A 144,179-nucleotide genomic window follows, 5' to 3' on the forward strand; every position below is an offset into this window, starting at 1 on the left:
CAGCTATTTCTAATACAGGAGCTTGGTTTCTAGTGTCCACAGGCTGAGATGTCATTAAGATCAATCTCCAGGAGAATTTTCAACTCAAATGAGTCTTCCTCAGCACTTAAAAGACAAACTAACAGGAAACAAACAACAAACCCACCACCACATCACACCAAGTTGCCTATACATTCTCCTAGAGTACACAGCATTCTAGACTATTCTCTTTGGTTACAAGACGTAATTTATTGTGGAAATGAGAACTTGTCCTTCTTAGCTTGGAGCCGAGGTTAAGATGGAAGTTAAGGGATCCTAACAGATTGTCCAGGAGACAAGATCCTAAAAGGTGTACAGTGACAGAGGACCAGGTTGTTGGGGACACGCAGAAGTTGAAGTTCAAGAGGAAGCAGATAGGAGGGAGATGAATGTTGGCAGAGGTAAGACATCTCTGTTAAATACACTCAGTTTCCAGAGAAAAACTAGAGGAAGTGAAGAAGTAGGGGAGATCAGGCCACTGGGGTTCAGTCAAGTCTTCTGATGTCCTGGAACATCGGTCATTGCTGTTGAGATGCATCGATAGGTCAAGTGACACAGCAGCCACTCTACCGTCACTCCCTCAGGATCGGCCATCATTACCCCATTCCTGTGCCTTAGTCTGCCCCCTCCTTGTGTCCACTTCATCTTCACCACTGCCACAGAAAGACTTTGGGCCAGGCCAATTCATGGGCCACTGGCTACTCATAGAGTTCTGTCTTTGACTCAGGAAATCAACCCTAGTCCAATCGGTTGCGGCCAGAGTAGTAGGATCACAAAAGCAGGTGCCTGGTATGCAAAGGTCCACTTCTGACCACTTTTTTTTTTTTTTTTTTTTTTTTTTGCGGTATGTGGGCCTCTCACTGTCGTGGCCTCTCCCGCTGCGGAGCACAGGCTCCGGATGCGCAGGCCCAGCGGCCATGGCTCACGGGCCCAGCCGCTCCGCGGCATGTGGGATCCTCCCGGACCGGGGCACGAACCCGCGTCCCCTGCATCGGCAGGCGGACTCTCAACCACTGCGCCACCGGGGAAGCCCTGACCACTTTTTTAAAAGGAGACCACAGGCACGGCAAACAGTGTTTCGTCGATCTCTTTCTTGCCTGGGACCTTATCAGTAGATGGGATTGACACTGCCCCGCACCCCGTCGTGCAGCCTTGAAGATCTCAAATTGGGATGTATTCTTTTAAAACTAAAGTATCCATAAGAGTGTCACATAAACAGATGTTTTCCCCCCCCAAGATTCAGAATCTCTCCCTTGGACCAAACCAAACCAAACAAACAAACAAAAACATATTGTGCTTCTTTTAACTTGTCTTTTAAGTTGTATACTGGGCCTTACATATAGGACATCTCTTGGGCATCACCACATCCCAGCATATTTTTTCACTCCAGCCATTGCTGCAGCAGCCAGCAACCAGATGTGCAAGTTACTGATAGCACCTTCTTCACTGGCCATTCTGATGCATGGACAAAACTGGAAGGGAGTTGACAGTTCAAGGAAAACTTAAGCCAGTGGGAGATAAATACACCCTTCTTTGGTTCCCTCAGGTGATCTCTTCTAAGGTACATTCTGCATAGCTCCTCAGAGGGTCCCTGGCCGCACTGAGCCCCAGTAGCCCACAGCTGTGACCAATTCAATAACTCACCCTTGGATTGGCTTTCCCTCCTGCCCGGTTTCACTCTCTTCCTAATCCCACTTCTGCTCCCTGAAATCACTTCCAAAAGTGAACTATCCACATAAAAGCCCTTGTTTGAGGTTCTACTTTTGGGGAGGACCCAGCCTAAGACAACCATGCCTTCCAATCAAGATAGCCTTTCTCTGGTCAAGCAGTTTTTGTTTTTTGGTTTTGGCCATGCCGCGCAGCTTGTGGGATCTTAGGATCTTAGTTCCCCGACCAGGGATTGAACCCGTGTCCTCGGCAGTGAAAGCTTGGAGTCCTAACCACTGGACCGCCAGGGAATTCCCAGTCAAGCAGTTCTTATGATACAGGGAACACATCTCACTCTTTAACACGTCGAATTAATGCTTAACTTTCATAGAGGAACACTGTTTCCTTTTTTTTTAAAAATATTTATTATTTATTTATTTGCTTGCGCTGGGTCTTAGTTGCGGCAGGCAGGCTCCTTAGTTGTGGCAGATGGGCTCCAGGTTGCGGCTTGAGGGCTCCTTAGTTGTGGCATGTGAACTCTTAGTTGCAGCACGCGTGTGGGATCTAGTTCTCTAAGCAGGGATCGAACATGGGCCCCCTGCATTGGGAGCATGGAGTCTTAACCATTGTGCCACCAGGGAAGTCCCACTGTTTCCTTTTACTCCAAGTATCTTATAAGCATCTTCTTTTCACGTTGATATAACAGAGGACAGAGACAGAGCAGCAGGCCTCTGAGAAAAGCTCAACTCCATATGCCCAAGCCCTATTGTACCTTTGAACCTGTGATTCTTAGCCCTTGGCTAAGACCTTCACAGAGTAGATCTATGAAGAAACTTGTCTTCTTCCCAAGCTGCTAAATTAAACTCTCCATGTAAAGCTTAGACATGTGAGTCTTTCCAAAGCACCCCAGTAATTCTGATGTGTACCCTCAGCTGAGAATCACTGCTTGAGACTCATCACCTACCCAAGAGAGAACCAGATCCAACCAGTTATTAGAGCTACCTCAACTAAAATATAGTCAAAAAGGCAGTTGAAACTTTGAAAATGAGTATGAAGAAAAGTGAAAATTAGCTCTCTGCAAAAGACGGCACAGATACATTGTTTTTAAAAAGAGTAGGTAATGTAGGATTGTCTGGTTAGTCCATTTTGATCTCCATTCAGCTTCTGTTTTCTGGCAGTCTTAGTAGCATTCCCTCATTCTCAAGTCAGAAGCATCTTGAACAGAAGCCAAGGCTTTAGATTCCTCTGGGGTGTCTCAAGCTCTCGAAGGGGTCTCCTTGAAGCCCCTCTCATAAGATTTCAGAAGAGAAGGTAAAACCCTGGCCCTCCCTTTTGGGGTGGGTTGGACTCAAAGCATGGCAGCTCTGTTTAAAGAGACTTCTTCACGAGTCTACCCCTTCAAAACCCCCTCCCTGTGCTATACAGTAAGTCCTTATTGGTTCTCTACTTTATATATAGTACTGTGTATATTTTAATTCCAAACTCCTAATTTATCCCTCCCCCCCTTTCCCCTTTAGTAACCATAAGTTTGTGTTCTACGTCTGTGAGTCTATTTCTGTTCTGTAAAATGGTTCATTTATATCATTTTTTAGATTTGACATATACACTCAATATCTTGTAATAACCTATAATGGAAGAGAATGTAAAAAAGAATATATATATATATATATGTATAACTGAATCGCTTTGCTGTACGTCTGAAACTAACACAACACTGTAAATCAACTATATTTAAAGAAAAAAAATTTTAAAACCCTCCCCACTCTTTTCATACACTCAAAACTGGTGAGGGGTTTCATCAGACAAGAAACTGGTTTTTAGGTCTTTCATTTAAAGTTTCCCATTTTTGTCTATCTCAGGATTTACCTTGGTAACTAATATCGAATGTAACTTGGCACCTCAAATCACGTAATTTAACAAGATGGCGCAATTGTAGTATCATAGGGTAAGTGCAGGACAAGAGGTCCAGGCGTGTAACACTGGGAGAACGCTGAGCATTCTCCACTGGCCCAGCTGGAGGATGAGTGGTCCAGGAGATTCCTGCAGAAGCTAATTCCTTATTTGACTCTTTCTTAATGTATGTGCTGGAGTTAGTAGTATGACGACTCTCAGGGTGGGCGGGAGTGCTTCCGAGGGGAGCATGCCCAAGAAGACGCTCCTAGGCCAAATACATTATATTTCTAACAGATCCCCAAACCAAAACGGTTACAGAAGTCTTAGTGGGTTCTTTAATCTCCTCATTTAGTCTCTAAAGTTCCTACAAATTCATGAATCTAAATGTCACTGTAAAAATTGGAAACTATACTATTATTGATTAATCCTGGGAGATTTCTTAAATTTCATTTATGCTAAGAAAAACAACCTTCATTTTCTAAAGCAGCATGTGAGAATAGTCATTTATGGATTTAAAATATATCCTGATAAAGATGTAGCACATATATACAATGGAACGTTACTCAGCCATAAAAAGAAACGAAACAGTTATATATAGTGAGGTGCATGGACCTAGAGACTGTCATACAGAGTGAAGTAAGTCAGAAAGAGAAAGACAAATACCGTATGCTAACACATATATATGGAATCTAAAAAAAACAAAGGTCATGAAGAACCTAGGGGCAGGACAGGAATAAAGACGCAGACATAGAGAATGGACTTGAGGACACGGGGAGGGGGAAGGGTAAGCTGGGACAAAGTGAGAGAGTGGCATGGACATATATACACTACCAAATGTAAAATAGATAGCTAGTGGGAAGCAGCCGCATAGCACAGGGAGATCAGCTCGGTGCTTTGTGTCCACCTAGAGGGGTGGGATAGGGAGGGTGGGAGAGAGGGAGACGCAAGAGGGAAGAGATACGGGGATATATGTATACATATGGCTGATTCACTTTGTTATACAGCAGAAACTAACACAACAATGTAAAGCAATTATACTCCAATAAAGATGTTAAAATATATATATATATATCCTGATAAAAACTGATCTTGGGAGTTAAGAGGTATGAATACTTTGAAATGATGATCTCATTTAAAAAGTAGTTCAAATAGGATTTAATGGACTGTGGAACTATGGTTTTAAATTAATGTGTACCTAGTAAAAAGCTTTGCACTGATAAGGAATATGAAAGGTCAACTGAAATATTATAATTGTCTTAATAGTTAAAGCATCTTACTTATTAATATGTCAATTATTTTGACAGCCTTTTTTCGGGGGCAGAGGGGGTGAAAGCAAGGAGCTGTGTCTTTTAGCATCCTTATGATATCATTATAAATCATTTACCAACTGCTCACATAGACACCACCCATGATGGATCACACAATCTAAATGCACGCATCATCTGAGCTTCAAGGAAATTTTGACTCAATGCTTTTAAGCCTCAATTATATACCTAATACTGGATCTTGATTTGATTTGTCAAAACCCTTGAAAGTCATTACCCAAAAAGAAAAGGCAACAGACATCTGGTCAATCAACTTTATTTTTAATTACCCAAATGTGTATTAACCTTCGTATCCAGATACAAGGGAGGATACAAGAGGAAGAAAAGACAAGACTTCTACCCTCAAAAAACTTAAAATGAGCTGAAGACACACTGCAGAAGACAATAAAACTTAAGGAAATAGTAGCACAAAACAACTTAGTACAGAGTAAACCCACACAAGGGGGACACGATCAGCGACCATGGCAGGGAGTAGAGAGGGTGATCGGGAAATTCATCCTGGGAAACGGGATAAAGCAATGGACCTGTGTTCTAGTCAACAAAATATCAGTGGCTTACTGTGGGCCTTGGGCAATTAAGTCCCACCGCTCCTGACTTCAGTTTGCTCAACTCTAAAATAGCAAGTAAGGACACGGTGGTGTCTAAGTTCTTCCAGCCGTAACAATACAGGATTCTAAGGACAAATGCAGAGATCTTGCAAGATGTGGACCTTACAGGTAAGAGGAAGGACAAGCACAAAGCCACAGAGGTAGGAAAAAGCTAGTTTTTTGTGCCTGGGTAATGTATACTGTAGGATAGCAAGGACCTTTAACAAGCCTGTTTAACTCCTGTAAAGATTCTGAGACCGGTGAACTTGGAAATGGGTGAGACAGAGTGCTAAGCTAGGTACTAGACAATACACAGGAATCAAAATGGAGAAAGAGATATTGTGTTTTCCTGTGGTCGAAGTCTGACTTATCGTCATGCTCTCCACTTCGCTCTACATTCTTTGTGTCTTCATGGAACTTTGTTACAACTCCTTTCCCAAACCCACACACCGAATAGAAGCAGAAGAGGGTGTGGTTACAGATGCCCTCTCTTTAGACCCGCACAAGTAGCCCCCTTTTGTGGGCCAGGTAGCCAAGAGCAGTTGCTGACAAGATGGTGGTCAATCCAATCAGCCTCAGCAGGCCGGGCACGGAGGGCAAATGTCTCTCCAAGAAGGTGGTGGTAATGGGCTTCGCAGGGACATCCTGGGTTCAGAGAATATTTGGTGTCAGTACAGAAAGTCTGTATTTCTTCCGGTTCTCCGAATGTGACTCACACTTGCCAACCTCTAGGCCATGAAACGTCACATTCCCTTTGTTCAGAACATTCATTCCCCGTTCCCCACTGGGCCCTTTACTCAACTAATTCTGACCACTAACTTCAAGTCTCAGTTTATATCTCACTTCCTTCGGGAGCCTTTCCAGTGTCCCCAAACTAAGATGACCCCTTCTTTTTACATTCTCAGCGTGTCATCCCATCTCTGACAGAAGCACTAAGACGGTGACTTTGGAGTGGCCAGGCTACTGTTTTTAACCTTACACTTGACAGACGAATAACTCTGACCTTTTGGACCCTTGTCCTCTATGATGTGTATGCTTCCTTCCAGTCAGGAAAATTTCCTGGGGTTTTATTACAAAATGATAGGTGTATTGAAAATGCATTTTTAACCTAAATCTGCTCCATTTCATTCCACTCCTTTGTCCCCAGACAGGGGATACTGACATATCTTCCTTTCATTTCCTCCCCCCTATCACCAGGTTAGAGATTTATTCAACAGACATTTATTGAGTTCTTAATAAGTCTAGAACTCTCCGAGTAATGTCTCATCCGACCAAAAAATAATTTATTTTTTCCTAATAATCTGCAAGGCATGTGACAGCTGCAATTTTATCAAAGTTCTTCTAAATCCCTCACCTCTGCCCTAACCCGTGGCATCTCTTTAAACATTCATGGGTTGAACCACTTAGGAGAAGGTCTGTGAATATATACAAGTGTGTTCTATTCATATAAGTAATTGTTTTTAGAGGAAAGAGATTTAAATTCATGATATAAAATATAACCTACCACAGACTCTGGTTCGGGCTGCCAGATTTCATCCTCTGGGATCTTTCCCATGGCATGTAGGATCTGAAAAGAAAGCGCATCTTGGTAAATAACAAAAATGACACCATCTTTCTCCTAATCTGCTCTTTAAATAAAGGACTAACGATGTCTTTTGGGATATCCATCAAAAACACCAGGGTAAAAGCCAGTGTAGTCCATTGAACCTTTGAAAAGATCCAAAAGGTCTCCGATCTACAGCATAAGAAGGTCCAACCATTAGACTCACCATCAATTTTAATAGCCGTGAACACGCCTTAATAGGGATGAGATGAGAGGAACTGTCGGAAAATATATAAATGAATTCTGAATCCTAGTGTAAACATGTTTGGTTCTATAATATTAGACCTAGGTTATCTCTCAAGTATAGCCATGGTGATCTTTTGCCCCATGGACTCTTTTTACCTTGGACTCATTGTTACTTTTTGGTTAAGGTGTTCATTTCACCTGTGACTACTGTTAAAAAGGTGTTTCACTGTCCTTCAGATGGGGGTTCACGGGGAATTGGCTTCCAGGATCTCAGACATATTTAACCTGTTTGTCAGGCCCGTGAGTTGCTTCCTTCCCCACAGCCCATGACCCCAGGCCTTACCTCTCGGGCTGCTCTCTCCCCGGCCTCCACAGCCCCCTCCATGTAGCCACTCCAGTGTGCAGCAGTCTCCGTGCCTGCGAAGTAAATCCTGCCCACTGGCTGGCGTAGAACCCTTGAAAGCAAAGCAAAGAGATAAAAGTGGTCAGTCTCAGAAAGCCAGAGGAGAGCCTTCCCACAAAGACCAAGGCTGGTCCGTTTCCTCAGACTCTAAATGTCAGGAAGTCCACTGGCAATTCTGGAATAATGTTCATGAGTTCCTCCAGTTCTTACATGATCTTTGTCACAGACAAAATGAAATAAAAGTCAAAGTTCACTCCTGCACCAAGAGCTTACAGGTAAAGGGACTGACATCAATGGAGGTAAAATAAGTATTTGCTTTACATACGTAAAGTGAGGGACTGTATATGCCCAGTCATGGATAGCCGGTTCACCAACTTTGAGCGAGGGGACACGTGCCCCCAGTTTCCCGCCTGGTCATTCCACCAATGAACTTGGCAAATCACTTCCTCTCACTGAGCTCTGGCTTCCCCATCTCCTAAGGGGCATGATCCAATAATTTTTAAAACCTTTTCTATTAGTAATATTTAACAACTCTGTGAGTATGACTACGGCTCCAAAACCACCATTCCTTGAGCACTTAGCTCTACCAGTGTGAAGAGTTTTACTGCATTAAATTATAACAGTTAACATTTTGGGGGGCGCCAAACACTCTTCTAAGTGCAGTAATCTTTACCACAACCATATGAGGTCAGTACGATTATAATCCCCATTTTGCAGGTGAGAATATGGAGGTACAGAGGCTGTAGTGGACACTGTGGTGCCCTGCCTAGACCTCCCTTCAAAAATGAAGGACCTTGCTGTTCTTCCCTGCTCTTGGCCCATTCCAGGTCCCCCTCCCCAGTCGACCACCAATCTGCTTTCTGTCTCTATAGATTAGTTTGCATTTTCTAGTATTTTATATAAATGGAATCGTATGGTAAAAACAAAAAAAAAACATGAAGGACTTATTCCCAGGTGCTGGAAGTGCTGCAGGAAGATGGCCTTCTGATGTCAGCCCTCTTTGGCAACTGCCTCCACTAAAGAAAATTGCCTGGTTCAAGGTCATGCCTCCTTCCAGCAGCAATTGCATCCAGTGACTGATCATCACAGGGCTATAAAAACCTGACCCCTCGCCCCAACTTGGGACATTTCTGAAGGGCCATCTTAGTCCTAGAGCTCCCTGAAGGATCAGCTGAGGTCTTCACTGGAACTTCACTGGGAGAAACCCAACTTCTCTCTCTGCCCGCTCCTGCTTCCTTCCTCTCCCTCCCACAGATGTTGATGCCTAGGCTCTCCCTAGTACATATCCTATATGCTCATCTTTGCTTCAGAGTCTGCTTTGCTGGGGAATCTAACCAGCAACAAAGACAAAGTAATTTACACTAGGTCATAGCCAGTAAGTAGCAGAACCGGTATTTGAATCCAGGTCATCTGACTCCAGAGCCCACAGTCTTAACCGCTTGGTTATACATCCTCCCTCTATTGAATTATTTTTTTTAATCTTTTTAAAGAACTCCATGGCATAGCTACAATTATCCCATTTTACACATGAGGAAACTGAGGCTTAGAGAAATGTGTGCTGACTTGCCAAGACCCACTTGCTAGAAAATTGCAGAGCTAGGATTTGAACTAGGTCGACCAGATGTCAAAGTCTCTGTCTTTATGTTATACACTTTTCCTGGTGTATCATCATCATCACTAGTTAACAAAGAGTGCCCATATGCTACACGAAAGGACAGAGTGTCACAGCACTTAGTTTCTACAAGGGGCAGTTTGTTGTTACCCTGACAAAAATACCATCAGGGAAGCGCCATCAACATGTCATTATTCATCCTATTCCAGGTTTCCATTATATTACAGATAATGGATGTGGATGTCCAGAGCTAACATCCAGGCTCTGTCTTAGTCAACACTGTATACCACTGGGCCTTTTACAGAAAACCAAATGAGTTGGCTTGAATTGGTGGGTTTTCCTTCACCTACCCTTATTGTTGCCATCAAGCAAAAAGAGGGGAGGAGAATAGAAGATACTATAGAATACTAGAATGCCGATAATAATACATAGCATAATCTGGAATTATTCATAGCCAGCACGGGCTGGAGAGCCTAAGCGTATTCAGGAAGGGTTCTCAGCAAGAGAAGGTAATTTTGCTTTTTCCATGTTCATTAAACAGTGCTGCTTTCACCACATGAATCACTGTTTTCAAACAGATGGAACCCAAATTGGAAACCTCTGGGAGGCCTGGCCAAATCCTAGAATTAAATATTAGAAGAGAGAATAAAGGCTTAGAGAATTAATCATGCTGACTACTGGAGTGTAAACATGTAGAAACCAAGAATTTATTTCAAACAGGCAAAGATATCTTCCCTCCACTTGTCACGTGGAAATCTTCTTCCTTTGGGGAAAAAGAAAGCCCCAAAACTGGGGAAGAAAAATCTCTGCCGTTTCTCGTGCAGGTGAGGGAAGAGACACTATAGGATATTTCCACGTACACTTCCTTATGTGTTTTACCACTACTTGATCACTAAAGTGTTGGGGTGGCCAAAAAGTTCATTCGGGTTTTCATAACATCTTACAGAAAAACCCAACCCCATATTTCAGTCTAAGAAATAAACACACATTTCTTAAAGTAAAAAACCTTAAGAAATGTGAGTTGATTTTTTTTACTAGAGTTGTACTGTCAATACTGTCCTCTGTCTTCCATTTGGAAGCAGAACATTTACTGTGTAATTTCTAGGCCATGAAGATAAAATTCCTTGCAGTATCCCAAATGTCATGGACCCGAAAGGTCAAGGGAATCCCTGCGGGCCAGTTGTCCTTGCTTGGATTGAGAGGTATGTCACTAAGATATGCTCTGCTTCAGTTTCCATCCTACAGATTGAAGCTAGTCACATGAAGCCTGAAACACGGCCCTGAGAAGGCATAAAGATGAAGGAGGGTGCTGCCATGTCACCACAAATGCCTGATATGATGGGGTTTATCTTGCTTCTTTCATGTGGTCAGTGTCAGGCTAGTGCAGGTGAGTGTCCTTCCCCCCCCGCCCCGCCCCCCACTGACCCCATCACTCCAAAGGCATTTTCCTGACACTCCTTATGGGATTGAGCATGAAACTAGCTACCCCGTGGTCAGAAATCTAATCGCATCACAAAACTGATGGTCTTTCTCTGTTGAGAGGTTAAGTTTTGTATTCCTAAATGTGTTTTATGAAGCAAAGGATCCTATCTGCCTTTCTTACTCTCTATTCTATCCTCAAAATCACCCATAGGGCCCAGCTGTGTAACTTCTCCCCAGACATTCCATGAACTTGTTAGATTCCTATAGGAAGCGTTTGCTCCAATGGTTCCGTCTGCCTAGAATACATTCCCCAATAGCCTTTTCTCTGCCTTCTACAATTCTCAGGTGGTATGTGTATTACGAAGCCTTCTCAGCTTTCTCTGGGTAAGGCTAGCCCATCCCTCCCTGGGCCCCCATGGCATTTTTGTGCCCCTCTATTCTTAGAGTACTTACCATAGTATGTTTGAGTCAATGTTTGATATTCTCTCCTCTCCCCATCCCTACCCTAGCTCCTAACACCGTCAGCTCCTTTACAGCAGGGAGGGCTTATCTTGGTACAGGCAAACTTTGTTTTGTCGTGCTTTGCTTTATTGCGCTTCGCAAATATTGCATTTATTTTTTCATGAATCGAAGGTTTGTGGCAACCCGGCATTGTCAGACGATGCTTACTTAGCATTTCTTAGCAGCAAAGTATTTTTTAATTAAGATATGTACATTTTTTAGACATAACGCTCTTGCACATTCAACAGACTACAGTATAATGTAAACATAACTTTTGTACGCGCTGGGCAACCAAAAACAAAATAATTTTGTGTGACTCGCTTTATTGCAGTAGTCTGGAACCGAACTCACAATATCTTCGAGGTCTGCCTATATATTGAAGTTTTCGGCAGAGCGCTTGGCCAATAGTTGGCACTTAGCCGATAAGTGCGGAATGAAACAATTACTACTGACATATTCTACAATCAGCATATCCAAAAATTAACTTAATGACCAGTAGCTAATCAGGTGGCACCCTCTGAATGATCTCATAGATGATATCTTGCCATCTTCAGGAAGATGAGGAAAGTGCTCACCAAAGCCATTATGTATCCTCTCACAAGCAGGTTTTTTTTTTTTTTTACGGTACGCGGGCCTCTCACTGTTGCGGCCTCTCCCGTTGCAGAGCACAGGCTCCGGATGCGCAGGCCCAGCGGCCATGGCTCACGGGCCCAGCTGCTCCGCGGCACGTGGGATCCTCCCGGACCGGGGCACGAACCCGTGCCCCCTGCATCGGCAGGCGGACTCTCAACCGCTGCGCCACCAGGGAAGCCCACAAGCAGGTTTTAATCCTTCTTTGACTGGTTTTCACGAACAGATTGATTAGCCATTTACATTTACTAATACCCTTTTTTTGTCGCATACTCAGCCTTTTACTCGTCACTCTACATTTCCCATTTTGTTTAGATTGAGCTCTTGGCATTAAATGATTGCTTCCTTTAGTATTACTTCGATGGTCATAATAATTACTACTATATTACTAATTCATACCTGGTTGTTGTCATCAAATACAATGAACTAAACACCAATGAGTCACACTTGGCTGCATAACACTGTAAATGCTAAAAGCCATTGAATTATACATTTCGAATGGGTGAATTGTATGGTATGTGAATTATATCTCAATGAAGATGTGAAAAATAACTTACGCTCCTGTTAACATACTGATTCTTGTCTACTGTATGCCATCTTGCGCTTCCTCATACACCTGCTAAGCAAAGTGAGGTCCAGAGAGGAGAAGTGACCCGTCCAGGATGACAAAGTTGGTTATTGGTAGGATCAGGGGGTGGAACCCGAGTCCCTTTACCCCCAGTCTAGAACACAATTTGCTTTTATAATGCTGTACCCATGTTGGCACTCATACAGTGCCCATTGAGGAAGTTCCACTGAGCCCTAAACTCAGTATAAAGACACTTCTTCTGACAATATAAGTGAACCCTCTATCTGAATTCCTATTCTTACGCTGCCACCTTCTTTGGTTCTATTGATTGGGATTGCTCCTTCAGAAGGATTAAGAGCCAAGGGCCCCATCATGATGCAGAATTATAATGACTTCATTAGTGAGATTCACGAGATCCAAAGGAAATTGGGGATTTGGGGATTTTTTTTCCCAGCATTTACAAGGAACAGTGGAGAAGAGCTCCACGGACCTTCTTAGAGTTATGGACTCAGATTCAGGGAGTTTCAGTTAGAACTGAGCCCACTTTTACTCTACCTTCCGTACTGAGTCAGGATCCCTGGGGGGAAGTAGGTCGTGTAGCAGCCCCCGGAGTACTGCTCCTCACACCAGTTCTTCTCTTCATAGTGCACCGGCTGCAAGGCAGAGTGACAGAAACTCAAAGGAGACTCAAAGGAAGCAATCTAGTCTCGAATAAATCAAACACGGTCCAGTAGGCTTCCCATTGGACAACCAGTATCTGTCTGAAATAGAGCCTTATTATCCCGATATTTTTAGAGATAGGACTTTGGGCAGGTAAATGTCCTTGGTAATAGACTTCTAAGAAATTCTGACTTAGAAAGTTTTCTCACTTGGTTCATTCATGTCCCGGGTACTGTTCATAAGCTGCAATTGTCTAGCTCTATGTTTAAATTGGCCTTACGTATTAAGAAGTTTTTGGTGCCTAATGGTTTCAAGACAAGTTTAAAAAGGGATTTATGCTTACTGGAGTAAGGAGGATGAAAAAAGTAGAAAAGCATGCCTGTTAAGGAAAAAGAATGACCAGATTCATGTTTTTCATGCAAGTCAACTTCGTTAAGAGAAGCTAGAACACACAGATTAATGTTTTCATGGGATGTAGGCACTTCTGTTGATGGCGATGCAGGCAGCTATCGGTCTGAAAAATATGTTTTTTGCCATGAACAGGCAAAACATTAGCTGAGATTTTGCAAAGTTCAAGCTCTTTATTACAATAACTAAACATAAGTGTTATCATTAGGTATTATTATTATTATTATTATTTTTGCAGTATGCGGGCCCCTCACTGTCGTGGCCTCTCCCGTTGCGGAGCACAGGCTCCAGATGCGCAGTCTCAGCGGCCATGGCTCACGGGCCCAGCCGCTCCGCGGCATGTGGGATCCTCCCAGACCGGGGCACGAACCCGCGTCCCCTGGATCGGCAGGCGGACTCTCAACCACTGCGCCACCAGGGAGGCCCAGGTATTACTTTGAAAAGATAAAATCAACACGGCAAGTCTTAAGAGAAAAACGTGAGCATAAAAATAGATTTGGAAAAGATGTTTTGTTTTAAAAATTTGCAGTCACACACGGGACTTCGGATAGTCACTTGTAACGAATCCTATTTACAAAGCAGGAGGCCCTGTCTGAGGGGTGTAAGTTGCTCTGATGCCTCAGGCCCGGCCCTCTTCCACCTCATGAGCATCCTTCTCTGGCTGTCTCCAGCCAGCCGATCAGAAGAAAGGTTGGACTTCATCTTTCACCTTTCCTTGCTCCCAGGACAGACGCCAAAGCAAGTGCCCATCTCTGTGCCAAGAGCAAACAACAGCATGACCAACTTGTTTTTTTTGTTTTTTTTTTTTGGCCACGCCTTGTGGCTTGTGGGATCTTAGTTCCCCTACCAGGGATCGAACCCAGCCCCTCAGCAGTGAGAGCTCGGAGTCCTAACCACTGGACAGCCAGGAATTCCCAGGACCACCTCATTTTTATCACCAGCAATTAATCATCCACATTCTTCTTAGGAAAAGAGACTTTCCCATATTCAAAATGATCAACTTTTTGGGAAATTGAGCACAACTTCTTTCCCCTCCCACTGGGGTTTTCCCTGAACAACCATCTCACAGGTTGTCGTAGAATCCTCAGTTCTGCACTGCCTCAGCCTGAGGGTGTCTCAGAACATAACTTCAAAAAAGCTTGAGTATCTACCAGGGAGAAATATCTTGAACCGAATATTTAAACAGAAAGACCAGTCAATTTTAGCAGCTGCGGTAGGATAAATTTTTAATGTGTATATACTTTGGGTCTTGCCGCTTCACCCATATTACACTTGCGCCCAGAGGCTATGCTTATATTTAAACTTGTTAAATGGTATATGAAAGCAAAAAATGAAACAGAACACATTCTTCATTATTATTATGTTTCTCTCCAAACCAGTCAATTCATCATTCTTGTTCATTTACTGAGGAGGAATCCCCCAAACCTTCAAGAGCGTGTGTTTCACCTATAACGAGTAACTCTTGCTTTAAAAGGATGAACAAAAATGACAAATTCAAAAGCCACAACAGCTTGACTAGGAGGAAGAAAGCCACTGCAAAGCTGAGCAAAGGAAGTGTCTGAGGGATAAGATGAAGCCTTGTAGCTGTTCAACTAGGTCATGGCGTGCACTGCAGAGATTTGGATTTAAGAGGCTTAACAAGTTAAACATTCTTAGCCCCTTTATTAGATTTTCTCATGCTTTAACTGCTCATTTGTACATCCTTTTCCATTGTCTTCAAGTGCTGCACGGATAACTGGATTTAATAATAGCTTTCAAAAGGTGACGTAATCCGTGTCAAAACATTAAAAACCCAGCAGTTTTGAATGGAACGAGAATGTCGGTTCATTGTTTTAAATATTGATGAAGGAGGTCGTTATGGCTAATGGTTATGGGCCCTTTGGGCCCTTTGACTATCACCAAATGCCCCTACCGCACTGCCTCCCTACCCATCCCATCCCACCTTTAACCACCCAGTGGGGAGGGGAACTACTTTGAATTTGAAGATCACAGCTTCCTCAGGCTACCTGCCAAGATGTCTAGGAAACTCAGCTGACAGGGCTCACCTTGAGCCAATCAGCATGTCTTCCCTGCTACAGGAAGAGCTCTGAACTCAGGGACAAGGGTAGCACCACCTAAAACACATCAGTGTTGCAAGGTGCCTAAGCTGCCACTAGCACAGCCAGGGCCCATACCCTCTGGGACAACTCATAAGTTTACCAACTCTGGTGCAGACTCCTCCGAGAATAGATCAGGGAAAACATGAGCTCTAGAGCCCTTCTTGCACAAGCCCATCCCTGCTAGCCCCCTGACAACAAAGCAAGATCTCTCTCCCTTAGGGAAGGGTTGGGAAGCCTTACGTGCAAAGCTTCTTGTGAGCCCAGAACTTTTGCGTAGAGGTCACAAAGTTTCTTCAACCTATGGGAAGAGAGGGGGAAAAATAAGTGAAAATGAGAGAGGAAGAAAAAGTCAAATCTGTACCTATGATTCCCATCATTCAAAAAGATTCTGAGCTATTGCTTCCACTTGACATTTCATTGTAATTTTTCAAAACAAGGCACCTTGTTCTAGTTCCAATATCTTAAATCTGTGAGGTCACAAATAGTTTTAAAGAAAAGAAAGTGATGCACTGCCTGCGTCACTGGGGGCACACAGCAATTTGTTCATTCATTCAAGAAAACGTTGTGTACCTGCTGTCAATTTCCTAAGCACTGGAGATTCTGGGAGGACTGAGACATGATTCTTGCTCACCTACCTTTCTCTCCCCATCCCACTAAGAGGAAATGGGCAAAGTGGAGCAGGAAAAGCTTCGAATTCTGCTTCTGCCTCTTCCATGCTATGAGGTCTTGAGCAGGTTACTTAAACTCTCTGACCTTTAGTTTTATCAACAAACTCACCTGATTTTTTTCACTAATGATGGTAAAACAATGTGGTCTCAGGACCAGCAACAGCGGCTGCATCACCCGGGAACTTGTTAGAAATGCAGATTCTCAGACCTCATCCCAGACCTTCTAACTGAGAAACAGCAGTGGCAGCAACTGTGTTTTCATAAACCTTCCAGGTGATTATGTTTGAGAACCACTGATATAGAGCATATGAAGTTCCCAGCTCAATAACTGGTACATACGTAATAAATGCTCAATAAATGGTAGCTCTTAAGAAATTTAGTCTTACGGGGGAATTGGATGTAAGCCAAAAGTTATAATTAGTCAGTTAAGGTATGAGATTAGACTTATTTCCATTCTGATTTTTATAGAATAGTATTGTTAAAGGGGATCTTACAGGTGATTTAGAGTTAGGCCAATGATTTCAAAAGTATTATTATTATTTTATTTTTTTAAGTCCATTTTAAAAAAATTATTTATTTACTTTTGGCTGCATTGGGTCTTTGTTGCTGTGCGCGGGCTTTCTCTAGTTGCGTCGAGCGGGGGCTACACTTTGTTGCTGTGCGCAGGCTTCTCATTGAGGTGGCTTCTCTTGTTGCGGAGCACAAGCTCTAGGCGCGCGGGCTTCAGTAGTTGCGGCGCGCGGGCTTCGGTAGTTGTGGCTCACGGGCCCAGCCACTCCGCGGCATGTGGGATCTTCCCGGACCGGGGCATGAACCCGCGTCCCCTGCATCGGCAGGCGGACTCTCAACCACTGCGCCACCAGGGAAGCCCAGGACATTTTTTTTAGTGAGTGGGTCAGTCAGACTTCCATAGCCCTGGCCAAGCACAGCGATGGCAATAGTCATAAAGCAGCACGCTAATGGTGCGGGGGGAGGGTGCAGGGTTGTGAGGGTTAGGAATGTGCCATAACGTAATTCAGGGGCTCTTAGTTGGTAAATATGTTATCAGTGGTGGTGTGGGAATAAATAATTGGTAGTGGTGAATACTAATTGCTGAGAGAAATTGCCACCTCCAGAGAAACTAGTCCTTCTGTACTTATGATCTGTAATAGTTATGCATCCTTCATGCAGGATGTACTGCAGACTGCCCTGCAATGAGGTCATTTGTCTACCTGGTTATCTCCTCCCCAAATAAAATTTCAGCTCCTGGGCTATATCCATTTTTGTATCCTCCATAGCTCCTTGCATGGTATCTTATGTACGATGAACTCAATAAATATTATTTTGAATGCTTGGTTCTTCAGTTATCAGCGTTGTGCCTTTATACAAGACCCTTATAATGAACATAACAGACATGTTGTGCTGGGAATACACATAGTATTAAGCAGTCTTTAAGTTTAAAAGTTAAGCAAAGTTGAAAGTGGGTAGAAAGAAGAAAAGAAGTAGCACAGAAAGGGAGATGGAGTACAGAGGTGGGCAGGAAGGGATAGAGGGGCAGAGGAAATAAGGGGGGAGTGAGGGAGGGAGAGAGAGGGAGGGAAGAGAGAAGAGGTACTTTTTTCCCCTACCTTTCCTCTTTGGTAAGACGGGTCAGTTTTCTGGCTTTGTGGGCAAGAATAAATCTAAAACGTACAAACAAGAAAAAGGAGGGGAAATCAATGGCTGCTTTCATCCTGGCCTCATTTCTATAGCTACACATGTGCCTAGTGTACAAGTTAAAAGTGAACCGGAAGAAACAAATCATACACTATCTAATTTTATGTTCCATGTTTTACTATTTCCTGGTTACATTCTTGACACTAAAAGGCACCTTCTAGTTTTAGGGATTCAAGGGACTCAAAACAGATGACTGGCCACAATTTTTGCCTGGGATAATACCATGACTGACCCATCTCCCACTGCATGGCTGGTGCTCAACAGGAATATGCCCTGGGCCTCAAATATCTATCTTAGATGTGTCTGAGACTTTCCATTTTCATCCAGCCCTTCCTCTTTGGTTCTATCTTCAAGGTGGTATCTCCCTAGTGCCCAGCCTTTTAGAATCCGCCTCCATTTCTAGCCCTACGATTGCCTTCAACTTACCAGCTAGCTTTGATCTCCCTGTTTTGACCCTTGGCTCTCTGAAATAAACTCATACGGATCCTGAAACCCATCTCAATTTTGGCTTCTCCAGGTAACCACCGCCCATGACATCCCCATCTGTGCTGCTTTTCCCTGCCAAGCTGAGAACTGGGCTGGTCTTCATTCCTCTCTAGTGGGACCTGGAAAATCTCAGCATCCCATGTAAATACCAGAGATGCCTCCACAGCCTCCACAAGAGCCCTCTTAGTGAAACACCCTAAGTCAAATCTTCGTATCATGCTTTCACAAAAGACAGCTTACCAGAATATATCAACCCCTAGTATCAAACATGAAGCAGAAAACTAGTTTAACAAATTTTCAAATGTTATTGGTATTCTAATTCCTTTCTAAATATTAATCTGTTTGAAGACATTATTTTTTAAAAAGCAATAAGATTTTTCCAACTGCTGAATTTGGAGAAGAGTGACGTTGGGTAAAAAATTATTGAACAAAGTGTGGGGCACATTTATTAACAGTATAGGAATACGTTGTCAACATGGAAGATTATCACACCACCATAAGCATGCCTTACCCTATTATGGCGGCATAGCTGCCATCGGGTTTGGTATCATCCAACGTGTAGGCAACTGGAGCTTCCTCTCCTTCAATAATCATGCTTCCACAGTAATCTTGGAGAAGAGCAAAATGGAAAAAGGCATTCATCACCCTATCAAGCTACCCTTAGCAGTTACGATGAAGCACACATTTTTCAACCTGAGAAGCCCAAAGGCTGAAAATAAGATATTATACCCTAAATATACAAAGTCCAACCAAGCTGATGTCAAAAGGAAGGCTAAGGAGCCAACATTTGGTGAAAAACTCAAACGGTAAGCCCCTCTCTGCAAAGAAGCAACGTGATATTATGAATTAATCCAGGCCAACATTTAATGACATCTTGTTTTCCTTGCTGTTAATACGTGTGCCCCTCTTTCCTCTTTCACAGGAAATCAGATAAAACCAAAGATGTGTTAAAGAAATGCTAGTCTATTACTGTAAAGTAGAAGGGACTGAGCATTCACCTTTTATGAGGAGCCACTTATTCGATGCTAACTAGTTCTTGATTATCTAGAGACAGGGCAGAGAGGACCCAGATGACTAAAATGCAGAGTCCCTCCACTTTTCCACCCTCCTCCTTAAAAGGGAGGGGATATATGTATACACATAGCTGATTCACTTTGTTGTACAGCAGAAACTAACACACCATTGTAAAGCAACTATACTCCAATAAACATAAATAAATAAAAAAGATATCTTTGCTGGATATAGAAAAAATAATAAGAAAATAAAATGCACAGAGTCCCAAACCCTCATTTCAAACAGGACCTCCAGAACAACTTGGAAAACAATTTCAGCTCATTCTGTACAAAAGTGCTTCTCTCATTCCCCTCCTGAACAAAATATGTGTAATTTCAACAAAAGAATACAACAGAGCAATGGCGAAAATGTCAGGGCAGAATTTGAAATGTTATAATAAGATCCGGCTACAGTGTACCACTCCTCCTGCTTCATCATTTACTTGCAAATTGAGGTTGTTCGAACAAAACTATGGTGGAAGACCTGGGAACTAATGTTGTATAGAAAATCCAATGAGTGGGTTTCAAAATGAGGAAGAAAGAACAGAGAAATAACTTGGAGGGTATGCACTGTCCCGACCTGTGTGGGAGCAGACACACCTGTAGGCCTTTTTACCTGCACTTGCTTCTCTCTCTCTCCCCCCACGACTCTCCCCACTTTGCATCTATAGTCCTAGTCAGTCACTGGATTGAGGGGTACTTGCATGCCCCTCAGGTGTACTGGGGCTAAAAAAACATTGAGAAAAACTGAAATAGGGGAAGGAGAAATGTTTAAAGTTTGTTGAAGAATTTAAGAAGATTTAAGAATACAACAAAAAAAAATGTCATGAAGCACCTAGGGGTAAGACAGGAATAAAGACGCAGACCTACTGGAGAACGGACTTGAGGACATGGGGAGGGGGAAGGGTGAGCTGTGACAGGGCGAGAGAGAGTCAAGGACATATACACACTAACAAACGTAGTAAAGTAGATAGCTAGTGGGCAGCAGCCGCATGGCACAGGGATATTGGCTCGGTGCTTTGTGGCAGCCTGGAGGGGTGGGATAGGGAGGGTGGGAGGGAGGGAGACGCAAGAGGGAAGACATATGGGAACATATGTATATGTATAACTGATTCACTTTGTTATGGGGCAGAAACTAACACACCATTGTAAAGCAATTATACCCCAATAAAGATGTTTAAAAAAAATCATTATGCTGTATACCTTAAACCTATACAGTGCTGGCTGTCAATTATATCTCAATAAAACTGGAAGAAAAAAATTCTTAATACAAAATAAAACTAGGACTCAATCCTGCTATTGCAAAAAAAAAAAAAGAATACAACAGAAATAGTTAAGGAATCACCTTGTTATAAGGAGACAAGAAAGAGGACAGGATGTGATAAGAGAAAAGAGCAAGGGCACACGGGTCACTTGGGGTTCTGCTGGACTGGACAGAGGGATCATGCAGGTCACCAGGCTGGCTGGGGTGGAGGCCCTGCTTTCTGGGTGGAGGGGCTCCTTGGACACGTCCTTCACAGCACAAAGTTGGTCTCTGCACCATGCATGTGCACTGGGCAGAAGTGAAGGAACAAAGGGCAGAGGGAAGAGTCCTGTTCATGCCAGAACAAACCACGTGGCATCAGCAGCAGTTCTATCATTTGTAGGTAGAAAGCTCAGGAGCTCTGCCCATGCACATGGGACTTCCAGTTAGCCTGGTTCAGCCTCACTCTTAAAAAGGAAGGGCCATTCAAGGACATCTAGACATTGAACCAAATTCTTTAACAAAAGAAGTAAAGACAAAAGCAGAAACAAACTAACAAACAAAAAGGAACTCTCAGGAAGAAAAGACAAAGAGTAGAAGAAATTTCCCCCAAAGTGGCAAGTAACATTCTCAAGGAGAAAAAAGAAGATATTGTACCTATGGGAGGTAACAAAGAGGACTATTCAGAATAAAATAATTCAGGAGAAGCTTTTTGAGTGTGAAGTGTGGAAGGAGGAGTTCTGAAAAGACAATCACATTCATCTGGAAGAATAACTGACATTTACCAAGGACAAAATTACAGGAAAAATAATGAAGAGAGAATATTCTACCAGATGTCAAACATATTATAAAGCTACGGGGATTAAAATAGTACGGTGCTGCCAAAGGATTAGAGAATATAAATCTGTGTTCTCCAAAGTGGGGTGTGCACACCTAGATTGCACATCTGGATAGTGGAGAAAGATATTAGAGATTCTTATTTTTCAATTCCAGCTTTTCAAAAATGACTACTCTTGTATATTTCATAAGAAAAACAATACACTTTTTTTCCAGTGGTCCATGTACATAATTTAGGAATAAATATATTCAGTGGTAGTTGATGTTTAATTTTTTATATATAGGGCTATACAAAATATTTGGAGCCCAGTGACAAAAATCAGTGGAAAAGAATTGTTGGTCCAGAAAAGCCGAATGTAGATATATTTCATAGGAGAATGAAACCATCATAAAAAATTTTTTAAAAACTGGTACACTGGGAGAAAATATTTGCAACACATACAGAAAAAAATTAATAAGCACAGGATAAATAGATAATTTACAAAATGATTTCACACAGCCCTGAAGCCTTATTCATGATGAAACTTACAAATTATAGGTAAATGGGACATTTTCCCCTACTGATCGGCAGAAAGTTAAAAATATTAATTAGCTGGTCTACCCAAGTCAATTGACTTTGTAATTGCACTTTTACAAATTTATCAAAAGGAAATGCTCTTATTCAAATCTTCAGAGCAATATGAAGGAAGCTGTTTATTGTAGCATAGTGTATAATAGCAAAAACTTGGAAACAATCGAAATGCCTATCATCAGCATACCTATCGGGTACATTTTGATAGAGCCATACAGTGAAATACTGTTTATTCAGTTGTTGAAATGAGGTAGATTTAAATGCACTGATGTGGAGAAATGTCTGTGGCATACCATTAAGAGGAAAGAGCAAATTTCAGTACAATGTGTATTATGATTTTTTAAAAAAATGGTTTGGGGAAAGTATATAACATTTATTTAAAATTATATTTGCATATAAATGTTATGCATATTCTTTAATATACATTTAAAGTATATATACATTTCAATATATATGTACAATATATTGAAAATATTACCTGTGCCTACAATAAATCTCTAAGGATAAACAACTTACATTTTTAACAGTGGTTCCCCAAGGGGGGAGGGGCAATTGGAGAGGGACATTTTTCATACACTTTTTTTTTTTGAAAGTTTTATAGTGAATAAGTTCACTTCTGTAATTTTTTTTAAAAGCAGGTACTGCTTCTGTTATTTTAAACTTCAGCTGAAATCATTTAGATTTAAGGGAAAATAGAAATGGTGTAGATGAGCAAAAGCGAGGGATACTGAAAGATATAAGGCTTTTGGCAAGAGCCTGCTCTCTCCAGGTAAGTGGGGATGGGAGGCAAAGCTAAGGTGGCTGTGATGCACCCCCTGCCCCTGCAGGGACCCCGGGAGGGCAGGGTGTTGATGGTGAGGGTGGATAAGCTTAGGATGATTTGGTGGGAGACCAGCAAAGAAGAGGGGGCCCCTCCTTGTAAACTCACAAAGATATTACACACTTAAGAAACTGGAAAGCATTTCCTGGGACAATCATTCTACAAGCCAGCAAGAACTGGCTAGGGCTACCTGTATCAAAAGGCAAAAAGTTACCTTCTCTTTAATAGTCCAAACCACGCTGCACTTATAAAACAAACAAACAGTAATCTTGATTGATTGATTGCTGAGTGCCTCATATGTGCCAGTCACTGTGCTAGGCTGTTTGGGGCTGCAAAAATCACCCCCTTTGAATCTGGTTAACTCATATTCCCTGTGCTTTTGTGTTACTCATTAACCACAGTGCCTTTAGGGATGGCGTTGAAAGTCTGACGCAAAGCAAATACCTTCTTACAAGAGTTAACTTCCTCAGATTTCATTCCCTTACAGAATCCTTCAAAATATTGTTATTGAATTGCTTATCGATGTAACAGGAATGATACTGGATGTGAGTCTTGGAGCCCTCCCCTGTGTTTCTATAATAGCCTAGGTAACACCAACAGTGTACTCAATACATTGTAATGCAATTATCAGTTTACAAGACTGGCTTCCTCCCAAGTCTGGATTTTCTGGGCAAGGAAACGTGCCTTTGAATTCCCAATGCCTAGCACAGCACCTGTCATACAATAGATGCTCAGTAGAGGTTGGCTGAGGAAACACATTCAATTTCTCAAAAGAAATTGAAAATGCTTTGAAGAGGCTCTCATGTCTACAATCATTCTTTAAAGTGTAACTCAAGGCTCATTACCAATAAGGACCGAGTCAGACCCAGCCTCTTCTTGAGGATGAAGAACTTGGCTTTTCTCTGTTTTTTTTTAAATTTATTTTATTGAAGTGTAGTTGATTTACAATGTTGGGTTAATTTCTGCCATACAGCACAGTGATTCAGTTATACATATATATCTATTCTTTTTCATATTCTTTCCCATTATGGTTTGTCACAGAATATTGAATATAGTTCCCTGTGCTATACAGTAGGACCTTGTTGTTCACTCATTCTATATATAATAGTTCGCATCTTGGGTTTTCTTTTTGATACTAGTACCTAACAATGAACTTGCCTGGCACACTGCAGACCTAAGAGAAAGGTCTGCAGACATGAATGGAAAGCTAGAGATTCTCTCCATAAATAAAGGCATTCTGAGTCATTAAGAGAAAAAAATCTCCATTCCACGGTCCTAAACCTTATCCACTCGCCAGCAACCAGCTGTCTAAAATGGGTGGCCTGGATCACGAGAGGAAGCAGCTTATCACCAGCAAGCTCTCCATGGTGGGTCACTGCACCGTCCTTTGTGAGAGATAGATTACTCGTTCAACTGATGCACCAATCCAATAACAGTCCTAAACAGAATTTCCTGCAAAGGGGGAGAATCAGGAGGCTGCAATGTGGTGGAAAGGGGTAGATACAGGAAGAACCGCCCTAAGGTAAGAATATGAAACTTTCCCCCTTTGCCTCCAGCACATCCTTCCTCTCCCTTCTGCAATCTAGTTCCTCATTTCAGTTCATCCTTCCCTTTGCCCTCAGTCCCAGGTACTGATGGTTCTTACGTGGACTCCTCTCGGAAGAAAAGGAGCTGTGATGAGAGTCAATGTGATAAGACTCTAGCATTGTGCCGTCCAGTATAGTAGCCATGCGTGGCATTTTTACATTGGAATTTAAAGCTATTAAAATGAAATAGCCATGCGTGGCTTTTTATATCTGACTTTAAAGCAATTGAAATGAAATAAAATTGAAAAATTCAGGTCCTCAATCTCACTAGCTACATTTCAACTGTTTGATACCCACACACGTGGCTAGTGGCTGCTGTCCTGGACAGAGCCGCTCTGGAACATTTCCATCGTTGCAGAATCTAGTATTTTAGTGGGCATCCCTGTAATGTTCTATCCAGTAGAGCCACACACTTATTGAATATATATGAATGCATAAATGAACTTAATTTCGTATAGTAGAATCTTGACACTAGTGAGAAATTGCCTGGAAATTTTCAGAATCCCCACCTTTCTGAACGGCTTTATAAACTCATACTTTAAAAACCTGTATCAGAAAATGTTAATAACCTATTTTCGGAAGATTTTGCGAAAGGATTAGTAAACTTTATACTGAATTATGAAAAGAGTTGATCATATTCTAAGGGAACTTAATTGCATGAGTGTGTGCCAATGTACTTTACTCGATGGAACTGACCATAGAACCTGGATGAATGTTTTACATCCGAATTCTAAGAAAAACAGTTACACGCAAATGTGTGACTTTGCACCAAGTTTCTTGGACCTTTTAAGCAAAGAAAAGTACTCACCCTTATTCCTCCAGAAGGGCTCTTTATAATAAACTATGCACTTGATGACTGAACCCAAAGGCACACGAGTGATCAGCTGGTTTCTCATCATTGGCAGAGGGGGACTGAAATGGATCTTCATGCCCAGAACAGGAGGAATAGCGCTAATTACATACTTAGCCTGGAAGAAAAACGGCGTGGTTAAACATTGCTGGTGGGTTGTTTTTGCTCTTTTTCTAATGTTTCTCCCTCATTTACCCTCGTCCCCCACTCAATCTCTTCTTAAAAGAGAAACTAGAAGAATCAAACTTGTTAGAATCAAAATGAGCTCTTGTTGTTCCCTAGCTCAAAACCTCCAATGACTTCCCGTCACACTTGGAGTCAAAGCTAAGTTCCTTACAGTCACTTTCAAGGTCATACATGAAAGGAACCCCTGTCACATCTCTGATCTCATCTTCTGTTACTCTTCCCCTCAATCCTCTTAATTCCACCATTTTGACTACCTTGCTGTTACTTCAACGTGCCAGGCTTGCTCTTACCTCAGGGCCTTTGCACTGGCTGTTTCAGTCTACCTGGAAAACTATTCCCCAGAGAGCCACCTGGCTCAATCCCTCATCTCCTTGGGTTCTGTGCTCAAACATCACCTTCTGAGTGAGGCCTTCCTTGATGACCTATTTAAAATTGCATGACCAATCGTCCCACCTCACCTTCTGGCACACCCTCTCCCCCTTCCCTGCTTGGATTTTTCCACAGTACTCATTACTATTTGGCATAGTCTATATTTTATATATCTGATTACAACTTTTCTCCTTTACTAGAATGTAAGCCACATGAAGGCAGACAATTTTACCTGTTTTGTTCACTGCTATGTTCCCAACTCCTAGAATAATGCCTGATACATAGGAGGCACTTGATGTTTACCAAATAAATATTTTCTTTGATTTTCTAATTATGTAGGAGCCCAATACAGAGGGTTGATAATATGTGTTTTGTAAATCTCCCCCCTCACCCCCAAATATTATGGTTCTGTTTTCCTTTCTTTCAGATAGAGGTAGCTTTTTTTTTTTTTTGTGGTACGTGGGCCTCTCACTGTTGTGGCCTCTCCCATTGCAGAGCACAGGCTCTGGACGCGCAGGCTCAGCGGCCATGGCTCACGGGCCCAGCCGCTCCGCGGCACGTGGGATCCTCCCGGACCGGGGCACGAACCCGTGTCCCCTGCATCGGCAGGCGGACTCTCAACCACTGCGCCACCAGGGAAGCCCCAGAGGTAGCTTTTTTGCTTTTGGCAAAGGCATTGTCTACAAAGTCTAGAATATTCTTCGCTTTATTTAAGCTCTGGTTATCTATGGGACTCTGGTCTCTTCTCCCTGGTTTAAGGCTCTTGGTTACCTCATACACCTCGTGGTTTAGGGTCTCCACAAGGATATTTTCTCCTGTCTGGTCAATGTGGATCACAGGCCTCTCCAGCTTCACTCGGTCCCCGAGGAGGTCCATTATTCGCTCACTCACTTGACCAGATCCACCCACAAATTTCCTCTCCTGGAAAGAAAAAAGGACCCAAGAGGTGGGTAGGAAATATAGGAATGGATATAAATTGCTAAGTTGCTAGTTTTCCTCACATATCTTTACTGTGTGAGGTATATAATTTCATGCTGCCATTGTGGGTAGTGTCTTTCACCATTGTTTTCTAACCAATGATTGTTGGCTTTCAACAAAATTACACGTTTTCGAGCCTTCCAGGCTATGTTCTGATGGACCCCCAGACTCCAAACTCAGCTGGACATCCTCAGCCTGACTCCCATGTCCCACCTGCCTGGCCGAGACCCCTGCTCTGTGTCCTACCTGCATCCTTTGGTTGAGTTGCTGGGCCACCACTTGCCTGAGCACACCTAGGCCTGTTTCCTGTTTCCTTGTTACTCAGTCTCAGAATCTTGCTGGCCCACCCATCCCCAGGCCAGCCTACTCCCTGTTACAGTCTGTCTGTCTCACCCTGGGTCAGGTACGTGCTGTTTCTGTGGCCACCGAGGCCATTTCACCTCACCGCACCCACCTGCAAAAGTTTCCAAATGTCCTGCGTGATTGCGCCCACAGTTGAGCTGACTGTCTTCTCCTACATTTTCAGTTCAGTTAATTTTTAAAAAGACTATTTCAAATAGGTCTAGAAAGAAGGTCACGGAGAAGGGGAAAGAGAAGGGAGGGGGAGAAGGAGAAGAAAGAGGGTGATGAGATGGAGGAGGGGGCAGGAAGAGGAAGGGAAGGAAAGGAAAATGACTGTCGAGGAGATTAGCTAAGAACTCTAATCCATTTCCTACTGTGCCCAGCATAGCACATTATACAAGGCTGAGGCTCAGGAAATAGGCACTGAATGAATGAATGAATGAATTCCATGCGGTGCGTTTGTTTTAAACTGAAAATACGTTTCTGACGTTTTCTGTTCAACTTTCCAAGAAGTACTCAAGTTATGTTCATCAGCTGGTCTCTTACAAACTTACCAAATAATCATCGGATGTATATCCAAATGGAAAGTTGCAAAAGAACATAAAAAAAGGAGACAAGCCTAATTTTAAAATGACATTGGCCACTGGGTTGTCACACTGGGTACCTAACAACAGACTGTCCCTTTCAAAAGTCACTTTGAGCTGCTATGATTAAGCTCTAAAAGCCACAAGCCTGCCTCCTGTTCCATCCTTTCATGACTGAAGGATGATGCCAATCTTTCACTTAGGCAGTGGTGGTTTTCTGTTTCAACGGTCGGGGTATGAATGGGTACCTGCCCTCCATTGGTTGTTGAGATGATCCTGGCACTGCCCCCACACTGCTTCACATACCACAGGAACCAGAGAGCGGAGACCTCATGGGTCTCTGCGGTGACACACAGGTTCACAAAGAGAGTAGCAAGCTGCTTCGAAGATCTGCTCAGGGAGAAACAAGAGCAAAGCTGGCAAATGCAGGGGAGCATCTTCTTCATTCTCTGGAAATCATTCAAGCAGTAAACTTAACTTGGCTATAAGTGGAGAACAATTTAGCAAGTTTCAGAAAACTGTCACTAGAATCTAATATTATAAAACATGACGTCAGAGATTTGGGGAATAGGAGACATATTTTCCCCTTAATCAAAAGACCTAGCTCAGAATCAGCACGTATTCCATATGCTATGCTGTTACGGCTGCTCTCCACACACTTGCTACTCTCCTAGGCATCCCCATCTCAGTAAAAGGCATCACCATTCACCCACTCGCTAAGGCCAACACTCCAGAAATCAACCTTAATTTCTCTCTTTCCATCACTCTCCCACCATCCAATCCATCAGGAAGTCCTGTTGTCTCTCACCACATCACTCCACCTTCATTACCACCAAACTGGCATCATCTCTTGCCGGGATGATTAGAATTATTTCCTCCAGACTTGTCTTTCTCGTTCCACTTGTCCTCACTGAATATCTATGTACCACACTTGAAGCCAAAAGGTTTTTATTGCCCTCCCCTCCGTGGTGCTCTTTCTATAGTGTAAATTAAGTCATGTCATTCCCTCGCTTAAAACTTTCCAGTGGCATCCTATCAAAACCAGAATAAGAGTCAGATCTTTTACCAGGGCCTCCAAAGTTCTAAGTGATCTAGCCCATGCCTACCTTTCCTATCTCATCCTGTACCTTCTGTACTTATTCTAATGTCCCCTCAGAAAGATGAACTCTTATATGTCTATAAAAATGAGCACCAGCTTCTATATTCCCAGCACGCTGGCGTTCTCTATCATTTTACTACAGTGTGGTAGCTTTAAAACTATTTTCACTGTCTTAAATTATCTTAATTATTGGTTTATTATTTTTTTATTGCTGTCTCCCCCACTAGAATATCAACCAGTGAGACAGGGATCTTAACTTTCTTGCTAACCATAGTATCCTCTTTAATAAAATAGTGACTGGAACATAGTAAGCACTTAATAAATTACTTGTTAGATGACTGAATGAATACATGGTTGGTGGGAAATATCAATTAAACATTACCTTTCTTTTCTTTCTTTCTTTCTTTTGGCCATGCCACACAGCTTGCAGGATCTCAGTTCCCCAACTGGATTAAACCCAGGCCACGGCAGTGAAAGCCTGGAATCCTAACCACTAGGCCACCAGGAAACTCCCTAAACATTACTTTTAAATGACCCATAATGCTCAAAGGATATGCTAGGTGCTGTACCAAGTACAGAATTAGTCACAGTTATCTATTCAGTTATTTTACTGTCTAATGGAAGACCAGCTCAAAGAATGGATGAGGGGAAAAAGTGATTAATAGAGTATAGACAGACGAACTTTTGCTTGAGGTTGGCAGGTAAATGATGAGAGGTTATGTCCTATCTGGAACCACACCAGAAAGTGAATGATCTCATGCAATTCCAACAGCTCAGTGAAATCTAACATATCCTAAAATTCACCAGTAGTAATGTGTACTCTGGGATATCTTTAATTAGGAGCAGTCCCGCTTTTGACTTTGACATAAAGTTTGCATGTTGTTAATCTGGTTATACCTGAGGCAGAATTTTCCACCTGGTAGTGCTGACAATGGGTGGAATAAATAATACCGTCTTCCATTTATTGAACTCTTTCATACTCCATGGTTTTTAAAACCCATTGTCTTATCGATTTGTCACCAAAATGACAGTCATTATTTTTCCCCAGTTCACAAACCCAAACACTGAGTCTCAGGGAAGTTAATAACATGTAGCGCACAGCTCACTAAATGGTACAACTGCAAACCACATCATACCTGATTCAAACTTCATGCTTTTAATGCCTCAAAATGCTTTAAAATCAGTCAGTTGACAACCTTGAAGGGACAAATATTGACCAAGGGACACCTCTCTACCCTAGTGTACCTTGACTCTGGAAGTTTGTAGAATCACACCTAACACACATACCAGTTACTTGTAGCACTTTTGTGACAGTCCCCATCATTAAGCCTGCATATAGTGTAATATATATGTTGAAGTGACTTCAAGTTAGTTTTGCAACATTCCTCATGATAACTGAAGGGATGGAAATTGCTGACTCATGCTTTCTTTGCAGAGGCAATTTTTGGCTTCTATCTAAAACAAATATCCAAAGATTGGTTTAAAATATTACTTCAAAGTGAAAACATCCTTTGCTGCTTCCTGATGTCCCGTTTTCTTTGTTCTTTATTGTATAGGTGAATTCGGATGGTACAAGGGAGTCATAAATCACTAAAACCCAATGTTGCCCTAGCTAGATAACCGATATTAAATATAAAAATAGAGCTGTGATTCTAGCTGTTACTGTTGCCAATTTGGTGAGAAAGAAATAACCCTGGTTTGAAATCAAGGGAGATCTAAAAGTAATTTGTCTCTGGAGGGCCAGGCCATTCTTAATCCTTTATTTGATTTACTCTAGGAGCTTTACTGAGAAAACAAATGAGAAGAAAAATATCTGAGGGATGGAAGGCCAAGGAAGCTAGTGCAATAATATTTTCGTGTTCCTTGCCCTGTTGACTCTTTAAAAGATAAACGTTATTATGCTTTCTACATGAAAAATATACACTTATTATATAAAATTTGGAAAATTCATAAAATAAAAAGATGAGAGAATGAGTATCTTCCACATTTCTGCCCCCCCAAAGATAATCCCTAGACTCATTTTGGTGCATTCCTTTTTCTAGTTATAGGTTTTAAAAAGTGTATTTACATAGCTGTGACTACATCATAAATTTAATCTGTTTCTGAAAACCACTTTATAAATGATAACAGAAAGAACGATCAACATTAGTCTTTGAATATATGATTGTGCTTTAGTTTGAACCACGGTAGGTTGGATATTCTGGGGATTACTTCCTTTAAAACCAGGAAATGACATCATGCTTATCTTGCTTAGGAAAAATTTAAAAATTACTTTGTGTTCATATATTCTTAACATCTCAGAATGCTTTCTTTTGTCAGCCAACAACCTAGAATATTCGCTAAGGGGAGGATTAGGTCAAGGACTATAGCAGAAAAACTCAGATCTCTGTGAGACCAAAGAAATATAATTAGTCCTATCTTCAATGAGCTTCAAAGCTCTCTGGAGAGAGAAGACCTAATGAATTTATTAAAAGCTTTTTGTAACAGGAGTTATAAAACAAATGCAGGTAAAAAATACTCACTATATTTTGAAAATCTCATGTATAAAATTTAAAAGTAAATCATGCAATTTTATTACAAACAAAATAAGTTGTATTACAAACTACATTCTAAAACAGAGTGGTAAATAGTATCAGATAAGTGTTAAAAAGGATGTAATTAATAATAGGTATTGGTTTCGTGACAATAAAAGGGTTTTACTCTTTCAAAATTGGTTGCTTTCGAAGGCTGAAGACGTAGGAGAGGCACGTGTTCGTCAGAGTATTATATAGTAATAACGGTAATGATTAAAAAATGGAAGTAACTGAAACGTCAAATGCTAATAGATAAACACATTATGGTATTCACTTCCCATGGAATAGTCTGCAACCGTGAATATGACGTTTGATGAAGAATTTTAATGACGTGGATAACTGCTTGCATTGTAATATTAGATGTTAAAAAACATTCTGATGGATATCCGTTGCTTGCAGTGAATGTACAGTTTTCTCTTTAGGAATGAGATGATATATCACATTGTACATACTTGATGACAGCCTGATTTTCTATCTGTTTAATAGTATGATGTTTTTCAAGCCATTAAATGTTCTTCTTCAACACGATTTTTAAAGATTTTAGAGTATTCCAGTTTTCAGACAAACCATAATTAATTTAACCAGTCTTCTATTACGGGACATTTAGATTTTCCTTTTAAAACTAATGCTTTGAATCTCCCTCTCTCCCTTTCTCTCTCTGTTTCTCCCTCTCTTCTTTTCTCTCTCCTTCTTTAAGCTAAATTCTAAGAAGTTGAACTTATGTATGAAGAAGTGTGTACATTTTATGTCTTTTGGTTACTTCCATATCAGAGAACTTCTCTAGAAGTTCCTCTTCAAAGCTTTGAAGAATTCCACTCCATCCCATAGGTGTTTGAAATGCATGTGCTGAGGCATTCTCTCCATACTTGACCACCAGTGAGGAGTATACAAGTATCCCTACATCGACAGCTTGATAAGTGAGATCTTTAAGCTGTTCTAAATAAGGGAAGTGGCACAATGTGGTCTGTCCTAAGGACTTTAGGGGGTAATACCACCTTTGTAATGCAAAACTATCCCAAAGAAGTAGGTTTGATGTATAGACATCTTTAGGGCAGGACATGGTTCCAATATTTTTCAGCACTCCACCTGGCCAAATGGTGTGGTTATAGACACAGAGCAGCTACTCGGTTCATAGCTGCTGAACGGAATTGCTAACTAAACCTGAAAGAGAGTCACAGTCAATGCCTGTGCCTAATGGCGAGTCTTACTCCGTCCAGCAGATCTTGTCCAGCAGCTCCTTCATCGTCATGTGGTCCCACTGTTCTGCAAGCGGCGCCTTCCATGGGGCATCACTGGGAATCTACATTCAGATGACGATTCAGAGGGGAAAAGCAAATGTAATTTTCCATTTTAAATAACTATTTGAATAGTATTCAAAACTCTAACTTAAAGAAGGAAAATGCAAGTTTTCCAAATTCCCCCAATAGTGGTTTTTTACTGCACAATCCATGTTGTCTGTGTAGATTTCCTATTCACTCAATCCATATTTTATATATATATATATATATATATATTTTTTTTTTTTTTTTTTTTTTTTTTTTTTTTTTTGCGGTACGCGGGCCTCTCACTGCTGTGGCCTCTCCCGTTGCGGAGCACAGGCTCCGGACGCGCAGGCTCAGCGGCCATGGCTCACGGGCCCAGCCGCTCCGCGGCACGTGGGATCTTCCCGGACCGGGGCACGAACCCACGTCCCCTGCATCGGCAGGCGGACTCTCAACCACTGCGCCACCAGGGGAGCCCCATATTTAATTTTTGATAACCTTTCCTGTGCTATAAATGGAGGCTATGTTGTAATCAGGCTGTTTCCAAATATCAACTACTAAGTTACTAATATAGTTTAGAGAGAACAATTCAGAAATTCAACTCCTTGGGACTTCCCTGGTGGTCCAGTGGCTAAGACTCCACGCTCCCACTGCAGGGGGCCCAGGTTCGATCCCTGCTCAGGGAACTAGATCCCACACGCCACAACTAAGAGTTTGCATGCCACAACTAAAGATTTCTCATGCTGCGACTAAAAGATCCCAAATGCCACAACTGAAGATCCCACACGTGGCAACGTAGATCCCTCGTGTCACAGCTAAGGCCTGGCACAGCCAAAAATAAATAAATAAATAATAATTTAAAAAAAATCAACTCCTTAACAAAGATCAGAAAGATGTACCAGATCATGTCTAAACTGGAGTTTCAGGTCAAGCTCTGTGTGTGTTTACTCAGGAGCTGCAGGTTTGAGCACGGTGGTGACTCAAAGACCCAGAAGCCTTACGTGCTATGTCCTGAGGATATTCTAAATTAGAAACATCATCCCAGGAAAGCTGAATGATAGAAGATCTTCTCCCCCCTCATCAGTAGTATGCAACTTGCAGCCTATTGGACATGTCATTCTTTTAGAGGTTAGAAACTCACTTATTCATCTCACAAATCTTTACTGCAAGTTACTGTGCTACACAACGTGCCAGGCACTGTTGACATGCCTCACCTTCTTTCTTTTAAGGACTAAACTTATTACGAAGAATACAAATGTCATCAAAGAAGCTTTAGGAAGCTTTACCTCTCGTCCCATGTCATCCATCGTCCTCCAAAGGTTGTTAAGATCTAGGCAGGCAATTGGATTCCACATAGGTGGGAACGGGCCCCTGAAGGGGTAGGATTTGCCCTGTGAGATACAAGATAATTTTAAAAGGAAACATTTACTACAATGGAAAAGTAGTTAAATATGCCAAGTTGTTAAATATCTGTAAGCAAAATCACGTTATCAATATGTGATATACACTCAAGTGTTTTAGTTCCTGAGTGTCCTCAGAACCCAACTTAACTTTTTAGCATTAAGATTTCCAGCAAAATTCCCTGTTACCTAAAGAAATTTGGTGGCACACCAAACACAATAGAAAGGTTTCTCTCTGAAATTGGAACACTTATCATGTAAAATGTAAATGCCAGTACAGAAGTGGGGTTACCTAATCTCATTTGCCAATGATACTTGCAAATATCTCAGAGCCAGGAGACTCTGCGTGGTGGAGGGTCAGAAAATGACAACTATAAATGTTACACAAGTTAGAAGGGGATGAAAAACCGATTGCAGGAATGCAAGTATCTGTAGGAAGAGCCACAAAACAGGGCCGAGCAAGCTTCTCCAAGGAATCAGATATGCTAGGTCAACACAGGAGTTCCCAGAGATCAAGGTCAAAGCAGAAAGAAGAGACAACTTAGGGAGTTCCCTGGTGGTCCAGTGGTTAGGACTCAGCTCTTTCACTGCCGTGGCCGGGGTCTGATCTCTAGTCAGGGACTAAGATCCCGCACGCCGAGCAGTGCAGCCAAAAAAAAAAAAAAAAAAAAAAAAAAAAAAAAAGAAAAAAGAAGAAAAGAGGGTTTCCCTGGTGGCGCAGTGGTTGAGAGTCCGCCTGCCAATGCAGGCGACACAGGTTCGTGCCCCGGTCCGGGAAGATCCCACATGCCGCAGAGCGGCTGGGCCCATGAGCCATGGCCGCTGAGCCTGCGCGTCCGGAGCCTGTGCTCCGCAACGGGAGAGGCCACAACAGTGAGAGGCCCGCATACTGCAAAAACAGGAGACACAACTTCAAGGTTCTCTTTGTGACATGTTTACACTGCCTGGTTCTCCCAGAAGAGCAGGGACGCTTTGACACAGAGACAAAGGGCATATATTTCTCCAAGGATTACTAACATGGCAGCTTGTATGTCATCTCTGGGAGGCTTAACTTAATGGCAGTTCAGGTACATCCACAAAAACCACTTTAGGTTCATTTGAAAACCTGAGTCAGAAGTCAGGCCATGCATTCTGACATCATCTTGCAACCAAATTGGAGTAACTCAAGGTCCACAGTCAACCAAGATCTCACAATAACTCTCAGTCATTTGGCAAAGATTCATCTCACACTGATTTTGTAGTTACAGAAACTATTTTAATAATTAATTCTATGGTCATATTGTTCTTTGTTCTCCAACAAGGCCCTAAGATTCTCAGGGAAGAGTTATCATACAGGCTTACTTTGCTTCTTGTATTAGTCAGGGTTCTCCAGAGAAACAGAACCGATAGGATGTATGTGTGTGTGAGAAGGGGGGCGGGGGGCAGTGAGAGAGAGATTAATTTAGGGAATTGGCTCAGGCAATTGTAGAGGCTTGGCAACTCCAAAATCTACAGGGCAGGCTGGCTGGCTGGAAACCCAGGGAAGAGTTGCAGTTCAAGTCCAAAGGCCATCTGCTAGCAGAATTCCGTCTTCCTTGGGGGACCTCAGTGTTTTTCTATTAAGGCCTTTAACTGATTGGATGAGGTCTACTCACATTATGGAGGATAATCTGCTTTATTCAAAGTCTAATTTAAATGTTAAACTCATCTAAAAAGAAACCTCTACAGAAGCATCTAGGATAGTGTTTGATCAAATGTCTTTTGTGGCCTAGCCAAGTAGACACATAAAATTAACTATCACACTTCTTAGTCAACTTTACTGAGGTATAATTTACACCCAAAGAAACAATTTTAAATGCACGATTTGAGAAGTTTTTGACACACTGTAAGCACCTGTGTAACCATTACCACAATCAAGATATAAAGCATTCCCATCACCCCAGAAAGTTCTCTCTTGCCCCTCCCCAGTCAATTCCTGTCCACTTTCTGGCCCAAGACAACCACTGATCGGTTTTTTGTCACTATAGATTGGTTTTGCCTGTTCTAGAATTTCTTAAACAATGGAATCATGCAGTATGTATGATTCCACCTTTATCTGGCTTCTTTTGCTTGGCATGACGTTCTTGAGGTTCATCCATGCTGCAGTCAGTCCTTTCTGATTGCTGAGTAGTATTCCATTGTATGGATGTACCATGCTTTGTTTATCCATTCCTCTGTTGACGATTCTTTCCAGTTTTGATTCATTCATTGTGGATGTTTGCTATGAACATCCCTGTACGGGTCTTTTTACATACATATATTTTTTTTCTCTTGGATAAATGCCTAGGAGCAGAATGGCTGAGCTGCATGGTGGGTGTATGTTTAACTTTTCAAGTTTAACAGTTTCCAAAGTGGTTCTACTGCTTTATATTCTCACCAGAAATGTATGAGAGTTCTAATTGCTCCACATCCCAACCAACACTTGTCGACTTTTCTTTTATGCTTTAAGTACACTGTTGATTTTAGAATATTAGATTTACAGAGAAGTTGCAGAGATAGTACAGAAAGTGTCTAGATCCCTCTCAACTAGTTTTCCCTAATGTTAGCATCGTGCATTACCGTTGTACATTTCTCAAAACCCAGGGATTGACACTGGTACATGACTATTTATAAAACCTAAGACCTTATTCGACTTCACCAATTTGTAAACTAAGGTACTTTTTCTGTTCCAGGATCCCACAAAAGATACTACATTACACTTAGTCACCAAGTCTCCTTGGTCTTTGGTCTGTGACAGTGTCTCAGTTTTTCCTTCTTTTTCATGACCATGACAGTTCGGAAGGATACTGGTCAGGTATTTAGTAGACTGTCTCTCAATCTGGATCTGTGTGAATTTTTTTTTTCATTTTTAGATGGGGGTTGTGGGTTTGGGGGAAGAATACAACAGAGGAAAGTGCCCTTCTCACCACATCACCTTGGGGGGCACCTGACTTATCTCTGCTGATATTAACTTGATTCCTTGGTTAAGGTGGTACCTGCCAGCTTTCTCCACTGTAAAGTTATATTTCCCCCTTTCCCTGCTCTGTTCCTTGGAAGAGAGTCACTAAGTTCAGTCCATTCTCAAGAGGAGATGGTAGGGAGTAAACACTACTTCCTGGAGGGAGGTGTCCAGATACATTTTTAAAATTCTTCTCTAGGGAATATTTGCCTCTTTCTCCCCTGTTATTTATTTATTCAATCTCCTCTTTATATCAGTATGGACTTATATATATTCACTTTATACTTTGGGTTATAATCCAATACTACATTTTTATTTTCTTGCTCAAATTGTTCCATCTGTGGTCGTTGGGGGCTCCTGTGTCCTCTTGACATGGCTTCATCCTTCTGTTTTTTGAGCGCTTTCTTCATTTCTGGCACTAGAAGATTCTCCAGGCTCATTGTCTATTGTCTCTGCCACAGCCCTAGGATCTGCCATTTCTCCAAGGAGCCTTCATTTCTTTTATTTTTAAAAATGTTGAATTTAATAGAATCAACTAGGTGTATGCTGGCTTTAAAAAAAAAGCAGCTTTTTTGAGATACAATTCACATACCACGCAATTTGCATGCTGACTTTTTTAAACCTCTACTTATGCCTCCATCAGAGCTCAGCACATAGAATTTATTCAGTAGAAACCTATGGATGGATCCATAGGATCATTCTCCGCAAAGCACATGTGGGTCCCACCCCAGCACTGCCTCCCTGAAACTGATTGACACCGAGCGAGTGAGTTGCTTAATCTCGTTGTTCCAACTCAACATCTCTTGGCCTCATCATCTTCCTCCAGGAATTATGCCCAGATTACCATAAACAACTGGGTTAGGTGGCCTTCTCAGGGTCCCAGAGCTCCCCGTTTACCTTTCACCTGCCACTAACTCCACTGTACCAGCTTCATGCATTTACCACTTTGTGTCACCCATTGGGCTCTAAGCTGCAAGATCACGGACTCAAGTCAGCCTACCTGGATCAAGTCATGGCTCTGCCACTCACTAGTTGTGTTCAGTTACTTAAGCTCTCTGTCCTCAGTTTACTTGTGTATAAATGGGACGACAGTAGCTACCTCACAGATGTACTAGAAAGGCGAAGTGAGATGATTCACGTAAGTTACTTTGAACAGTGGCTGGCGTGTTGTCAGTTCTCAGTAAATGTTGTTGTTGCTATTACTGCAGCTGTTACTACTGTAATTATTATTTTTGCACGCCTAGGACCTGTAGGCGTAGATTGATGGCACACAGTAAATTCACAATAAATGTTGGATATCATCTCAGCTGTGTGACCTTGAACTTGTTATTTATTTGGCACACAATGTCCTGAATTCTAAAAGGATCTTTTGTACTTAGATTTTGTCTTAGTCCATTTGTGCTGCTATAACAAAAGAAACCCCATAGACTGGGTGCTTTATAAACAAGAGAAATTTATTTCTTGCAGTTCTAGAGGTTGGGAAGTCCAAGATCAAGACGCTGGCAGATTTGATGTCTGGTGAGGACCAAGTTCCTGGTTCATAGATGGCCATTTCTTACTGTATCTTCACATGGTGGAAGAGATAAGGGAGCCCTCTGGGTCTGTTTATAAGAGCACCGATCTCATTCATGAGGACTCTGTCCTCATGACCTAATCATCTCCCAAAGGCTCCAACGTCTCATACTAACACATTGGGGGTTAGGATTTCAATATATGAATTGGAGGGGGACAAAAACATTCAGTTTATAGCAGGTTTCCTATGCTATTATTAACTTGCTTGTTTTTAAGTCACCTACTTTGGCCTCCACAGATCCTCACCAGCAACACCTGCCCTGCTTCCCACCACACACCAGAGATGCATTTATACAAAGAGGGTGAGAGATGGAACTCCCATTGTGAAGAACCAAGTCAGGCTACCTCGCAAGGGCAGAGTACATCCAAGACCGGCATACAGAGACCTCTCCCTGGACTCCTCAGTGTGGCATTGTGCCCACAGGTAAAGGGCATCAGAAAGAGATAAAACCACAAGCAGGTTGAATAGCCACCGCTTAAATGGGAAAAACAGCCCATTTTTGTCGCAAAAATCTTTAGGACCAAGAATGGAGAGGAAGAAATTGGTAGTCGCCCAGATAATTTAGTTATTCAGGGCTTTGTGTTTGCTTGTTTTCACAAACACTTTGGTTCTGCTAGAAATCACCAGCAGATGGCTTGAAGAAGAGTGTGACACCAGCAGATTTGGTTAATTGGTGCCTGCTCTGTCACTGCCAAGGTCTGCACCAACAGCCATGGCAACTCCTGGGAACTTAGGGACAAGCGCTTAAAAAACTGAGAACTCCAGTCTGACTCATGGATTGGCTCGGGAAAAGGTGAAGAACAGCTCTTGGGTGAGGGCAGAGTTACCCGGAAAACCATGACCTGCACAGGGAGCCCCATCAACAACAGTAACCTGTTTCTCCTTCCCCGTTAACCTTCAACTCAGGGACACATTGTGAGATGCGCACCTCTCTACCATCCCTCCCTCCTTTCTCAAGGATAAGGTCTTTGTACAGCACGTGTCTTATGGAAGGGATATGATGGAGGTGGGGTGGGGCTTCCAAGATTGTTCTTGATAGATGCCAGCTTAGTAGCCCAGTTGAAATGTCACCCCAGCTGAAGCCCAGGGATTCTCATTCAATGGGGTCCTAAACACAGTGAGGGCTGCACCAACAGCAATCATTCCAGCAACTCAATGGTGTCAGAGACCAGCTGCCAAAGCCCTCCTAAATCAGGAACGCTCTTAGATAGGAGGTGTGTTCAGAACTCTAAAGCCAAAACCGGAGTGAGAAGTGACCACCACAGAGGGCTCTGCGTGAGTAAATGGAAGCCAAACAATATGTAAAGAGCACCGTGATGAAGAAGAATAAAACACTTCACCCTTTTTATGTTCTCATTTACTGACAGTCTTTGGTGTCTTAACGTCCAAGCAGGTAGCATCTTAGCTAAGTTTATAAAAACAATTACAGTTGTCCTTCAGTGTTCTCAGGGCACTGGTTCTAGGACCCACAGCAGATACTCAAATCTGTGAATTCTCACGTCCCAGAGCCGGCCCTCTGTATCCACGGGTTCCGCATCCACAGATTCAACCAACCACGATCATAAACATAATACACGATCCATAGTTGGTTGAATCTGCGAATACGGAGAGCCAACTGTATTCTTTTATAAGATTAGAGAAAGCTTCTGACAAACCCAGGAAAGAACTATTGTTAGAGACATAAAAATGTCAAGTCTTCAAGCTTCAGGGAATAAGTAGGGGAGGGCGGGAACGTCTAAATTTATTTGACGTGACCAAAGGTAACATGAGAGTTTTGTGCCTCAGATTTGGCTGTTGTAGAAACAGTCCAGTGATTGTTACTATTTAGAACATTGTCCAGGGAGGCCTGTCTCGTCTGAAGAAATCATGACATCAGAGTAAGTCCCCAGTTCAGGGACAAAACAACATATCACAACAGATTGAATGCCAACACAGATATGAGAAGCCAGCTGTCTTCTCTCAAGCCAGATGTGAAAGAGATATGCAAAAATGAAAGTCAATGCCACTCACTCATGTGTTTGCTTTAGAAATCACTTTTTTCCATAAAAATGTTAACTTGTCACAGGGTTTTTATTGCTATTTTAGGTGAATTAATAGATATTGTTAAAAATCCTCAGTTTCAATTCCTAATATGGAAAATACAAAGAGATGGAGTCAGTTGAGACGAAGCTACTTGAGGTTCTCAGTAATTTTCAAGAATGTAAAAGTCTGAAAAGGGCTGGTATAGAACCACAGGAGAAGGGATGCAGGGTGGCTTTTTTTTTTTTAAATAAATCTATTTATTTATTTTTGGCTGCGTTGGGTCTTTGTTGCTGCGCATTGGCTTTCTCTAGTTGCGGTGAGCGGGGGCTTCTCTTGTTGCGGAGCGCACGGGCTCTAGGCTCACAGGCTTCAGTAGTTGTGGCACGTGGGCTCAGTAGTTGTGGCTCATGGGCTCTAGAGCGCAGGCTCCGTAGTTGTGGCACACGGGCTTAGTTTCTCCGCAGCATGTGGGGTCTTCCCGGACCAGGGCTCGAACCCGTCCCCTGCATTGGCAGGCGGATTCTTAACCACTGCACCACCAGGGAAGTCCCCAGGGTGGCTTTTAAATGACCAAAGAATGGATTCAAAATGGTCTCGGAAACTTGATAGCTGTGTGACTACAGTCAAGTTGTTCAATATTTGTGTTCTCTTATCTTTAGATTTGGAATAATGGTACCCATCTCACAGGGGTATTGTAAGAATTAACCAAAATGATACATGGCAAACAGGATGCACTCACTAAATGAATGTTGCTGACAGTACTGGGATCATGACGAACACCCCGTCGTTTATACAACCACTTCGTACCCATAAATCCATGCCCACAATTTTTTACTTTTTTTTGCGGTACGCGGACCTCTCACTGCTGTGGCCTCTCCCGCTGCGGAGCACAGGCTCAGGACGCGCAGGCCCAGCAGCCATGGCGCGTGGGCCCAGCCGCTCCGTGGCACGTGGGATCCTCCCGGACCGGGGCACGAACCCACGCTCCCTGCATTGGCAGGCGGACCCCCAACCACTGCACCACCAGGCAAGCCCCGTGCCCACATTTTTGATTAATGTCCTTTGGGTAAATTCCTAGAATCAGACACCCTGGCATGAAGATTTATGTTTGACTTTCTAAAGCAGACTTGCTGAAAACCAGCAACCAACTCGATTATCACATGGCCTTATTTTGTAGCCTAAGAGCTTCGGCAGGCTCAGTAAAAACATCTGAAATCTGCCTCTCAATTCTCCCCGTAACGAGTGGGCCAGGGCTCTGAGACGGGCTGGCTTGGCGGCAAGTACATCACTAATGTCAACTTTGATGCTCCAGACGTCTTGCTCTTCTCCTGACCCTTGTTCTCTGAGGCAAAGACTGCACACCCTGAAGTCTGTCGCATCTGGGAAGCCCTTTTGCCATCTTATTCCCCACATTGACCCCAGTCTCTGCAGTAAGAACAGGTGGCCTGGCCTTTCTTCAATCCCGCTTCTCGACAGTGACCTTTCCCTCTCCGTGTCTCCTCTGCCGTTCATGGGAATGTCGCTTTCCTCACTGTGGAGCAGGCCATCCGGCCCCTCTAGAACTCAATGACTTTTACAGCTCTTGGAAAGGACTATGCTTGGGCCACAAACAAAATAGGAGGACCAAGCTTAACTTTTGATCTATATTTCCAGTTTGGAAGAAAAGAAATTTAATCTACCCTATGGGGGAGGAGGGAAGGAAGCTCTACTTAGGCAAATGGTTTTCTTCCTCTGTTTATCTGTTCTCATTTCTAAGCACTTGGAGCCTGTGGTCAACAGGGGTTCTTTTTTTTTTAAAATGTATTTATTTGTTTTATTTTCGGCTGCGTTGGGTCTGTTGCTGCGTGCGGGCTTTCTCTAGTCGCGGCGAGCGGGGGCTACTCTTCGTTGCGGTGTGCAGGAGCTTCTTGTTGTGGTGGCTTCTCTTGTTGCAGAGCACGAGCTCTAGGCGCACGGGCTTCAGTAGTTGTGGTGCACGGGCTCACTAGTTGTGGCGCACAGGTTTAGTTGCTCCGAGGCATGTGGGATCTTCCTGGACCAGGGCTCGAACCCATGTCCCCTGCATTGGCAGGCAGATTCTTAACCACTGCACCACCAGGGAAGCCCCAGCACGGGGTTCTGATTGCATCATCACATGGGCGAAGCTGGAGGACGGGGTAGACAACAGTGACAACGTTTTTGGAACAAGCCAGCAGCACTTAGCACAGAAAAGGCCTGGAGTTGTTAGGGAACCGTTGACTGAAACCACCCGCCTTGGCCAGACCCCGATTGCCTGAGTTGTCTCACAACAGAAGGTCCTGATAAGGAACATGGTGCTGTCACTGAAAACTAACTAGGTGAATTCGGGAGGGGCCAAAAGAGGGCGGAGAGGACCAACTTCCCAGAGTCCTCTTGCTGGAATCCATCTTGGCTGAGAGATTCACACGCCACCAGGCAGTACCCTGAGTCAGACCAAGCAAGATGATTGGCCAGAGACAACCTGGTAACTAACCCCATTACCATAAAACCCAAGACTGCGAGCCACGTGGCAGAGCAGTTCTCCTGGGTTCCTTTACCCTCCTGCTCTCCGCCCAGCACCCCTTCCTAAAAAAGTCTCTTGCTTTGTCAGCACGTGTGTCTCCTTGGACAACTCATTTCCAGGTGTTAGACAAGAACCCACTCTCGGGCCCTGGAAGGGGTCCACCTTCCTGCAACAGAATCGTCCATGTAGGGAGAAATAGGGAAGATGGGGATGGTACTGGCTGAGAAATTAGGCAAAGCCTTGCAGGAATAATATTAACAAACAATAATGACAACAGCTGACAGAGACTGTTTACCCGGTTCAGGCCTTGTTCTGTGCACTTTACATGTATTGATTCATTAATCTTCACGGCCACCCTTTCAGATGGAGAAGCTGAGACATAGAGAGGTGAAATAATTATCGTCTGCTCAAGGTCTCACAACTGCTAAGTGGCAGCAGGATTGCAATTCAGACATTCAAAGGCCAATACTCTTGATCATGAAACTTCCCAGCCTCTTAATTATAATTATTGAACACCATTTGTCAGACACTAGGCTAATGGTTTTAATTAAATAATTTAATTTAATTCTCACAACTCAGTCAGTAAATTGCTAATTGTGTGTTTCATTTTACAGATGAGTTCTGAAGCACAGAGAGGTTGAGAAGCTTGTTCGAAGGTCACACAGCTTGCACGTCATGGGAAACAGAATTTAACCTCGGGTTTGTGCATTCAGAACTCAAGCTCTTACTTAGATCTCTGCTCCATGAGCCACTGCTCAGTTGGTGTAAAGAAGGTCTCTGGAAGACATTTTGACCCAGTAACCACTTGAGATTCTTACAAACCAGGTAGAAGCTGAGGATGGGTTCAGTGACCAGCCAGATCTTTTCCGTGGCTCTCCCTCCTGATCCCAGGCAAGGACCAGTCCAGCCCACCCTCAAATGACTTCCATGTCAGTTCATTCACTCATTTATTCAACAAATATTTCTTTACACACAGTGTAAAACACACTGGAATTTGAAAACTTGGTATAAAAAAATGTTAAATACCTCATTAACAATTTCATATTGAATACACGTAAAAATGACTATTTTTGATAAATTGGGTTAAACAAAATATACTATTAAACATATATAATTACAAAGGGGCAAAAAGACCTTTGATCGTGGGGATGGTTTCACAGGTGTATACATGTCAAATCTTAAACTCTATACCTTAAATACGTGCAGTTTATTATATGTCAATAATGCTGTAGCTCCCCCATTGCTACCTGAGAGGATTAACAAGAACTAATTTCACCTGTTTATTTATTTTTTCGATGCAGCTATTAGAAATTTTAAAATCACATAGGTCAACAAATACTTCTTGAGCACCTCCTATGTATCTGTCACTGTTCCAGGCTCTGGGAGCACAGTAGTGAGTGACAACAGACAAAAGTCTCTGCTCTCCTGAGAGCTTACATTCTAACAGGTGTAACCAAAATAACTAAACAAAACAGACACTAAAGAAAATAAAGAAGAAAATCATGTAGTATATTAGAGAGTGATAAGTGCTATGAAGAAAAAGAGAGTAGGAAAGGCAAAGAGGGGGTGTTGTGGTTTGGGGTTGATTATAATTTTAAATAAGGTGGACAGGGAAGGCCTCACAGAGAAGGTACCATTTGAGGGAAAAGATGAGAGGAGAGGGGGAAACCATGTGACTCAGCAGGGTGGGGGGCAGAGCACTTCAGGCAGAGGCCCCAGCAAGCATCCTGAGATGGACTGCACAAGGAACAGAAAGGAGGCCAGATTGATCCTCTCTCTTATTCCACAGGGACGTACTCTTGCTCACTAGAACAAATCCAGGCTCCTGCCTCAAGGCTGCCAGAAGAAGGGGGATGCCAAGGAGATGGCCTCTGTGCTCTGGTCAGGGCCTCTGTGCCCTGATGTCAGCAGGCCATCCTCACCACTGCATTGTTGCTGCATCTGTCCTTCAAAGACTCCTTTGCCTTCTAATCTCCAGCAGTGCAAAGCTTAAACTACTTTCTATGCCCAGCTCAAGACTCACTTTCTTCAAGAAGCCTTCCGAAATTCACCTCATCCCCCATCAGTGCTCGAAACATAAGGTTCACTCCATTTTGAGTCCTTACCATAGCAGCTTGTAATTGTTATCTTGATATTATTCTCAAGGTGTTCCACGTGAGTATGCCTTTTTTCTCCAGCTACTTCAGGAAAAGAAACATTTGCCTCCTCCTATAATGTTTAAGAGTGATATATATTCAATTGGTGTTCGACGAGCATTGGATGATTGGATGGATGGATGGAAGGATAGATGATTGATTGGATGAATAGTGCTATAGACTGAATGTCTGTGTGCCTCCCCAAATTCATATGTTGAAACCTAACCCCAGTGTGATGGTATTTGGAGGTGGAGGCCTTTGGGAGGTGATAAGGTTATGAGAGCTGAATCCTCAAGAATGAGATCAGCGCCCTTATAAAAGAAAGTCTGGAGAGCTTCTACCAAGCGAGGATACAGTGAGCAGACGGCATCACCAAATCTGCCAGCAGCCTTGATCTTGGACTTCCCAGCCTCCAGAACTATGAGAAATAAATTTCTATTGTTTATAAGCCACCCAATCTATTGTATTTTGTTATAGCAGCCTAAATTGACTAAGGCAAATAGTATTAAAATAAGAAGAGGAATTCTTCAGGATCTGAGACAGAAGTCTGACTGAATGTTTTCTAAATACAATGAAAGTTAATATCTTCTGAAAAAAATTAAAATGTTTTAACTAGGAAGCTGAGAATTGTAATTCTCCCCCCCCACCCCCCCCCACCCCGCAAACCTGATCAATATCTTTGTCCTCTTTACTTTCATAATCTGTTGTAAATATACATGCTGATGGAGACAGAGGCCTCCACAGGGGAGAGTTTCCAAAATCAGCCCATACATTTACATCAAAGAATAACAGTGTGTTGAGAAGGATGCAGGATTTTGTGCCCCTAATCCTCTGCTGCTTGTATTAGCCATTTCCAGCTGTATCACATGTCAAACCATCAGGACACACCATTGATGTTAAGAGGTTGTTTCCAGAGCAGAATAACGCCCACAGCTAAAATCTACTTTCCTGTTCCAATTTTTTCACTCTTTCAATTTGTAGACACGTAAGTGTTTATTAGATCAAATTAGCACAGGCATCTAGAATATCCCAATAAATGTCACCTCTTTTTCTTAGGGTGTGTAATTTTGAACACTGCCAACACATTACCCAACATGCGTCGTCAGCACTAGCAAAATGCCACAGTGCTCAGGCCTTCCATAATGTGCCTTTCAAAAATAGAGACAGCTACCCAGCAGTTTCAGCTTTCCCAAGAGAAATCTTGGCTCAAATAAACACTGTGTGTACCATTATAAGAAAGCCAAAAACCTGAAGCAGTGGTCCTTGCTCTTCTCTGGGATAAGGGTCCCTCTGAAACTCTGTAGAAAACCACGTAATCTCTCCAGTAAAGTGCACACATACAAACAATTCTATATATAAAACTGGGGAGTGTAACTGAAACTTATCTTGGGCTCTTCCCCAAGAGGCACGGATTTGAGGTTGAGAAAATTTGATTACAATACCGAGTGTTGGTGAGATTAAGAAGCAACCAGACTGTCATGTCCTGCTAATGGGAGTGTGACATAGTATAACCACTTTGGAAAACTCTTTATCAGTATCTATTAAAGATGCTTATGCATACAGCTTGCTACCCACTTCTAGATGCCCAAGAAAATGTTCTCCAAACACATACACAAGAATGTGAAATGTCCACTAACTGTATTAAGGACCAACAAATTGAGTTCTAGTCCCACAATGGAATACTCTACAGCAATGACAATGAATGATCTACAACTACCCATAAATAAAAATCTACGGACTTCCCTGGCAGTACAGTGGTTAAGACTCTGTGCTCCCAATGCAGGGGGCACAGGTTTGATCCCTGGTCGGGGAACTAAGATCCTGCATGCCGCAAGGCACAGCCAAAAAAAAAAGAAAATCTAATGCTGTGTTCACCTGAAACCATGTTTAGAGGCCAGAGGATATTCAAAACAAATAATAGCAATGCCAAGAGGGCAGTTATGCTTTAATCACGTATTTGAAAGGTGTTCGTGATGAGTTCATCTGTGAAGTCACGTCACTGTCCTACGGTGATTAACTGAAATACCACTGTGTCTCTCTTGACAACACTCACCATTGACCACAGGATGGCTCGGGCTGGTGGGAGGGCAGTGACCAATGTCCAACATATGCCTTCTGTTAAAATGGGTCAATGTACAGTGGAGACGCACTCTGTTTTTCCTCTGGGAAAGGACAGCTCTCACCCAATTGTATACACACAGACACACACACATACACACACACACATATATGGATTATTATTAGAGAAGATTCCTGCACCCATCTCAAGGCCAGAGAAAGAGCTGCACACCTCCGTCCTTAAGCACCATTGCCTTTTAGAATTATGCGGTCTTTTGCATAAAACAAATGCTTATTTTCTAGGTCATGTTTAGTAACAACTACCTTTGGTGCTTGTGCATGGTATTTCTCATAGATCATTTTTGCAAGTTAAAAAATTTTTTTTATTGAAGTATTGCTGATTTACAATATCATGTTAAGTTTCAGGTATACAGCATAGCAATTCAGTTATATATATATATATTCTTTTTCAGATTCTTTTCCTTTATAGGTTATCACATAATATTGAGTATAGTTCCCTGTGCTATACAATAGGTCCTTGCTGGTTAATCTATTTTATACTTAGTAGTATGTATCATATATCATTTTTAATCCTCACAAGTATTTTATGGAATAGGTACTGTTATTAACCTTATTATTTTTTGTAATTGGAGTACAGTTGCTTTACACTGCTGTGTCAGTTCCTGCTGTACAGCAAAGTGAATCATCCATACGTATACATATATCCCCTCTTTTTTGGATTTCCTTCCCATTTAGGTCACCACAGAGTAATCTTATTTTTTATTAACAGCTTTATTGAGATATAACTCACATCCATAAAATTAACAAATTTATCATTTTAACCTTTTTTTTTTTTTTTTTGTGGTACGCGGGCCTCTCACTGTTGTGGCCTCTCCCATTGCGGAGCACAGGCTCCGGACGCGCAGGCTCAGCGGCCATGGCTCACGGGCCCAGCCGCTCCGCGGCATGTGGGATCTTCCCGGACCGGGGCACGAACCCGCGTCCCCTGCATCGGCAGGCGGACTCTCAACCACTGCGCCACCAGGGAAGCCCCATTTTAACCATTTTTAAGTACACAGTTTAGTGCCGTTAAGTACATTCACAACGTTGTACAACCATCACTACGATCCCTTTTCAGACCTTTTTCATCATCTCAAATAGAAACTTCATATCCGTTAAACACTAACACCTCATTTCCCCCTCCCACTAACCCCCTCATTCTACTTTCCGTCTCTATGAATTTGCCTATTCTAGGTACCACATGCATATAAATGGATTTTGCATCTTATTTATTTCACTTAGCGTAATGTTTTCCAGATTCATGGATGTAGTAACATGTTTCAGAATTTCATTTCTTTTTAAGGCTGAATGATATTCCATTGTATGGATAGACTTCATTTTATTTATCCATTCATCTGTTGATGGACATTTGGGTTGTTTTCGCTTTTTTGGCTATTAGAATAATGCTGCATGAACATTTGTATATTGATCCATTTTACAGATTGAGGAGAGTGAGTCAGGATGAACAACTTCACCAGGATCACTCAGCTAATGAGAGGGGTTCAAATTCAGCCATGCTTAAAGTCAAGCCTGTTCCCCAGCTCATACCACCTCTCGTGCAGCAGGAGATCCAAGATCTGGATGGTCACCAGGGCACAGGAAACAGCAGGCACCAATAAGGCCCACCTCATCGCCATTCCACTCTGTCTGCTTAAATGTGTTTGTGACTTTAAAAGCCCTAAGCAAAATCCTAACCAAAATCTAACTATTAAATTAGAGCTAACACTATATTTAGCTAAATGATGAAGAGAATTAGAATTGTTTTACTGATAGGCTTGTAAAGGGCCAGGAAAAATCTCTAGGCATCATCCTTTTAAGTGCTATGAACACTTGGACAATTTCTTTCATTCAGTAAAAACATACTGACCACAGATATGAGACAGGTACCATGTGACACTCTGAAGACACAGAAATGAGATAAGATACAATCCCAGGCTCAAGGAGCTCCAAAGTCTAGTTGGAGAGGCAGGTCCATAGAGACAGAATTATAGCACCATAATTATAACATGGCACATGGCTGGCTTCACAGTGTCACCTGGCTACATGGCTGTGTATTGCAAAGCCCCTTGATGGACCCTGCAGTTTTTGGGTAAAGGGAGCTATTTCATGGAGAGTACAGTCAGCAGGATTCACGACTGCATCTATCTTACCCCAAACGCCCCTATGCTTCTCCATCCACAGCCATTCTGTTAGCCAGGTGTCAAGGTCTACAAAAGCCCCAATAAGTAAAGATTTGTCTAGAACTACTAAAGAGAAGAGTGGTCTACCCAAGTGGTCAGTATGGTGGACATCGTGATAAGCTTGCCCATCTCCCCATTCAGAAGTAAGGGTCTTATTTCTTCACCTGCTAGGAGTGTTCCTGGCAGGCAGCCCTTGGTTCTTAGCCCCCTTCAGAGATGTCCCCAGCTGCAGAAAAACCACTTTGCCCAAGGTCATGCTGCCTTCTCTGGGAAGCCCACCTCCAATGACTGACTGATGTGAAGGTAGAAAGGTCTTGTCCTCCTGCCCCACTCAGGACAGTTCTGAAGTGTCAGCCATCTTCAGAATCCCTTGCAGAGTTAGTGGAGGCTTCCACTGAAAATATATAACAGTTTTGAGACAGGAAGGGGGCAGGGCACAACCTTTAAAAGAATGACAGCCATTGAGGACACGGCATAAACTCGTTAGGACCAACTAGATCCAAGATGGTGGATGAGTTGACTTCCACTAGACCTTGAGCCTCATTATCCTCTCATTGTAATACATTAGCATATGATAAATGACACACCCACAGGCAGCATGAAAGGCCAAGGCAGACCATAAAAGGCCAAAAAGTGGGTGGTTACCCAATTCCTGGAAATCCCCACCCCTTCCCCCAAATAGTTGGAATAATCCTCCCACTTATTAGCCTATGAAACTACCCAGCCCATTAAAACTAATCACCCCATATTTGGGGGCTTCTTGCCTTCTGAGATGGCCTACACTCTTGCCTGTGGAGTGTGTTTCTCCCAAGGCTGCTCTCACTTTCTGAGGTGGACTGCATTCTGCCTATGGAATGTGTATCTCTCTAAATAAACCTGCTTTCACTTTACTGCGGCTCACTCTTGAATTCTTTCCTGCTCGAAGCCAAGGACTCACTCTTGGCAGCCCGTCCCAGGGACTCATCCGAGACCTGGGACGTGACCCTCCTCTTGTACCCCACCTTTTCCTTCCTGCAACAGTTTGACTTCTCCCTCTGCCAACTCCTGCCTCTCTCCCCTCTTATCTACAACTGTCGATGCCCAGAGCACCTCTTAATAACCCTCCTGCATGTCCATCTCCATCTCAGAGTTGGCTTCCTGGGAAACTCCACCACAGCAGCCATTCAGTGGAATGGGCACAACAGACTATAGCAATGTCTAAAGACTCGCAATCCCTGGGCTCTAGGGGGGGCCCAAACCTCATGGAAAACATGTAGAACCAGGCACAACGGGACCTCCTTTGAGAATAGGGGTGTTTTCTTTGGAGAGGATTAGTGGGGAGGTCCCAATCCTCTCCGTGATCCTCACCGGAGACTTGCTGAAGGAAATGAGAAATATTACCAGGGCTGCTACAAACATATTCACATAGTTTAACAGATTGACAGGGGGAAATTGAGAGGAGAAAGCCTGTAATCAAATCTAAGTGAAACTGAGCAGGACCCTGTGGGGCTCCCGGGTACAAATCCTTTCTGTGTCTCCCTTTTCTTGTTTGTAGGAAATGGGCTTCATTCAGCCTCCTTGACCTTGCCTGAGTTCCAAAGGGCAGATTCAAACATTTGCTAATCCGGGAAGGAAGGGGATGTAGAAACAAGGGAGGAGTAGTCAAGAAACAACAGCGCAGCCTTGGGGCAGGGTCCTGGTTCTCCCTCAAGGGATATACATAGCAATACCTTTGAGTTCTGCAGGAACTAACACCCCCATCCAGGTGGAAGTTGGAATGATGATGACCCTCCCGACTTCAATCAACTAAAGCTGGTACTCTGTAGACCTTTGCCCCAATTTTATGCTGAATTCTCCTCTGCTCAAGCCCCCTCACGACTATGCATATACCTGTAGCTCACAACTTCCCCAGTTTTGCTGTTGGGGAGACACTGCTTTGGGAAAGATCCCCAGTGTTCTCCTTACTTGCTGCAAGTGATAATAAATCCTTCCCTCTCCCTCGCTTTGGCTTGGTTGTGTCTATTGGCTCAACCACCAAGAGGGTATCTACTGACACCCACCAAGAGGCAAACCCAGTTTTCGGGCAACAGACGGCCTACAAAGCAAAGCTCACTTTTACATCACAGATCATAATTTAAAAATCCCATTAATGTTCACATGGAGCTTTGTGCCAGCAGCAAGAGTGAATTTGCCGTCGTAAAAATGTTTCCAAGGACCTTACAAAAATAATTACTATTGTATGTTTTGAGTTATTTAGGAAAGGACCTGGGAGTTAAAATCCACACGATCCCCAAATTCCAATAAATTTTAAACAAGTCTAAATATTGAAATCTTCCCTTCTGTGCATTGTTACATGTTCTGCTAGCTGCATTGACTTATATGTAAACTTAGAGAAAAGATCATTTTACTCTCACTAAGACTTCATAAAATCCTCCATAAATAGTTTACACGAAAGATAGTTTCCCCAGCTCTAATATTACAGTTTAATTAATAAATCCAGTGTGGTTTTTCACAGAAAAAAAACTGATAAAATGCTTGTTAAAATAACCATTATTAAAGAGTTGTAAAATTGCATGCTCATATGCTCATATGTTACGGTTTGGAAAATTTTACTTCTGATAAATGGAATATTTATAAATGGGATGGAATGTTTATAAATGGAATATTTCCTGCCATATTAATAAACAAAGGGTGTCACAGTCACCAATGATTTGCAGCCCTCCAACGTGAGCTGATGAGCCCTGAGGAAACTCAGGGCTGAAAAGAATACGTGCCATCTAGCAGCCATCAGACTGCAGCCACTCCCTGAGGTGAGCCCTGAGGAAACTCAGCACGTGAATATACAGGCCCCAGATAGCTGAGGTGCATATCACAGGAATGATTTCAGTGAGCCCAGACTCTTGCACCTTCCCATACACAGAAAAGCGCCAAATTCCTTAACTTGAGATATCTGGTTTTCTTTAATTAACAATAATCTTTTGACTACCTGCCCTTTGTTGCAAACTCCTCTATATCCTGGCTGCCCCGCTCACCTCCTCGGAGCAGTTTCTCAGAGTTATCTGGAACGCTGTCTCCCGGGATGCAGTCCTCATTTTGCCCCAAATCAAACTTAACTCACAACTCTCACATTGTGCATTTTTTTAAGTCAACACTTCTTCAATAGTGTGACATTGTGATGATATATATTTGATCTTTGTCTCTAGTTTCTGGCGAGCTTCTAAAACCTTTGGAAATTCCTGAGCGACAGGGATGAGAGGAGTGTCTTTGTTATTCGTAACAAACCCTTTGCAAGCAAACCTGCGTTTATGCTAATGAGGGTGACTCTTAATGGGCCTTTAGATAGCTTCAGGATCTGGGCCAGTTGCCAAGGGAACCAACCACGTGATTAGTGGTTGGTTCCCTTGGCAACCAACCACTAATCACTCCCTGGACCTCCAGGGAGGAAGGGGGACGCTGGATCTTGATGTAATCACCAGTGCCCAATGATTTAATCAATCATGCCTACAAAAATGAAACCTCCATAAAAACCCCTAAGCAAGGGAGTTCAGAGAGCCTCCGGGTCAGCGAACTAGAGCTCATCCACGTGCCTGGAGGGTGGTACACCCCAACTCCATGGGGACAGGAGTTCCTGTACTCACGACCCTTCCAGACCTCACCCTATGCACATCCTCATTTGGCTGTTCATCTGTGTCCTTTATAATAAACCAGTAGTAGTAAGTAAACTGTTTTCTCTGAGTTCTGTGAGCTGTTCTAGCAAAGTTTCAAACCTGAAGAGTATGTCACGGGAAACCTTTGATTTCTAGCTTGTCAGTCAGAAGTAGGCGAGGCCTGGAAATTTTGACTGGCATCTGAAGTGGGGGCAGTTTTGTGGGACTGAGCTCTTAATTTGTGGAGCCTACGCTAACTTCAGGTAGTGTCAGAATTGAATTTAACTGTAGGTTACCCAGTTGATGTCCAGAGAGCTAAAGAATTGGTTGGCATGGGAAAAACCCCACACATTTGGCGTCAGAGGGGTGGTGAGTAAAAAATAGATCATAGGTGACTGAATTGTAGGATAGTAAAGAAATAAAACCTAACACATTTAGTCTTAGCAAAAAAGGGACACTGGCTTAATCATAATCATGGCCAACCCTTATTTTAGAATACTCAGACATCAGAAGTCACTTGAAGAGGATCCCTTTTTGCACCCACATACATGCGATTAGAGGCGAGAGCACAGCTTGTGATGTTCAACACAGCACTAGGTAACCACGTGTGAACTCAGGTACGTGGATGAGCTCTCTGAACTCCCTTGCTTAGGGGTTTTATGGAGGTTTCATTTTTGTAGGCATGATTGATTAAATCATTGGGCACTGGTGATTACATCAAGATCCAGCGTCCCTCCACAAAAGGTATGGCCAACTCTCATTAATTTTTTTTAACTAGAGTACAGTTCATTTACAATGTTATGTTAATTTCTGCTGTACAGCAAAGTGATTCAGTTATACATACACATACTTTTTTTATATATTCTTTTCATTATGGTTTGTCATAAGATATTGAATATGGTTCCCTGTGCTACACGGTAGGACCTCGTCGTTTCCATTCCATGTATAACAGCTCATGTCTGCTAACCCCAACTTCCGATTCCACCCTTCACCCAACCCCCTCCTTCTTGGCAACCACAAGTCTGTTCTCTATGTCTGTGAGTCTGCTTCTGTTTCGTACGTAGGTTCATTTGTGTCGTAGTTTAGATTCCACATATAAGTGATATCATATGGTATTTGTCTTTCTCCTTCTGACTTACTTCACTTGGTATGATAACCTCTAGTTGCATCCATGTTACTGAGAATGGCATTATTTCATTCTTTTTTATTCACCAACTGTCATTTAGAGGTTGAGAGCATTGGCTCTAGAAACAGACTGATTCTGTGACCTTAGAGGTGAGTCACTTTACATCGCCGACACTTTCATCATTTATAAAATGTGGATAATAATACCTACCTCCAGGGCTGAAGCAAGGATTAGATGAGATGCTATATGTAAAGTGCTTAGAAGGATGCTATTGTTATAATTTTAATAAATACAATGTCTCTTTCCAAACACATCTCCCCGGGGCCCTCTAGGGGAATTCCACTGTGTGAGCCCATGGATGATTTTGTAGCAGAAGACACAAAGCTTCCTGCCCTTACATCACTCTGCATGCTGGGATTTACCAGCAGAAACAATCAATCCCAACTGTTCACCCCAGTACACCCTTGTGAGGGAAGGTGCTCATCTAGTCACCTTCTCTGTCAAGTACTCTCTGAACCTCCAGACCTGGGCCCTGAACTCCAGCCTCAGAGAGCAGCTCAACTAATCCCAAACAACTGCACCCCTTTCCTAGTCCAACTGTAGCCTCACTGGGGTCACAGGTGCCAGACGACAGGTGCGTCCCTAGTCTTTCAAAGATATTATCCGAATGCTTTTGATGTCCCCAAACTATACAGAGTAATGAGAAGATGAAAAAGCTCTTTGTAACTCAGGCACAGACAACATCAAAGGAGAGAGAGAGAGAGAGAGAGAGAGAGAGAGATTAAGACTTCTAAAAGAAACGATTTTTCTCACAATGCGTTTTTCCTCGGATGTCAGTAATTATCCTCTTTGGGTTAGCAGACTATCATTTTGAAATCTGAGGAAATGTGATGATCTAGGTCTAGAAAAATTGTGTCTAAAAAGCAAGTTTAAATAAATAAATAAATAAAATAAAAAGCAAGTTACCAAAAAAAAAATTTCCCTCCTGAAGGGTTTCTCTACCACATAAGACTTTTTAGAATAGTAAAAGTACCTGATATTTATAAAGTCATTTATATATTATCATATTTAATTTTCATGACAACACTGGGAGGGATAATAGTCCCTCTTTACAGACTAGAGGGATAATAGACTAGAGGGAAGCAGTAAATGACATACCCGGGGTCCATAGCGAATTTACTGAAAGCCCAGGACTTTAACAAAGGGCTGTGACTCCAGAGTCAGTCTGCCTTTCTCTATGGAGAGGTCCTCACAAGATGGAAATTCATATCCTTGAATGTTTCCAACACAACATGTATTCTACTTTCCACTGAATAATTCACCCAGTTCCAAAGTCGGCCACTGATTAATGCCGGTAAAGACACCAACTTTTCACTCCATAAATAGTGTGAGGGAAAATGCTTACTCTCTCTAACGGTACAGACCAAAATGATGATTCACTTAGTTGAGTCAGAAGATTCCCAGATTTCAAATTCAATGCTTTGAAATACGAACTCCACTTTGGAATAAATCTAAAGAGACTTTGTGCATAAACAGAAAGGTTGCCTTGGCCCCCAAATGAGCTTTGCTGCTATGAACATTAATCCCTGGTGGCGGGATAGTGTTGATTTGAGGGAGTCACTTGTTGAGGCAGTAAGAAGGATGCCGAGCAGATTCTAATTAGAAAAACATTCTGGAGTCTAGCAGAGAAGAGCCCTGGCAGGAGAAACCTGGAGTGAGATTCAGATGAAGAAAGAGGCAAGTCTGGCAAAGAGGCAACTTGTGAATTTCACACACACTCTGAAGACACTTTAAGGAAATTCAAACTTTACCAGCTGGACTGAGATGAAAGGAATATCCCAGAGGCATCTGCTTATTTGAAACAATTCATTTCAGGAAGAAAGAGTTTTCAAAGAAATTCACTTAAGGGGTACTTTGGATCAACACCTATATGCTTAAAAAAAACCTCTAGGGGAATTCCACTCATGAGTCATGAGCAAGAAGAAGGTGGCTAAGAGAAATAAGGATTGTGATAGGCAAACATCATAAATACCATGATCCCCATCACCACCACCACCATCATCATCATCATGGCTAGCACTTTCTGTACGTTTGCTGTGTACCAGGGATTCTTTCAAGGAATTTACATATTTAATTCATTTCTCTCTTTCTCAACAACCCTACGAGGAAGGTGTTATCATTATCTTCATTTTTTAGATTAAGAAATAGAGGCTCAGAGAGTTTAAGAAACTTGCCTCAAATCACACAGCTAATAAGTAGTGAGTCAGAAATTCAAATCCAGGTCCTCTGGGTTCTAAACCTATGTTATCCCAATCTTTATATTATTACAGATGGGCTGGTTGTTTTATCTTTGACTTTCCCCCCAAAAAATATATTTTCAAGGCTATGAGGAACTTTAATATAATAATGCCAACACATCTTCAAGTTGGTGGAAGATATTAGCAAAAGACCACTGAGACAAAGGCTGTTTCTCTCACAGCTAGGAGAGACACTCTTTAAGATGTATTTAAGATATATTCATGTCTTCTGTGAAATTTATGGACATTATAGCCTGTCACCATACAAGTATTTTCTCTTCCTTTGATCTGTATCATTTAGACTCACTTGAAATTAATCTATTAACTTAGAAGGTTCCTAAAATACCTCTAACACCATTCTTATGCATAGCTTCAACTGTAAAATTCCATTCAGGGATACTGTCTCGTATGATTGCTTTAAATTCCAAAGCAGCCCACAGGGTGCTAGCTAATTTACAGTGAGCGAAAGTAAATTTAAACGTGACCATAGAAATGAGAAAGGCAGACTGGCCGAAGTATAGTCTCAAAATGTTCCCCTTCAAAGTTACTGAATGTCTGCTGACAACCCTTATGTTTCCTAAATGTACATAAATCCGTTTGGATAGAATGCTATGAGCCTCAGTTGGAGGACAGAGCAGAATCCTAAGAATACTTTCATCAACAATTAATGAAATGAAGTAATGTAACTAATTGTGACTACAACTTAAGGCTTCACAATGTGTGCCTGATTTCACTTTTATGAGAAGCTCTAAGGGTAAATAAGCAACATATTCTTAAAAGCAATGATAATATATGGCATTTTTATTTCAGCAGGCTCTTGGTTAAATGCCTCAATGAAGAAAGAGGATCAGACCTTCGCAGGAAAGGATGTGAATTCTTCTTTTGTATCTACCCAAAAGCAAGAGCAGAGTGGTGGTTGGGGAACTAACTAACATCTATGAAGAAATATACATATAACCATGTGCTCATGTGCATATATGTACATGTGTGGCTACACGTTACATACACACACATAAACACACAGAGTATCTATTTGCTCATGAGTGAACTTCTGTAGAATATAACTTTTAAAACAAAAGTCAGATCACGTTACTTCTCTACTTAAAATCTTCCAGTGGATTCCCATATGACCAGAGTAAAAGCCAATGTTCTTATAACTGCCTATAGGTCCTCTGACCTTCCAGTGTGGCGCTGGGGGCTTGTGAATGCTGACTCAGGAGAATCGATTGTGCTCCTCTCTTCCCAACTCTGTATTAATTAATGAGAAGTTGGTAGGTTGACCTGAGCCACAGTGAAGTATTTACATCATGCAAACCCTACAGATGAGAGTTAGGTTTTGTTAGAATGTCACCTCCTCAGGGAGGCCCTACCTGACTATATTCTATTTGATATTGGATCCCACTCTCTCACATCCCCACACCTCCCATTCTTTGTAGCACTTGGGACTTTCCGATAACATATATATATGTATGTGTATATATATATATTTTTTTTCAAATATGGCTGAGCAGATGTTTTATTACACATCGCTTTAATGTATATGGGAGATTTAGCAGATCTGGTTAAAAAGTTTAAAGCCTTTGTAGAAATTATTAAATCTTGACGTGAGAAAAGTAACAGATTTTAAAAGCCAAGGCTTTTTGCATAATTCCACAACTTGGTGGTTAACCGATTTTTAACTCTAAAATTGAAAATCAATTCATATACCCATTAGAGCTGAGAGTGTTAAATTTAAAATGAGCATTTTTTTAAAAGTTTCATACAAAAGAATATATGAATTTTTGGTACATCTAAATTAACTTCACTTTTAAGAAAATCCATATTTTACACCTTTATTTTGCCCTTTATCATATTTCTTGATTGTGTCAGTTACTGCAAGTTAAAAGCAATATAAAATCAAATATGGCTAATTCCAATTTTATTTTAAGTATATAAGTTGGGTTTTCTATATTTTGAAAATATAGAAATATATATCTCTATATTTTTTTTGTTTACTTACTCCTGGTCCTACACAGCTAACATGTAAGCTCCATCAGGGCAAGGATTTGTTTTGTTTACCTCTGTATTTGTAAGTTTATTTGTAACTTAATTGTGGACAAAGAAAGTAGCCTTCAGTTGTGGTGGAAGCTGGTGGTGTACGTGTTGAGATGGGGGTGGGGGTCTCCTGGTTTCTTGATATCAGATGAGGTAGGCACTTGTTATCTGTAAGACTAGATTACTTGTGACTAAAATATTTCACTTTTGCCCCTAAGAACAATACCAAATCAAAGTCCGCCCAATTGTACTCTAAAAGGGACAGGCTCACATAGGGACAAAGACCCATTCTTTCAGTCATTCAGGCAAAAAACATTTACCTAAAGCCTGCTATGCACAAGGTCCTCATCCAAGTGTTGGCAGTACCTCAGAGGACAAAATAGAAACAAACTTCTGCCTTCATGAAGCTTACATTCTACCAGGAGAAGGCATATGAAAAACGAATACATATATATTATGTTAAGCATGTGTAAGTGCATTGAAAAAACAATAAGGCAGGGAAGGGATAAATTAGGGATAGAGAATATTAGGTGGGGTGGAAGAGGCTACTCCTTAAGGTGCGGTTATCAGGGAAGGTGCTTCTGAGGAGGGGATACTTGAGTTGAGACCCGAGAAAGAACATTCCAAATGGAAGAAATAGCAAGTATGTTTTGATTATCTATTGATGCATAAAGAAATAGTCCATGTCTTAAAACATTAGCCTATTATTATCTCTTATAGTTCTATGGCTTGACTGGGCTCAGCTGGGCAGTTCTTGCTGGAGGTTCCTAGTGTGGCTGTATCAGAGAGAGGCTGCAGCTGGAGTCATTTGAAGGCTCGACTGTGCTGGACGTCCAAGACAACTTCATTGCCAAGTCTAGTGCCTTGATAGGTAAGGCTGGAAGGCTGGATTCAGCTGGGACAGGAGACCAAAGTATATGTAGCTTCTCCAGTATGGTGGTCTCAGGGTATTTGGACTTCATACATGATATAACTCAAAGCTCCAAGAGTGCCTATTCCAAGAGACAAGTGGATTTGCCAGTTTCTCAAGGCCTGGGCCCCAACACTGGAACAGCATCACTTCCATCATGTTCTACTGGTCAAATCAGCTACAGAGCCCTCCCAATAGGAGGGGGCATAGAACCCCCCTCTCCCTTCCCATAGGAGGGGTGTCAAAGAACATCTAGCCATCATTTTTTTTAACTTTTAAAAAATTGAAGTATAGCTAATTTACAACGTTGTGTTAGTTTCAGGTGTATAGCAAAGTGATTCAGATATATATATATATATATATATATATATTCTTTTTCAGATTCTTTTCCATTATAGGTTATTACAAGATATTGAGTAGAGTTCCCTGTGCTATACAGTAGGACCTTGTTGTTTATCTATTTTATATATAGTAGTGTGTATGTTAATCCCAACCTCCTAATTTATCTCTCCCCCCACATTTCTCCTTTGGTAACCATAAATTTGTTTTTGAAGTCTGTGAGTCTGTTTCTGTTTTGTAAGTAAGTTCAATTGTATCGTTGTTTTAGATTCTGTATGTGGCCATTTTTAATGTTTCAAAGTGAAAAAGCCCTGGAATAGGAATAAACTTGACACACTAGAAGCCAGAGTGCCTGGACTAGAGTGGGCTGGGTCAGGAGGTTGGAAGGGGCTATCACCTAGGTACTTGTAGGCCATAATAAAAATTTAGTTTCATTCATTCTTCTAATTTATTTTTTATCGCTTTTTTTCTCTCTCAGGGGTCTACAGTCAAGAAACCAGCCTGGATATATAGACAAGATGTCAAGAATGATCTGGGAGAGGGCTTCCCTGGTGGCGCAGTGATTGAGAGCCCACCTACGATGCAGGGGACGCGGGTTCGTGCCCCGGTCCGGGAAGACCCCACATGCCGCGGAGCGGCTGGGCCCGTGAGCCATGGCCGCTGAGCCTGCGCGTCCGGAGCCTGTGCTCCGCAACGGGAGAGGCCACAGCAGTGAGAGGCCCGCTTACCACACACACAAAAAAGGAATGATCTGGGAGAAATGCCTGTAAGTAACAATGGAGAAATATGAGGTCCCTAAAATAGCAGCAGCACAACTACACTGGCCTTAGAAAGAGAGGTAGCAGCTCAAAATAACGTGTTGTTTTTAAATAGACTCTCATCCTTTCTAATCCAAAGGATCAATGTCATTAGGTATCATAATGACCCCCTTCAACTGCCAAAACATCTACTCTACATAGCTCACCCTTAAATATATTGTTTTATCTTCTCTTTTCTGCCTAAGCATGAAGTTGTACATAAAGCAATGCTTCTTCTAACTATATTATGTTTACAGTTTGCAGTGGGAAAATGAAATGAATGTGAGATACGTGTATGGCTGTCTACTCTCACATTTATCTGATATAACAGAGTTCCAGCAGTCTTACCAGAATGAGCAGCTTTAATACTTTTAAAAATTCCTGGATTAAGAATGAAATGAGATGGTTCAATGTCTCTCAATAGCCCTTTATTTAACCAAATGGAAAGTTCATGTCGGTGGCCTCCGTGGGCTCCTAATGCCACTAGGAGATCAGGTGGTTCTCAGGAGGTCAAATGGGGATAAAAAAAATTAGCAGTGAGGCATAAGACAGTAGCAAGGTAGTATTAGGGGGCAAGAACCTGAGCAGAAAGAAGAGGGTTGAGTCCACAGTTCAATTCTCAGCACCCTTACCCTTTTCCTTGTTTTTCTTGAGACTTCCCCCAACTCTTATGTACGATTTCTGTGTCAGTCAGCAGCTCAGCTGAGGAACCAAGTACACAAACTCTGGAGTGAGGTGGATCAGAGTTGGAGTCCTCACTCCATCACTTACCAACTGAGGGATCTTGAGCAAATCACCCAAATACCTTGTGTTTCAGTGCCCTCATTTGTAAATAAGAGATAATAACGGCCATCAAGCTTTTCTGAGGATTGAGATAATGCATATCAGATGCTTACACGGGTGCTTTGCACATATTGAAATCTCAAACGGTGTTGGCTATTGTTGTTGCTATTAAATTCAATTTTGAACTGAGTTTCCAGGAACCACAATGCACATGTGTGTTTGGTTCACTGTGAGAGCCTGAACTATAGGTGATTATGAATTGTGATTTTTTTTTCTTGGTTTGCACATGACTAGATGCTGTCTGTAGCAGCTGCCCTTAACATTTGCCAATTTAAAAAAGAGGAAGCAGTAAATGTCAGAAGTAAAAGGCTCCAGGTCACTTTGCAGTCCTTTTGCTCAGAGTTTTGCACGGAGCATGTGCGCTAAAAGATGAAATGAATAAATAAACATCTTCCACTGAACTATAGCCTTATCTTCTCTACAACTCATTACTTGTGGGAACCTTCCTTAACTATATTTTAAGCCAATAATCTTTTATAACACTTTGGGCCAGTTCTGTGGTTTCTCCAGTGTCAGTCATAAACAGGGACAATTTAAAAACTTTATTAAAATAATATTAAGGTAATGCCATCATACAAAAAGTCTTTATGCTCTCCACGAAGTTAGTCCGTTACATTTATTTAGCAATGTCCTTCAAGGTTTTGAGAAGTGTCCAAAGCACTCTCTGGCAGTATCTCTGACCATCTCGACCTCGTTTAATTCCAACTTGCTCGCTGCCTTATGCATGAAAATCTCAGGGACATGGCATTTTCCTGGGCACCTAGGAGTTTTTTTTTTTTTTTTTTTTTTTTTTTTTTTTTTTTTTGCGGTACGCGTCCTCTCACTGTTGTGGCCTCTCCCGTTGCGGAGCACAGGCTCTGGACGCACAGGCTCAGCGGCCATGGCTCACGGGCCTAGCCGCTCCGTGGCATGTGGGATCTTCCCGGACCGGGGCATGAACCTGTGTCCCCTGCATCGGCAGGCGGACTCTCAACCACTGCGCCACCAGGGAAGCCCCCTAGGAGACTTTTTAAAAAGGGATTCCAAGCTGGTTTGCCCTTAAGAGGCAACAGGCACATAAGGAATTTCACTCTTTGTTTACTTCCAAGTTCTTTGTGATGCCATATATTTGGAGTTGCTAGAATAAGTAAAATTAATCTGTGCCATAATGTAGGGCTTATGTTATAAGATCTAGACATATGTTTTAGACAGGTTGTTAAAAAACTGAAGATGGATTAGAAACATTTGCAAAAATCCATAGCATCTGCTAACTTTCTATGCCTCTGCTGTCCCATACAGTAGCCACTAGCCATATGTGGCTATAAAGTGCTTAGTATGGGGCAAGTCCAAATTAAGATGTGCTATAAGTATAAAATACATACCAAATTTCAAAAGCTTAATACAAAACAAGAATGTAAAATATCTTATTAAATAATGTTTTATATTGACTACAAGTTCAGATAATAATATTTTGGATATCCTGGATTAAATAAAATATATTCTTAAAATTAATTTCACCTCTTTCTTTTTACTTTTCAATATGGTTACTAGAAAACTTTAAATGGCATATGTGGCACATCTTATATTTCTACCGGAGAGTGCTGCTTTAAGCTATTTTAATGAGTAGTCCAGATTTCACATATTTGTCAAAAGGGGGAAAATTAATGCATTTTGACTCTCTGAACTTAGGTTATTTAGGGATTAGTAAACTCTGACATGCCCACTGTCTCCTGACAGCTCTACAAGACCATCAGCACTTAGTAACCCAAAGGAAAGCCACTTAGTAACCCAAAGGAAAGGGTCTCAATTGGGCCAAATAATAACCATGGTCCCATATGCCAGGATCTGAAGAGTGGAGCGGAAGGAAACTTAGAAGGTAACACAACTAAAAAAGATGCATCCAAATGCTGATGTCCTAGCCTATTAGTAATATGGGAAATAAATAAAGAAGAGAAGACTGGATTTTAAAGTGAGAGAAGTTATATTTCAGAGTGTTAAGGAGCCCACGAAAATATTTTCAGGATGAGTTTATTGGCCTGGTTCTCTTTTGAAAAGAATTTGTAAAGCTTTATCCTATCTGGTGTCTCACCATTTAAATTTTTACTTGGTAGTAAGGCTCCTCAGAGCCTATTAGAAAAGTTTGTTTTCAAAAGGAAAGGAAACAAGCTCTATCAAAACATCCTTAGTATCTTCAGTGTGTCACAGCAGGCTTCTTGGTGAAAATAATGTTAGTGTCTTCTGTTCTCTTTCTCTTTAAAATCTTAAAGCACTCAGCAGGACAGGTACAAATGTCCATCTTTTGCAAATGGAGAAATCAAGGTACAAAAGCATAAATAACATGGCCAAGGTCACCAAAAAAGTCAATGATGAAGTGTGTGTGTGCGCGTGTGTGTGTGTCTGTAGCAGACACTGCGAAAATTCTGTGGCCCAGTAATACCAGGATAAGAGTCTTTGAGGGTTTGCATTCAAACAGCTGCTTTGGGATCTAGACTGTCTACACTCAAAGGGTCAAAGCTCAGTCACTAAGCCTGGCTGGAAGCAGTTTGGTTATTGTTAATAGATATGTCACCCAGGAGACTGCTGCCTAGGCAGGTGAGAATCACTGATATCTGCTGGAAACACTGGGCCTAACCTCTTCTCATAGACCATAAACTATCAAAAGTAGAGTCTGTGCGTAGAAAACAAACTTATCGTTACCTAAGGGGAAAGGGGTGGAGAGGGATAAATTAGGAGTTTGGGATTAGCAAATACACATTACTATATACAAAATAGATAACCAACAAGGTCCTACTGTATAGCACAGGAAACTATATTCAATATCTTGTTATAAACTATAATGGAAAAGAATATGAAAAAACGTAGAGACATTTTTCTAATTGCATTTTTTAAAATAAAAATGAGAGGAGCTCTTCATAAAAAGTTCAAGCAGTACTCAAAAATACAATGAAGAAGGCAACAAATTACCTCAAATCGTACCATTCAGGTTAAAAAAAATAGGGCTTCTCTGGTGGCACAGTTGGTTGAGAGTCCGCCTGCTGATGCAGGGGACACGGGTTCATGCCCCGGTCCGGGAGGATCCCACGTGCTGTGGAGCGGCTGGGCCCGTGAGCCATGGCCGCTGAGCCTGCGCGTCCAAAGCCTGTGCTCCGCAACGGGAGAGGCCACAACAGTGAGAGGCCCACGTACCACAAAGAAAGAAAAAAGAAAAACCTATAACATTACATTCCAGACTTCTGTGTAAGCATCTACAATATAGAAAGATGGCTGGCTGGCTGGCTGGCTGGCTGGATGGTTGACATGGATGGACAAGCGAACGAATGGATGACAGAGAAAGAGGAAGGAAACAAAAAAGGAAGAAAGGAAGGAGGAAAGAAAGGGCAAAGAAAGAAATACGAGTATCTGAGATTCAAATCATATTTGTTGTTTTCACTGACATAAATGTACTTACATTTAATGGAAGAAACGTAAACTGAAGGAACTGAAGGAAGAGCTAAACTTCAAATAAATGTTGCATAACCCAAGAAAAAGAGCCCTGTAGCATAAAGTCAAAAGATCATAAAAATTATTAAGAGATTTGAGCCTTTGTTTTTTTATTAGCTACAAGTATCATTTTGGTATATACTGATTTCATGCTATGAAGGAAGATTTCAGTAGCCCTCACCTTTCTTATACCTCTTCCCTTCTCACCTTCTCCACATTCTGATTTTATAGATTATATATATATTTTTACCATATAAAGGCTTTTCTAAAAAAAGATCTGTAGTACATTCTTTACTAGAGTCGTAATTCTTCCAATTCTTTGTTTAAATCTTTATTGAAACGTATTTAATGTTTAGTGCCAATTTCATCCAAGCTGATCCATTATTCCTGAGTTCTTTATTTGGAATCATCATTTGATGATACCTTGAAGTGGAGTGATGCTAGGACAAAATTTTAAATTGTGTGCCATTAGCTTAGTGGGCAGGATGCAGGTGCCCAGAAAAGAAATGGCACAGGATTGAAAGGTAGAGAAAGTGGTAAAGCATTGCAAAACTGTCGCCTGGATGATTGGGAAAGGCAGACCAAGTACTTACCAACCTTGAAGCTCTAAGAGAAACTGTTGGAGTTGTTAGTGATTTGGTTTTTTTTTTTTGCGGTACGCGGGCCTCTCACTGTTGTGGCCTCTCCCGTTGCGGAGCACAGGCTCCGGACGCACAGGCCCAGTGGCCATGGCTCACTGGCCCAGCCGCTCCACGGCATGTGGGATCTTCCCGGACCGAGGCACGAACCCGCGTCCGCTGCATCAGCAGACGGACTCTCAACCACTGCGCCACCAGGAAAGCCCTGTTAGTGATTTTTTACTTTGTAACATGTTTGCTTTCAGCAATGGTGTAGCTCTGGGATTGAAGAGCCAGGATTGGAAACCCTTTCTTGTCATCAATTCTCAAATTTTATGATCTATGGCTGCTGTCTTTTCCTGGTTTAATTGTGCCATGGGATTTTTTTTTGGCTTTATTTTAGTTAGTCACTTTTCCTTTTCTGTTGTTATTTCTTTCCATATTAAAAGAAAAATCTTTGATCCCACAAATCTCACACCGACTTCACCCCAAATTGTCTCAAATTCAATAACTTAGCCCTGTGCCCTGCACAGCAGTCACCTATATTAGATGTGCATTACATGTTAGACAATTTGAATAGAGTATAGAAGCTTAACAGTAACCGATTGGCAAAGTATCCACCATATTACAGAATGTTCTTGTCACAGAATATTAAAATCGTATCTACAGAGAACTTTTAATGGCATTAGAAAATACTTGTGAAATATTTATAAGTGAAAGTATAAAAAAAAAGAATCCAAGAAAGTCAAATATAAACGAAATATGTTGTGTGTGTGTGGTGCATAATCTTAAAGTACAAATAACTGTAAATTACAAAATGTGATCAAGAATGTGAGGAGGAGGGCTTCCCTGGTGGCGCAGTGGTTGAGAGTCCGCCTGCCGATGCAGGGGACGCGGGTTCGTGCCCCGGTCCGGGAAGATCCCACATGCCGCGGAGCGGCTGGGCCCGTGAGCCATGGCCGCTGAGCCTGCGCGTCCGGAGCCTGTGCTCCGCAAGGGGAGAGGCCACAACAGTGAGAGGCCCGCGTATGGCAAAAAAAAAAAAAAAAAACTAAAAAAAAAAAAAAAAATTAAAAAAAAAAAAAAAAAGAATGTGAGGAGGAGACAGGACTTGGGAAGGAGTCAGTGGAATAACTGGAGTCAATTGCAGAACATTTTAGGGAAAGGTGGATCTTTAACAGGGTTTTTCCAAGAAGTGAGAGGGTAAGTTTGGCAGGAAGGAAGAGGGGCAAGCTAGGTGCTGGGGCTCGGAAGGAAATGACAGAAACCCTCCCATCCAGAGGACAGCGAGCTCTTCAATGTGTATTCTTGGCGCCTCAGTTCATGCTCTGACTCCATCACTTCCTGCCATATGCAATTAATTTCTTTAGCCTTTATATTCTTACCTGTTAAATGGGAACAAAACTTCTAGTTCACAGCCAAATAACTTCCAGTTATTTGGGACTCACGTTTGTGAGGTCCAAACAAGACATAAGTGTGAAAGAACTTGGAAGTTCTAGATGTCCATACCAGAGTAACGTTATCATTGTTATTAGTTACTGGTTGTAGCAGAGGCCAATAGAAAGGCATGGGCTCTGTGAGGGTGTGGCAAGGTAGGCTAACACATTTTAGGTCATCTTGTACTTCCTTCCAATCCCTACACGCTGCTGAAGCTTTCACCTGTTACATGATCACCTTTATTAGTCACCATCCTCTGATGAGCTGGGCCCATGTCGTTGCATCTCCTTTGGACTACTTGGCCATACCCCATGATGACATCGTATAGATGTCATATAAAATTTCACACAGAATTTAAGCTACAGGCTTGTTTCCTTTCATGAATTTCACCATCATAACTGAACTCTATACATCCTCTACCCTCCACCTCCAGTATAATTTAAAACTAACTCTGTTACCCCCAACTCTAGTTTTTGTTAAGTTTATCCAGATGTGTGTGCGTGTGTATTTGTACACAGAGAATATGTTTACTGATTTTATCATATTTTATATTCTAAAAGGAAACTTTGAAGGCTTAGAATAAGTTCATCTCATATCCCCGAATATTGCGCCACATCCAGCCATTGAAAGCATCGTGTTCAGCAAATTATTACATGCCGAAAATCTGTCTGTATTTTCTAAAGAACACAAATGAGTACTTTGGTTTCCAGAATAACTAACACAAGCTTCAGAATGATCACTAAACAAATGGGTTTCACTTGCTGAAGAGGAAATTACTATTCTACCATCTGGGGGGAAAAATCTCCCATGATGATAAGACATATATGTTTCCAACAAATAAATGAAATGGAATGGGGGTGGGTGTGGAAGAGAAGGTTCAGGAAGCCCATCTCAGCTCGGGCAGACTCTCGGAACCAGTGAGCTCTGTGTGGCATGTGTGACGTTCATGTGAAAGGGGCAGCTGTTCCTGGATGAAATACAAGATTTTGTCTAACCTGTTTCTGGATTCTTCTGTCATCGTGAGAGAAGCAAGTACACCCTGGACTTTGATCCAGGCTTCTCTGGATTAATAGGATTGGAGGAAGAGGCATGCAGAAGGGGATACTAAGAGTCTGAAGAGGACTGGGCACTCCCCGTCTGCTGATTTCTGGGAGATGCTGAGGTCCTGCATCATAGGATAGTTTACATTCGCCAAATGCAATTAAAATTTGAATATTTTCTTTTTCAACATTTCGCCTCTACTTTTGTTGCTGTTCTCCAACACTGAGAGACAGTGATCTCTTCCAAGCAGATCACTCAACTGGTCTTATCATTAGAGATCTTATTTCCGCTGTACGCTTTTTTTTTTTTTTTTTTTTGTGGTACGCGGGTCTCTCACTGCTGTGGCCTCTCCCGTTGCGGAGCACAAGCTCCAGACGCGCAGGCTCAGCGGCCATGGCTCACGGGCCCAGCCGCTCCGCGGCATGGGGGATCTTCCCGGACCGGGGCACGAACCCGCGTACCCTGCTTTGGCAGGTGGACTCTCAACCACTGCGCCACCAGGGAAGCCCCGCTGTATGCTTTTATGTGCTTTTTTTTTCACTGTATTTTCCACTGGCTTTCAGAGTTCTCACCAAACTGAGGGGCTCTGCCATATGGCGCCTGTTCCATGAGGTTGTTTGTGCAATAGCAGTTGTAGCAACAAGTAGTAGGCAATATATTTGAGAGATGGCTCCTCATCCATAGGCCTCTTCAAGCCCTGAGGTTGACCACATACAACACAAAAGGGACTTTGACAGTGAGCTTGGCTTCTGCTCATTGGGAAGTAAGACCAGAGCATTTTTCTTTTTTTCTCAGTTTCTCCCCACAGCTGAAATTTGGAAATGATGATCAGTGTGAAGTTGGGCTCTTAAATTTAAGTCACGCTACATCTTTACATTCACCAAACTCCTAACAGTTTAAGCTTTTGGGCCTAAAGCAGTTTCATGCATACTTTAACTAGACACTAGTTCCAAATTTCAGACTTATAAAAGCTTCTGAGACAGAGGAACTCTATTTGCCAATAGCCTAAATTGTACCAAACTTCAGGATTTTCTCCAACTCCTTCCAAGTAACCCAAAAGAACAAAAAACAAGCAACAAGAAAACGACCACACATGTGAACATGCAAACACACACACACACTCTCTCTCTCTCTCTCTCTCTCTCTCACACACACACACACACACACACATGATGAAGGAGGAGGGGGCACAAATTAAAATATAGCAAGATCCCTTAAGAAGTTTATATTTTTTATCTTTTTCTTTTTAATTATGAGATAGTCCCTAAAACGGAACATTTTTCACAAGTCACTTTCAAGGCATGTAAACAGCTGCCTTCTAAACTATCCTAGCAGAAATTAGCATGATGATTTGTGAAACAGATTAAAAACTTCCGTAGATGTTTCACGATACACGAAGGACTGCATCACTGATTTGAGAAGTGCAGAAAACACCTTCTAACTTATATAGATTTGAGCTGAAGCGATCACTTTTCCCACTGATAATTAAATCCCAATATAGCTCAGTACCACGTCTTTGAATCACAAACAAGGTTTTGGAAAACCACATTTTAGCGACATAAGACAGATCCACTGTAGTACTAAAAATGAATGCCACTCAGTAGATAGAAACATTTCTGGCAGATCAGAGGCAGACAGCAAAACGCCCTGCACATCACAGCACACCAGGGGTTGATGCATGCTTGTTATGGGCCCAGCATGAGCACATCCCATCTGTCAACAGACCATTTCTTCCAGAACTATCAGAGAACTGGTGATACTGGGAGTCCTCCTTTCTTGGGAAACACACCCTTCCTTTGGATAGTTAGCCTATCATGGGCTGCTGTAGCACCGCCCTGCCCCCTTTTGTGAGTAGCTCCATTTCACCAGTTTCAATTCCAACTATCATATCCAAATTCCCTAGCTTACTGTTATTAAGGCTGCATGTAAAACACTGTCTTCTTTTAGCGACCATGTAAAAAATTGAAAAAAACAGAGTCCTTGAGCAGGCTGATTTGAATTGCAGGATCTGACAATATGAGAAGTAACACACTTGATACTCTTGATATGCTCAGCCTTTGGGTCGAGAAATACATGCAGGTCCGCTGAAGAAACAAGGCATAAATATACTAGATATTTGCATGAACCACTTGGGAACAGTATTTGCACTTGGGAACAGTAGTTATTGATATAGGTAATAGAGAGTAATGTCCAAATGGCCAAAGTACTGCCTACCATGACAGAGAAGACAACTTTTTGAACTACATTCTTCGGCATGTAGAGTTATCAAGAGTTCTGCTATCAAGAGTTCTGCTCAATAATCCCAGAAATGGATGGAGTAATCTGAGATGCTTTTTACAGGTTCAAAATAATAAAAATGACATATAAGCAAAGACATGGAGGTGATGATGGTGGAGAACAAATACTTAGTTTGGGGAGGACTTCTTAGCTCTAAGGTCTTTATTATTATTTATCATCGTGTAGCGCTTCACTGGATACAGCCACAAGGAGGTCAAATTAGCACCCTTATCAAGACTGAAAAAAACCTTTGTTTCATAAATTCATTAGTGTTTCAATCATGTCAGGATGAGAATTAATTAGAGAGTAAGTAAGTATATCAAACACGTACAGCAGAAGTCAGAAAATAGCAATATAGGAACATGAAAATCTAGGTACCAAAAGAATATTTTAGAGTGATTTTCTCTAGACAGGATTATTGGAGGGGTTCTTTAATTGTTTTTCTCTACCACATTTTCTTATTATATTTTTACAGTAAACATGCTTTCCTTTTGTAATAATTCAAAAGCAGTAACATTTATTTTGAATTTCATACAAAGCAATGTCGGCATATATATTTATTCTGTATCAAGTCAGAGATACTGCTTAATTACATTTTCTTAGCTGCACGTGGGTTATACGAAATAGCTTAAGAAAGCAGCATTATTCGGTCATCACTCTGAGAAATTCAAGTATTACATCGTTTCCACAGTTGATAACTATGAGCCATCTCTTTCAAACAAGGACCATAATGTCGGCCATAAGATTTCCAGATAAACAAAGCGTCCTGAACTTAGCTCCTGACTGCCAAGAAACCCTGCCCACACACGGACAGAAAAGTGAATACAATTTCTAGTCATCTCCTTTGTCAGGAGAAACCTAAAAGAGATCATAGTGTTCTGGGAATTCAGTCTCTGCAAGTCTTAAAGGTTAGGACAAGAAAGACAGAAGAAATCAGTCAAGATGAGCTACATATAAAAGCAAGGAACGCAATGAAGAATGTTTACTAAGTGCTGCTGATGGATGTTCAACAAATCACTCTATCACCATGCTACTTTTTCATTTCTAATTCATGTGTCTCTTTTTCCACTAGACAAATAGGGAAGCAAGGTGAAAAGGCTCATAAAACAAAATCTGAACATCAACATCTATGTATAAATGTTACCCGCATTATACCAAATCAGATAGATGTTTATTTCCTGTTTTATTAAACGATTGACAATGTACAGTCTATTATTTGTCCTTCTTGATATTATCACCCACAAATAATATCCAGGTGTCAACACTGTTATGTATATCAAAACTGACTGTTGCGAGTTCTTCTGTCTCCTAAGGGGATGATTTCTTCTGGTGAGGAACTTGGCTCTATACTGCTCGCTTCCACTTACGGAGGCAAGTGAGGGAGAGAGAGGAAAGACTGAAATTCAAAACCTCTGCCAGTCCTTCCGTGGGACTACAGAGTGGGGTCCAGGGTAGGTGAGTCTTTGCCTGTCAGAGAACATCAGTGACATTGTGGACCAAGAAAATGATGCTGGGAAAACAAGGAGCAGGGAGATGCCAGAAGAGTCTAAAGGCAGAAACATAGTGGGAGACTGGAAACCACAGAGAAATGTGGCCAGTGAGAAATCCCCAGGGGCACACTGTTTGAAGAGCTTATTAGAATCAGAACGTCCAGTATTCAATTCTAAGTTGTTTATGTTTTTGCAATTGAACCCCTTACCCACACTGTTCAAAACTTCAGTCAATTTTGCTGTACACAAATGCTTGGGGTGGTCCGAAGAAAATCAAGAGAAAGAGATGAATTTGAACCCAGGTTGACATAGAACAAAGGAAAGAAGAGAGTCACTGGCCATGAATCTGAATGAGCATAAGTATCATGGAAGCAAGAACCATGAGCTACAAATGATCATGGGAATTGAAACCCAGTAAACTCACAGGAATTTGGGGGAGATCAATGGAGCTTCCCCATGAAAGATGGAATTTGAGACTTGACTTACTTTTATGTAAATCTCTAAGAGAGTGAGTTTAGCCTATATACAGGACATAATGACTAAATTTCAAAATATTATGTTAGACATGTTGCAAATACTCTATAATGTGAAGTCTAGGGCAGCATTAGTAAAACTATACACAGGTTTTTGTATCACATGAAAGAGCCCGTTATTTTAATAGAGGTATTTAATAAATCAATCACAAATGTTTTTTCTCTATTGGTTTTGTTAAACTTTTCACCAAATGGGCGATACCACTTCATCAATAACCTTCCCAAATAGGTTTAGAATTCTCCTTTGATAACAGTAAAAAAAAAAAAATTCTCAGAATGGTTGAAATATACTTATAAAATACATATGCATCATTCAAGGATGAAGGAGATTGTCTGAGGGGAGGATCTGGAATTCATATATGGAAAACACCCATAGAGAAATCTTCAAATCCTTCAAAGGCTGGTCCAGGCTTACCTTTACATGGTAAATCAGACGCTCTACTTCATTCACTTTGTAGGTCTCCAATCCTAGCTCCTTGGATAATCTTAAGATGCGATTCTGAGTTGGGCCAACATAAGATCCTCCAAGGTCCACATATTTAACTTTTTGGTTCTGTTTTCCCATGGAAAAAAAATAAAAATAAATATATGTAAAAATGTTATTCGTAAGATAAAAAAAAAGACAGCCCTGAAATAAGCAAATTGTCATTTCATAGGTTCTAGACACACGTTGAGGTGTATCCATAGAAACCTGGATTCTGTTAGCAACTCTACTTCAGTCATGCAACTTAACAGTTATAGAATCATTCCTTAATGTAAAGCAAAACTGATTGACCTTGAAATAGGCAAGAGACTTCTGAACTCCATCATTCTCAATACATACCACAACGTGCTTTGTGTTTTAGTGGCTTAGATTCGTAAGCTGTGAATTATTGATGAATTTCTCTTTACTTAGCATTTCAGGCTAATTTTGAGGCACCTAATGCTAGAGGAAAAGCGAGAAAGGAGATGACCACTTCTTTTCCTTTTTTTTTTTCATTGAAGTATAGTTGATTTACAATGTTTCAGGTGTGTAGCAAAGTGATTCAGTTTTATATATATATATATGTATATATGTGTATATATACATATATATATTTTTTTCCAGATTCCTTTCCATTATAGGTTATTACAAAATGTTTAATATAGTTCCCTGTACTATACAGTAGGTTCTTGTTGGTTATCTATGTTATATATGGTAGCATGTATCTGTTAATCCCAAACTCCTAATTTATCCCTCCCCCCTCTATCTCCTTTGGTAACCATGAATTTGTCTTCTATGTTTGTGAGTCTATTTCTGTTCTGTAAGTTCATTTGTATCATTGTTTTAAGATTCTACATATAAGTGATATCACAGGATATTTGTCTTTCTTTGTGTGACTTTCTTCACTTAGTATGATAAACTGTAAGTCCATCCAGGAAATGACCACTTTCTTTGTGGTTTGCTCATCCAGACATTTGAAAGACAGCATTAGGGAATATTTGGTCCTAATTCAAACCTTTGAAACTGCTCTTATGTTCAGTAGGAAGTTTTCTATATGGTTATGAATTAGCTTCACTTGAAACAACTAAGGACCAACCTTTGAAAAAGAGTGACTAGAAAAACTTCCTATGTTTGAACATGTCCAAACATAACTGGATTCCTAATAGTCAGGGACACCAGATCAGGTCCTCCTCTTCTGTTTTTGTCTGTTTGTTGACTATATAGTTCTCTGACTAAGAAAAAAGGGAACATACATTTCACAGGGCAGTGGTCTTTGTTTTATTCACTAATGTATTTCAAACACCGAATTATTGTTGCAATCATTTATTGGGCAAGTGCCAAGTATCATGACGTGAGAAAAGGGACAGAAGAAAAGGGTTGAAAAGGAAGCAAATTGAGAGGCTGTGGAGAGTAATTTTCACTCTCTTAAAAAGAGTCAAATGAAGTTCAAGACCTTCAGAAAGAAACAAGAAACTCAGCTTCAGTGTCATGTTTCTCCAGCCCATCATTATTGTCTTACCCTGATGGTGTAAGTCCTGCCTCCCACACGGTCCCGGGCTTCCAGAACAATCACATTCAGGCCAGAGTCATGCAGGAGTTTGGCTGCTGTCATACCTAGGAGAAAATACAAGAAAAAATCAGAATCAAACACTTTACAGGGACTCCAGATCAGCTCCTCATGTTAACAGCCAATGAGAAAAGCCCATGTTAGCTCATACACATGGCTTATCATCACGCTCAAGTTATTCAACTTACAGGTGGCTAGGGTTTCTCAATAGAGATCCAGAGTCCAAGTCTGGGAAACCAACTGCTATTTCTAGAAAGAATAAAAGGGATTTCATTTTTGGTAAAGGTCTCAAATCTTAAAAACTTCTTTGGGGCTTCCCTGGTGGCGCAGTGGTTGAGAGTCTGCCTGCCGATGCGGGGGACGCGGGTTAGTGCCCTGATCCGGGAGGATCCCGCGTGCCGCGGAGTGGCTGGGCCCGTGAGCCATGGCCGCTGAGCCTGCGCGTCCGGAGCCTGTGCTCCGCAACGGGAGAGGCCCGTGTACCGCAAAAAAACAAAACAAAACAAAAACAAAAAAACTTCTTTGGTCACTATATCAAAATGTCTATCTTTAAAGACTAAATTACATGATTATGTGACTGACAACATGAAAGAAAACACAAAGCCACACAAAAGAGAAATGTATAAGCCCCAGCAGACACAGGACGAAATGGAGCCACTGACTTCATTCTCAAGGCAAATCTGAAAATCCGGTAAATTGGGGAGTGGGGGGTAGAGTCTGCCTTCAAAACATGTGAAAGGACCTAAGCTTTACTATTAAAACCGAACTTTTAGAAGTTGATGTAAAGTTTCAAAACCAAGGACATAAGATTCAACCCACTTAATTGTCCTAATTCCCCATATGATCCATCACTGAAGAATGAAATGACTCCATTCATTCATTCATTTAATTATTAATGTCGTCAAAAATACTTATTGTATGCCGACTACATTTCCACCATCATGAGTTCAACTTAAAAAAGAAAAAAGTTTTATTGAGGTACATTTACATACAATAAACCTTACCCAATGAGTTCAGTGAGTTTTGATAAAGTATAAAGCTTAGCGTAGAGTTCGAATATGTAGTTTTTGGTATAAGTACATCCTGAATGTAGTTTTTGACCTCACAGATCTTAAAATTCTGCATCTTTAACTTACAGAGTGTTCTCAGACAAGAGAACTCTGGTGCTCTTACCACAATAAACTGAATTTGCTCAGTTCCAAATACCTTACTCGTTTGCTTTATGAGACCAAACAAAATCAAGGAAATGACAAGATGCTGTGCCTTACAGATAAGTGAAACTGTTTCTATCCCGTCTTTTTAAAATAATAGTTCTGGGACTTTTAGATCACACTAGTGTGAAAAAAAATGATTCCCATAAGAATAGCTAATATTCATATAGTGCTCACAACATTTGACATGCTAGTCTAAGTGTTTTAATGTATATTTTTAATGCTGTGAGAATTCAGTGAATTCTCACAGCAATCCAATAAAAAAGGTACTATTGATATTCCCATTTTATGGCTGGGGAAACTGAAGCACAAAGAGGTGTCCAAAGTCACATAAGGAGCCAGCAGCAGAGCCGGGCAGTTTCGTTCCAGTGTCCGTTTCTGTAACCACTACGAGTATTGCTTTTCACGGAGCCTCAGAGCCATCCTTTTCATAGACCGCATCTCTCAATTTTTGTTTCAGGGAGAGATTACATTTCAAAAGATATTTTTCACTTTGTTTGGACCAACGTGTTTTTAAAACACATTTGTAGGGACCTCCCTGGTGGTCCAGTGGGTAAGACTCTGCGCTCCCAATGCAGGGGGCCCGGGTTCCGTCCCTGATTGGGGAACTAGATACCGCATCCACGCCACAACTAAGAGGTCCGCATGCCACAGCAACGATACCACGTGTCACAACTAAGACCCAGAGCAGCCAAAATAAATACATACATATTACATAAGTAGAATATTCTAAAGAAAGCACACACACTTGTATCTTGTGGTTTGATAAGAATCCATGGAACATAAGATATGAGCCTACCGTAAAAGCCACAATGAAAAGCCGAGGCTTCATTCCCCCTCTCTGAGCTGCCCTAAAAGAAGAAACCTTTTTTTTTTCTTAAACAGTCTGATGTGGGGCTTCCCTGGCGGCACAGTGGTTGAGAATCCACCTGCCAATGCAGGGGGCATGGGTTCGAGCCCTGGTCCGGGAAGATCCCACATGCCGCGGAGCAACTAAGCCCATGCGCCACAACCACTGGGCCTGCACTCTAGAGCCCGTGAGCCACAACTACTGAGCCCGCGCACCACAACTACTGAGACTGCGCTCTAGAGCCCATGCGCCGCAACAAGAGAAGCCACCGCCATGAGAAGCTCGCGCACTGAAACGAAGAGCAGCCCCCACTCGCCACAACTAGAGAAAGCCTGTGCGCAGCAACGAAGACCCAACACAGCCAAAAATTAATTAATTAATTAATTAAAAAAAAATAAAGAGGCTAATGTGAAATTCCATTATTTGAGTTAATCCATCTTCCGATCCCTGTCCTTGGGTGCAAGGCCGGACTTCCGGTTGGTGGTGGGGTGATGGTGCCAAAGTCCACAGCCCCACGAGCAATGTGCACAAGCACTGCAGAACGCTAATTTAGAAATACAGGGCTTGGATTTTTAACTCCAGTTTCCTAATTTTACCTTTATAAGGAAAAAACAAAGAGAGAGAGAAAACCTTTCTATTTAGAGTCAAAATTGCGGATGATTCAACGCTGTTTCTCTTATCAAGCATCAGTTCAACAAATGAAATATGAAATAACATGCAGCCATAGTAACAGCTGCTATCATGGAATTCAGATACACTTGCTGAGCATGTTGAGGCTTAAACAAAAGGGCTCAGAACGAAACACAACATCACTCATATACACTAGCATTTTATATTCCACAAAAGGTACTACTGGGTAAGTGCAGTTACCCAATAGTATCTGATGCTAAACAGAAACATTTACTAAAACAAGCCAGGGTCTTATCAAATCATTGAATAGAGCTCTTTATGCTCATGTGCCTTAAAAAGGCATAAATAGAAATTACAAAAATATCTTTAAATAGGGCAATACGAGAATATGTTGTTAGAAATACCTCACAACTTGTCTCACTCATGCTTGTTGGATATCAACTGACAAAAACTGATTTGAAAAATAATTGACGCAAATACCAATGGCTTAAGAAAGTCCCTGCAAGTTTAGGAGGAGGGAATTTTAGGAAACTGAAGAAGAAACTGAGGAGTTAGAGTCTGGCCCGGATCTGATTAAGACTGTTGAGATGTATAAACAACAAGGTCCTACTGTAGAGCACAGAGAACTGTATTCAATATCCTATGATAAACCATAATGGAAAAGAATATTAAAAAATAGAATGTGTATATATGTATAACGGAATCACTTTGCTGGACAGCAGAAATTAACACAACATTGCAAATCAACAAAACATTCTAAATCAACTATACTTCAATAAAACTTTTTTTATAAATAAAATAAGATTGTTAAGATCTCAAGGGATTCCTTAGTGATGAGACTGGCAAAAGGACTGATGGTTTGATTAAGCAAAGAATAAGCAAACAACTAAGTATCCAGAAGCGCCCCAGCTTACCACAGGGTTGTTTCCCAAGAGTTCATGTTTATGTCAGTCATTTGGAACTCTTTTTTTAAATAAATTTATCTATTTGTTTATTTTTGGCTGAGTTGGGTCTTTGTTGCTGGGCGAGGGCTTTCTCTAGTTGTGGCGGGCGGCAGCCACTCTTCGTTGCGGTGCGCGGGCTTCTCATTGCGGTGGCTTCTCTTGTTGCAGAGCACGGGCTCTGCAGGCGTGCAGGCTTCAGTAGTTATGGCACGTGGGCTCAGCAGTTGTGGCTTGCGGGCTCCAGAGCGCAGGCTCAGTAGTTGTGGTGCACGGGCTTAGTTGCTCCGTGGGATCTTCCCGGACCAGGGCTCGAACCCCTGTCCCCTGCATTGGCTGGGGGATTCCTAACCACTGCGCCACCAGGGAAGCCCCATTTGGAACTTTTAACACATTTTGCCATAGAACAAAAATATGAGAGATGGTACATTCTCTGGGAAGTCTGGGAATTTTAAAATGCAATACTATTGTGAAAAAAAATCATAAAGTAGCAGAATTACATTTGCCCTAAGAACACTAGACAGTGTAATTGGCACAGTTGAAACAGGCAATCATTTCCTGACACAATGCAATAACAGCTAAAAAAAAACCCCACAGTAACAGCAGCCACCATCATAAAGCATTGAGGATTGCTTTGCTGTGTGAAGAAACAGCATTTCATACATAATGCACATCGGATTTTCACCACAGTGCTGAGAGGTATTATCATCCTCATTTTAAAAAGAAAAAATGGAGGTTTGGAGACATTCACTGACTTGCGGTAGATTATACAATTAGTAAATGGCAGGGTCAGGGTTCAGTCCCAAACCTGAACTCTTAGCCACCACCCACGGACCAAAAAGGAAAAATTTTAAATGCAGTAATCTATACACTGTTTGATGCAAAGTGTTTTAAAACATTCTGCTCTCCATCTAAATAGAAGAATCTTAAAATATCAGTTTTTCTCTTAAACAGATATTTAATTTTTGCAACTAAGTTAGAAACAAGGGTATAATGACTTCCTACTTTTAAAAAGCTAATTAAACTTGAGTTTAACATGCAGGATCATTTCACAATGATCATTTGGCAACTTCAGAGGCAGCCCCTATGTGTCCCTGACAGGACCTTGATAAGATCATCTCATTTGTTACCTCTAAATGGTGCAGGATCTGTAGTATTTTGGCTCAGGGAGTCTCCTTCGGATGGATAAGCAAAGCATGGCGCACCTTACCAATGGTAGACTAAAGCCTAATGCCATGAAATGATCAAAATATTTCATCTCCCTTCCCAGGTAATTCACTTGGAAAATGTTTCATCAAAGTGATGACTATTTCAATTAAATTATTTGGATACTTCAATTTGGATTAGACACTCAAGTTATTTAAAATACTTAAACATCAGTGGTTTGCAGCTTTATTAACATTATGTGCTTCCAGTTTTGTGCCACGGAAAAGGGCCGAAGAGTAACATACTGTAGGAGACTGAAAAGTATACAGTGCAGGTAACAAAGGGGCCTCTTCTTGCTTTGTCGATATGTCTCATGTCCTTCCTATCAAAACCTGATCTTTAACAGAATTTGTCAGCATTTTCAAATGCAAAGTTAATTGTTTTGAAAACATTATGAAACATCAGTACTTCAATATTACATAAAGACTTTTTCTCAGTTTAAAGTTACCAAAAAAAAGTATCGTGTTAACCGAAACTGAGAAAAAAAATTCACTGTACCTCAAAGCATCTCTACCCTTATAACACTGGTAAACCATATAAGCACTCCCTCAGAAAGGATAAAAGCCCAAAGTATGCAAACAGCCCTCATCACCTCTGTCACTTCTGACAAAGCAAATGGTTTTATGCGAAAATTCTAGAAACAACCAAGTGACCTTCTGATCAAAGAACTGGAATTCTTTGATGTCTCTACAGAGAATGCCTTTCCAGTTATTTAACACAAACATGCACACACAAACAAAAGGGTCTGGGGAAAAAGAAAAATATCACCAATCTGAGATTAAATTCATTAAAGGAAAGCGGCATTTGTAGGTAGAATTCAGACGTTGATTGTTGAACTCTTCAACACAGAGTAGAGGCAGGTAAAGATATCACTGAAAACAGGTACATTTTATTCCAAATGTTTTACATATAAGAATTTATCCTCCTAACAACTCTATGAAGTGGGCAGATGTAAAAAGAGAAGCACAGAGAGGTCAAGTAATATACCCAAGGTCACACAGCTGGCCAATGGCAGAGCCAGTATTCAAATCCAGACAATCTGACTCCAGATAACAAACATGGCCAGCAGCCTTTACTAAAGGGTGAAACACTGAACACCTTCCATAGAACATCACGAACCACATAAACATCAGGGTCACTGCTAGCACATTCCATACCTTTGTGTAAATGACAAGAAGGTGTTACAGGGAAGAACAAAAACTGACTGCATGCTGGATCTGTTTCTTTTACTTTAACCTTTGCTTCCCATTGCTTTTGTTCCCTAAAAGGACAGGTCTATACATAATGGCCTGCCTCAGGGAACCCTGCCCCTCTCTGTGAATGTTAAACCAAAGTGCCTTTGTTCAAGGAAACATCCTGACCCTGTCCACCTGTGAATGGCTGCAAGAAAGAAGAAATTAACACATTCCCTCCCTGAGGCTGGCCATTCCAGGTGATATTTGCAAACGGCCTTTTAACCTTACTTCCTCACCTCCTCCCCCTCTTTGTTCTATAAGAGAAACTGGCATCCAGGCCCCATAAGATGGTTCTTTTGTGACACTAGTCTGCCATCTTCTTGGTTTGCTGGCTTTCTGAATAAAGTCGCTATTCCTTTGCCTCAACACATTGTCTCCCGATTTATTGGCCAGTTGAGCGGTGAGCAGAGCGAGCTTGGACTCCGTAACAAAGGCACACACTCATGGCAGGTGAATTTCAAAAAGGCATCCTTTCTTTGGGTGAATGCAGCTCACATCGGTGCTTGGCTAGCAGTGTGGGCTGGATTACAACCCCTTTCATGGCATCAGCCTGAAGCTTATGCCGTGGCCTTGAAACTCAGAAAACTTATTTCCTGAATAAGAATTTAATTATCTAGTCTGTGTCCTCGATGCTAGTACACAGTTGGCACTTACATGTTTGTTGAATGTATTCATTTAATACCCTGCAGCAAAGATGACATTTAATTACTTAGTCAAGAAATAAACAAATGGCTGAAATGGTGTCTATATAAACATAATATATTTAATATAGTATAGGAAACTAAAATATTGACACACGTTGAAACTGATTTCTTCTCGTCACACCGGAAATGGTAAAGGGATACCCTTGACTTTTTCAAAGAAAAAGAGCTGGAAAGAAAGCCAGCTAACCAATTATAATAACCACCTTGTATTTGCACAGCACTACAGTTTCCAATATTCACACACATTAAGTTCTTAACAATAAGCCTTTCAAGCTCTCACTGTTATTCCTATTTTTCAGATTAGAAAATGGAGTCTGGGAGAGATTCAAGAGCTTGCTCAGCGTTACACAACTAGCGATGGCAGAGCTCGGTCTAAAATCCGGCTCTGTTTTTGTGAACTGTGTGTTCTTCATTACTCACATTACTTCCTGTAACATACAAGGGCCAATGTTGTTAAAAAAAATTCTCAAAGCATGCCGAGTTTTAAAAATAGAATATTTCTTTATTAACTTTCTTGGAAAGACTATATTGATAAAAACCACCTGGAGTCTGTCAGTGCCCAAAACCCTGGGACCAAGACATTTACAGGGAGATCTGAAGACATTTAGAGCGCCGCAGTGCCCTCTAGGATACCGCCATTGAACTACTCATTAAGAGGTGCTTTGGGCCCCGCCCCCCTCTCCTGGGTCTGGGGCCCCGCCAGACGGCGGGCGGGTAGGGGCGCCGAGAGCGGGGGTGGGGCTCAGTGGTCGAGTGACGGCCCGCCTCACCTATTCGGGGCCCGGGCCGCGGCGCGGTGGGCCCCGTAGCCAATGGGCGGGGGCGGGGGGCGGCCCGGCCGACGGGGAATGGGAGCTCGCTGCTGGGGGACGCGGGGGGAGGAGGGGGCGGGCCCCCAATCCGGTTCCATCCGGTTCTCCTACCGCCCCCGCCGCGGGTCGCAGCAGCTCGGGCGGCGGGAGGAGCGGCAGCGACCAGGCAGCCCAGCTTCGCGAAGGCTCTCGGCGCGCCGCGGCCCGCAGGCACCCGGCACGCGCCCGCCCCGCCGCCACGATGCGCAAGAGGAAGGTCAGCTCCGCCGAGGGGGCGGCGAAGGAGGAGCCCAAGAGGAGATCGGCGAGGTTGTCAGCTAAACCGGCTCCTGCAAAAGTGGAAACGAAGCCAAAAAAGGCGGCAGGAAAGGATAAATCTTCCGACAAAAAAGTGCAAACAAAAGGGAAAAGGGGAGCAAAGGGAAAACAGGCTGAAGTGGCTAACCAAGAAACTATAAAGACCTGCAGAAAATGGAAAAACTAAAAATGAGGAGAGCCCAGCTTCTGATGAAGGAGAGAAAGAGGCCAAGTCTGATTAATATCACACACCTGGTCCTATCAGTGGTCCCTGTTTCCCTTGTACAATCCAGGGGAATATTTTTATCAACTATTTTGTAAATGCAAGCTTTTTAGTAGCTCTAGAAACATTTTTAAAAAGGAAGGAATCCCACCTCATCCCATTTTTTAAGTGTAAATGCTTTTTTTTAAGAGGTGAAATCACTTGCTGGTGGTTTATTTTTTGGTACAACCAGAAAATAGTGGGATATTAAATATGGGAGGCTTTGATTGTCTTGGGTGTCAGCTTAACCTTCCACAGATGGAGGGTAGCTTTTACATCCTATAATACAAAGCATACTAAATGGCAGTTTGGAGTCAGTTGTGCATTTAATGTCTTAAACACTTTAGATTACTTCTCTTCCGATGTGGTTTTTGGTAGAATTGTTTCCTAAAGCAAACCACTCACCCCTTGGTCTTGGCTCTCCTGGGCAGATTTTTGTGCACTCTGTAACATCTTTGGTCGTGGTAGTCCAGTTCTAGTAACTGTTAATGTGCTGTGAACGATTGAGTAGGTAGTGTATGTGATATTAAATTGTGAATTCGTGGGACTTACAATGTAACAGCATATCAATATTTGAAGATATTGGTACTTGATATCCTGTGAAGGAAAATTTGCCCCCAAATTTTAAGCTGGAAAGTCACTGGAATAACTGTTCAGAAAAGAATCACAACTACATGATTTTTTAGGTTTTTGGTACGTATGTTGAGAATTGTGTACAAATTGAAATGTCTGTGAACCGATCCTCAAAACAACCAATAAAATCTCAATTATGAAAAAAAAAAAAAAGGTGCTTTGGCCAAACAGTTCCTCCTCAAGTCCAGGCTAACTCTTTCCTGAGAACGCACCGATCACAACTTTCCTGAAAACTGAAATAACACATATAAACCAAACGTATCAATGTGTATGTACTATCACTTTGATCACTGAGAAGCAAAGTCTAGAATTACGTTATTCACATCTTGCCCCCAGATATGAAAAAGACTCCAAGCCCTCTTGGAAGCCCTTTGCTCTGTTTTCTCTTAGACAGTCAAAATATACAACACAAAAACAAATGGCAATAGCTTCTAAAATAAAGAAGACCTTTGCTGAAGCCTCAGGCCATGTGATGATTTATGCTCTTGAAAAGGAGAAAAAAAACATCAAGCTTTCATGAGTTGCCATAGAAACCTTTCTCCAGATGCGGCTGCTTCTGAGATACTACAATGAGACTGCCTTCCAAGGCCTTTCAAAATACATTTAAAACCATAAAAATTGTTTCATCACGCTTTACATGTAAGTTACTGCATTTCCCTAAAATGTCAGCAATCATAATGAGCCTCGTTTCGTAGCCAAGCTCTTGTCTTTTTTTTTGTTGTGTGAAAGTGGGTTCTCTTTCGTGTATTATAATCATGGTAGACAAAATTTGTTTCCACTTGACCTCAGTATGGTCTCCCATGAAAAAAGGAGACAAACCCAGGGCTTCCCTGGTGGCGCAGTGGTTGAGAGTCTGCCTGCCGATGCAGGGGACACGGGTTCGTGCCCCAGTCCGGGAAGATCCCACGTGCCGCGGAGCGGCTGGGCCCGTGAGCCATGGCCGCTGAGCCTACGCGTGCGGCACAACAGTGAGAGGCCCGCGTACTGCAAAAAAAAAAAGGAGGCAAACCCAGCAATTACAGCCTTGTCTTTCCCAAATTTGTGTGTTATAGTCTTCATTTTAAAAATTGTTATATAAAACTAATCGTTTAATTCACCTTTTGGAAATTCAATGGAATATATATAAATAAACACACTCCTTTAAGAATACTGTTTTTTAAGTATCGAAAATAATCATATGATGCTACAATAGTTTCCTTGACTGTGATTTAAGGGTGAAATATCTCTGCCCTCCTATGGATTACCGACATGATTTTTATTTATTTATTTTACCAACATGATTTTTAGAATCACAAACATCTTTAAGGTAGAATATAAAATAGGAGAGATCCATTCCCCCTTTGGCTCACCCACTCCCTAGATCTTAGTCTCTGAAAGAGCTGGGTGTTACAAATGCCCAGAAGAGGGTCACAGGCCTGCTGTAGAATACTTTGAACACTTCTTCATTTCAACATCTCCTTTCACCAAAAATGAGATGATTAATTTGGAATTCTAGAAGAACAGGATAAAATGTGGACATTGCCAAGGAAAAGAAATCTGGATGAGATGTGACAAGTAACTGGAAGAAATGAAGTTACAAAGCAGTCATTTGGGAGCCTAGTTTGGAGCCTGGCCCAGGAGTTTTACTTTGCTGCTGAAACACCCTTGTGAGCCAAAGACCAAGGCAGTCAGCGGTGTGCAAGGACCAGAGTAAAAGGAAACATAGCCTCATTCAAGGACAAGGCAGAACATTGTCATTCTGTAGAAAAGCTCTATTCCAAATAGGTCTAATGGGCTTTATGACCTTGAACAAGAGTCCCCACCTTTCTGGGCCTCACTTTCCCCATCTGTAAACTGAATGATTAACCCCCTTTCCATTCTGTGATTAATCTACATGAGACAGGACAACAATTTTAATTAACCTGGAATTTCATTACATAGGTGGTGTCTTCATAACTCCAAAGCATTAGCCCAAAGTCTGCCCTGCGGAGCATGAAATTTGAGTGACATCAATAGGTGTTAATAAAAAACGTGAATTTTGTTATAATAAAAGCATTGTGATAAAAACAAAACAAAAACCCAAAAAAACCACGTGATTTTTCTGCTTGTTGTACGACAAGAAAATGCAAATGCAAACAAAGCTGGTTAAGGATAGGCGTGCTAAGGTAATTAGAGGCAGGAGGTCCCGATGTCTGTGGCTTCCTCTGAAATGCATCAAAAAAAAAGAGGGATTGATAAAGAGAGGGATGGATAGATGGATAATACGGAACAAAGCAAATATAGCAAAAATGTTAACTGTACAATCTACTTGGTAGGTATATGAGTGTATAATTCCTTGAAAATTCTCACAATAAAAAATTCTGGAAAAAAAAAGTTAAATCGGGTGGTCAAAAGGTACAAACTTCCAGTTATAAAATAAGTCATGGGGATGTAATGTACAACATGGTGACCATAGTTAATCAGACTGTATTGTATATTTGAAAGTTGCTAAGAGAGTAGACCTTAAAAATTCTCATCCAAAGAAAAAAAATTTTTGTAACTATGTGTGGTGATGTATGTTAACTAGACATATTGTGGTGATCATTTCACAGTATATACAAATATTGAATCTTTATGTTGTACACCTAAAGCTAATATGTCAATTATATATCAATTTTTTTAAATGGCTATAAAATCAAAATTATGAAGATGATTATTTGAAATAATAGGTGGGTTTTCTTAGATTATATATATTTTTAATTGCAAAATACTTAAGGTTTGCCCAACTTAAAGATGAATGGGGCCTCCCTGGTGGCACAGTGGTTAAGAATCTGCCTGCCAATGCAGAGGACACGGGTTCGAGCCCTGGTCCGGGAAGATCCCACATGCCGTGGAGCAACTAAGTCCGTACGCCACAACTACTGAGCCTGCGCTCGCTCTAGAGCCCATGCACCACTACTACTGAAGCCCACGCGCCACAACTACTGAAGCCCGTGCACCACAACTACTGAAGCCCGCGCACCTAGAGCCCGTGCTCCACAACAAGAGAAGCCACTGCAATGAGAAGCCCGTGCACTGCAACGAAGAGTAGCCCCCACTCGCCGCAACTAGAAAAAGCCTGCGAAAAAAGATGAATGAAGCATTGTTTAAGTACAAATGTTTGCTGACATTTTCTGTATCAACAATGGTTGTTAGTAATGTTACCAAGCTGCTGTAAAATAAAATAAAAATAAACACACACACACAAAAAGTTAAACTGGTTTCTATCCAGCTGGACGTATTGCATACCTCCATCAGGAGATACTATATACTATTTACATAATTTCTTAGTCTCTATAACTTATTGGGGGACAGGAGATGGAAGTGATTTTCTCAAGGGCAGAAATGTCTCCTTACATATTTTGGGAAATACTACCTAAAGCAACTGGTCCATTTGGTCAATTTGTAGCCATTGTGGCTACAACTGGTGATGGGTTGGTCACAGAATCCCCTCTCAAAAAAAAAAACCCTCCTCTCTTCCTCCCTACATATCAAACATTCTCAACCACACTACTGTCCTTAAGCTGCACGTTATCAAGGAGTTGATATCCAAGCCTAACGTGCTTCTAGAAGAGAACGAAGCCTAACAGGCAAAGCACCACAGGGGTGGGAAGAGGGTGACTGTAATATGCATATTTGGAAAGGGAGCTTCCTGGGAAGGCTGGAAGTGTACTTAGTTCCACCAAGTGAAAAATGGTGAAACAACAGTGTAAGAAACTAAAAGTTTCCCTCTTTCTTCTTCTTTCAAGACATGCAGTGCTGCAGGAAGGCCCATGGGCTTACCAGTTTAGAACCTCTGCTCTAAGCTATCTGGACCTCATCTCATTAATAGGGATACGGCTTCAGCAGAGGTCACCGTTTTCTTGGGTTCTTACTGATTCGTCAGCTCCTTGCATGGCTTCAAAGATGGCAGCTCTTCCTGTTCCAAAGCAGGGCTCTTCATCAAACCAGGAAGGAAATCCCTAGTTTTCATTATATTTACAATGTAGGGATAACTGACAAACCTGAAACTAATGAATGACCATATCCTATCCATTTTCCCAGGTTTTTTTCTGACTCGTAACTTGGGCCCAGTTATTTGCCCACGAGTCTGTGTCTGAAACCTAGAATTTATCCTTGAGTTTTCCTGATCCCTTGTCCCATCTTACCCTTAATGCCCTAAAGATCCAGCATGACTTCACCTCTGCCAACTTTTCTAGCTTTATCCTTCTGCTCCCCACCCTGTACCTTATACTCTGGCAATATTGAATCCCCTCTCCCTGTGGTTCTTTCCATATCCCACACTGTTTAGTGTTTCCAGGCCTTTGTTCTCCTGCGAAAATTTCACTTAATACCATCTCATCCCCCCAAATATAGCTCAGGCTCTAGACAATCTGCCCTACCCAACTGTCTCCCCCAAGGTGTGTTATGAGCCCTGAGTCACAGTTACCATAGCAATGAATAATTTACCCCTTATTAGAGCACCTACAGTAAGAATGAGGAGACCAGGGCTTCCCTGGTGGCACAGTGGTTGAGAGTCTTCCTGCCAATGCAGGGGACATGGGTTCGTGCCCCGGTCTGGGAAGATCCCACATGCCGCAGAGCAGCTGGGCCCGTGAGCCGTGGCCGCTGAGCCTGCGCGTCCGGAGCCTGTGCTCCACAACGGGAGAGGCCACAACAGTGAGAGGCCCGCGTACCGCAAAAAAAAAAAGAAAGAAATGAGGAGAACATGGTGGGCCAGGAGAAAGTAGGCTGAGGCAGAATTTGCATCTAAATCCCCAAGAATATTTTGGGAGCTCTATAATTTTAAACTTTTCACTCAAATTATTTTTGGAAAGAGGCTTTTCCTGTTATTTCATACCAACTGTTTGGAGATGGGTTGAAAGCTCTCCATGTCTGGCCAAAAGCCACCTTGTGGTTTGATAAAAGGCTTCCGGAAAGCCAAAACAAGCTGTCAATGTTTGTGCAGACAGGGCCTCAAATGGAACTCAGATGAAGTTACTTGTATGTTCATTAGGTTCAATTCTTTTTAGGGAAAATTATACTCTCAGAAAGAGTAAAAAAGGATCACTCTAAATCTCAGTGAGAGGTCCTGGACTCAGTTGTTAGGTTAATATCAGAAGAGGACCTGCCACACAAAAATGAACACTAGTGCCAAAATGTATAGAAAAACAGAATATCTGTTGCTGTCTGGGCAAATTATTTCAGGGGTATCTGTAGCTGGGATCCAGTTTCCTCATTCACTTTAGGACATCTACTCAGTTACCCCAAATCAAAAACAAATTGAGGTGCTTTTAGTCAGAATATCTAGATTTCATTCTGAGCAGTGGGCCCCAACCCTTACCAATCCAATTGTCTTAATTAATTCCTTGTGTGAAATTGGCTTTGTATCATTTCAAAAAGGAAACATTCATCTTTCTGAAAAATTAGACATCTCTCATATTCAGGGTCTACCATTGGTTAGGTGATTAAATTTATCCCCTCCTTTAAACCTCAAGTTCCTGACCTGTAAAGAGTGGAAGTATTTACTCCCTACCTCATCAAGTAGTTGTGAAAAGAAATTGAGGCAAAATATATAAGGCTCTTAGAACATTGCCTGTTGCACGGTATATACTCAACAAATATCTGTTCAATGAATGGATCCAACATCTTAGGAAGTATTTGGCTTTGAAATTGGAAGAATGAGGTTCTGACCCCACTTTGCCTCTTAGGCACTGTGGAATCTTGGGCAAATAACTTCTGAACTCCTCCTAATTCCAATCTGTAAAACAGGGATGTACCTTGCAGGCAGAGTTGAAACAAAGATTATGTGTGCAAAACTACTTGCATATATTGGGCCTGCTGTTGTCATATAGTGATAGGCAGGCTGGGCCTTGCCAGGGAATTAATCATGCCTCTGCTTCCTTAAGTTCCACCTCCCCACAAATACTTATTGGCAACTCAAGCCTTTTTATAGCATGTCTCATCAACCTTTGATTCAGTATAGATGATTTATCTACAGACCCACGTCTTACAATATTGGCATAACATCCCAGGTTTTATTATTTCTTCAAACTGTGCATCACACAAAAAATGACTGGGTCTTAAACCACCTTCTTTTTAACTTATAACAAAACAAATGGATAAATTGTATCATAGATTGGACAAATGCCCACTGACCATAGCAGAGAAGAGGTAAAGCAATTTTTTCTCTGTTGATAACATTTTTATCATGGACTTGGAGCAATCTAAGCAGCTATCTTTTGTTTTTTTTTTTTTTTGCGGTACGCGGGCCTCTCACTGTTGTGGCCTCTCCCGTTGCGGAGCACAGGCTCCGGACGCGCAGGCTCAGCGGCCATGACTCACGGGCCCAGCCGCTCCGCGGCATGTGGGATCTTCCCGGACCGGGGCACGAACCCGTGTCCCCTGCATCGGCAGGCGGACTCTCAACCACTGCGCCACCAGGGAAGCCCAGCAGCTATCTTTTGATTAATCATCCTCGGGAAGAATATTTTAATATCTCTTTTCTAAAATTAAGACTATTGTATTTGACAGATACCTTCATGCAATTAAATGAATAATGTTTTTGAACCGTAGTATGTAATTTCCCACTGTCCAAAATGGCTATTTCATGCCTTTTCTTCTTCAACTTCCATGACACCACCTCCCCTGCCCCCAGCCCTCTTCGACTGATGACTCTGCTTCATTTTTTATTGAGAAAATAAAAATATCATCTTTCCATAATAAATCCAGCTACATACCTTCACCTATGCCTGCATGTGCTGCTTTCTTTACGTCTTATGACTTAAGTGAAGTGACTTCTTTAAGGAAGTAAACCCTCGCCACTCTCTTTGGATCCTATTCCCCCCAGGGCTTTGATCCTCTAATCATATACTTTCTTTCCTGCATCATCAATTTCTCCCTGTCTCCTGGATCACTGTCATCGACACACAAACCTGCTCTGGTATCTCTCATCTTCAAAAAACCTAACTGGCCCAATATCTCCTTTTAGCTGCAACCCCTTCCCTCTGCATCTCTTCATAATACTTCTTCAAAGAGTTATCTTCACCCATTGCCTCTATTTCTCCACTTCACTTCAGTCAGGCTTTCATCCCTACCATTCCACCTAGACTACTCTTGTCAAGGATGTCAGTGATTTTCAAGGATGTCAGTGATTTTCAACCCAGTGGTCCAGTCTGGGTCCTTAGTTTAATTGTTCTCTTAGCAGCTTCCCCTCTTGTCCTCCTTCTTATTCTCTCTCTCTCTCTTTACAATGTCTGTAGGATCTGCCTTAATGTCTCTTTTTTTGGCCGCGCCATGCAGCTTGCGGGATCTCAGTTCCCCGACCAGGGATCGAACCTGGGCCAAGGCAGTGAAAGCCGAGAATCCTAACCACTAGGCCACCGGGGAACTCCCTTGTCCTCCTTCTTGACCCACTGTCTTCACTTGTTTCTGGGCCACACACTTCCTTGGGTTTCTTCCTCTCTAACTCTGCTTCTTCTCAGACTCCTTTGCTGGATTTTCTCCTCTTCCCAGCTTTTAAATGTTGGAGAGCCCCAAGACTCAGTTCTTGGATCTCTCTCTCTTTTTTTTTAATCATTCTTGGGTGATCTCACTCAATCTTATAGACTTGAAGCTTCAAGCTTGATATAGAAATTGCCTACTTAATTGTGCCTTCAGCTATTTAATAATCATCTCAAACTTAACATATCTCAAACAGAGGTCTTGAGTCCCCTCCACCAAACCAGTTCTTCTGCAGTCTTTCCCACCTCAGTAATGGTACCACACTTCACCCAGTTGTTCAGGCCCAAATCCAGGAATTATCCTTGTTCTTTTTTCCCCCTGGCCACTCCACCCTCCAATCAATACATCAGTAAGTCAACTCTCCCTGAATACAACCATTTCTTAGAACCCATACTGCTACTACCTTGGTCTAAGATGAAAGCATCTCTCCTTTGGACTATTGCAATAGCCTTGCAACTGCAACTGCTTCCACTCTTACTTCTCTGTTTTCAATTTACATAGGGTAGAATATCCTTTAAAGCAAAATCAAATTCAAGACATTTCCCTGTTTCAAATCTTCCAAAGACTTACATTGCAAAGAGGTAATCCCACCTCATTACTTAACCTACAGGGCCACATATGAATTCACTCGTGCCTACGTATCTTGCCTTAGTACCCACTTCATCCCACTCCAGCCATGCTGATTTTCCTTCTCTTCCTTGAACACTTTAAAGTTGTTCCCACCATAGGGGCTTTGCATCAATTGTTCCCATCTCCCATAATACCCTTTTCCCTGATATTTACATGTTCAACATCTCTGATCTCAGCTTATACCTCACCTCTAAGGAAGAGGTATTCCCTGACTCTGCTCCATCACACCATCTATTTTATTTTTCATGGATTACTTGCCACTGGTAGTACTTTGTATGTATGTATGTAGGTAGGTATTTATTTGGTTGATTTATTGGTTATTTACTGTGTGATCCTCCTCACTAGATTATAAGCTCTGTGAGGGCAGGGTCTTAGTTGTTTTGTTTCCTACTTTTTTCCCAGAACCTGGGAGAATATCTGACATGTAGACAGCCTCAATAAATATTTGTTGCTGGCATGAAACAACTCAGACAAGTCAACTAGTTCAGCTGCAAAGAATGAACAGGGGCTCATTTTGCAAAGAACTTACTCTAGTGGGTTCATCAGAATGCATATCTACTCAAAATCTGATGTATCACAAAACTTATTTTAATGTCAGTGTGACCATTTGATCACAAGTGCCCTTTAAAATTTTCAACCCCAACTTTTCTGTTCCAAATATCTTTTTAATTACAAACTTATTCCAAAAAATTTGCAAGGAAAAAAGTGTCAACATAGAAATGGAGTCTTCCACCTGGAGAAGGATTCATACAGGTCTCCAAATATCAACAGTACAATGTCAGCTCCACAACCTGCCTGCCTCACATCTAAAGGCTACAGAGTTTCCTTTAATCAATAACATAGTCTGGGCACCCATCAGAAAACTAAACTATTTCCTCAGCCGAAGATCACTTGAGCATCTGATATTTTAAAAAGGTTTTTTAAAGGCTTTGTTAATTATGAATTCCTCTGGGGAATTTAAATATTAAGCCTGCACCATTAGGTTGTGCAACAGAAAGGTACCTGGTCTATGTTGTACCAGCTACTTACAGAAGTTTCTTATACATTAAATGTGTTTTAATATTATGCTCTAGCTGAAACTGTGTGTGTGTGTGTATGTGTGTGTGTGTTTAAGTACCTTAAACAAACTCTGTACTCCCAAGCTTTGGGCATAGCACCAAGTTGTAATACCAATCTGCATTCCAAGTTGAAAGGTGAAACCACCTCTCATTAGAGGTGGCTTCCATCTTGTTAAAAGGAGGTGTAATCCAGACCTGGGGGTCCTCTGATCCTTGACAAATTCCTCCTAGACAAAGGAGCAAATGGAACTGAAAATGCCAATGTCAACACTTACACCCACAATTGCAAGAATACATTTAACAGCCTTTAGTAACAAAATTCTCAATCTAGAAAGTTATGCTGTGATGTTCTGTTCTTCTGTGTCCCCTTGTCCAGCTGAATTTCTGTTTGATTCAATGAGTCTATTTCTGGGGCTCCTCTACTCTGTGTATATTCTTGTGTGGGTCTCCATGTATGTTCTTAGCTTAGTCTTACTATGTCCATCTGTATTTCACACTTCCCCAGTTCCTTCTGTCTCTCATAACTGACCCAACTACAAAGCCAATAGTTATCTATTTTCCCATCTGTTGACCTTGGCTGGAAATACATAGTGATTTGGGAGTCATCTTAGCACAGGTGAAGTTTGAAACTGCTACGTTCCGCTGGGGGTTTGTAAAAGTAGTAGAATCACAATACAAGTTTTGCATAGAATAATACCACAAGGAAAACATGTTCAAGGAAGTCTACTTATTGGACTAAACCATTTTAATTGCAGTATCAGAATCATCCCGTGGCTTTTGGCCAGACACCTGGGTGTGAAATCTGTACGTTGGAAGGGGTTGAGAAGCTCACAGAAGACTACCTGCATTAGAAGGGCATAATCGTTCTCAAAGAGCATTTAAACATCTTGGTTAAAGTTTTTAACTGTAACCAAGAAACATATATGTAAATACTGGTTTATTCAAAAAGAAGAATAGATTCCACCCCAGATTCTAACCACAAATGAAGAAAAAAAAGAAATAAAATTAGCCTTCCCAGAAAATGTAATTGACTAATACACACAAGAAAAATGTTCAACTTTCTAGTAATTAAAAACAACCATTTTCACCTCTCAATTTGAGAAACTGAGAAATACCATTTTCACTTGCAATCTGAGAAAGATTGTAAAAAAAGGATGATATTAAAGGCTGTCAACAATGTGATGAAACAAAGCTGGCTAGAATAGTAATTGGTAAAACATTTGAGAGAAGCAATTTGGCAGTATCTGTCAAAAACTTTAAAGTATCCATATCTTTAAATCGGAAATTATTACTTTCTGATTCAATTCCAAGAAATAATATCAAATGTGGAAAAAAATATCATTCCTAAAGATCTTTAGTGCAGTGTCATTTATAGTAACAGTGAACACACATAATACATAATGTCCAATGATCTGGTATCAGTTAAGTAAGCTATGGTAAGCTTATTTGATATTAAATTGTGTTCATAAAGACTGTAATAATGTGGAAAATGCTTATGTTTTAATATCAGGTGAAAAGATATAAAATTGTGTTTGTTCTATGACTATAAATATAAATGTGTGACACACACACAGAGAAAACAAACAAATGCATGAAAAAAGGCTGAAATAAAATATACCCAAATGTTAAGAGTGGTTGTCTTTGGATGATAAGACTTAAAAATAAACTTATGAAAATAATTCATCCAGAATTAGTCAAAAAAATTTATTAGTTGTGATGAGTAGTTTCATTTACTGGGCTATTTCCAGGATTCACTGTATAAATGATTGACTTTTTGTTATAAATTTGTACTTTTTAGAGACCTAAAATTAAGCACTTAGAATCACATAATTGCAAAACTTCTCTATAAATCAGTCTATCTGCCTTTATATTGTCACTAACCTTCCCTATTTCAGAAAAAAATTGTATGCAAGTAAATTGACAAAAGTGCTTTCCCAAAGCTGTATATCAAATCTAATAAAAATAAACTCAACTACTTGAAATTTTATGAAATTTACTTCAATTACAACCTAATGATGACAGTGGGGAAAAGAGCGAAGGATGTACATTATTTTTTCAAGGCTCAGGAGCTGTTTCCCTTAATTGCTTTTTCTTTGAACACCACCAATACATCTTTATTAGATTACCCTGTACATTTTGGAACTTAATGACATTGTTTATATTGTGCTTTCTAAACTGACGAATACAATGCAATTATCGCTCACCCATTAAGGGACTGAATTTGGCATCAAGATCTGTATTCCAGGCTCACAGGCCAACTAAAATGCCCCAACGTTCATAGGAAAATTGCTACTAAGGAAAATACTTATTACATGTTAAATATACACATAAATATATTCATGTAAATATACACATTTTATATATAAGCATATACTTAAATACACCAGTAAGTATTTTCTTTGGTCAGGGTTTTCCTGTGAATGTTGGGGCATTTTGCCCCAAGGATCTATCTCTTCCAGTCCCAACCATCTGGGAAAAGCATACGGGAGAAGCAGGCAGTTTAGCTGGCCAAGCCCCTCCTGTCTCCTTCCAGTTTCCTGGACTAATACAGTCAACTTCTCTTCCCAGAAGGCAACACAAAATACCATCTTTCTAGGTGCATCCACACTACGTGGTATCCAGAAAATCACTGAAGATGACATTTTAAAATCTTAGGTACAGAGAACAGACTTGTGGTTGCCAAGGGGGGTAGGGGAGGGATGGATTGGGAGTTTGGGATTAGCAGAGGCAAACTATTATACATAGAATGGATAAACAACAAGGTCCTACTGTATATACAGCACAGAGAAATATACTCAATATCCTGTGATAAACCATAATGGAAAAGAATATGAAAAAGAATATATAACTGAATCACTTTGCTGTACAGCAGAAGTTAACACGTTATATATATAATATATATATGTTATATATATGTTAAATTATATACATTATAAATTATATATATTATATAAATTTTTAAAAATCTTAGGAAGATGATTCTCAAAAGGTTAAGCATAGAGTTACCATATGACCCAGCGATTCCACTCCTAGGTATCTAACCAAGAGAAATGAAAACGTATGTCCACACAGAAATTTGTACATGAATGTTCATAGCAGCACTATCACTATCCACGATAGCCCCAAAGTGGAAACAACCCAAATGTCCATCAACTAATGAAGAGATAAACAAAATGTGGTCTATCCATACAATGAAATATTATTCAGCTATAAAAAGGAATGAAGTATTCATACATGCTACAATGTGGATGAGCCTTGAAAACATTATGCTGAGTGAAAGAAGCCAGACATAAAAGTCATTTATGGTATGATTCCATCTATATGAAATGTTCAGAACAAGCAAATGTCTAGAGATAGAAAGTAGATTAGTGGTTGCCAGGGGCTGAGGGTAGGCAGGTAGTGATGGTGGTGGTGGTGATGGGGAATGGAGAATGACTGCAAATGGGTGCAGGGTTTCCTTTTGTGGGGCCAAAAAAAACTCAGAAGTTACATTGGGGTCATGATTACACAACCCTGTGAATATATTAAAAACCATTACACTGTACACTGGAAGTGAGTGAATTGTATGGTATATGAATTGTATATATCAACGAAGCTGTCATCTAAAAACTTTAAGAAGATGAAATTTTAGAACTCGATAAGGTTTACAATTATTATCATTCCTTTTTAAAGTTATGTTGAGGTTTTAATGAAAGATGTTGTAACAGGTGTTGTCCATGCCCCCCCCCACGTCCCCTCCTCATTCGTTTCTACTTAAGCCCCTGACTGACTCTGCCTCACAACTCAGTGGGGATAAATGAGGAGTATCCTCCACTGTCTCCCCCGGGGTCCCCAGCAGGATTGAGCTCCAGTCACTCACAATGGAAACAAGCTTGAAAATTCATCCTTTTTGACTTCCTTACCTCCTCTAGGCTTCCAAACCCCTCTGGGGTTTGCTGGGATCACTTCCCAAATAAATGACTTGCACTCACATTCTGTCTTAGGGTCAGCTTCTAGGGGAACCCAAGCCAAGATACATGCTACCCTTTCTTCCTTTCTCAAACAATAGCCATATCTTGCCCCACTAGAAAGATCTAGAATGATGATAATTGGTCAAGTTATTAAAAGAAAAAACACAGACACAGAGAAATAGATTTAGAATTAGATTTTGTTGACTCGGTTTTACAAATAATGCCGAGTTTCCTTCAACTGCCATAATAGCTACAGCCCATCTTTACATACCAGGCTGCATGGGAAATATGGTGGCCTTTGGAGCAGGGGTCTCTGGAGCCACTGTCTTCCCTGGGGGTTCCAACCAGAGGATTCCGAGACCTCAGCCTACAGGTGTAGAAGGAGCACCTCCCAGTGCAGTGCTGTGGATGGCGCGACTGCAGCGTGTCCAGTCCATGGAAACAGCAGCAAGGGCTTCAGGGGATCAGAGCAGGGACACTAGAGCTGGCAGAGACTAGCAGATGGAAGGTTCCAGAGTCAGCCAAGTTTTGGTGAGTCGGGAACCCTACTGTCCTCTGGGGTTCAGTTAGCATGATGGCCCTACTCAGAGGGACAGAACAGCAGACGCCATGGAAGCACTGCCACCAAAGTACTGAAAGCTTAAGATTGGAAACTTTGTTGGTACTCCTACATGTTGAATTCTTGCTGAAAAGTTTGGTGGGAATACTCAGGTCGTTTCTGAGAACGATGAACTAATTGTGTTCCTTAGCAAAAACCCACCAACTAACAAACTAAAACCTCACGAACAGAATAAACGTATGACTGTTTCATTTTTGGTATTATATTTTCCAAAGTATACCATCCTCCTAGTTTATATATATATTTTTAATTAATTTATTTATTATTTATTTTTGGCTGCATTGGGTCTTCGTTCCTGCATGAGAACTTTCTCTAGTTGCGGCGAGGGGGGGCTACTCTTCGTTACTATGCACAGGCTTTTCATTGCAGTGGCTTCTCTTGTTGCGGAGCACAGGCTCTAGGCCCGTGGGAGGGCTTCAGTAGTTGTGGCACACGGGCTCAGCAGTTGTGGCATGAGGGCTCTAGAGCCCAGGCTCAGTAGTTGTGGCGCACGGGCTTAGCTGCTCTGCAGCATGTGAGATCTTCCCAGACCAGGGCTCAAACCCGTGTCCCCTGCATTGGCAGGCAGATTCTTAACCACTGCACCACCAGGGAAGCCCCCTAGTTTATATTTTTAAAGATGGGCCTGTTCTGAAACTCTGGGAACCAAATGCATTTCAGAACTTCGAATTTTTCAGATTTTAGAGTGACAAAACAGTACGTAGGTGTATATTATGTAATAGTCCTAATGACAACTGGGACAACCACTCTGAGATCACCTGCATTATTATGTCTGCAGTAAAACATATGACTAATAGCAAACCAGACACATCGGTTCTGGTCAGCTCTTACTGAAAGCTCCTGAAAATACTTTCAATTTTCAGAGCTCTGGGTGTTTGGGAATTGCAGATAAGGGACTGTGGCCTATATTATGGTAGATTAGAGTCATAGCTGTCATCAAATAAGTGCTGAGCACATGGATGTTGAAAATGGGACAAGAAGACTCGGGGAAAACGAGGACATTCCCTTCATTAAAAATATAATTTTGCCAGCCAACTAGGTGGTTTAATAGTTACTAACCAATCATCAGAAGAGCTAAACAGACATTTCTCCCAAAAAGACATACAGATGACCAAGAGGCACATGAAAAGATGCTCAACATCGCTAATCATTAGAGAAATGCAAATCAGAACTACACTGAGGTATCACCTCACACCAGTCAGAATGGCCATCATCAAAAAGTCTACGAACAATAAATGCTGGAGAGGGTGTGAGTAAAGGGAACCCTCCTACACCACTGGTGGGAATGTAAATTGGTACAGCCACTATGGAGAACAGTATGGAGGGTCCTTAAGAAACTAAAAATAGAACTACCATATGTTCCAGCAATCCCACTCCTGGGCACATATACAGAGAAAACCATGGTTCAAAAGGATACATGCACCCCAATGTTCATTGCAGCACTGTTTACAATAGTCAAGACATGGAAGCAACTTAAATGTCCATCGACAGATGAATTGATAAAGAAGATGTGGTACATGTATAGAATGGAATATTATTTAGCCATTAAAAAGAATGAAATAATGCCATTTGCAGCAACATGGATGGACCTGGAGATTATCATACTAAGTGAAGTCAGACAGAGAAAGACAAACATCATATGATAGCGCTTATGTGAGGAATCTAAAAAAATGATACAAATGAATTTGTCTATAAAACAGAAACAGACTCACAGACTTAAGAGAATGAACTTATAGTTACAGGGGGAAGGATGGGGTGAGGGATAGATTGGGAGTTTGGGACTGACACGTACAGACTGCTATATTTCAAATAGAGAACCAACAAGGACCTACTATCTAGCACAGGGAACTCTGCTCAATATTCTGTAATAACCTAAATGGGAAAAGAACTTGAAAAAGAATAGATACACATATATGTATAACTGAAAAAAAAATCAACCCTGTTATTTGGGAAAAAAAGTTACTAACCCATCATAATAACTACATTAAAGTAACTCAGAAAAGAGGGATAACACAGAGGGGTCCAAATGAAATTTAAAACCCAAAGTTCTAAATTTGGTTCTCAAAGAAAGGCTTAATTAGCCAATCAATATTTACTGTGAACTTATTAGGTGCAAGCACTGTGCTAGGTGGTGAAAAAGACAGAGTGTCTGCACTCCTGGAGTTTATCCCAGGGAGGGCAGGAAAGGTATAAAACAAGGTGCCATAGGAAGGAAGAACTGGGGGTGCAGTGTAGTTTGCGGGAAAAGCTATCAGATAAGGAGACCCTCCCCCTAAAAAGTAAGTTTTAAAATAAACTCTGAAAGATGATCAAGAGTCACCAAAGTCGTAGGTAGGAAGGAGGAAAACGGAGCAGGACCCCATGGTCCATGACCCCCATGTCCTCGACCTGCCTTTTGTCTGTGGAAAAACTTTAGCCAAAGAATAAGTTTAATCAGAGAAGTGAGAAAATGCAGAAACAAAGGAAAACAGTCCAACAAGACTAACTAATAATAGTTTAGTCATTAAAAATAGTCAAGGACCTTTAAGTTCCTCCTCAAGGGCTATAGATAATATTCAGAGCCATATTTTTTGAGCTGTCTTATAGATACCAAACCCCCAACAGGTGGAAGAAGTTAACTACATGATGACCAGACTGGAGCCATGACATAAGCAGCCACAATTCTGAGAGCTGGCCTCAAAGATATATGAACAAACCGACCTTGGAACTAAAGACTAACCGTACTTAAAACAATCAAGACCACACTGGTCAGACCACCGCATGACCAATTTCAAGATGACTGTCAGAGCTGACTGTGCTGTTTCTGCATGTGGCCCCCTCCCTCGGCTTATAAAAGTTCTTGCCCCCTGATTGTCAGTGGCGGGGGAGTCGGCCTTTGGACAGGACTCTGCCCTTCCCTCCCACCCCTGCTTGCCGGCCTCCGACATAAAGCAAACTTTCCTTTCCACCAACCTTACCTCTTTATTGGCTTTCGAGAGGTGAGCAGCCAGACCCCACTTTCAGTAACAGTAGGAGAGCTAGGAAGAGATCCACATGAAGAGCAAGTGCAAAGGCCAGAGACCATAGAGAACATGGTAGATTATTTGAGAAGTTGAAAGTGGGCCAGTGTGGCTAAGCAGTGAACAGAAGAAGTCATGGGAGATTGGGCTTCCATTGTAGGGAGGGCTCAGGTCTGCAGTGTGTCTGGGCCACAGTCATCATTTTGGACTTGATCTTGGGTTTAATGGAAGGTTGCTGAAGGGTCTGAAGCACACGAGTAACCTCATGAGATTTATATTTTAGAAAGATTATCCTTCCAGGAGAAAAGTCTGGAAGGATACGTGCCAGGCTGTCAACACAAGTCACCTCAGAAGGGTTGGGATGGGATAAAGGCCGATGGGTAGTTAGCTTTTGTCTTTGAACAACTTTGTTTACATCACTTCTGACAATAAATTTTTGTAACTTAGAAACATCAAATTTGTGCTTTCCCCACTAAAAACAAATTATTCTTCCTTTAGTGTAAGAAGGGACTGGATGGATGAACCTTGAGGACATTACGCCAAGTGAAAGAAGACAGACACAAAAGGACAGATAGTGTATGATTCCACTTATATGAAGTTCCCAAGTAGTCAAATTCATAGAGGCAGGAAGTAGTATGGAGGTTACCAGGGGTTGAGGGGAGAGGGGAATGGGGACAGAGTTTCAATTTAGGTTGATGACAAAATTCTGGAGATGGATGGTGGTGATGGCTGCACAACAATACAGATGTACTTACTGCTACTGAATTGTACACTTAAAATGGTAAATTTTACATTATATATATATTTTTTTCCACAGTAAAAAAAAAGGAAAAAGAAAAAGAGTGGACTGCAGAAGGGCTGGACCAAATGACGGGACTTAAACGAGCAGACTCAGAACTATAGCGGTCCCACGTGTGGAACCCCAGGTCTGGAGGGACACGGAGACGGTGAGGTGGACAGATCCAAGCTATATTTTGCAACTAGGACTTTAGGAATAAGAAAAGAAGAAAGTATCTAATATCCAAAAGCAGACCCTGAAACAAGGAGTTGGATGCCACTAGTTTATTTGGGAGGTGACCTAAAAGAAGCCCCGGTAGGACTCTGGGGAGATGAAACAAGGAAGGGAAGGTAGGCAGTAAAGACACAGCATCTAGCAGCTGTTATTGTGGGCAACTGGGGCTTGATCCCACTCGAGACCTCTGGGAGGCTGTGCAGAACATGCCTTAGTGATTCCAACTAAGAGGGGATTGATTGATCATGTCAGTCTTAGGAAGACGGCTGTTCCTGGGGGCATTAACCCCGCCCCACTGCTGGCCTGTCCTGAGTGGAAGCCCTTATGGGTTCCAGTGGCCAGAGAAAGCCCTCAGGCATAGACTTGCCACACTCAGTAGCTGTAGGTCCCTGTATGTGGGAATGGGTGCCGAGGGGAGATGGTGGGATCCCTCCAATGTCTGCTACCAGTGTCAAGGGTCTTGACTTGAAAACTGGTCTGAAGGTGATTCTATTTCTCAAAACAGGGAACACTGGAGGTGAAGCGTGTAGGTGCTGGCACAGGAGGCTGAAGGAGCAGCTAGAGAAGGAGGAGGGAAGCATGAAACGGTGGGATCATGGGAGTGATGAGAAGCGATGGTTTAAAATGCCTGGTTAACACATAGCACGAGAAGCTGAAAAATCTTAGTGGGAACTCTTCTAGAAAACAGTATTAGTTAAATAACAGGTTATAGGACCCAAACACCCTTATACTGTGCTGTACCACAAGGCTCAGATGCCAGACAGAGGAAACAATACTCAACCAGACAAGTAACAGTGTGAGAGAAATAAAAGTTTCAATGTGTTTCCACGCTCCATCTATTTCTGACTTTCCGCTTCATGTAAAATTGTACAAATCAATATACTGCACATACCACCTTATAGGAAGGATATATTTGTGGAGGGAAAAAACCCCTAATATTGCCTTTCTTATATGTACGGAATTATATGTAACCAAAGTCCTTTAGAAATACCAGGCAGATACTGTATTTTTGTTACTATATTTTGCACGTGTTCTTCACACATAGATGCAAAGGTTTTAGTGGCAAGATTGAATAAGCTCTCACTTTACAGATTACTTGTAACTTGAAAAATGCAGGCATCACTTTTCATTGTCATTGAGGTCTTCATCCATTGTATTTAAAAAATATTGAAAAATAATGCCAAGAATTTATATATAGAATGCATGATTTGAAGAGTGGTTTAAATTCTAATTGCTCATACTTTTAAAAACCCCTATTTTTCTATGAAAAAGTATTCAAATATCTTAACATACACATATATTCATTGGAAATTTACAATTCACTAATGCTTTGAATTTTACAGATTGGTTTTAAACTTGCTCTCATGCAATCTTTAAACCTATAAATTCCTTTCAAAGGAATTCATCTATGGGAAAGGAAGCCATATTTTAAAAATAACTGTTTACTGAAATATACCTTTTAAAAGAACACAGTAGGAGAAAAAAATGCTCTCTCATTTCCATCAGCTTCTCATAGTATTCTGTTCACAAATAAAATCCAGAAATAAAGCAAGCATAAGCCCCAGATGATTTTTCTTTTGCACATAAAATGTTTTTGCCTCGCCTACCTTGCAGTCAGCTCAACCTCTTTGTACTTTTCCGCATTTCTCAGACCTGTCCACTGGAAGCGCAATATTGTGGACCAGCAGACTGATTTATCTACAGAAAACTCATTTCCCTCTGGACATATTCTTCATGAAATCAGAGAGAAAGGAACAAGGGGAGAAAAGCAGATCACAGGCAGTGAATTTTGGATGTTCTGCCTTTTATCGACTAGGGTGACCTATGTGATTTCCTTTCAGATTGTGGCCGTTCCCGCATGCATCCCGATTTCTGACGACAGAAAAGGCATTTGTGATGTTCTCCGTACCCCTCCTAAGGCCAGAAGTATCACACCATCTGTGAGTAAGACTAAAAAAGGTAACAGAGGACACAACACCTGGAAACCCAAACCAAAGTTATCTTAGCATCTATTCTAACTTGGTCCAAGGGTGATCTCTTGAAAGGTATACGGAGGTTTCTTTCATTGAAAAGGGACATTTTTGTGCATGCATCAACAATAAATAGGCACAAGAAATGTAATTTAACATGATTCCTTGTGTGTGCGCGCCTGTGTTAAACTGGAACTGTCTCCTGATTGTTCATTCCTAGCACCTGGCACGTAGAAGGCCCTCACTTAATGTTTTCTCAATCAAAGGCTAGCAGCAGAGGGACAGAAAGATTGGCGTGCTGCCAGACAAGATTTTTCAGTAGATAGTAAACAGAAGAGGCTGAATCACAGGATTAAAAACTAGCCCACAATTTCCTTTTACTGACATTTCCATAAGTAATGTGTTTCATCTTTTTCCATCAGAGAACAGAATCCTCAAAGTGTCAATGTCATCATAATACTAATAGTCTAGCTCTATAATCTTTGGTTTGGCAGGGCATGGGAAGGACCGGCTGTCTCTCTCTCTCCTCTCTCTGTTTTGCCGTGGAATGTGACAATGTGTTGTTCCTATTGGACTTTATATAATGCTGAATTATATATAGCCCTTGCATTTTTCCATGCTTTTCCAATCATCTTCAAACAAGTAGGCTGGTAGGGAAAGTCTCTCTTTGTCTCCCTGTTGCTCTGCACTGCCAGACCTTGGGCACCTTGCTTTGGGTCCCCTCCCTATTCTGTGTCCATCAGTCACACACAAGTCAGCATTTGAGGGGTTATCCTTTCAGTGATGTGCGTGCAGTTTGAACAAAGACCTCTGCTTAGAATCTTCAGGACCCAAAGCACAGGATTCCTGCCTTTCTCAATCCAGCAGATGGGCCTTCCCTAAATTTAGACTTAAGTCATCCCTAAACTTGGACTTAATGAATAGTTGTGTCCTCTGCCCAGTTGCAAAACCAAGAGCAGATTACTATTTTTTTTAAAAGGCATTCATTTTTCTGGCCTTTAAATTGTTTGTTGAATCACACAGAGAATACTATCTCTGGACATGGTGATTCAAAATGTTGCAACTCATTTAAATGCTATTAATGGTCATTTCCAAGAAGTACAGTCAAAAGGTTACCTGTCCAAACTCTACAGCACCCTCCCTTGCAATCACGATCGTCTATCCTTCTAGTTCACTTGTTCAAATCCATCTCATATCAATGTCCTTTAACCCAAGACCCTCGATCTATGAACCTTTCCACTCAAATCCTACCAACAGCTCCCTCACAGCCTCACTTTCTCTCTTCTCCTTCTGGGATTCCACCGTCCATTTCTAGAATCACTTTCCGTATCTACAATTCCCTATAAGAAATCCTACAGGAAGCTGCATGAAATGGTTGTAGTATTAGGGGAAGAACAGAGGTTGACACCAACAGCACCATTTTGCCAATAACCCAGAATCTGAGCTGGATCCAAAATGGTAGCCTGGGAGAGATGGATGGCTCCTGACCTGAATCGTCTTCACAGACTAGGGGTGTCTGGTTCATAATTTATGCCTTGGCTGCACTGCCACAAATTTCTCCAATAAAGAAAGACATCCAGGGCTTCCCTGGTGGCGCAGTGGTTGAGAGTCCGCCTGCCGATGCAGGGGACACGGGTTCGTGCCCCGGTCTGGGAGGATCCCACATGCCGCGGAGCGGCTGGGCCCGTGAGCCATGGCCGCTGAGCCTGCGCGTCCGGAGCCTGTCCTCCGCAACGGGAGAGGCCACAACAGTGAGAGGCCCGCGTAACGCATAAAAAAAAAAAAAAAAAAAAAAAAAAAGAAAGACATCCACATTTGTAGCAAGTCCAGATCAGAGCCTATGAATCTCACCTCTAAATCAGCACACACAGTGGTGAGAGAAGAATTGAATTCCCCAGAGCTTGTACGGCCCAGTGTAGTGGTCAGCCTCCACCATCCACCCCTGTTCCAGGGACTCTCAGGACACCTAAGAGAGATTATCCAGAACTGATAAGGCTCACCACCCTCCCCAGCCCTGTTGGCATCTTGCATCCTGGAAAGGGCCAAATCCTTTAAGGGCCTCCACCTCCAACTGACTGAAGCTTCGTGGTTAGAACATCTTGTGATGTGCAGAACAAAAATGCTGTTCAATTATTGTCTGTCTAAATTAGGGTCTGTGGCAAGAAGCTTCTGAACCTGATTTGCATATAGAAGCTTTATCAGGGTTCAACACGAGTAAAAATGTAAGTGAAGCAGGATTGGACGGAGGAAGAAGTTGAACTGAAATGCAGTCACAACATAGGCCTCAGTCAATCCTACAGGGGGCTCCACAGCTGAGATGGCCCTTCAGAGTTGTCTTGCATTGAGGCAAGGGGGCCAGGCCTCTATATCCCCACATCTGTTGCAGGAAGTCAGCTCCCCCCAGTCAAGGGCAATTTCCAGACAGGGACTCAGCTGTGAACAAAGCAGCAGCCAACACTCTCAGCAGATGGGGGAATAACTGTCCTAAAGGGGGCTTGGGCAGCCCACTACAGCATCCACTACACTGCCATTTTAAGGCCAACGGCAAGAAGAACAAACCTGAAATTTCAGTGCCATGCGTATATCAGAATGTAGATTTAAATTTCAACCACTTAACGCTATATTTTATGGCAGAATATTTGAATTGGCTAATTATCTCTCTAATAAATCCTATCACCAAATCTTCCTTTGGGTCCTCTGAGGCCCTGAGGTGAATGGAACTGCCATCCTCCTCTCCTCTGTGTCATCAGAACCAGATGAACTTATCTTTCTCAGCACACACCATCCCTCAGAGAATTCACCTGTATGTGGCTGCATGCACCTCCTTCTGCTTGGTGTACCCTTCAAAGATGGAAACATGGATTACCCATCTGCATATTCCCACGCCTAGCCCAATGCTTGGTAAATAAGGCACTTGATAAGGGTTTATTGAATGAATCAATCAATCAACGAATGGGCAAAGCTGACTGCTTTTTCTCCCCTGCAGAAACAACAAAATAAGAAAACATGTTTGATGAAAAGAGGATAACTCATTTGAGTGTATGCCTTTATGTGTGCTTATCATCAGTACTTAACAAGGGCTGTTTCCCTTTAACTGGCATAGCATAAAAGGGCTATTCTGAAAACAATCAACTGTATCTTATAGGACTCCTAAATAAACCAAAATCTATCATAGGATTTGAATGCAAACTAGAGAGGAAATTAAAATGTAAAACATGAAACAGCTGGTTGATCGGCTTTTACAACAGACTGTGGACCAAGGCTATATTCATGTCTTATCTAGATGGGTAAAAATAATCATAGAAAATGGTTTGCTACAGGACTATCCTTTTTTTCTTTTCTGCACTGAAACACAACAGAAATATCTAATTAATGATCTCAAACTTCTAGAAGCACAGGATAATGGTATTCAAAAAATTTTAAAGTGCTATAAAAATATATAAATACCTAGTAAATCATGGTAGGCATAGAGCATTAATTGCAAAAGTGGTTTGCCTGCATGTCGTAGAGAGCAAGAATTACTTGCCACCACTGAAATTTTACAAGACTAAAGATCATTTACAAAACCTAGCACCTACAATTTCATTAAATTACAACACTGAGCTGGTGAAGAACGATGGTTTTCTCTGTGCTGTGTCAGAGAGGGAAAAATACTGGCTTCCTAGTGAAGTAACTAAGAAGCCCATCATTAAAATTCCACCTTAAACTGATGAAACTTTCTTGGGGTGACAATTCTGTAATCATTACTAAATGCCTTAAAAGGATTCCCAACACTTATTTCTAGGAATTTCCTAAAGAAATAATCAGAGTTATGCACAAAGGTTTGGGTATAAGGATATTCATAATAGCTTTGTTTAAAATAGCAGAAATTTGGAAACAACACAAATGTTCAGCAATAGAAGATTGGTAAATAAATATAATCAGATGAAATAATATAAAGTTATCAAGATCGTATAGAAGAAGAGCATTTAAGACATGGTTAAACATTCATAATGTTATTTATTTAAAAAGAACTACCAGCGAGTGCAGTAAATACAATAGATGGTTTGCAAAAAGAAAATATAGGTGACAGTAGTAACAGTGGCTGTTTTGTGTGTGTGTGGGGGGAATCAATTATAGATGATATTCTTTCTGTCTCTTTCTGTAACTTACAGATTTTCACAATAAATATATATTATTTCTGCAATTCACCTTATTAAAAAAATGTTCCCACATCTCCAAAAAAATTCCTTAAGCTGTAAATAATCAAGAAGGAATGTGATTTCATCTTTCATTTACATCAGTGGCCTTTTGTCCTAAAAATTTTCCAGGGAACTTTGGTTATTAATTCTTCACTTTACCCTAAGTTATCTGAAAGGGAGCCGTGTTGGATAACAAAATTTCCAAAGAGCGTGTTGCTTCAACTGGAAAATAACCCAAAGAAGGGAGATAGAATTAAACATAATTATAAAGAAACAATTTAAGACAGAAACACAACTGGGATCACAGGAATAAAAAGTAGCTCCAATTCCAAAAGATGAGGTCAGGATTCCAAATTCACTATAAAAGAATCATTGGAAATGTCTGCAAGGTAAACGAAAAGGGGGGATTATTTAGGCTGGAAGGAGAGCAAATAAAACTAAGGACCTAGAAGGACACCTTCACTGTTGTGGAATTCTGATAAATGTTGATGATGATGATGAGTCCAGAGTGAAAAATGGCCCAGGTAAGGGATGAGATGACACGAGATCAAGAGTGTAAACTTCTGACATGAAGTTGAAATTAACTAGAACATGACATTTAAGATGCCATTAAAAGGAGACTACGGTAACATAACTAACATTTGAAAGGCCAAACCTACCTGAACTTGCTTTCTGATTTTGCCCTCTCTCACAAAACAACAAGTTTCAATGACAGCTTTTATGTTACAAAACAGGATGAACTATTCAGTTTGTGTTTGAGATTGCCCAAGATGTGTGTTTGTCATTTAGTAAGCTGGGTCACAACCCTTAGGAAGAAAACCTCTTTGATCTTATTTTTTAAAAAAAGGAAATTTAAAAATACAGTCAAGTCCTTCCATTTCAATTATAAAACTTCAGGGGGGAAATACTATTTTTTGTGATACTTCTTTTCTGGGCATGTTCTCAGCAAAATAGAAAAAAGGAGAGTGTACCATTGAAATGCTTCTTTCCATTCTTGTCTCCCCTCCCTTTCTCCTACAACCTTCCTTGAGCTTCAGGATAACTCAATTCATTATACACAGCTGATCACCTCTCAACCTATTCCTGAATTACTACCCATCTTTTGGCTGCCCTGGCTCTAGGGTTGCCCTCTTTCACCTATCAGGTACACAACTGCCCATCTTATCTTTATAGTAAAAATGGTCAATGCTTCCTTCTTTCCAACCACAGAAAAACGTAACCAACTCACTTTGCTTTTCCTTGCTTGATACTGCCCTCCTCCTTCTAACTTTATTACCCATTATCTCCCCATCCTACTAGTCTAGACTTGCCTCTATATTATTCCTCCCATCTTTAAAGCCTCTCTCTTCTTCTCTGCCGACCCCAAACCTTAACTGTTCTTCAGGAACTGTTCAAATTCCACTCCTTCAAGGAGAACTTCTCCAACTCCTGGGGTCTTCAGTGATTTCCTCTATCTAACTTAGTTCTTGGGTCCCCCAGTACAGAACTCAATTATTATTATTATCATTTTGACCATGCTGCGTGGCATGTGGGATCTTAGTTCCAGGACCAGGCATCGAACACGCCCCCCTTGCAGTGGAAGCACGGAGTCTTAACCACTGAACCGCTGGGGAAGGCCCCAGAACTCAATTATTTATTATTTCTAGTCTTTTCTTATTGCCTATATGTGCTGCTCTTGTGTCTCCAATTGCATTTTAAGTTTTCTGAGGGTAGGAACTTGGTTTTCTGTAGTGCCTTCGTTTACTGAGTTAACCGAGGAGACTGAAGATGGACCCATTTTGTGAACTTGAAATCCCAGACCAGGGATTGAACCTGTGCCCCCTGAAGTGGAAGCACGGAGTCCTAACCACTGGACCACCAGGGAATTCCCTAGAGCAAACATTTTTTTTAGCTCAGGAGGAATTTATGGGATTTGGATGGTCAAAGTCAGGAAAGAATTTTATACCATTCTCAAGGGAAATAATGACTTTTATTCAGAAACAGTCCTAAAACGCTGAGCCCAACAAATTTGGGGCCTTTGCCAAATGGCAATGCTGCATTTTTCACCTCAGCAAACTTCCAAAGTATTCTGTTATGGGGACAAAAACACTCATTCTGAACAGGGCCTCTCAATTTGGCTCACTTTTTGGACTTACAAGTGCATTTGATCTTGTACGTTTCCAGGATCCCCTCAGTTAAGTACTGCCTGCTGACTTGTAAAAGCAGCAGAGTTAATATTGATTGACATTCCAGAAATTAGCCCCAGGACCATCACTCCACTTAATGAGTAAAAATCTGGAGGCTGTGGAAGTAGGTTACCAACTCAAGCTATATAGTTAGGGACACAGGTAGGATTTGAACCCAAGTCTTAGGCTCCCAGAGTCCTTGCATTTAACTTCTGTGTTATCCTGCTTCCTCCAGGAAATAAAAGGTTAAGTCCATTCTTTCAACAGATTTCTTGTGGTAAGGCTTACCTTCTCTGGGTCCAAAGCCTGAGAAGACCCACAATCCTGATCAAGGGATTCTATCAATTTCTGGGGGCTAGGGTGAGCTGGGTTCTTTGCTAAACACCAGAGATAGGGAGATACATTGTACAAAGTCCCTGATTTTGAGCAGCCTATGATCAAGTGAGGGTTCACAGATACTTAAACAGGTAATTTACATTAAACATGGTAAATGATATCCAGTAATAGACATACACATGGAACACTGCTAAGACTATAAGTATAATGGCCATCAAATCCAAAGATGAAACAAAAGTTAGTGGGAGTTCTGATACAGTCACATGCTATTGTACACATTTCATTTGTCCCAGGTGCTGACTTGACATCTACCATTATACTATGACCTTGTCACCTGTAATAATTCAATACTCACTAATTTTAAATATTATTAAACTGCAGAAGTTCTACTTCAGTGTCCATCAGTCAAGTGCGTATGCATATATAGTTTGAATCTTGACAGGAATAAAGAAATGTACAAACATTAGAATTTGGTGATAGCAACATTTGTTGTCATTACTGATATCTGGAGAAATACTTGACACGGGAACATTATACTGACTTTACCATGTCAATAGAACATGAAAAGGCTACTGAGGCCCAAAATATTAGAGAAATAAGTTAGAAGCTAAATTATCTCTTCAAGTTCATAGGATAAATTTGAGTCAGAGGCCACCTCTGTATTTACTGTCAAAAATGCAGAAATCATCAAAACAGCTGATTTTCTTTCTCTTTTTTTTGCCCTATCAGTTGCATTTAAAAGCAGAATTTTAAATGGCTCTGAAGAACCTAGGGGCAGGACAGGAATAATGATGCAGATGTAGAGAATGGACTTGAGGACACGGGCAGGGTGAAGGGTAAGCTGGGACGAAGTGAGAGAGTGGCACAGACATATATACACTACCAAATGTAAAATAGATAGCTAGTGGGAAGCAGCCACATAGCACAGGGAGATCAGCTCGGTGCTTTGTGACCACCTAGAGGGGTGGGATAGGGAGCGGGGGAGGGAGACGCAAGAGGGAGGAGATATGGGGATATATGTACATGTATAGCTGATTCACCTTGTTATACAGCGGAAACTAACACACCTCTGTAAAACGATTATACTCCAATAAAGATGTTAAAAAAAAAAGCAGATTTCTTTTTCAGTGATAATCCATATATCTGTGTATATTCTTTCTTTCTTTTTTCTCGTAACCATTTTTTAAATTTTTTATTTGTTATTTATTTTCGTCTGCATTGGGTCTTCGTTGCTGCACATGGGCTTTCTCTAGTTGTGGTGAGTGGGGGCTACTCTTCGCTGCGGTGCACGGGCTTCTTATTGTGGTGGCTTCTCTTGTTGAGGAGCACGGGCTCTAGGCACGTGGGCTCAGTAGTTGTGGCTCGCAGGCTCCAGAGCACAGGCTCAGTAGTTGTGGCGCACGGGTTTAGTTGCTCCGCGCCATGTAGGATATTCCCGGACCAAGGATCAAACCTATGTCCCCTGCGTTGGCAGGTGGATTCTTAACCACTGTGCCACCAGGGAAGCCCTCTCTTAACCAGTTTTTAATTGAAGTCTAGTTAATATACAATGTTGTGTTAGTTTCAGGTGTACAGCAAAGTGATTCATATATATATATATATGTATATATATACACATATATATATTCTTTTTCAGATTCTTTTGCATTATAGGTTATTATAAGATATTGAATATAGTTCCCTGTGCTATACAGCAGGTCTTTGTTGGTTATCTATTTTATATATAGTAGTGTGTATATGTTAATCCCAAACTACTAATTTATCTCTTCCCCACCGCTAACCCCTTTGGTAACCATAAGTTTGTTTTCTATGTCTGTGAGTCTGTTTCTGTTTTGTAAATAAGTTCATTTGTATCATTTTTTAGATTCCACATATAAGTGATATCATATGATATTTGACTTTGTCTGACTTCACTTAGTATGATAATCTCTAGGTCCATCCATGTTGCTGCAAATGGCATTTGCATTCTTTTTTATGGCTGAATAAGATATATATATATATCACACCTTTATCCATTCATCTGTTGATGGACATTTAGGTTGCTTCCATGTCTCGGCTATTGTAAATAGTGCTGCTATGAACATTGGGGTGCATGTATCTTTTCGAAATAGCGTTTTCTCTGGATATGCGCCCAGGAGTGGGATTGCTGGATCATATGGTAACTCTGTTTTTAGTTTTTTAAGGAACCTCCATACTGTTCTCCATAGTGGCTGTACCAATTTACATTCCTATCAACAGTGTCTCCATACCCTCTCCAGCATTAATTGTCTGTAGACTCTTTAATGATGGACATTCTAACTGGTGTGAGGTCAACTACTCATTGTAGTTTTGATTTGCATTTCTCTAATAATCAGCGGTATTGAGCATCTTTTCATGTGCCTGTTGGCCATCTGTATGTCTTCTCTGGAGAAATGTCTATTTAGGTCTTCTGCCCATTTTTGGATTGGGTTGTTTGTTTTTTTAATATTAAGCTGTATGAGCTGTTAAACCAGCTGATTTTCAAACTCTGATGACATACATATCAGTTGTATTACTCAGTGTGTATGTCTTTTCCATTGTTCCAGCGTGAACAAATTGTATCAAAACAAATTCTAAGTTATAGTTACAGAGGAAATGGCTGCTCTGATGATGGGCAAAGGTTAAGAGGCTGGAACTAACTGCTCCTGCAGTGACATTTTCTCTGGGAGCAGAAGAAATCAGCAGTGGTAGAGCATAGAGGTTAAGAGCATGGCGTTAATTGTGATTTCACCACTAACCAGCTGTGCCACCTTAAGCAAAGTTGGTAACCTTTCCATGCCTTAGTTTTCTCATCTAGAAAGTAGGGCTAATACTTCAAAAAGCAGTTTAAAGGGTTAAAAGAGAAAATGCATGTTAAGTGCTTGGAATGGGGCTTGGCATCTGGCAAGCACACAGGAGACAACATGGCCACTAACCACTAATGGATCTGAAATGGCGGTGTGCCAGTCGACTCCACTGTCAAACCTTGGGTTGAGGGAGTGGCTAGTGGCTGTGCATGTACACACCCTAACACACACACACACACACACACACACAAACACACTCATGGAATATTATCTTGTAACAGGGATGCTGCTTCGCAGCCCTACTTTCTTGGCTTGTATGTGACTTACGAACTCAGATGATATACGAAAGTCAGCAGCTAAACTGAAAGAAAAATCTTAAACTCCAATTATTTTTAATATATATTTAAGAGATAAACATGTCAGAAATTCTAAACACAGAACAGATTTCTACACGAAGATTTCGAATTCATTTGGTACTCAGCAGATGTTAATACTAGGATCACCTCACTGTTACTCGATTTAGCATATAGACAACACTCAAAATGCTGGCTCTTTTATTATTAGTAAATAATTAATATTATTAAAGACATAAATAATAGTCCCATTTACTATTTCTTCTAATTAAGACAGGAGTCAGGTGGCTGAAAATGAGGACCAGGTCAGAATCGGAATAACAGCCAGGCTGGGGTAGTGATGAGATACAGATCTAGTGCTTTTAAAATGTCTTCTGAAGAGGAACACAGTGGGTTTAGTGGCTCTGAAGCCCAAGGTAAGCCTGAGCTCTTCAGGCTCCGCACCAGAGGGAATGAAGGGATGGGGGTGGGGCAGGATGAGGCCGGAACCATGCGTGCGTATATACCTTGCATCCTGTTGCCACCTTATAAATGCCTCACAGCAAGAAAAATGACTGGTTAGTAAAGAGGGAGATGTGATTACACAGAGGTGCCTGCCTCTGCTCCCACAGATTAAAAAACCCTAGGAGTTAAAAAAGATATCTTTTTCAAAAGGTACAAGCTGACACCATAATGACCACTGTGTACAGTCCTTCATGTGCATTCTTTCTAATCCTAGCAACAACCTCTCCGCCAATAAAGGCATTAGGAGTCTCATTTTAAAGTTAAGGCAGCTGGGGGCTTCCCTCATGGCGCACTGGTTAAGAATTGGCCTGCCAATGCAGGGGACACAGGTTCGAGCCCTGGTCCGGGAAGATCCCACATGCCGTGGAGCAACTAAGCCCACGAGCCACAGCTACTGAGCCCGTGTGCCGCAACTACTGAAGCCTGTGCACCTAGAGCCCATGCTCCAAAACAAGAGAAGCCACCGCGATGAGAAGCCCTCGCACCACAACGAAGAGTAGCCCCTGCTCGCCGCAACTAGAGAAAGCCCGCCCACAACAACAAAGACCCAATGCAGCCAAAAATAAATAAATTAATTAATTAAATAAATTAAAGATAAGGCAGCTGAAGAGCAGAGAGGTGAGGGAAATTTTAAGGTGACACAACAGGTAAGTGTAGGAAGTGGGATTCATAACAAGTCTGTTTGATGTTTGATGTATGCTGCTTAAACATTGCCATACTGCTTCTCTATATCCTGTCCTTGACCAGGATATACAGATTTCCAAGCACTTCTACCCGATTACTATTTTTTAGAACATTCAGGTGGGTCATAGGAGTCCAGGGAAGTTCTCCATCTTTCTTCATCAAAGGTGAGGTGGGGCTTTTGCCACTAACATACAGGCCACGTCTGCCTACTGCGTCCCTCAACTCGTGATCCCTCGTGGGCCCTCTCTGACGCCCCAGGCCACTCCTGCCAACCAGCAACAAGCTGGCCCTCCTGGCCGCACAGATCACCTCCCAAGTGTTGGTTACCACTTGGAAAGCTGGCTCTGATTCCTCCAGACTCTTAGCCAAGTGCCTGCCACCCTCACATGACCAGATCTCCTCTCTCAAGCCTGGGGGGAGAAAAAGTTCTCCTTTCTGCTTCAAGTTTCCTTTTTTAGCTTTTATTTTGAGGCTTGAGCAAGAGTCATTCCAGAATTGCAAAAGATAGTTTCCATGGTTCTACCAAACCAAACTTTAAACCAAGACTCGAACAGAAAACAAAAAAAAACCCCCCCCCCCCCCCCCCATATGCTGCTGTCCAGCTCCATGGGGGAAATGCCATTTACTCTGCCAAGTCTCCAGAGATGAGCTGCTCCTCGGGCGAAAGAGATTTCAGGATGTGTGCATTTATATACCACACACATTTCCAAAAACAAAAAGCTGTTCTATAGTTGCCTTGGAATTTTTCAAACACTAAAAAAGAAAGTTACATATTAACCAGCTGTACCCCCAGTACACCTGTTTATCCCAAAGGGAGTGATTAAAATTTGCTGACAGCCTTGCAAACTATCAGAGAATTACCAGAATGACCAGAATGTCCCAAGTTTAATAATTAACAAAGTTAAAAAAACAGAGTCTAATTCAGACTCTTTTTTTTTTTTAATTTTTATTTATTTATTTTTTTGCGGTACGCGGGCCTCTCACCGTTGTGGCCTCTCCCGTTGCGGAGCACAGGCTCCGGACGTGCAGGCTCAGCGGCCATGGCTCACGGGCCAAGCCTCTCTGCAGCACGTGGGATCTTCCCGGACCGGGGCACGAACCTGTGTCCCCTGCATCGGCAGGCGGACTCTCAACCACTGTGCCACCAGGGAAGCCCCTAATTCAGACCCTTTTAAACCACTGTGTCAGTCACCGACTAATCCCCAAATTCTGATTTTACCACTTTTCCCATTCTCAATATGATTTGGCAGGACCTGCAAAAGGACTGGTAGTGAATGGATGTGAATATCAGATCCAATCAACTGCTGCTTTGTTGGTGTAAAGTTAAAGTTCATTAATTCAACTCATTTTGAGTGCTAACTGGGCCAGGCAGAGCTCTGGAGCTGGGGTTAGGGGTTCTCAGGGAGAAAAAGAAACACCTCCCGGGGCTCCAGAGGCTTACAGCCTAGTGGAGGAGAAAGATATTGAACAAGAAATGACATTAATATATGAACAATGAAAAACTCATGGAAAAGAACAAGATGGCAGAGGAAAATTAAACAAAGGCATCTAATCCCATTTAGAGGGATTTGGGAAGGCTGCCCCGGGGAAATGACATCTGAGCTAAGATCTGAGGTTAACTAAGGGTTTTTCAGTTTCTCAGTTTCCTATCTCTCTCATCAAACTATAAAGAATGACTGTAGGGCTTCCCTGGTGGCTCAGTGGTTAAGAATCCACCTGCCAATGCAGGGGACACGGGTTCGATCCCTGGTCCAAGGAGATCCCACATGCTGCGGAGTAACTAAGCCTGTGCGCCACGACTACTGAGGCCGTGTGCCTAGAGCCTGTGCTCCACAACAAGAGAAGCCACTGCAATGAGAAGCCCGCACACCGCAACAAAGAGTAGCCCCAGCTCCCTGTAACTAGGGAAAGCCTGCGCGCAGCAATGAAGACCCAACGCAGCCATAAATAAATAAATTAGTTTTAAAAAAAGATTATTATTATAAAAGAAAAAAGAGTGACTGTAATATCTTCCTCGCAGTGGAGGAGGTAAGCACGCCCTTGTCCAGTTCTGTCCCAGGCGTCCTCTCTTCTCTTTCTGCTCTTGGTTTGGGTCATTTCATGGACTTAAGTGGCTTCAACTAAAATGTCTCTGTCACACAACTCTGTCAGCCCAACTTGTTCCTTGCACTTCCAGCTGCTAGACATCTCTCCCTGGGAGTTCACCCAGCACCTCCAACTCTAGATGTCCCATCTTTCCCCCAAGCCTGCTCTTCTTTTTGCATCACCATATTCCTGTCACTTGACACATGCCATCTGTGAATGAAAAATCACCAGTGGCTGTTCACTGACCTCAGAAGGAACTAAATCTTTGTGGGATGACATACAAGGCTCCCCACAATTCATCCCAACCCACCTTCGTAGCCTGGTCTCTCACAAGTCCCCCCAACACTCCACACTGAAGTTCTTATGTTTCCTAAGCATGAGAACATCTCACATATTTGTGATTTTATATAAGCTGCTCTTTAGCTTCAAATACTTTCTTCATCTAGTCTCCTGGTGAATTCATATCCATTCCTTAAGATCGACTTCAAGTGTCACCTCCTCTGTGAAGTCTGCCCAGATATTCTCAGACAGAGTTGGACACGCACTTTGCCTAGAACTTCCTGCTACTAAGGCATCTATCATAGGTCATTAGTTTTACTTGTTCATGACTCTGCCTTCTGCCTCAGCGTGTGACTACCCCAGGGGCAATGGCTCTGCCTAATTAACCTTCCATTCCCTTTGGGATAAGATGTGGGACAGGAAGCAAATGTTCCTTGAATGAATGGATAATGAATTAATGAGTGGACTCCTCTTGTGACACCTACCGCTTTCTACCTTGTATTGTCTTTGCCTGGATACCTCACCTCCCTTCCTGAATGGACAAATCTTCCAGGACAAGAACAATGTGACCCATTTTTGCATCCTCTACCGCAGCTGGCCCTAATGCCTACTGTTTGAATAAATGAGCAAAACTCTTGCAAGACCTTGTGTCATACATATGTCGGACTTTGCAAAGCCATTTTCACACACATTGCTTCACTTACCTTTCACAAGGACCTTGTAACCTAGCTATGACTAGTTGGTGTTATCCTCATGTAGAACAATGCCTATTCTATGTAAGGTTCTTGAGAAAAGGCAGATCTACTCACCAGTCCCTTGTTTGGAGAGTTTGGGGGTCAGAGTAGAGATTCATCACTGTTGGAAAAAATAGCTAAAACCTTATCTATCTCTCCTATACGAGTCTAACATGAATAATTTGAGTGAGCTTGAAGGTTTGGAGTATGAATCAGAAAGGCCAAAATAAGAGAGAAAACAGAAGAATCTGAACCCGTTAGACACAGTTTGGGCAAGAAAAGGAAGGACTTTGGGGGCCTAGAAAGAGAGGCTTCAGCTTCCCTAAGATGGGGTGCTGTGCAAGGCAGCATGGAGGCACATCTAGCGATATTTTCTAAAACACCTAGGTAGATATGATTTTGAGTCCAAGTTCTTCTAGGAGAGAAGATGTCAAAAATACTGAAAGACAATGGCATCTATATAGCCTTAGCCTACCACAACATGCTGTTGCGCTTATGTACCTGTGTACCTGCAGCACCGGCCACAGAGCGTGGCATGGGTGAGCTCAGGAGGAACCGGGCAGACAGAAGTGGTAACCCCTGAGATCTGACTCAAAGGTGAGGTAGGCTGGAGTGGAAGAGCAGCACCCAACATCCAACACCTTGGTTTCTTCACCCGGCACAAGGGAGTCAGAGCACCTCTGCCCTGCCCGCCCCACAGGGAACAAGGTGGAGCCCTGCTCCTGAGATCTGGTTAGGGCACATTTTAGCCAACACATTCATGGGTTGTGGAGGTGTCCTAATTACTGCTCAAGCACCAGGAGGTCCTGCGGGTTCGGCCAAAGCATCGCCAGGGGTCTGTTAGCCAGGCTGTTTTGGAAGCATTCCTTATTTCCACTGACTCCATCCCATAGGAGCCGCCTGACCCTCCTGAGAGGGTGGGTTCCCCCACTGACCCCATCCCTCTTCTGGCTTCTGTTTTTCTGGGGGCCCTGCTGTGTGCACGGCCCCTCTCCCCCCGTGTCTAAGAGGGTAGTTTCTGTCCCCATCCCTGTTGGGCTTCTTGGCCACCGCCACTGAGGGCGGGGAGGAGGGAATGAGAGGAGAAGAGGCATTTGACAAGAAGGCCCTGCAGCCCCAGGCAGACACATGGCAATCATGGAACCACAAAGAATCAGGGTGAGGAGGGTCGTTGGTAATCGACTGCCCCAGGGTCCAATCTTTTCTGAACTGGGAGCTGTTCAAGGTCGTTTTCCTGGTTCCAGAATAACAACACGCAGTGGTGCACGCCTGCTCCAAGTAAGGATGTAGAGTGTCCAGGTCAGGCTGCAACAAAGTGACTGACCTTTGCTTGGGGCAAGTGACTGACCTTTATGCCACCCCCTAGTAAGACTCTGTCCCCTGCCCATTTTCTTCCCCCGCGATTTGAAAATTCCAGCTAGCTCAGGCTTGGCAGCTGTCCGGGGAAAAGTTCAAAGTCCAGCCCCAGACCTTCAACACATTTCCAGCCCTCGGCTTCTGTCCAGGGGCGCACCAAATCCTTCCCCCGAGGGGCGCACGAAGGGTCTAGGGGCTCCTGGCGGCACCCCGCCCCACTGCCGCCCTGCGTGCCTCCCTGGGCGGCCACTTGTCGGAGCCCGGGAGGAGGAAGGAGGGCGCGCAGCCGCCACTGACCTGAGATGCCGCCCCCCACCACGACCACGTCGCATTTGCTGCTCATGTTGCTCGTCCCTCTCCGGGCCACCTCGGTGCCAGCTGCTCCCGTGTCTGGATCGCGGCCCCCGCCCGCTGCGCTGCCCCCGCGCACCAGCGCCTCAGCCGAGCGGCTATATTGCCGGCCGAGGGCGTCGGGTCGCGGAGCCCCGCCCGCCCGCCTACGCGCCGGCCTGGTTGGAGCGCACCGCCCCCGACCCCGCCCAGAGCTCCGCCGCTCAAACCTGGGGAGGGCGGACGCCGGGGCAGAGAGGTCACTTAGGGCCTGCAAGAGTCCATGCCCGGAACCACCACCCTTTGGCCTTCTGCACTGCACGGTATTTTCCCATCAGCTTCCCTGGTGCGCTGTTCAGCTTGGGGGCTGGGAGCATGGCAGATTGGGTGTCTTCCTCCAGCACCCCAGTGACTCCCTGGAAAGGATCAGTGGAGAGAATAGCAAACAGTAAATGAGGGCTTTTCTGGTACCAGGCACCGTACTAAGCATTTTACATGCGTAATTCCCAGTTAAACCTTACAACAGCCCATTTTACAGATGAGGTAAGTGAGATAAAGTAGTTAGCGAGGGGCAAAGGCAGGATAAAAAGCCAGAAATAATGCTTTTCTAAAAAGCCAGGAAGATTCCAAGACCCACCTTGATCTACCACACAGTATTGCCATTACCTTGGCATATACTTGAGTGGGATTGCCAACCCCCCTCACCTGCTTCCGAATACCCACTTCTTTCCCCACTCTCCCTGCCCTTATGCCCACGGTGAACTCAAGCAGGTTCTTCCCTGGTATTGCAAATGCAACACCTAAAGGTTATCTTAAGAAGTCTCATGTTTGCAAGTGATCAAAACAGCCAGCTGCTCCTTGAGCAGCCCAGTGTGTCCCTTGTGGGAGCTGCCGAGGCAGGAACCCAGGAAACTGGTGGTGTCAGCGTGAGGCCTTGGATGGTCAGGGTAGAATTCAGAGGCCTCCCTGAATCAGCAAGGGGAGTTAGTTATGGCCCTGGGACATGGGCCTGGGCTTTGCCAAACGTAGGATGATTCAACGAGATGACAGATGTTTGAGCTGGGGCAGCTCTAAGTAATACAGAGGTGTACTTCTTCATACCACCCGGAAAGCCACCTCTGAGAACCAAAAGCAGAAAGAAGCAGTGTAGTGTGGCTTTTTCAAGAAATAACTGTGAAGTGCTTCTGTTCAGAATAGGGAAGCTGTGGGCCTGGTGGGGGCCTGGCTCCAGGTCTGGTGAATTGATGAAGCCTGAAGTACACCTCTATCTCATCCCACCCCAGTCCATGTATCCACTTGCTGCCAAAGAATTCTGAGCTCTTGCCGCCCTCAGGCTAGAAGAGGGTTTGGGCATGTCTGTGACTAAGAAGTCACTGGTGGCAGAGAAAGTCTTGGTCCAGCTCTAAGCTGAATTCTGGAAACTTCCATCTCTCACGCTTCGGTGTAAAACAGTTCTTGTGTTTGAATGTTGAGCCCACATCCCCACTGCCTCACCCAGCAGGCAGCCTGTGCTGGCCTCCTCCTTGTCAAGTCTTACTCATCCACTTCCATCCACAGGTCCCTGAAGTTGTGGGCTCCTTAGCTGTGTACACTCTGTCCCCTTACCTAGCCTGCAAGAGAATCACACATCCAGGAGGGTGGGACAGGATGGGTGGAAAGGATGCTTGTGAGATCTGCTTGGAATGTCCTTTGCTTGGTTCCAGCAATGCAAGGTCAGCCAGAGGCCTGAGCATATAAAACTTTGAGTCCAATGAAGGTTGACTATCCTTTCTCGTTATTCAACGGGCAGCAAGGCCGGGAGAGGAACTGCAGTTCCATGGTGTTTACGGAGAAACTCACTGGCAAACAGCATTTTCCCCAGACAAAAGTAATCAGTTACGTTGTGCTCTACGAGGCCAAAAATGGCTTGAACTCAAGCCTTGGTTGTGGAGGGAAAAGGAGCCTTTAGAGACACATCCGGGCAGTTGTCCAGGCCTGTTCAGGGTCCTCAGCCTCCTAGGTGGGGTAAACTGCCAAGGTCCATCTTCTCCCTTGGCATCATGCAGCAAAATGAAGCCTCTAAAAGCAGTGTTTCCTTTTTTTTTTTTTTTTTTTTGCGGTACGCGGGCCTCTCACTGTTTGTGACCTCTCCCGCCGCAGAGCACAGGCTCCGGACGCGCAGGCCTCAGCGGCCACAGCACGTGGGATCTTCGCGGACCGGAGCACGAACCCATGTCCCCTGCTCGGCAGGCGGACTCCCCAACCACTGTGCCACCAGGGAAGCCTCCTAAGAGCAGTGTTTCTGAAACTTGGATGTGGGTACAAATCACCCAGGTCTGGGGTGGGGCCTGAGAAGCTGCATTTCTAACAAGCCCCAGGTGATGTCAAGTGCTGCTGTCTGTGGACCACACACCTTGAACACATTCCACTCTTCTCCAGGCCTCTGCTCCCATCAGTTTCAGAACCAGCTCCACCGTCCAGAGCCGCTGCCCTATCTCAAGGTGATCTTAATGATAAGATGTCTGTTCATTATACAAGCATTTATGGAACATCAACTATGCTGAGCCTTGAAGGATGAAGAGGAGTTAATCACTGCCGAGGAAGATGAGCACTCCAGGCAGAGTGGGAGGAAAGCTTGAGGCTGGAGACTTGGAAAAATTGGACACAGTCCAGGGTACAAAGAACATTTTATTTGCGGTACGCGAGCCTCTCACTGTTGTGGCCTCTCCCGTTGCGGAGCACAGGCTCCGCACGCGCAGGCTCAGCGGCCAGGGCTCACGGGCCCAGCAGCTACGCGGCATGTGGGATCCTCCCGGACCGGGGCACGAACCTGTGTTCCCTGCATCGGCAGGTGGACTCTCAACCACTGCGCCACCAGGGAAGCCCTACAAAAGAACATTTTTGACCACGTTTAGGACTTATTACAAGCACTACAAAACTAATAATGAAAAATAAGATAACAGTGAAATATTAACAATGAAGAAAATGATAGGAAGCATCGTGTGTGTGTGTGTGTGTGTGTGTGTGTGTGTGTGTGTGTGTTTCTCTTCCCAAGTAGATAATAAATTCCTGCAGGAAGAGATCTTGCATTATCTTTTATTCATCCATTCCAGAATGATTTATTGAACACCAGCTCTGTGTCAGGCACTCTGCTTATCATTGGAAATATTCCCTTATCGATCAGAAATGATGCTAATCCTAGGAAAACCAAATATGAAAACAGATAATTACCATGAACCTAATTCATCCAGTAGAGCGATGCTCAGCATCTTTAAACAAGAAGCACAGAGGAATGCTGTTTGCCCCGAGCAGTGTTTATCTGCCTTTTCCAGCTTGATGAAATCCGTGTTTCTTTCATCAATTAAAATGAACTTACTTTCCTTTCATTTTTTTTTATTAGAAGACTGCCAAAGAGATAAAATGTCCTTATTACTTCTTTCTTGCTGTCCAGCTTTTCATTAACAGATGTCTAGGTGAGTCTCTTATGATGGCCACAGGAGGTTTCAATAAAGAGGCAGTCTGTGCAGAACAGAGTTCACCAGATATTATCTAAGTTGTACATTTCACTTTTTTTTGAACACTGGAAGCCTGACAGGAAATAGAAAATTTTGTTTTAAAATTAGATTCTTTAGGGTTTACAGTTTCTTTTCCCCAACTTCTCTGTTAATCTTTTTTTTTAAATATACATGGAAGTATCAAATGATGAAAGGGTCTCAGCCATCGCTGCTTTTTAACAATGTTAAATAGGAATTTTAACAACTTAACAATGGTTAAATATTATAGGGCCTCTGGTTCAGCCCAGTGAAAAATCCATCATCAGCTTGGATCCTAATCTGAGAGTGTCTAAATCCCTCCTTGGGGACAACAAAAAGGCAGTAGGGGATTTTTCGATGGGCCAAGACCTTACCTTGGCCTCAAGGACTTGCTTAGAGGGGAATCACAGCCTCAAGCAGCCAGAGAGTTGGGGGAGCCTAGCTGCATTCAAAGTCAAAGCCCTTCACGGGACTTTGGGCTAGAAGCCTGAGGTTCGACTCAAAAGTCCACAGGCTGGTTTGAGATGCCAAAGGAAAGACCTGCCCCAGGGACAGGGGACTGGTCAGGAACTGGATCAAAGCAGAATTGGCAGAGAACAAGGCAGAGGACAGGTGGGTCCTCACGACTGCCCTTAACAGGCCGGCAGTGAGATGGATGCTCTGAGCTGGCTCATAGACACAAGGTTGAGAGGAAAGAGAAATGACTCTTCCTGCCCAAGGAACCAGAGGATGGCTCTTTCCTCTATGACCTCATTGCCACAACAGGGCAGGACTGGGACAAAGGGGCACAACACAGAGGGGTGGGCCCCAGAACATATGGCCTCAGGCCAAAACGCCAAGCTCCAAGGCTTCAGAAAGAGAGAGGTCATACCTAGACATGTTGCAGAGCCTGATGAAGCAAAACAAATCTTATTTGCAACATAAGTGCTAAACCAACTGGACCCAAAGTGGTGTGTTTTTTTTTACAACGACTGTATGTTGCGACTAAGAATATTTCTACGAATCACAATAAAGTTTTCCTAAACAAGGGGTGACGTATCGGATGACATGACAAGGATTGTAGGGGACACACAGCGGAAGAGCAAACTGCAAACTATTCAGCTCAGGAAGAAGAGAAGCTCAGAACATTTCCCAAGAACACCGTGTTAAGGGTGTTCACCAATTCTTCGGGGAAGAAGAAATTAGAAATGAGTATTAGAGCCCCACCATATACTAACTATTCGTTGTTGAATAAATTAATTATTCTTATTTATATGATTCTCATTTCATAGTGTGAGGTCACGGATGCAGAATCAATCCTTTGGTTATCTTTATGTAGTCCTGTGTTGAATAATCTCCCCTCATAGACGGCTATCACAGCAAGACATATTCCTGGTGGAGAGGGTTACACATTACAGAATGATGCTAATAGCTGGAGCTTGAGCTACTTGAACTCTTCTAAGTAATAGACATTCACTTTATACAAATGATTGAAATCAAGGTGTTAAAGAAGGAAAAAAGTATTCTTCACTGTGGATGTTGTGACCATTAGGGGCTTTAACTATGAACAACTGTAAAGATAAGTGAAGCGGGAATTGGGCAGTCTACTACAAAAAACCTGAAATGTAATACAGAAGGTAGAAAACCTGAGCATACCTCTGAAATATATAGTAATAGACTGAATGTAAACATAGAACTACATATTACATATACATATATTAATGTAGTCCATATTAATGTATATTTAACTATTCACATAAAATAATATATCTTAAGTAGATATATTACATAATGAATATGGTGTTTGGCAGTGCACACGGAGATCCACTTGTCTGTGGCAGTGCAGCCAGGATTGTGGACCGACAGCCGAGGCTGGTGGGGGGGCTCTTCAGAAGGTATATAGCATCATCATGTTTTTTAAGTCAGACACCCACATCTACAAGGAAAGAAAAATATTCGATGAGAGGGGGCAACCTAGAGACACTGCAGGAATTTACCGTTCCTCAGGAACCTAAGTGGTATCATAATGAGTTTGAGATAATTTTCTTCAGGGGTAGAGACCAGCCTTGTGCCCAAAGCATGAAGAATTGAGGATTCTGTCCTCACAGATCAAGCCAAGTCCAACAGCCTCGGTCACAGTCTAGATTACTCAGGAAACAGACTCTGAAATAGAGGTGTTCAAAGATAAACTGAGGCACGTTAAAATTTTCAGGAGTTTATTTGAGCAAAAATCTATTCGAATGGAGTAGCGCCAAACTGAAAGTGATTGGGGGGCACTTGGATGGCAGGAGCTAGGGGCAAGACTTTTACACATCAGAAAAGGAAGCAAAGCAAGGGAATTATTTGATTGGCTAGAGCTTAAGCAGCTGCCTATCTGGAAAAGCCTAGCTGGCTGTTTGTGATTGGGTGTTCTTGAATTTCCATTTCTTGGATACAACTGCCTGAACTGAGTTAGGTATCAGTTTGCTCACATAAACTATCAAGGCATCTGGGTGTTTATCACTTTAACAGAGGTTAGTGAACAGGAGATTTATTAGGGAGTGCTCTCAGGATCCAGGACTGCAGATGGAAAGGAAGGAAGCAGGAAGTTAGAGAAGTTGACCTGTAATTCAGTCCCAGTGGAAGGTTCAGCCAACTGTGCAGGGAATTCTGGGACTGGAATGGCCCTGCATACTTGTTCCGCCTTGGAGCAGGGGGCCAGGCCTTTGTACTCCTGCCTCATCTTCCGTTGGCAGTGGGCTGCCTGGGGATGGTGACACGGCTTTCAACAGCTGAGGCACCCCCTAAAGGGGGCTGACAGATTTACTGGAATCTGTTAAACTTATAAAATTAACTTTGGGAAGAGCGAGCATTTTTATGATGTTGACTCCTTTTATCCAAGCACATGATATATTTTTCTACTCAATCAAGTAGAATTCTGTGTATTTCCAAACTGTTTTGTAATTTTACTCATATAGGTTTTGGATGTGTCTTATTAATTTTATGCCAAGGTATTTTTTTTCTATTGTGAATGAGGTCTTTGTTTCATTATATATTTGAATATAATATTGTTTTCTTTAATGGAGGACTTTCATTTTTGTATATTTATTCTATAGCCTATTACTTTATTAAAATCTCTCATCTACAGTGATATATCGTACAGCACAGGGAATATAGCCAATATTTTATAATATTGGCCCAATTCATGAACCATTGAATAAAGCCGATTAGATCTTTAAATTTACTCAGTTGAATTTTGTTTTTTAACAGTAGAAAAGGTTCTATGATTAAAACAGAGTGGCATTAATTCATGAACTATATAATCCACAGCTCAATGGAATGGAATTGCATAAATTGATTCAGTTGCATATGGAAATTTACCATGTGATAAAAGGTGAATCTCAAATCAGGAAAAGGTGGAGGTGGTTTTTTCTCTGTAACTATGTTGTTTTACACAGTCTCTCTCAAACTTACAGAAAAGTTACAAGTATGTACAAAGAACCTTTTATTCCTTGAAGCATTTGAGAATAAATTGTGGGCATGATGTCCCATCACCACGACCCCCAAATACTTTAGTGTGTCTTTCTTAGGAACAATGTCATTCTCCTACAAAACCACAATACAGCCCCCCAAATGAGAAAACTAATGTTGTCTCACAACTGTGATCTAATCCTCAGACTCCATTCAGATTTTGCCAATTGTCCCTATAATGTCCTTTCTAGCAAAATGACACAGTCCGGAATCATATGTTGCATTTAGTTGTGCTGTCTCTTTAGACTCCTTTAATTTGGAACAGTTCTCAGTCTTGCCTCGACTTTCATGACCTTGACATTTTAGAAGACCCTAGTCAAGGAAGTTTGTAGAATGTCCCTCAGCATGGGTTTGTCTGTTGTTTCCTTGTGATTAGATTCATTTTATGCATCTTTGGTAGGGATCTCACAGAAGTCTGTGTTCTCCTAATTGCATCCTATCAGGTGCAATTTCAATTGGTCCCGTTACTAGTGATGTTAATTTTGATATCTTGGTTAAGGTGGTATCTTCCAGGCTTCTTCTGTAAAGTTACTTTTTTCGTTTGTAGTTAATAACTATTTTGTGGAGAGGTACTTTGAGACTATGTAAATATCTTATTCCTCATCAAATCTTCAATGTATTTTGCTTATTATTTACAGCAGGATGGACTCATGGATCCTTATTTTATTCAGTAGGTTATAATCCACTACTATATTTATTTTGATCAAATTGTCTGTGAGTTGGGGTGCCCCTTCAAGCTGACTTCTTTGTCTTTCTGACATGTCCCCCCGAAGATGGAGTTACTAATAAATGGTACTGAAATAACTAGATAGCCATAAAGCAAAAGATAAAATTGAATCCATGTCTCACAATATATACCAGGATACGTTCCAAACAGATCAGGAATTTAAATGTGAAAGATTAAACTATACAAGTGCTCAGAGAAATCCTTTATAAACTAGGAGTAGGTAAAACTTTCCTAACAATGACTCGAATGCAGAAATATTAAGCGAAAAGAGGGGAAAATGTGATCAACCTTGCCCCCGTGGTGTTCGCATGACGTCTAAGACCCTTTACCTGGCTTCATGGCATCCCTTGAGCTGACCTTGGTCCCCCTGCTTTTAACAGCCCTCCCCATAATTCCCCATGCATATCCTTTTGAGCAAGCCTCCTCACCACCACCCAGGCTCATTCCAGCCCCTGCATCTTTGCTTTTTACCCATTCCCTGTCTTTACCAACCCATCACCAGACTGCTCTGTCTTCCCGCTGCCTACCCAAGCCCCTTGCCTCTCCTGTAATGTCTAGGTCAGTCTCTCTGCTCACATTAACCTTCCGGGGTCCTCAGGCCCCCTTCATCTCCACCTACACTGAATCCGTAAAACACCAATATTTAATTTTGTTTTTTTGGCTGCTTGGCTGATCTTAGTTCCCCAACCAGGGATTGAACCCGCGGCCACAGCAGTGAAAGCGTGGAGTCCTAACCACTGGACCGCCAGGGAATTCCCTATCACTCGGTTTAAACTCTGTTGATTGCAATATGTCTACCTTGAGGACAGGAAACATGCTATCACATCCTCAAAGCTCCTGATATAGCCAGGCTGGCAGGCACACAGTAACCATCGCACACATGTGGTCACTTTATTTCCATGAGGACTAAATAGTTCACTTATTCATGTATAGATTGAATGCCCATCACAGGGCAGATGCACTGTTAAGTGTTAAAGACAGCAATGATGTAGAGACCCAGACCCTACCCTTAGAGAGCTTTCAGTCTAGTTTTCAGCAGTTTGCTAAGTCCAGCTGTTTAACAGGGGTTTTTTAGTTTTTTGGGTTTTTTTTGCGGTACGCGGGCCTCTCACTGTTGTGGCCTCTCCCGTTGCGGAGCACAGGCTCCGGACGCGCAGGCTCAGCGGCCATGGCTCACGGGCCCAGCCGCTCCGCGGCGTGTGGGATCTTCCCAGACCGGGGCATGAACCCGTGTCCCCTGCATCGGCAGGCGGACTCTCAACCACTGCGCCACCAGGGAAGCCCTGTTTAACAGTTCTATCTGCACCCAAAACTAATTGGAAAATCCAAACGGTTGCCTGCCTTTCTTGAGCCTTGCTTTCCTATACTTTATATAAGTCAGCATCACGCTTCTTACATTATCACTTTCACTTTTTCCTGCTCCATCCAAGGCATATATAGGTTGCACTTCCTATACAGGGGTAGGAAAACTGTTAAATATACTTTCTGTCTTTGCATTTCCCAAGAGAACAGTGGCACTCTTGTCTTCAGACAATTGGCGGTACGCTGCCCTTCATTCCTTTCCATTCCCTTGGTTCCCGTGTGCTACATGTCCCCCCAAAAGTCATATGTTGAAGCCCTTTCTTCGGTGTGATGATATATAGAGGTAGGGCCTTTGGGAGGTGATTAGGTTTAGATGAGTCCCCTCGGGCCCTAATGATAGGATTCGTGCCCTTATTAGAAAGAGACACCAAAGCCCTCTAGCTCTCTCTCTCTCCTTTTTTTTTCTCTCTCTCTCTCTCCTGCTCCCTCTCCCTCTGCCATGTGAAGATACAGTGAGAAGGTGGCCACGTACAAGCCAGGAAGCCTCACCACACCCTGACCATGTCGGCACGCTGATCTCAGATTTCCAAGTCTCCCAAACTGAGAAATAAATTTCTGTTGTTTGAAGCCACCCAGTGTGTGATATTTTGTTATGGCAGATTAATGCACAGTATCAGGATTGTTTTCTCCCCTTATCTTAGCCCTCTTCAGGTACCTTTTTCTGAGTCACTTTGCTGAAACCTCATGTATTGGGTTGGCCAAAAAGTTCGTTCCGTTTTAAGTAAAAATAAGACATTTTTCATTTTCACCAAGAAGTGTATTGAACAATGTATTCACTAACCGAACGAACTTTTTGGCCAACCCAATACCTTCTGTGTTACCACCGCTTGATTTTTTTTTTTTTTTCCCTCTCGGTCCCCTGTCATGTGGTTTCCCCAATTTCCTGAGCCTAGCTAGCTGCTTTGGTGAAGCCTCTCGTCCTATTGGAAACAGTGTATTTTCTCTCTCAGTAAATCAAATGACCCATTAGCTCTTTCTTGACATACATTACACCCATAAAAATCTTGCAGTAGAAATGTCTTCAAATTTTACTGTGATTTCTCTAACTGATAGTCTTGACTTTAGGTAGTGTTTTGGAGGTGTTTGTTTTAAACCGGAAAATGCTAGCTAAAGCATTTGTACAACAAAGGCAACAAAGCTCAACTAAGTCTTTTACACATTTTTCTGAAAGAAGCTATGTGACAAAGGCCATGGTCTCACTTTGGTTCTTTGTGTATCACTTGGAAGAAGCTCTCTATCCCAAAGCTCTAAACCACAGTCTGATATTCTGTATACTATAATCACTTACTCACAGACATCTGGCCATATGCAGTGTAATTATTATTATGCTAAGGATCCCAAGAGTCTCTGAAATCCTAGAATGCTTTCTAAATTGTCCAATAAAAACAGATTAAATTGTGCTCACTAGAAAAGAAACTTGAAAGGCTCAAACAAATGCAATGTGTAGACTTGTTTCGATCTTTTTTTTTTTTGCGGTCCGCGGGCCTCCCACCGCTGTGGCCTCTCCCGTTGCGGAGCACAGGCTCCGGACGCGCAGGCTCAGCGGCCATGGCTCACGGGCTCAGGCGCTCCGCGGCATGTGGGATCTTCCCGGACCGGGACACGAACCCGTGTCCCCTGCATCGGCAGGCGGACTCTCAACCACTGCGCCACCAGGGAAGCCCTTTCATTTTTTTCTTTGTTTGTATCTTGATTAGAGTACACCAATTATATTTTGAGGACAAATGGAGAAATTTGACTATGGATTGGCTACTAGATGATATTAAGCAATTATTGTTCATTTTGACATATGTGATAAGGGCATGGTGGTTATATGAAAATATCCTTAACAGTTAGAGATGCATACTAAATATTTGAGTGTAAAACAACATAGTGTTTGAGATTTGCTTTAAAATACACTAAGAGGGCATAGTGATTGCTATAAATAAAGCAAGACTAGCAGAATGGTGATAGATATTGAAGCTGGGTGATAAGTGATAGGTGCATGAGGAATACATTATTTTGTTATTTTTTTAATTGAAGTACAGTTGATTTACAATGCTTCAGTCATACTACAAAGTGGCTCAGTTATATATATATATATATATATATATATATATATATACACACACACACACACGTATATTCTTTTTCAGATTCTTTTCCCACATAGGTTATTACAAAACACTGAGTAGAGTTCACTGTGCTCTACAGTAGGTCCTTGTTGTTTATCTATTTTATATACAGTAGTGTGTATACGTTACTCTCAAATTCCTAGTTTCCCTCCCCCCCACCTTTCCCCTTGGGTAACTATAAGTTTGTTTTCGAAGTCTGTGACTCTATTTCTGTTTTGTAAATAAGTTCATTTGTATCATTTGTTTTAGATTCCATATATAAGTGATATCATATGATATTCGCCTTTCTCTGTCTGACTTACTTCACTTATATACTATTCTTTCTACTTGTGTACATTTATGAAATTTTTCAGAATAAGATATTTTTAAAAATCTGTTTACTGTAATTTTATTAAGCATATTTGATTATGTTCAAAACATTTGAAAACTGGTAATTGGCTGATAAATTTGTGTTAATCTAAAAAATACTGTCCAATTATGTTGGATAATAGAGGATTTACTGTATTCCAGAGAACATAAAGTTTCCCCATCTTCCTTACTTCCTACTCTAGTAAATTATTCAGTTTCTTGGTTCTTTACCTGGAATAACCTAGAACAAATTCAAATAAACTTTCCATCTCCTCAAGACAGATGAAAAGTTAATACCTTCCCATCTTAAGAGGAATGATGATATGGGCCACAGAGCTAGAAAAGACCTTTGGAGCTATTTGGTCTACATCTCCAGTCACGTCCCTACAGCAGTCCACCTAAAGCCTCGGGACCAAGGAGCAATGTCAGTGTCAGGCAGGCCCTACTAGTGAGACAATGGGACAGACAGAAGGCTCTAAATAGGAACAGGAAGTAATTTCATCTCTGATACTCTTTCCTCCTGCAAAAAACAGCACCCTTTTATACAGCCAAGATTAAAACGCAGGACTCCTGGCAATGAAAAACAAGGATGAAAAAGCTCACATGTCGTGAAGTTGTCATGGCATTTTGTGTGACAGTAGTTCCTGTTTATATAATACTTGGACTATATGTGTGTGACATTTACCGACCAATTCCACATAGCAGGGCATTTTCAGGCTCCAAAAAGCAATACTTGTAGTTGAGGTTGCAAATAGAAACTCTGACCTGCTGGGCTCAGAATGGATGCTATTTGGCAATGGCTGTTTATGCTTTCTGGACATTTAAGTCAAGTCATTTCATCACTGTCGAGATTTCAGGAGTAACTCTAGGTATTTTCAGTTACAATGTTGACCACAGAAATAGCATAGTGTTCATTGATAGCAAAGTGCTAGATGAAAAAAAAAATACTATTTGTGGTTAAATTTCCGTGATTAATTATCCAAATAATTGAGACTGAAACAAGTTGTTTCCCTGCATTATCAGTATACATGCCCTATGTGAAACTCACCTTGGAATGGATGGGACTAAAAGACAGACTGTCATCCTCCCTATCCTCCTGCTTCAGATCACAACTGATTTAGCTCTGATGTCACTATCAACCAGAACAAATTACTCACTGTTCTTACCTTTGGAGGACGAATATTTTAACTTTCTGTGTTCCTCAATGGAATGAGACAGCTGCTTATTTGAGTGCTTGTTTGAGTCCTGACTGCACATCCGGGCCTCTCTCATATGTCCTTGGAGATGTAGGAAAAACACTAGAGAACGCTTGCTCTAAACAAGATCGCCAGATTTGGCAAATAAAAATACAGGATGCCCAGGTACACTTGGATAGTCTTTTTCTAAAATTTATTTTATTGAATGAAGTACAGTTGATTTACAATGTTGTGTTAATTTCTGCTGAATAGCAAAGTGATTCAGTTATACATATATATACATTTTTTTCATATTCTTTTCCAATATGGTTTATCACAGGATATTGAACATAGTTCCCTGTGCTATACAGTAGGACTTTGTTGTTTGAATAATCTTTTAAAATATAAATGAGTTGCATACAACATTTGCAACACACTCATACTGAAAACATTAGATGTTGTTTATCTGAAATTCAAATTTAACTGGATGGCCTATACTTTATCTGGCAACCCTAGCCTGAAAAGATATTTTGTTCTGGTTCAGGAGGAGAAATCAATGCCAAAAAAGTCAATTTGAGAGTAATAAGTAGCAGGATATAATTAAGTATTCAATTGTGGGGTGCAGGGAAAGGGAAGTATTAACAGAGGTCAGAATTCTTCCAACAATGAGCTACTCAAGGGACTCTGTCTTTGGGGGGTTTTCCAATGTCCCTAGCCCTTAGCATAGTGGTGGTGGTGTTTAGTAGATTCTCAATGCGTGTAATGAATGAACAAATAAATGAATGCATCCATGAGTGTGAGGGGTCTTGAGGTAGGTCTTGAAGGAAGACCAAGATCTATAGGAAAAGAGTAGCAGACAGAAAGAATGGACCATCTCAGCAGGAGACTGATCAGGAGGAGCTGTTGAAAAGAAAAGTTTTCATAGCAGTGGTTCTCGATCGTTTTTTGACTGAGAATGACTTCTGCAGAGAAAAAGATTCCATAGCTGTTGTTGCTACTCATTGCACTTTCCAGTAGAAAAAGAACTAGTACCACAAAATTCAGTAAAAGTCTATGGAATTGCATGTGATCAGAAACACTGATGCAATGTAAAAATTTACATTTTTAGGTCTGTTTACAGCTCTCCAGGGGAACCCTTGTCACCCATTAGTGTTTTAAGGATTGTATTTTGGGAAATATCCAACCAGAATATAGGTGTTAAGTTTCTTGAGCTGGAACACTGAAAAGTGAGAGACTATTTTTCTTGATGAGTCTGGCTAATGGTTTATCAATTTTGTTTATCTTCTCAAAGAACCAGCTTTTAGTTTTATTGATCTTTGCTATTGTTTCCTTCATTTCTTTTGCATTTATTTCTGATCTGATCTTTATGGTTTCTTTCCTTCTGCTAACATTGGGTTTTTTTTTGTTCTTCTTTCCCTAATTGCTTTAGGTATAAAGTTAGGATGTTTATTTGAGATGTTTCTTGTTTCTTGAGGTAGGATTGTATTGCTATAAACTTCCCTCTTAGAACTGTTTTTGCTGTATCCCATAGGTTTTGGGTCATCGTGTTTCCATTGTCATTTGTTTCTAGGTATTTTTTGATTTCCTCTTTGATTTCTTCAGTGATCTCTTGGTTATTAAGTAGTGTATTGTTTAGCCTCCATGTGTTTGTATTTTTTACAGATTTTTTCCTGTAATTGATATCTAGTCTCACAGCATTGTGGTCAGAAAAGATACGATTTCAATTTTCTTAAAATTACCAAGGGTTGCTTTTTGACCCAGGATATGATCTATCCTGGAGAATGTTCCATGAACACTTGAGAAGAAAGTGTGTTCTGTTGTTTTTGGATGCAATGTCCTATAAATAACAATTAAGTCCATCTTATTTAATGTATCATTTAAAGCTTGTGTTTCCTTATTTATTTTCATCTTGGATGATCTATCCATTGGTGAAAGTGGGGTGTTAAAGTCCCCTACTATGATTGTGTTACTGTCGATCTCCCCTTTTATGGCTGTTAGTATTTGCCTTATGTATTGAGGTGCTCCTATGTTGGATGCATACATATTCACAATTGTTATATCTTCTTCTTGGATTGATACCTTGATCATTACATAGTATCCTTCTTTGCCTCTTGTAATAGTCTTTATTTTATAGTCTATTTTGTCTGATATGAGAATTGTTACTCCAGCTTTCTTTTGATTTCCACTTGCATGGAATATCTTTTTCCATCCCCTCACTTTCAGTCTGTATGTGTCCCTAGGTCCGAAGTGGGTCTCCTGGAGACAACATATATACGGGTCTTGTTTTTGGATCCATTCAGCCAGTCTATGTCTTTTGGTTGGTGCATTTAATCCATTTACATTTAAGCTAGTTATCGATATGTGTGTTCCTATTACCATTTTCTTAATTGCTTTGGGTTTGTTATTGTAGGTGTTTTCTTTCTCTTGTGTTTCCTGCCTAGAGAAGTTCCCTTAGCATTTGTTGTAAAGCTGGTTTGATGGTGCTGAATTCTCTTAGCTTTTGCTTCTCCGTAAAGGTTTTAATTTCTCTGTAGAATCTGAATGAGATCCTTGCTGGGTAGCGTAATCTTGGTTGTAGGTTTTTCCCTTTTATCACTTTAAATATGTCCTGCCACTCCCTTCTGGCTTGCAGAGTTTCTGCTGAAAGATCAGCTGTTAACCTTATGGGTATTCCCTTGTATGTTATTTTTCCCTTGCTGCTTTTATTTTTTTTCTTTGTATTTAAGTTTTGATAGTTTGATCAATACGTGTCTTGGTGTGTTTCTCCTTGGATTTATCCTGTATGGGACTCTCTGCCCTTCACGGACTTGATTAACTATTTCCTTTCCCATATTAGGGAAGTTTTCAACTATAATCTCTTCAAATATTTTCTCAGTCCCTTTCTTTTTCTCTTCTTCTGGGACCCCTATAATTCCAATGTTGGTGCATTTAATGTTGTCTCAGAGGTCTCTGAGACTGTCCTCAGTTCTTTTCATTCTTTTTTCTCTATTCTGCTCTGCAGTAGTTATTTCCACTATTTTACCTTCCAGGTCACTTATCCATTCTTCTGCCTCAGTTATTCTGCTATTGATTCCTGCTAGAGAATTTAAATTTCATTTATTGTGTTTGTTCATCATTGTTTGTTTGCTCTTTAGTTCTTCTAGGTCCTTGTTAAACATTTCTTGTATTTTCTCCATTCTATTTCCAAGATTTTGGATCATCTTTTACTATCATTGCTCTAAATTATTTTTCAGGTAGACTGCCTATTTCCTCATAAAGAAGATGTGGCACATATATACAATGGAATATTACTCAGCCATAAAAAGAAACGAAATTGAGTTATTTGTAGTGAGGTGGATGGACCTAGAGTCTGTCATACAGAATGAAGTAAGTCAGAAAGAGAAAAAAAATACTGTATGCTAACACATATGTATGGTATCTAAAAAAAAAAAGGGTTCTGAAGAACCTAGGGGCAGGACGGGATAAAGACGCAGATGTAGAGAATGGACTTGAGGACACGGGGGGGGGGGGGAAGGGTAAGATGGGACGAAGTGAGAGAGTGGCATGGACTTATATATACTACCGAATGTAAAATAGATAGCTAGTGGGAAGCAGCCACATAGCACAGGGAGATCAGCTTGGTGTTTTGTGACCACCTAGAGGGGTGGGATAGGGAGGGTGGGAGGGAGACGCAAGAGGGAGGAGATATGGGGATATATGTACACGTATAGCTGATTCACTTTGTTATAAAGCAGAAACTAACACACCATTGTAAAGCAATTATACTCCAATAAAGATGTTGAAAAAAAAAAGTGAGAGACTAAATCTTAGATCACTAACATTTTGTTATAACATTTTGTTATGTTAATAGAACAGCATATTCTCTAGCCTGGCTGACTTCAAATGCATTTTAAAAAGTCTTGCTAACACATATATATGGAATTTAAGAAAAAAAATGTCATGAAGAACCTAGAGGTAAGACAGGAATAAAGACACAGACCTACCGGAGAACGGACTTGAGGATATGGGGAGGGGGAAGGGTGAGCTGTGACAGGGCGAGAGTCATGGACATACACACACTAACAAACGTAAGGTAGATAGCTAGTGGGAAGCAGCCGCATGGCACAGGGATATCGGCTCGTGCTTTGTGACCGCCTGGAGGGGTGGGATAGGGAGGGTGGGAGGGAGGGAGACGCAAGAGGGAAGAGATATGGGAACATATGTATATGTATAACTGATTCACTTTGTTATGGGGCAGAAACTAACACACCATTGTAAAGCAATTATACCCCAATAAAGATGTTAAAAAAAATAAACAACAACAACAACAACAAAAAAGTCTTTAAAAATCACCTGAGGGAATTCCCTAGTGGTCCAGTGGTTAAGAATCTGCCTTCCAATGCAGGGGATGTGGGATCAGTCCCTGGAAGGGGAACTAAGATCCCACATGCTGTGGGGCAACTAAGCCTGCATGCCACAATGAAAGATCCCGCATGCCACAACTAAGACCCAACACAGCCAAAAATAAATAAATAAATAGATAGATAGATAGATAGATAAATAAATAATTTTAAAAAATCATCTGAGACCAAGAAGGAACATGATTTAAATTCTGAAATTGCTTCAGGCTAGATCAGGGTTTCTCAACCTCTGCACAGCTGACACTTTGGACAGGAAGATTCTTTGTTATGGGGGCTGTCCTGAGCATTGTAGGGTACTTAGCAGCACTCCTGGTACCAGGGTCAATTTTATGTGTCAACTTGACCAGCCACAGAGTGCCCAGATTAAACATTATTTCTGGGTGTGTCAATGAGAGCGTTTATAGATGAGATTAGCATGTGAATCTGTGGACTTAGTAAAGCAGATTGCCCTCTCCAGTGTAGGTGGGCATCACGCAATCCATTGAGGGCCTAACTAGAGCAAAAGGTGAAGGAAAGAAGAATTTGCCCCTCTTGCTTCCTGCCTGCCTGCTTGACTTGAAGGATCTCATCTGATCTCCAGCCCTCAGGCTGCAATTTAAATCACTGGTTCTTCTGGTTCTCAGGCTTTCTGATTTGGACTGAGTTATACCATTGGCTTTCCTGGATCGCCATCTTGCAAATGGCAGATCATGGGACTTCTCAGCCTTCACAGTTGGGTGAGCCAATAGTCCTCGTCATCTATATATGTACATCTCACTGGTTCTGTTTCTCTGGAGAACCCTAAATGATATACCAGGCTTCTACCCACTGGACACCAGTAGCATCACCACTGCTCTCCCCTCCCCCGCCATTTGTTAATGGCAAACAAAAATGTCTCCAGACATAGCAAAATGTCCCCTGGGGGGGAAAAACACCCCCTGCTGAGAACCATTGGTCTAGATGAAAGCACCCCGTACTGGTTGAATTAGATATCTAAGAAGTCTCTAATGTAATTATTTTCCTATCCACCTGAGAAAAATAAGGGACAATTTGAGCAAATAAGGCATTTGAGAAGCTCATCTCTAAGATGAATAAAGGTGCCGCGAGACATGAATACTTGGTGATGAAAAGGCAAATGATGAACTACATCCATTAAGATCACACACATTCACTTCAAAGATCCTGTCTTCAGTGGTCCTGCGTTGACCTCATCAGATTCGCTCATTAAAATAAGTGCATCCGAAAATGAAAGCCGGATTATTACTGGCTAATTGCAGAGATGATTACCTTTAATAAATGTTTCTTCATCTACAATTTGGGGGAGAAGAAAAATTGCCCATGGTAAAGGAAAAGGAGAAAGATCCTTGAAAATCCGGAGTCCTTCCCAAGAGGCAAATCTCTTCAGCTGATAAACGCTGTTCTATCAGTTCAAAACCGCATGAAAATCTTGCACATTCAAAATTATTCTATCAAAAGAATACTGTTTGCCTCTGGCTATACTATCCTAGAGCCTCTATTTCCTCACTTTGAGAAACAATTGCTACTTCTAACTAGTATTTGGAAGCTCATTAAGAATTGATCCCTATGGGAGAGATAAGCAAGGAGATGTATTCACAACACATTTTTTCCTGATTCAAGAATTTGTTTTCCCTATAGTGAAGTTAGAAAAAAGTCACTTTTTCTAGTAATTTATTAAGTGTAATTTAGTGTATTCAAAATATGGATAAAATGAAAGTATACTTTGAATGCCCACTGTAGAGGAAACTCTCTTATTCTTGCTTTAAAAAAAAAAAGTAAAACATTGAGTGAAAGTTTCTGAACTCCAACAGATAAATATCAGTGAAAAGGATTTTCAGTAACGTCCCGTAATTTCCTACTCACGGTAATAATCAGATATAGGACTTCTATTTCCAGCAACATGATGTATATACTAGATGTCCTGAAAATTCTCCCAACACAAAACAGCTAAAAACACTAGATAAAATATAACAGACAGCACATTATGCTAAATAAAAGAAGCCAGACACAAAAGATCACATATTATACGATACTATTTATATGAAATATCCGGAGTAGGTAAATCCATAAATACAAAAAGCAGCATAGTGGTTGCCAGGGGCTGGGGGGTGGGAAACGGGGGATTAACTGCTCTATGGGTTCAGGGTTTCCCTTTGGGATGATAAAAATGTGGAAATAGACAGAGGTGGTGGTTACACAGCATGGTGAAGGTACTAAATATCACTGAATCGTACGCTTCTAAATGGTTAATTTCATGTTATGTGAAATTTGTCTCAATACAAAACATAGAGAGACATAACAAACATCTTTTTAAATGTACGGCCTGGGAATTCCCTGGTGGCACAGTGGTTAAGAATCCGCCTGCCAATGCAGGGGACACAGGTTTGATCCTTGGTCCAGGAAGATCCTACGGGCTGCGGAGCAGCTAAGCCCACGCACCACAACTACTGAGCCTGTGCGCCACAACTACTGAAGCCCACATGCCTAGAGCCCATGCTCCGCAACAAGAGAAGCCACTGCAATGAGAAGCCCGCGCACCGTAACGAAGAGTAGCCCCTGCTCGCTGCAACTAGAGAAAGCCTATGGCAGCAACGAAGACCCGACGCAGCCAAAAATAAATAAATAAATAAATTTATTAAAATAAATAAGTAAATAAATGTATGGCCAGGTTAATAAGAAAGTGATAGAAATCACGAGGGGCTAAAATTTAGGAGGCAGATGGAAATGCAAGTGGTCATATGAAACTATAGCTCTGGTGCGGCTTTGATGATTTTCCTAACCAAGGGAACTGGCTTTTAAGAGCAGCACAGGATAGGAGGCAGTGCTTTGGACTCATGCTGCATGAGATGTTGAAGCTGAGACCACTGGATGAAGCCCAAACACTAAGAAGAATGGGTCAATGAAAGGGCTCATTGGACACAAGCCACCTGCCTGAAAGGCAGAAGAAAAAGAACATATCTCAGCTTGGGGTCTGGATGTGAAAAAAAACACACCAAAACAGTTTCTTCCTGAAAAACTGTAACAGCAGGTTACAATTACAGTGAGTGGTAGAAATGATGGGGAAAGTGATGGGGAAAGGTAACAGTTAAAAACTTATAGTAAAAAGGAATATTTAGCATATTAAACAATTGAATAAAATTAAAAAAAATGGTGGAAACGTAAGGAGTTGAAATCAAAAGAGTTTGTTAGTGTCTTGGAAGTAAAAAAAGAATGAAAATACTATAAAGGTGATTTGAAAAGTAAAAGGTCATGTAAAATGAAGAGATAATCAAAGGGAGGAATTTTTTTAAGTATAAATCTTAGAGGGTCAAAGAATAGAAAAGAAAATAGAGTAGTAATTCATAGAAAAATTATTTAAAATAGGCTAAACAGAGTAAGAGTGTACAAAACCAGAAATGCCAAGCTACAAATAACTCTAAAATAAAGTAAATGTATACCCAATCACTGTGAGGAAAAATAACGACCGCACAAGCAATAGCAGAGCGACTGAGAATTCCTAAGTGGGCAGAGGCCGCCAATGTCAGAGGTGCAAGGGTAGCAGAGTCCAAATTCCAGAGGTCACAGCCTTACCTTTGGCTATTTACAAGATGACTTGAAACCCAAGTCTCCTCCTCAGTTAAAACACACACAGAAGGACACTATGACTACCAGGCATGGGGGCTTTCCTTACATCACACAACTACTAAATGACAGAACGATGAGCATATACCTGGGCAAAACGGGCTGCTACTTCAAGAGTGGTGGTAAATGATGTGCTAGCAGGATATGAGGCAATGCACCTGAAGGGTCTGATACAATGCTTTTGTCAAGTAGAAGAATCCAGAAGCAGTTGCCTCATGATAAGAAACAAGGTTTCAAGTGAATCTTCAGTTGGATGTAATTCTCTTCCCATTAGCCTATAGCCCTTCTGGCCTCATCCCAGTGACAGCTTGGGAGGGCAGGCAGATGTTTTTCTTCTTCTTTTTAACTTATTTTATTGATTTACTTATTTTTTATTTTATTTTATTTTATTTTTTGCGGTACGCGGGCCTCTCACTGTTGTGGCCTCTTCCGTTGCGGAGCACAGGCTCTGGATGCGCAGGCTCAGCGGCCATGGCTCACGGGCCTAGCCGCTCTGCGGCATGTGGGATCTTCCCGGACCGGGGCACGAACCCGTGTCCCCTGCATCGGCAGGCGGACTCTCAACCACTGCGCCACCAGGGAAGCCCCAATTTACTTATTTTTTGAAATTCATTTATTTTTGGCTGCGTTGGGTCTGTTGCTGCATGCAGGCTTTCTCTAGTTGTGGTGAGCGGGGACTACTCTTTTTTTTTTTTTTTTTTTTTTTTTTTTTTTTTTTTTTTTTTTTTTTTATGCGTTACGCGGGCCTCTCACTGTTGTGGCCTCTCCCGTTGCGGAGGACAGGCTCCGGACGCGCAGGCTCAGCGGCCATGGCTCACGGGCCCAGCCGCTCCGCGGCATGCGGGATCCTCCCAGACCGGGGCACGAACCCGTGTCCCCTGCATCGGCAGGCGGACTCTCAACCACTGCGCCACCAGGGAAGCCCGGGACTACTCTTCATTGCAGTGTGTGGGTTTCTTATTGCAGTGGCTTCTCTTGTTGCTGAGCACGGCCTCTAGGTGCACAGGCTTCAGTAGTTGTGGCTTGCGGGCTCTGGAGCACAGGCTCTGTAGTTCTGGCGCACGGGCTTAGTTGCTCCGCAGCATGTGGGATCTTCCCGGACCAGGGCTTGAACCCGCGTCCCCTGCATTGGTAGGTGGATTCCTAACTACTGTGCCACCAGGGAAGCGCAACTTATTTTATTTTTTTGTTGAAGTATAGTTGATTTACAATGTTCTGTTAGTTCCTGCTGTATAGCAAAGCAATTCAGTTATACATATATACATTATTTTTTAATATTCTTTTGTATTATAGTTTATCCTACGATATTGAATATAGTTCTCTGTGCTATATGGTAGGACCTTGTTATTTATCCATTCTATATAGAAAAAGCTTACATCCAGGCAGATGTTCTGACATGCCATGTACCCAAGCCCAGCTGAAACTCAAGCTGATGTCTTAGGGTTTCTTACTTCCCAAGGTCCCTACTTTCCTCCCATATTTACACAGTGGTCGCAGTGATCTGCTCTTTGCATAAAGACTTAATAATTCAGTCTCAAGTGTTACTGCAATGGGCCTCCTTCCATTCTCCATGGCCTAGACTGGCTCAGTCCCAGCCTGGGTGAGGAGTAAGCTGTCACATGTGTACAACCTTGCTAAAGTTACAGAACATTTTCACATGATATTTCTTATGTGACCTTCACATCAACCCTGGAGGAATAGGTAAATGGTAAAAGTGACAGCTGCATTCCAGAGGTAGCATAGCTACCAAGCCATAAAATGTTAGGATTTCTGACAATGTTCTTTCCTCCTGGATATTCTACTTCTTCTTCATAACAATTTGGGAAAACAGCTCTTAGGCACAAATAACTTTCTTCTTACAAATTAAAGGTAGAACATTGCAATGACCATCTTCTGTCACAGTTGTCACTATATCCCTAGTGGGCCACTTTATATTCTTGAGTAAACAACTGAAATCAATTCTATCTATCTTACGAAACAAAGATTTGTTGGAAAGATATAGGTTGGCTAACAGAATCAGTGGGAAGACTAAAGAACTAGGCTAATAAATAAACAGGAACCAAAGTTACAGGGTTGCCTAGGTTATGTTTAAGCAGCTTAAATCAATAAAGGCTTATTTCTTACTCAATCCACATATCCATTTTGGGTTGACAGAGGACCTCTGCTCAATATAGTTGCTCAGGGCCCCAGGCTGATACAAACCTTGCCAGTGGCCATACCAGAAGGAAAAGATAACTCTGGAGGTTCTCACTAGACCAATTAAATCTTCAGCCCTGAAGGAACGCTCATCGCTTCCAGCCCAGTTCATTGGCCATAACTGGTCATATGGCTCCACCCGACCACAAGGCAGCCAGGAAATGAAACTGTACCATGTTCCCAGAAGAAGGAAAAAACTGGAAATAGATGACAAACAGCACTCAGGACTGTCACAGTCGTGCAGAAGGAAAATTCCCTGGTTAGCACGTCACCCTTGGGCACTTCTGGCCACCACTAGCAATGGCAGAATAAAGCCTAAACTCCCCTTATCATTCATTCTGATTTCCAAACCCTGAATGCATTCTGAATTCAAAATCCATATTAATTGACTGGGCTTGGGTCACATGACCATGCTCTAGTTGCTAGGACCTGTCTCCCACCGTGTCATTGTGTGAATTCAATAGCAGATTCCCCAAATAAAAGAAAGGAGTTTAGATCCTGGGCAATCAAAAGGGAGAAAAATGTCCACTACATGATAAATGTCCAATATATGCAACTTGCAGAAGAAAATAGAAAAAAATATATAAACGGTCTTATACAAAGTGTCATTCCTATTTGTCCTCTGATTAATTTGGAAATCAGTGTTACATGGACCATTCACTCATATCTACATCCATATATTCATTTAGGCAACAAATGTTCACGGAGATCTCATCTGCTTCCGGGCACTCTGAACATACCAAGATAAATAAGACATGGCCCTCCAGATGCTTATGTTCCAATAGTAAGATAGACACTAAATAAATAATTGCAATACACACCTGAAACTAACATAGCATTGTAAATCAACTATACTCCAATAAAAATTTTTAAAAAAAGAAAATATTTTCTCCCATTCTGTACATTGTCTTTTCATTTTGTTTATTGTTACTGATGCTGTACAGCAGATTTTTAATTTGATTAAGTCTCTTGTTTATTTTTGCTTTTATTGTTTGAAGTTTTGGTGTCATATCTAAAAAATCATTGCCAAGACCCATGTCAAGGAGTTTTTCTCCTATATTTTCTTCTATGAGTTTTATGGCTACAATCCCAATTAAGTCCTTAATCTATTTCAGGTTTTCTAAAGTGGCATAAGGTTCCAGTTTCATTCTTTTGCAAGTGAATATTCAGTTTTCCCAACACCATTGATTGAGGACTCAGTCTTTTCCCCGCTGTGTATTTTTGGCTCTTTATAAAATATTATTGAAGACATAAAAAATAATTGCAATACAGTATGATGTCCTGACATAGAGATTAATGTTAAAGAATGGGGTTGGCACAAAGTAGAGAGTAATTAACTTTAATGGGGGTGGGGCCCCCATGGTCAGGGATGGCCATTCTGGGAAGATGCTATAGAAGGGAGATACTGCCTTGGAGAGAGATGAGTAATGTAGTATGTCAGAGGCATAGAAGAGCAGATAGAGCTGAGGCTGGAATTCAGGTTGCCAGATTTAGCAAAAAAAAAAAAAACCAAAAAACTGGAATGCCCAGTTAAATGTAAATTTCAAATGAAAGATAAATAATTTTTTTTAGAGTGAGTGTGTCCCATACAATATTTGAGACATATTTATACTAAAAATTATGTTAAAAATTTGTTTGTGTGAAATTCAGATTTCAGTGTGTGTCTGTGTTGTATCTGGCCACCCTAACTAGAATGCTTTCTTACTCATTCTTTGGGATGCATTTCAAATGTCCTGTCCTCCAGGAAGCCTTCCCTGAATCCCCTCAGTTGGCCTGAATACCTTCTTCTGGGCACATTTGGACTCACACATCTGCCTCCATCATAGCATATAGAAGTTATTGTTGGTACTAGGTGAATTGTTGTATAGAGCTCCAAAAAATCATATAGTACTCTCTGCAAAGCATCAACGTTCAAACAACATAGAAGTTTGACCTTTCAGTGTAAATATATGTTTGATATGAATCTTTAGGAAAAAAAAGGATATTTTGCATTTTTCTATTTCAGAGTGCTGATGAAATGATAAGAAAATGTGAAGGAATTAGTGCTTTAAGAGGAAAAGCATAAGAGGTCAGCCATTAGCTAGCCCAGCAAGGAAATCTATTCCATTTCCTTGAGATAGGAATCATCTCAGCAAGATGAGAATCTAGGTAAGAATTGAAAGTGTCCTTTATTAGTCAAAAGCTGTCACTTTACAGATAAAGAAATTAGAACCCAGAGAAACTAAGTAACTTGTCGAAGGTCATGGAACTAATTAGTGACTAAGGGTTAAAGGTCTTTTGATCCCCAGCCCAGCACTCTTGTAATTGTCTACAGAAGACATGGATGGAAGATTTCCAAGGTCATCGAGTAATTCATTTGAGTGTTTATTAGATACTTATTATCAAAAAGCCCTTCTTTCCTTCCA

At 41.7% G+C, this 144,179-nt stretch overlaps 1 protein-coding gene and 1 pseudogene across 1 annotated transcript; one reads left to right on the forward strand and one right to left on the reverse strand.

Annotated features, from left to right (window-relative positions):
- Positions 1 to 5,123: 5,123 nt before the first annotated feature.
- Positions 5,124 to 118,992, reverse strand: MAOB (monoamine oxidase B). Its single transcript, XM_032620151.1, has 15 exons — positions 118,801 to 118,992; positions 74,477 to 74,571; positions 72,910 to 73,047; positions 34,050 to 34,154; positions 32,710 to 32,801; positions 28,078 to 28,219; positions 26,697 to 26,846; positions 25,329 to 25,488; positions 18,923 to 19,019; positions 17,838 to 17,891; positions 15,803 to 15,860; positions 12,951 to 13,048; positions 7,603 to 7,714; positions 6,975 to 7,037; positions 5,124 to 6,115 (listed from the first exon to the last, which is right to left on the reverse strand). Exons 1-15 carry the CDS (start codon positions 118,844 to 118,846, stop codon positions 5,963 to 5,965), a joined length of 1,563 nt encoding a protein of 520 aa, XP_032476042.1. The 5' UTR covers positions 118,847 to 118,992; the 3' UTR covers positions 5,124 to 5,962.
- On the forward strand, positions 82,264 to 82,652 carry LOC116747676 (annotated as a pseudogene).
- Positions 118,993 to 144,179: the final 25,187 nt, after the last annotated feature.

Source organism: Phocoena sinus, chromosome X (assembly GCF_008692025.1).
Source record: "Phocoena sinus isolate mPhoSin1 chromosome X, mPhoSin1.pri, whole genome shotgun sequence".
In the NCBI taxonomy this organism is placed as follows: Eukaryota; Metazoa; Chordata; class Mammalia; order Artiodactyla; family Phocoenidae; genus Phocoena; species Phocoena sinus.

What these genes read in the sequence shown, in the direction of transcription:
- MAOB (XM_032620151.1), bottom strand. Translation starts at nt 118,846, where the DNA reads ATGAGCAGCAAATGCGACGTGGTCGTGGTGGGGGGCGGCATCTCAG. An exon ending in GCAGGACTTACACCATCAGG is followed by an intron (nt 73,048 to 74,476) that starts GTAAGACAATAA and finishes ATGGGAAAACAG; the next exon opens with AACCAAAAAGTTAAATATGT. An exon ending in ATCCTGACTCAGTACGGAAG is followed by an intron (nt 7,715 to 12,950) that starts GTAGAGTAAAAG and finishes TTTGCTTTCAAG; the next exon opens with GGTTCTACGCCAGCCAGTGG.